This window comes from Tamandua tetradactyla, chromosome 2 (genome assembly GCF_023851605.1).
Source record: "Tamandua tetradactyla isolate mTamTet1 chromosome 2, mTamTet1.pri, whole genome shotgun sequence".
Classification (NCBI taxonomy): domain Eukaryota; kingdom Metazoa; phylum Chordata; class Mammalia; order Pilosa; family Myrmecophagidae; genus Tamandua; species Tamandua tetradactyla.
The window spans coordinates 74,520,350-74,647,807 of NC_135328.1; the positions used below are offsets into that span (position 1 = coordinate 74,520,350).

General features: G+C 38.0%; 2 protein-coding genes and 2 long non-coding RNA genes across 4 annotated transcripts; 3 read left to right on the forward strand and 1 right to left on the reverse strand.

Moving 5' to 3' along the window:
* Positions 1 to 23,441: 23,441 nt before the first annotated feature.
* LOC143673479 (uncharacterized) lies at positions 23,442 to 62,712 on the reverse strand. Its single transcript, XR_013170389.1, has 3 exons — positions 58,816 to 62,712; positions 35,529 to 35,608; positions 23,442 to 24,977 (listed from the first exon to the last, which is right to left on the reverse strand). It is a non-coding gene; the product is annotated as an uncharacterized LOC143673479 (long non-coding RNA).
* On the forward strand, positions 24,344 to 37,700 carry LOC143673477 (uncharacterized). Its single transcript, XR_013170388.1, has 4 exons — positions 24,344 to 24,451; positions 24,827 to 24,897; positions 34,048 to 34,136; positions 37,345 to 37,700. It is a non-coding gene; the product is annotated as an uncharacterized LOC143673477 (long non-coding RNA).
* Positions 59,671 to 63,103, forward strand: CDKN2B (cyclin dependent kinase inhibitor 2B). Its single transcript, XM_077148031.1, has 2 exons — positions 59,671 to 60,316; positions 62,602 to 63,103. The coding sequence occupies exons 1-2, from the start codon at positions 60,161 to 60,163 to the stop codon at positions 62,860 to 62,862; spliced, it is 417 nt and encodes a 138-aa protein (XP_077004146.1). The 5' UTR covers positions 59,671 to 60,160; the 3' UTR covers positions 62,863 to 63,103.
* A 27,883-nt stretch (positions 63,104 to 90,986) lies between these two features.
* Positions 90,987 to 95,923, forward strand: LOC143660771 (cyclin-dependent kinase inhibitor 2A-like). Its single transcript, XM_077134137.1, has 3 exons — positions 90,987 to 91,138; positions 93,437 to 93,715; positions 95,757 to 95,923. Exons 1-2 carry the CDS (start codon positions 91,013 to 91,015, stop codon positions 93,710 to 93,712), a joined length of 402 nt encoding a protein of 133 aa, XP_076990252.1. The 5' UTR covers positions 90,987 to 91,012; the 3' UTR covers positions 93,713 to 93,715; positions 95,757 to 95,923.
* The last annotated feature ends 31,535 nt before the right edge of the window (positions 95,924 to 127,458 follow it).

A 127,458-nucleotide genomic window follows, 5' to 3' on the forward strand; every position in this document is an offset into this window, starting at 1 on the left:
TATCTTTTTTTTTTTTACCTTTTTTATTAATTAAAAGAAAATTAACGAACAAAACATTTACATATCATTCCATTCTACATATATAATCAGTAATTCTGAATATCATCACATAGTTGCATATTTATTGTGTGTAAATAAAAATGAAAAGTGAAAAAAGCATATCTTTTTTAAGAACGAAATAGATAAATGGGAACTCCTCAAATTAAACACTTTTGTGCATCAAAGAACTTTGTCGGGAAAACAAAAAGACAGCCTACACAATGGGGACAGTATTTGGAAACAATATGTCAGATAAGGGTCTAGTATTCAGAATATGTAAAGAGATTGTTCAACTCAATAGCAAAAAGACAAACAACCCAATTACAAAATGAGTCAAACACATAAACAGACACTTTTCAGAAGAGGAAATACAAATGGCCAAAAGGCACATGAAGAGATACTCAACTTCCCTGGCTACTAGGAAAATGAAAGTCAAAACCTCAATAAGATATTATCTCACACCCACCAGAATGGCCATTATCAATAAAACAGAAAATGACAAGTGCTGGAGAGATGTGGAGAAAGAGGCACACTTATCCACTGTTAATGGGAATGTAAAATGGTACAACCACTCTGGAAGGCAGTTTGGTGGTTCCTCAGGAAGCTAAGTATAGAATTGCCATATGATCTAGCAATACCATTGCTAGGTATCTACTCAGAGGACATGAGGGCAAGCATACAAATGCACACCAATGTGTATAGCAGCATTATTTACAATTGTGAAGAGATGGAAACACCCAAAATGTCCATCAACAAATGAGTGGCTAAACAAGCTGTGGTATATACCTACAATGGAATATTACGCAGCTCTAAGACAGAATAAAATTATGAAGTATGTAACAACATGGATGGGCCTTGAGGACGTTATGCTGAGTGAGATTAGCCAGAAGCAAAAGGACAAATACTGTATGGTCTCACTGATATGATCTAACATTAATGAATGAACTTGGAGAATTTCAGTTAAGAAAAAGACCATCAGGAGATGGAAATAGGGTAGATTTTGGGTAATTGGAGCTGAAGGGATACAGATTGTGCAATAGGACTGATTGTAAAAATCCAGAAAATGGATAGCACAATACTACCTAATTGTAATACAATAATGTTAGATCACTGAATGAAGCTGAATGTGAGAATGATAGAAGGAGGAGGGCTGGGGGCACAAATGAAATCAGAAGGAAAGACAGATGATAAAGACTGAGATGGTATAATCTAGGAATGCCTAGAGTGTACAATGAAAATGACTAAATGTACAAATTAAAAGTGCTTTTGCATGAGGAAGAACAAAGGAATGTCAATATTGCAGGGTGTTGAAAACAGATGGTAATATATATTTTAAAACTTTAAGTGATGTGTGAGACGAAAGCAAAAAATGTTTTATTTGGTAAAAAATTTATATTTTGATTAGTGCATCTCCTAATAAAAATAATATGGACAGTTTAATTAAATACCATAAGTGCATGGAACCTTGAGTAGGGCATGAGACTTTGTAGGTTTGTCCAGAGTGATGACCCAATAAATCTCAGAGTGACTTGAACAGTGAATAAAAAAGTATTTTCAAAGTCCCCTTGGGGGAATGGTGAGAAAGAGGGAAAATTCAACTTCCCCATATGGAGAAGGCCTGAAATTCTCACAAGCAGTGAGGACCACAAAATCAATAGGCTGAACCCTCAATCTTGGGGTTTGCCTCTGTGAAACTTAAGCCTACCTAAAGTTAGGCTTAAGAGTCACCCCCAGAGAACCTCTTTTGTTGCTCAGATGTGGCCTATCTCTCAGCCAACAAGGCAAGCCAACTCACTGCCCTCCCCCTCTCTCCATGGGACATGACTCCCAGGGGTGTAAGCCTCCCTGGCAAAGTGGGACAGAAATCCTAGAATAAGCTGGGATTCAGCATCAAGGGATTGAGAAAACCTTCTCGACTGAAAGGCGGAAGAGGGAAAAGAGACAAAATAAAGTGTCAATGGCTGAGAGATTTAAAATAGTGTCGAGAGGTTATCCTGGAGGTCATTCTTATGCATTATGTAGGTAACCCCTTTTAAGTTTAAGGTGTATTAGAGAGGCTAGAGGGAAGTGCCTGAAACTGTAGAGCCATGTTCCAGCAGCCATGTTTCTTTAAGATGATTGTATAATGATACAGTTTTTGCAAAGTGACTGTGTGATTGTGAAAACCTTGTTTTGATGCTCCTTTTATCTTTGGCATGGACAGATGAGTAAAAAATATGAATTAAAAATTAATAAATAATAGGGGGAATAAATGTGAAAATAAATTGGGTAGAGGGAAATACTAGTGGTCAATGAGAGGGAGGGGTAAAGGGTATAGTATGTATGAGTTTTTTTCTTTTTTCTTTGTATTTCTTTTTCTGGAATCATGTAAATGTTCTGAGAAATGATCATGGTGATGAATATACAACTATATGATGATATTGTGAGCCATTGATTGCACATTAAGTATGGAATGTTCTTACGTTAAGAATGTTCGCATTGTATGCTGACTGGTTTTATTAATAAAAACTAAAAAAAAAAAAAACTGTTATGCACTCCACACACACCAAAAAAAAACTTAAAGAAACAAAAGCTTGATATAAAGCCATAGTGATCAAAACAGCATGGTACTGGTAGAAATATTGACCAATGGAATTGAATCAAGAGCACAGAAATAGACCACCAAATCTATGGTCAACTGATCTACAACAAGGCCCCCAAATCCAATGAACTGGGACAAAATAGTGTTTTCAATAAATGGACATGGGAGAACTGGATATTAATAGCCAGCAGAATGAAAGAGGACCCTTTCCTTATACCCTATACAAAAATTAACCCAAAGTGAATCAAGCACCTAAATATAAGAACCAGTATCCTGAAGTTCCTAGAAGAAAATGTACAGAAACATCTTCAGGACCTATTAATAAGAGGTAGCTTCCTAAACTTTACAGCCAAAGCACACGCAACAAAGGAAAAAATAGATAAATAGGAACACCTCAAAATAAAATGTTTCTGCATCTTTTCAAAAGACTTTGTCCCAAAAGTAAAGAGACAGCCAACTCAAAGGGAGAAAATATTTGGAAATCACACATCAGATAAAGGTTTGATATTCTGTATACATAAAGAAATCATACAACTCAACAAAAAATGAACAAACAAACCAATTATAAAATGGGCTAAAGATATAAATAGGCATTTTTCTGATGAACAAATACAGATGGCCAAAAAGCACATGAAGAGATGCTCATTTTCATTGGTTATGAGCGAAATGCAGATCAAGACTACAAAGAGATACCACCTCACACAAATAAGAATGGCTGCTATTAAACAAACAGGAAACTACAAATATTGGAGAGGATGTGGAGAAATTGAGACACTTATGCACTGCTGGGGGGAATATACTATGGTACAGCCGCTTTGGAAGACAGTTTGGCGGTTCCTCAAGAAACTAAATATGGAGTTATCCTATGACCCGGCAATACCACTACTTGGTATATACCCAGAAAAGCTGAAAACAGTGACACAAACAGACATTTGCACACCAATTTTCATAGCAGCATTATTTGCAATCACCAAAAGATGGAAACAATCCAAGTGCCCATCAACAGAAGAGTGGATTAACAAAATACAGTATATAGATAAATATATAATATATTTATTAATAAATAATATATAGCAAAATATATAATATTATGCAGCAGTAAGACAAAATAATGTCCTGAAGCACATGACAAGATGGATGAGCCTTGAGGACATAATGCTGAGTGAAATTAACCAGACACAAATGATAGTTATTGTATGATTACAGTTTTATGACCAGCATCAAAACATAGAGGCTTATAATACAGAATATAGGAGACCTAGAGATACATGGAAGCTAGAGATGGATGAATGGTTAATGAGGTTGAACTTAAATGTAAGGGAATAAATAGAAGTAAAGGTGGTTCATTAGTGGCTATAAAAAAATCACCATATTGAAGGTGAATATGGTTGTATAGACCATGTGTCCCACTGACTGGCACTACAAGTATAAATAAATTCTTGCATAAACTACTGCAAAGGTATGAATCTTTTACAAAGAGTGTATAAGTTTAGGGTATAAGTGGAAAACTACTATTGCCAACTATGAGCTATGTTTAACAGGAAAACGTTAACAATGCCACAGCAACACCAGGTGTAAATAATGGGGGAAGGGAAAAGAGGTTAGGAGAGGTTTACATTTTCTATTTGGTGAAGGTGTTTATTGGTTATCTTTCTCTTGGGAACAATGAATTTATCTAAAATTGAGAGTGTTGATGGACTGTTGACTTTGGACATGCTGCCCAATGAATGGAAGTGGCTGAAGAATGCACTGACTGAGAAGTAGATTGGTGAACAATGGTGTATACATATGATTGAATATTGCACTGCTACACAAAGGAACAAAGTTGTGGGGCATGCAACGATGCGAATGAACCTGTGGGACATTTGATGAGGGAAAATAAGCCAGAAACAAAAGAGCAAATATTGTATGGTCTCACTTAGAAAATACTTATAAGGAAACAGGAGCCTAGATTGCAGTCACATTTAGTCCAGAATAGTAATTACTTCTGGATTTTCAGGGGATGATTTATATATGTGTATCCTGATGTTTAGACATAAGAACAAAGCCGACCAGGCTTTGAATTAAGCTAATTCAGAATACAGGGGTAAGGAAGACATTACCTGTATTTTAGAACCTCATATACTCTTTGAGACCAAGGGAAGAAAGTTTTATTTTGTCCAGAACCTAAATTTTCTGTAGCACATAATTTAGTTTAAATCTAATCTGGGTGATGATTTAAACAATCCAAACACAGGGAGCCCAAAATAAGAATGAGGGAGGGCTTTTAATCCTGTATACATTAATGTAATGCCTGGATAAAGCCAAGGGTATATTAAGTAGATAATTAAAAAGTATTGGCAAAGTCACTTGAGGGATGGAATAAAAAATATGAAACTATTAATCTTTTCCACTGGGGAAATCCCTGATACTGTGTCAAATATTAGAGACACCAAAATCAATAGACCAAGCCCTTGATCTTGAGGCTTGCTCTTTGGAAGCTTATGTACGTAGCAGAAAAGTTTAGCCTACCTAACTCTTAGGCATGCCTAAGAGTTACTTTCAGAGGACCTCTTTTGTTGCTCAGATATGGCCTCTCTCTCTTTAAGCCCAACTCTCCAAGTGAAATCATTGCCCTCCCCCATACATGGGACATGACATCCAGGGTTGAAAGTCTCCCTGGTGGTATGGGAGATGACTCCCAGGGATGAGTCTGGCCTTGGCACTGTGGGATCTACAAAGCTATCCTGACTAAAAGGGGGGAAAGAAGTGTAACAAGGTATCAGTGGCTGAGAGAATGCAAAGAGTCGAGAGGCTGCTCTGCAGGTCACTTTTATGCAAGCGTCAGTTAGGCATTGCTACCCATCACATTTTGCCAAACCCCAACCAAAACCATTCCTGCCAATCCTAAAGAATATATAGAGCATTATATAAAATTCTACAAAGTTTCCATGCATTAGAGTAACTTTCCAGAAACGTACAACCTCTAGATGGGTTCCTGGATGAGATAAATCCTGAAATAGAGAGGAGCCAACCCTTCCAGAACATCAGCTAGTTCCATCCCCATATCCCATGTTATCGACAGCCCCTTTCAACATAAAAAAGTTAGAATGGGCATAACCCAAATACCTCTAAAGAGTGGGAGAAAGATTAAAGGTGATGGTGGAGTTATACAGAGAAGGTAGGGTTTAACAAATGAGTATGATTGCTGAATTATTATATTCATATTTCTTTTAGTTTCCAGTATCTTAGAGCAACTAGAAGTAAAAACCTAAAATTGTGGAATTGTAACCCATACCAAACTCTTAAATATTTTCTAGAACTAATTGTTGTGATGTGCTTTGAAATTTATTGCTTCTTTGTATATGTTATTTTTCACACACACACAAAGAGTCAATCATGATGATAAATGCACAGCTACATGATGATATTGTGTACCACTGATTGACCACTTTGGATTATTATATGGTATATAAATATATAATATATATCAATAAAAAATAAATTGTTATTTAAAAAAAAAACCTGCATTGGAGTTCCCAGTTCACAGCCTGCCCTATGGAATTTGGACTTGCCCATCCCCACAGTTGCATCAGCCAGTTCCAATAATATGTAATATATTTCCTGTCAGTTCTGTTCCCATAGAGAACCCTAACGAATAAGATGCTATAAAGAAAGTAAAGATTTTCATTAAATCAAATTCAGAAATATGGAACTAAATCCTGAAAAGATACCTTCTAAGAACAATCACTTTTACCACTTGAGCTTTCTGTTAGTCAGCACGCTGACCATCCGCACACAAGCAGGAATTATCTACACGTTTGTCTGGCCCTGTATAGAAAACTAATAGAGCCAGTCATTCTCAGAAAACGAAAAAATTTTTAATCATCTTTTACTAAAGGTTACATGGCAATAAGAGAGCCATGTGAGAAGAACTGCCACATGCCACATATCTCCTGAGCTAATGGCTATTTTTTAAAACGATTTAAACTAATCTTTCCCCCAAATTTGAGGTAAAAAAAAAAAATAGCAAGTTTCAAAAGCCCCATGGATGAAACAATCTTTGTGGTCCCTGAATTTCAATAAGCTAAAAAGACTACTAATCCAAGCCTCAGTTTAAAAGTCAGGCAGCAGAGCAGAAAGAGCACAGACTTTCATGTAGGGCAGAAATGGATTCGATTTTCACCTCCATCATTTGCTAATTATATAATCCTGAGCAAGTTTTTTAGTCTTTCAAGGCCTCGGTTTCCTCATTGGAAAAATAAAGATAAGAATAAGTCTCCTTAATAATGATTCCATGAATTAGCATAAAAAAGAGTGCCTCACACTGATAGGCTCGTAATCAGTTGCAGATATTATTACTGTGATTGTAACTGCCAAGCACCTCCTGTGTACCTTGTGTGTTGTAGATTTGTAGACAAATAGCATATCTAAGATTAAGTGACTAAGAGCATATTCTAGCATCAACGTGATGGGAGTCATTTTTCAGCCCTATGACATAGTAGCTGTATGATATTGAGAACACCACTTAACTTCACTCCTTAAGTCTGGTTTCTACATTTGTAATATAAAAATGATAATAGTTCCTACTTCAAGAGTTAAATGAGACAGTATACATAAATTGTTTAGCACCAGCATACAGTATGCCCACAATAAATGTTAGCTAACCTTATTATTATTTTTTCAATTTTACAGATTAGGAAACTGCATCTAAATGAGGGTAAGTAACCTACCCAAGGCTTCATTGTCTAACCTTTGTTTTAAATCCAGGGTTGTCTGACTCTAAAGCCTGTGCTTTTTGCTACACCAGTAGTCGCTTACCGGTACTAGCTAAAAAATCTGTCATTTACGTAATAGCTAAAAACACTTATTTTCTCCTTTGGTCGTTACAACAACTAGCTAATGACACTCTGCAAGACATTGGGAAGGGCCTAAGGAAAAAAAGGCAGCAATTAGTTCTAAAATAAATACGCATTATTTTGTCTGTTCTCTTTATTCTCCATACCACTATATTTCCATTAGGAGTTATGGAAATGGGCAAGTTATTGAACGTACGTGCTTCAAACATCAGCCCTCACGTGTATTCTCTTACACTCGGGAGAAGATTGGCAGAAAGAAGTTGTCTAGAAGATACTGCTGGCTAAGAGTTGGAGGAAGTTGGGAGGAGGAGAATAAAACAGGTTATCAATGGCAAACATAGTGTCAAAATCTTATGAACGACATAGAATGTCCATAGGGCTAATGATGAACAAGAATCATTTGCCAAGCTGCTATGTGCAATATGCTGTATAAATGGTTAGGTTTATGACAAAAATGTTAAGCTTTATGATTTCCTTTCTAACCCTTCTGTCTTCCACCATATCACATCACAATTGTCTTCCAAAACTAATCACTCTTTTACGGTCAATGGCAATTCAGCAAAATAGCTTCTGAAATTCTTTTAAGTCCAGGTCTTAATAGATATTTATAGGTAGACAAACAGCCTAGTGTTAAGAGAATGCATTATATTTAGGTTCCTATTCCAGATCCACCACACACTAACATAGTTGTATGATCAACCAAATCGGTGGCTTTGTGTTAAAATTCCAACCTCCTGTACTTTCAGACTCAGATGCTTAGAGCTAGGTAACTTTGTGAGAGTTTCAGTTGGTGATTACTGCAAATGCGCAGTGGAAGGTTCCATAAATATATGTAATTAACCTAACCTTTTGTCTCTAACATTTTCTCACCACACTCAAAAGTCCAGTCACCTCCTTTTTTTAACGGTGGTGCCAGGAGAGCCACACTGGAAGGTATGACATGGAGCCATCAAAATAAAAGAGCAGCATAAGGAAGAACTACAGTTAGGAATTTTGTGTCTAGAGACTTAGTTGCTCATGCAAGCACCTGGGAGGGGAAACCCCAATAGATGAGTCATTCCATTTTGTGTTGCTGTGCTCAATTCAGGCTAACAAAGCATTTTCTAACAAAGGAGATGGGAGAATGGCCACATTCACTTGCTCTGGACTGAATAAACAAATGTGGGATTTGTGGGATGACTAACGTCCTGGGATAAACCAGGCAGTTAGCCAAATCCTAGGAGTTTTGACGAAAAGACACCAAGCCTACACTTTTCTTCATGGAAAGTGCTCCGTGGGAGTACTGGTGTCCACTAGGGCAGCCTGGGCCTTCAACTGGCCTTAAAAACTCACCCATATTCAGCCCCCAGGGAATTCTCAATGTTTCTCTAAGTGAAAACAAGAGCAAGTAACAGAAGCCAAATTCCTTCTTCTTGGGAAGTGTTAAATGTGCCATTCATCTCCTTTTAGAAACTTGTCATCACTATCCATTTTTAAATCTTACATTACCCTGAGCATATACAGTTAGGTCACTAAAATGTGAACTCTGATTCTATCTTTCCATTCATTCAACAAATACTCATTTAGTGCCTACTCTGCTCCAGGCTCTGTGTAAGGCTCTGTGGATGAAACAGTGACTGAGGAACACCCAAGCCAGATTTAACCGCAAGGGACAGGAAAAGGTAATAAAATGTTTATAACTGTTATTCATGGCTAGGGACAACTATTGGAATTTGCACTTTTTTAATGAGATAGGCAATAAGTCCTTAAATTAGGGTCACCACATATCTGTAGGGAAGTCAGGAATAAGAATAAGGGGTTTCCTTTAGTTGGCTACCAGTGTCCCCACCATGCTGGGGACAAAGCCATCATTCAACACCAGATTGAAGCAGTTTTTATTACAAACTACAGCTAGTGAAATGTCAAGGCTTAGGTTTCACAATATCTTAACTGACTCAAGAAAAGCAGCAACAGCAGCTGACGCAATCTTTTTGTTTTTCATTACAGAAGTTGTAGGTTTACAGAAAAACCATGCAGAAAATACCGAGTTCCCATATTACAAACTTCCCCCATCATTAGCTTGCATTTGTGTGGTTCACTTGTTATAGATGTATGAAAGAACACTATTATAATGATACTATTAACTATAGTGCATAGTTTACCATTAGGGGTCCCTGTGCTATACAGGACCATGTCTTTTTATTACTTCATTCTAGTAACATATTTACCACCTATAATTTCCCTTTTTAACCACATTCAAATATATAATTCAGTATTGTCAATTACTGTCACAACATTGTGCTACCATCCCCGCAATCCATTACCAAAACTTTTCCATCATCCCAAATACAAATTCTGTACATTTTTTCCTTTATTAGAGATGTTTTGGCATTACAGAAAAATCAGGCATAAAATGCAAGATTCCCACATACCACCTCACCATCAACACCTTGCATTATTGTGGAACATTTGTTACAATTGATGACAATATATTTTTGTAACTACACCATTAAGTAAAGCCCATGGTTTAACTTAGGATTCACTATTTGTGTAATATAGTCCCGTGTACTTTTTTTAAATTTTTATTCTATTATCACATATACAATCTAACATTTTCCCTTTTAATCATATTCAAATATATATTTCATTGTTTTTCAGTGCATTTGTGGAATGGAATGATTTCTAAATGTTGTGTTAATTTCTTTTCTTTTTTCTGATTAATAAAAAAATTAAAAAATATAAATATATGAAATATATTTCATATATTTCATTCAAATATATATTTCATATTATATTGTTAATTGCATTCACAATATTGTGCTACCATCACCACCATCCATTACCAAAACATTGCCATCATTTCAAATAGGACTCCTATACATTTTAGGCCTTAACTTCCTATTCCCTATTCCCCACCCCCCCCACATCCTCTGGTAACCTATATTCTGGATTGTGACTCTGTGAGTTTGCTTATTCTAACTGTTTCAAGTCAGTGAGATCTTACAACATTGTCCTTTTGTGTCTGGCTTATTTCACTCAATATGATGTCTTCAGGGTTCATCTATGTTGTCACACGTATCAGGACTTTGTTCCTTTTCATAACTGAATAATATTTCATTGTATTATTTTATGCATAATTTATTTATCCATTTATTAGTTGACGGGCACCTGGGTGGGTTGCTTCCATCTTTTGGCAATTGTGAATAATGCTGCTATGAACATCAGTGTGAAAATATCTGTTCAAGCCCTTGTTTTCAATCATTTTGGGTATATACCTAGTATTGGGATTACAGGGTCATATGATATTTCTATAAGTTAGCTTTCTAAGGAACCGCCAAACTGTCTTCATTTTACATTGCCACCAGCAATGAATAAGTATTCCTATTTCTCCTCAACCTCTCCAAAACTTGCTATTTTTCTTTTTTTTTTTAATTTTTTTATTAATCAAAAAAAAGAAAAGAAATTAACACAACATTTAGAAATCATTCCATTCCACAAATGCACTCAGTAATTCTTAGTATCATCACATAGATGTATGATCATCATTTCTTAGTACATTTGCATCGATTTAGGAAAAGAACTAGCAAAACAGCAGAAAAAGATATAGAATGTTAATATAGAGAAGAGAATTAAAATAATAATACTAATAATATATATATATATATAAAAAGGAAAAAGAAAAAAACAAAAACAAAAGATACAAACACACAAACAAACAAACAAAAACCATATTTCAGGTGCAGCTTCATTCAGTGTTTTAACATAGTTACATTACAATTAGGTATTATTGTGCTGTCCATTTTTGAGTTTTTGTATCTAGTCCTGTTGCACAGTCTGTATCCCTTCAGCTCCAATTACCCATTATCTTACCCTGTTTCTAACTCCTGCTGGTCTCTGTTACCAATGATATATTCCAAGCTGATTCTCGAATGTCGGTTCACATCAGTGGGACCTTACAGTATTTGTCCTTTAGTTTGGGGCTAGACTCACTCAGCATAATGTTCTCTAGGTCCATCCATGTTATTACATGCTTCATAAGTTTAGTCTGTCTTAAAGCTGCATAATATTCCATCGTAGGTATACGCCACAGTTTGTTTAGCCACTCGTCTGTTGATGAACATTTTGGCTGTTTCCATCTCTTTGCAATTGTAGATAATGCTGCTATAAACACTGGTGTGCAAATGTCCGTCTGTGTCTTTGCCCTTAAGTCCCTTGAGTAGATACCTAGCAGTGGTATTGCTGGGTCGTAATCCATTCTGCCAGTCTATGTCTTTTGATTGGGAAATTCAGTCCATTAACTTTTAGTATTATTACTGTTTGGATAATATTTTCCTCTACCATTTTGGCTTTTGTATTATATATATCATATCTGATTTTCCTTCTTTCTACACTTTACTCCATACCTCTCTCTTCTGTCTTTTCGTATCTGACTCTAGTGCTCCCTTTAGTATTTCTTGCAGAGCTGGTCTCTTGGTCACAAATTCTCTCAGTGACTTTTTGTCTATAAATGTTTTAATTTCTCCTTCATTTTTGAAGGACAATTTTGCTGGATATAGGAGTCTTGGTTGGCAGTTTTTCTCTTTTAGTGATTTAAATATATCATCCCACTGTCTTCTAGCTTCCATGGTTTCTGCTGAGAAATCTACACATAGTCTTATTGGGTTTCCCTTGTATGTGACAGATTGTTTTTCTCTTGCTGCTTTCAAGATCCTCTCTTTCTCTTTGACCTCTGACATTCTAACTAGTAAGTGTCTTGGAGAACGCCTATTTGGGTCTATTCTCTTTGGGGTGCGCTGCACTTCTTGGATCTGCAAATTTAGGTCTTTCATAAGAGTTGGGAAATTTTCAGTGATAATTTCTTCCATTAGTTTTTCTCCTCCTTTTCCCTTCTCTTCTCCTTCTGGGACACCCACAACATGTATATTTGTGCGCTTCATATTGTCATTCAGTTCCCTGATCCCCTGCTCAAGTTTTTCCATTCTTTTCCCTATAGTTTCTGTTTCTTTTTGGAATTCAGATGTTCCATCCTCCAGTTCACTAATTGTAGCTTCTGTCTCTTTAGATCTACCATTGTAGGTATCCATTGTTTTTTCCATTTTTTCTTCTTTGTCCTTCACTCCCATAAGTTCTGTGATTTGTTTTTTCAGATTTTCTATTTCTTCCTTTTGTTCAGCCCATGTCTTCTTCATGTCCTCCCTCAATTTATTGATTTGGTTTTTGAAGAGTTTTTCCATTTCTGTTCGTATATTCAGCATTAGTTGTCTCAGCTCCTGTATCTCATTTGAACTATTGGTTTGTTCCTTTGACTGGGCCATATCTTCAATTTTCTGAGCGTCATCCATTATTTTCTGCTGGTGTCTGGGCATTTGATCAGATTTCCCTGGGTGTGGGACCCAGCTGGTTGAAAGCTTTTTCTGTGAAATCTCTGGGCTCTGTTTCTCTTTTCCTGTCCAGTAGGTGGCGCTCGTGGCGCTCGTCTGTCTGCACGGCAGTCGGCCCGGGAAACCGCGCGTGGAGGCGGGGGTCGCTGGCCGCCGCGGCTTAGGAAAGTGCCGGTCATAATTGCCCAGCTGGCCCGAAACGCCAAGCGTGACGGGAGGGCCCCGCTATCCAACGTTCCCAGTCAGACCCGGGAGCCACGTGCGTGGAGGGGACCCCAGTCGGCAGCCGCCCTGGCCGGGAAAACGCGCGCCCCTCGGGTATCTCACCGCAGCAGATTCTCCCTGCCCGTTCAGCTGTTCCAGAATGGGGTATGCTGTCTTTTTGGTCTCTGTCGTGACTCCGGGAGCTGTTTCGTATTGTTTCTGTTTCTTTAGTTGCTTTTCTGGAGGAGGAACTAAGACCCGCGCGTCTTACTAAGCCGCCATCTTCTCCGGAAGTCGCTATTTTTCATTTTTTTAACAGCAGCTTTTCTAATGGGTGTCAAATGGTATCTTGTGGTTTCAATTTGCATTTTCCTAATGGTTAATGCTTTGAACATCTTTTCATGTGGTTTTTTTTGTTTTTTTTTTTTTGCCATTTGTATATTTTCTTTGGAGAGATGTCTGTTCAAATCTTTTGCTCATTCTTTAATTTGGTTGTTTGTCTTTTTGTTGTTAAGTTCTCTGACAGCTCAGCAAAGCTAAGTTTTCCTGGCCTGCTCGGCAGAGCTTCAGCTAACTCTGCCCCGCAGGAAGCCCTGACTCTTTAAATCTCTGCCACCTCTGCCCCAATCGGGGGAAGGCTGATACAATGGCTTCCACCATTTGTCTGGAGCAGGGTTGAAGCAGTGGCTGCCACAGTCTTTCAGAGAGGGTTGAAACAATAGTAGCCCTCAGAGCTGGGTTTTACTGATTTGAATATGCTAATCAAAAGCCATGATCAGTGACTGGCCACACACACCTCTGTTCTTAGGGAAGAGGATTATGTCCTCTGTTCTATGAGCAGCAGCTAGTCAGGACCCCATGGTGGCCTGCCACACGAGTTGGGGATGGGTTCCAGTAGCCACCATGCAGAAAGAGCAATGCACTGGTTGGTCTTTACCCCAAATTAAATCAGCATCTTCCTCCTGTTCTTCCCTGTATGCTGTACTATGTTTTTCTGACCTCTGAAGTTTTGAAATAGTTGTTCCAGACAGTTCCTGGTGCTTAGTCATTATTTTGGATAGAGGACTAAGTCCTGGAGCTCCCTATTCCGCCATCTTCCTCTGAAGCCCAGAACTCTGTACAACTGAAGCATCAATTCCCCATTCCTATCCTGACCCCAGCCCCAGGTAACCTGTATTCTACTTTCTAACTCTAAGAATTTGCAATCTCCCTTTAAATCTACAAGGCAGTATTTTCTACCCAGATCAGACATACATATGTTATATGCAGCTAAACATAAATCTCCGGAACGTTTCCTTTTTTTTTCACATGGACATGCACCAGGAATTGAACCTGGGTCTCCGGCATGGCAGGTGAGAACTCTGCCTGCTGAACCACTGTGGCCCACCCGTCCTTGGAATGTTTGAATGTGAAAATAGCATCTAGAGAGGGAAAGTTCATTGCAGTAACTAACCTCAAAGGTACATTTTATGGGGTTCCACCTGGCAAATAAACAAATATTCTCCAGCTTTCCTTGAAATTCAGGGTCTCTTTAGTATTTACAGAAATAGAGCTTTCCTGATTCTGATCCCCACAATTTATTTACCTTCCAGATTACCAGTAAGTGGCTGCCAAACTGCAACTTCAAAGAATTAGTTTTAAGAAGCATTATATGTAAACTCTTTTAGGAGGAAATTTGGGTCGCGTAACAGAGACCATGAGCAAGCTCTTTCACAAAACCTTGTAAACTATAAAGGAATCTGGGATTTATAAAGTCATCAAATCAATACCATGTCTAACATATTTAGGTTAATCTTCTAAACAAACTCTTTAGGATTAGAGATATTACAAAATCAAGGCATGGGGAAGTAGCATAACTCCTACTTAATTACTATGAAGAGAGGAGAGTTGAGAGAGAACACAGACAGACCGGCGAGCTCTGTCAGGTTGAAAGAAAACAAAACAGGGAAAGAAAGCCTGAGATTTAGGCTGGATGGTAAGCAGGTAACAGAAGTCACCCACAGTAAGCCTCTCTCACCAGCTTCTCAGAAACGCACCTCAAAGGAACAAGGTGATGTGCACAGCCCACAAACCAGAGGAAGGCCTGCACAGGAAGTGGAGAGGAAAATAGAGTAGTGCTAGGGCCTTTGAAACAGAATAGAGCCAGTCCATGTGAGGCTCAGGAAAACCAAGTAGGCAATTTGAGAAGCAAAGTATTTCCTTGTGTCAATAACTTAGGACCACATCCTGATTTTGAACACCATAGAAACTCAATAGAAAAGCTGTGAAAATAGGAGCCATATATTAAACCCCCCCCCCCCCGTTCTTTGCTTATCACAGAGGATCACAACCCTCTTTGTGCACTTTGCAGATCACCCACTGGATCCTACCGAGGAAAACGATTTGACTGGCAATATCAGATTTCCCAGCAAAATTAGACAAATGGCTTGACCTGACATGTAGCACAAAGTAACGTAAAGAGATTCCCTAGACAGTGCCAGAGAAATAGGTGCCAAAAGCCTGAGGTGGTTATTAGAAAATGGTTACCGCCTCTGATTGTCTGACTACAGGTTCTTCATCACCAACAAACTGCTACATCAGCATCCAGCCAAAGCAATCACAGCACCCTTGGGAAGCATTCATGACGCTCTTTTGTTAACATTCCTGCTATTTGCAAAGTGGCTAGACAGGGTATTGACAGCAATTTCTATTGCCAATCAAGGAGAAGTTGCGAAACGGATTTTAACTTTTCACTGAATTTCAGCATAAGTATTCTAAGTATTCCTCTGCTTTGATTACCTTTCATCTGGAACTTCTTTGGACCACCAAACTCTAGTGCATTCCACTTCCACAGCGATCAGAGCAGCACAGAGGAGGGAAAAGTGGGAAGGGGCCAGGATAATCCAATTTCACCTTTGGTCCAGCCAAGTTGCTTCTCTCTGTTCCATTTTCTTTCTATCATAAAATAAGCTAATTAAAAACTAACCTCACAGTTGGTCATAGGAGAGAACAGATGAGCAAAGCACTATAGAAAGTATTACATATATATCCATTTAAGTGTGTAAAGTGCACACATAACATCTAAGTTACTTAAGCTCACACACATAACATGTACTTTAAAAAATGTTTTCCAATTGGATAAAAATAAAGTATAAATTTGGCAAATTAAGTAATAAGGGCAAACGACATTTTAGAACAGAAAAGCTTCCCTTGGTTTTAGGAGAAAGAAGGGTTGTCTTGATTGCTTGGACAATTTTTCTTCTCCACCTTCCTGATCATGCAGTCTACTCGAGACTGACATTCATGATCAACCAGGAGTCAGAGACAAAAGATTCTGAGGAAAAAATAAATAGCTACTGATTATGAAATGCTCATCATATGCTGGCCACTCTATGAAGCAGATATTAGTTCCTCTTCATTATAATCCCATGAAGTATACGTATTACTTAATAACATTATACATTAAACCTAAGTTTAGGCACAAAGTTATTATTAGAACTGAGATTCAAGTCTGACTTCAAGGCCCTTGATCTGAATCAGAGCCCCAGTAGCTCTGAGAAGAAAACCATGTTTCTCTTTTGAACCTACTTGAGGATTTAGCGCTTTGCTCTGGCTGGTTTGTGAGCCAGTTCCTCTGTGGTCCTTCATAAAGAACAGATTGCTACTGGAGGGTAATATACATTGAGAGTTGTGAGCGATGAGTTCTAAAAGGAGAGGGTAAAAGAGGCTTCGTGAGCAAAGCATCTTGGGACTTAAACTCGGTTTTGGAGGGCTGCATTTCTTAGGTAACTGCAACAGAGGATTCTGATTAGATTAGAAATACTATTCTTCCGATATGGCAACTGGGTGCTTGGAGACTTTTATTTAGTTAGGATTAAAGTCTAAAATATTGCTTCCTATCCCCACCTCCTACCTCAAATGGTTTCTTTAGATCAGATACATTCCTGGTAGGTATCTCCAATTTTTGTCCTAGAAAGCATTTCTGACACAGAAAAGGTTTCTAATGTGCTTCACCATAATGCTTGAATCCTAAAAGACTCACAGAGCATATCAGCACAGCCATGAGCCGTTATGTAGACACATCAACTCGGAAAAAATATAAATAGTAGGATTCTAGAATTGAGAGAGAATTATAATAGCTACATAGCTAATATTTGTTGAGCGCTGTCAGAATGATAAGCACAGTGCTCCACTTCTTCCATGCATCATTTCATTTGATTCTCATAATATCCCTAAGGGGTGGACACTGCCATGATTCCCACTCACAAATAAGAAAACTGAATTTCTCAGCAAATATTGTCAAAATGGTCACTGAAATGACAGGGGAGGGTCAAGTTAGAGCAAGAGTGATATCCCCTTTCCCCAGCCTTGCACTTCTCCAGAGTTCTCCAAAATATTTCATTCCATCACTCAAGGTGGTTCCAAACTCAGTTCGTTTTCCATGTCAAATCCCTGACATGGATTTGAGACTGTGCATATGCCATGAAATTATCCAGAAAATAAAGGTAAATTCTTAAAAGAAGCAGTTAAAGACATTTAACTTTAAGGTATCTGAGAATAAACTATGAGTCCAGGAGACCTGTATGTACAAATGCATGAAATTGATTGCAAAACTTACAAACCCAGCAGGGAATCCTAACTGCCAGACTTGCTCTGCCAACAGACTCTTCCATACAATTAAATGGAAATTATTTCACTGGAATTGTGAAAAGGAAAAGGGGAAAGAAAAATCTTGTTGAGAAATTCAGGATCAGGAGGGTGGTTAGACCAACATGATCAGGAGCTTTGATAGGTATATGCCATTTGGAGCACCTGCAAAATTCTGGGGAAGGCTTGATGGTGCCAATTTGGGGGCGTGTTATGCTTTCTCATAATGAGGGGTCAAAAAATGTGAGTTCTGGACTCACAGCGCGTACATTTGAATTGAATGATCTTGGGGAGATAACGCCCTCCTAAAGCCCACCCAGCTGATAGATTTCATACCAGCACCCACCTTGGAGGTGCTGCTGGCTGCCTGGGGCAATGGGGTCAGCATAGGAAGACCCATACAGGAGGACAGTGACAGGCTATTTGTTGATAAAATCCAGCTCTAAAATATACCTAATTACTTATATTATCTTTGGGATTTCCTATCTACAGTGTCTAACCACAAAAGAGCTAGATCCCAAAATCTCCTTTAAAGGACAGTATTTCATTATGCAGTTAATATAGTAGATCCTTAATTCTGTATTTTCGTTTATGATTTTTCTGTGTTCCACAATATATTTTCTTTAATGGAGGCAGTGTACATCATAAAACGGTATAAAGAATTCTATACAACAATGTCAAGTTGAGTTATAAGAATCACAATAATCATTATGTGTTGGTTTGAAGCTGTGTGTACCCCAGAAATAAACATGTTCCTTTCCTGTAGATGTAACCCCCATTGTAAACAGGATCTCTTGATGGAGTTACTTCAGTTAAGGTATGACTTAATCCTACTACTAAAGGCCTTTATAATAAGAGAATGAAATTCAGACACAGAGAGAAAATCAGAGAAACAAGAAGCTGAAATCAATGAAACCCAGAAGAAAAAGGAAAGACCAGAAGATGCCATCATTGGCAGAAGATTCCAGGATTGCCAGCAACTTGTCTTTTGGAAGAAAGCATCACCTTGATGATGCCTTGATTTGAATATTTTCTCAGCCTCAAAGCTGTAAGCAAATAAATTCCAATTGTTTAAGCCGAACCATTTCATGGTATGTGTTGGAGTAGCCTAGGAAACTAAAACAAATTATCATAATACATTTTAGAATTTGTAATGTTGCATAGCAGAGAGGGGAGACGAAAGGTGAGGAGGGAAAGGGAAAGTTTGGCTGAAGACAGATGCTGAAAGTTTCTCTTCATTTATCTTAGGTCTAACAGTGTTTTGACTTTACACACATTATATGCATTGTTTTCATTGTAATCCTGGAAGTAATTTGGGTCACCCCTATTTGCCAGAAAAAGAAATTTGGACTCAAAGACGTAAAGAAAGCCACAGTACTAAAATGTATCAACCCCAGGATTAGCTCCTGGGTCTCTGTGACTGCACCCAATCCCTGTTCTCATTCACTGTACCATATTGCCTCTACTTTCACAGGAATGTCCCTTCGATGTGTGCTTTCCCATTCTATAAACTCAGATAACATAAGTTTGTTGACAAGAGGAGAAAAATCTTTTCATTGATCTCTACTATGAACCAGAATGAGGTTTATTCTCCTCATCAAAGGGCAGACTGGGTGTAGGAGAAAAAAAGAAGAGGCAGGTATTTTTCCTTTATTTAAATATGACTTAAACATAGCAGATATTTTCTGATCTCACATCCTAGATACTGATATCCCACGGATTGTGTAAAACAGAGAAATATATTGAATATTGTATACCTCTACTCAATAAATAGAATACAAATAGTTAGGTCTTTCAATAGTTCATATTTAGCATGGATGCCTAGTTTAAACCTATGTACCAGATATTCATGCCTTTTTCCTCTCTTAAAATAACTACCTTCAAGACAGCCTTAGCATTATTCTGAGGGGGAATGCAGACAATCCAATGGCTAAGTACATGGGCTTTGGCATTCTATCTGGGTTCAAATTCTGTCTCCATCATTGACGTGGCCTTGGAAGGGCAAATTACTTTATTTCTCTGACATGTTTTTGGTTTCTCAATCTCTAAAATGGGGATAATGACATAATATGGAGTTCCTATTAAAATTAAACAAAATGATATACATAAATTCCTTGCATAATGTGAGACCAATAGCAAGTCAGTACATTTTTATTGAATTATTGCTATGATTCAGCTTAATAAACTGTCAAGAAGATAAATTATAGTATGTTAAGATAGTTTTAAGGTCTAATGATTCATTCTGATGGCTTCTATATGCTACATAGAAATTTACCTGGAAGAAAAGAAGCTGTTCAAAGAAGATAAGAGCCCTCTCAAGAGGCACAAGCAATTTAGGTCCCAAATTTGGTTCCAAAGTTCTAACTTCAGAGCAAACAAAATTATTTCCTATTAAATATTGAATATTTAATATAACCAGTGAACTCATTTTAGGTACAATTTGTAATACTGTAGTATGGTATCACATTATTGCATGAATATATAAAATACTGTTTAATGAATAGGAATGGTCACTTACGAACATTTTAAAAAGCTTGAACCACAATTTTGAGCTAATTACATCATTTTAGAATTTTATGGTGTATCTTCACTTTGATAGCATATTGATGAGTCTATATGGTTTATTTAACATCAAGTTGTTGAAGAATACAACACCTAAGGGTAGTTTATCCCTTTAACTGAGGAACTTCATGAACTGCACTGCAGCAGAGAGCAGGGACAGTATACGCATTTTACTACTTTCCTCCATCAGCACCACATCCACCACCAACACCTGACAATTCCTGTTCTCCCAACCTATTCCACTTCTCAAGCACTGGCAATTGAAAAACAGTGACTAATTAAATGAAGCTAACTTATATGTACATTTTTTCAAATAGTACTCTACATAAACATCAATAAATACATGTGTCAAAAATCAAGCTCTAGAAGTTATAGTGGCTATGCTCTAGATGAGACTTGCAAAGAATTCAAATCTCAGTGCCACCACCTATTAGCAGTATGGGCTTAAATATATACTCTCTATAAGCCTCAATTTCTACCTCTACAGAATCTAAACCACTTCAAAATAGTGACTATTCATAGGATTGATTACATAATGTTGGGTCCAATATATAATAAGCACTCAACAGATAGTAGCTACTCTGTGTGAAAATACAAGCAATTCATTCTTGCCTTATAATCCTACCCACATTTTCCCTTCTCCTCTTTTAAATCTACGTATTTCTCCTTTTCACTATTAATCTCACTTTATTATTTATCCCTCCTCAAATCCTTTGTGGAGGGATACTAGGTATTAAGAAAATCATACAAAAATAAATGAATAATATTTCCCACTGATTTCCTCAGAGGAAAAAAAATTACAAAATAAGTACTGATCTTGTAAAATGAATGCAGAATGGAAATGGACCATTTAGTACTCTCTAACTTGAATATAGGTCGGTGTTTTCCAGAGAAAATCAATAGGGTTGTGTGAAGGCTTTAATGCAACATATTCAGGCACCTTTTACCTTCAAATTTCTTTCCCAGCCAAGATAAAAAAAAAAATGTGGGTTAAACATTTCCTCCATAATTGACTCATTTGGCAGAAAAAGGAGTCCAGATGCCAAAAGGAATAGAAAAAAAAAAAAAAACGGTAGGGGAAAAGGCACAGGAAAGAGGGGGAGGTGGAAGAAGCATGTCTTGTTTCATTAAGCCATTAAAACAACAATCCTGAGAATCAAAAGGAGGAGGCATTGACTTTCACAGGTAAAAATCAGGGCCCTGGAGTTCTGACTCTTCTTAAAGTGCAGGGCACACCAAAAATATAAACCAAAGTATTTTTACAGAATTACTATGTTATAATTGTCATCTACAAGACAATAACATAAAATGTACACCAACCTACATAGAAAAGCCAATGGTAAAATCTCCAAAGCATACACACACCAATATACAGCCTCGATGTTGGATTTTAACATCTACTACTGTGAAATACAATCTGAGAAATTATTTGCAACTTAACTATAAAAAAACACCTTGTATATTGTAATATTTCTCAGAGCATTTCACAAACTTTAATTTGTTCCATAATAATTCTGAAGATAACTTTATTTCTTACATCTCCTGTCATTTATGAAAATGTCCAATGAAAATATTTAATCAACATAATCTATACACCTTTAGATTCTTCATCTTTCCTGTTTTGACCATTCTGAAATATGTTGTCAGTGCTCAGAAAACATAAAAAATTGACAATGGGCAACATACTATTTCAGCTATCAATGGATTTATTCACCAAATTATCTCACAAACACAGTGTCTGTAGCACTTTTATAGGGAAGATAAATAATGGAATGCTTAGAGAGGTTTAAGAATCTAAAAAGTTCAAGTCAAAGTAGAATTAAAATGCAGATTTACTGAGTACATTATAACACTTAGTCAAAAAATGTTTATTTTGCACCAAGTACAAGACACTCAACTAAGAACTCAAGATAAGGAGCAAATAAGGTGTGGTTTGTACTTGGAGATCACCATATATTGGAAGCAAAATTCAAGTAAACAATTAAAAACAAAGCCATGTCATAACCATTGCAGTGGCGATATCAACTATGGAAACACAGGAAAATTTTTCCTGATTATTGCTAGGGTTCAATTTTTTTCCCTCTGTAAAGTGAGAGAGTTGTATGAGGTCTCTTAGGTGTCTTCCAACTCTAACATTTAATGAGTTTCTGCATGTTTATAAAAATATTTATTTCACTAGTTTCTCAGCAAAGGACTAGAAGATTCTTGCCATCACAATTGTGCCAGAGAATGCAAAGACTTTTGAGCAAATGCCTTGGTTCAGCAGGACAAAGACATTCTCACTGATCAGCAATTGAAGAAATAAAACCATTAGCTAAAAAAATAAAGAAGAAAATGTTGTGTTTTAATCTGATTTCTCCTGCTCAATCCTAGTGAAAGTGGATTCAAAACTCCTGGAGCAAGTATAACGGATGCTGAAATCTCTTTCTAGGATTATTATTTTATTTGACTAACAGCAAACATATCAGATAAATAAAAATTTTTAATCTGCCACCATCACTCCAAAATTTTTATGAGGTAAATCAGGTGTGGAATCTCAGCTGACTAAATAAAAGAACAAATACTAAAACATAATGTATTCCTTATAGCTGTCCTGGGCAAAATGAAGTTTCACTTTCAGACTCCCTCTTTTCCTTACCTTTTGCCTCACAGTTCTGTGATGTGCACACCTGTGAGGTTGTGAAGATTAAATAAGATAAAGTAAAGACACATGTAAATCCCTCAATAAGTAATAGCTCTTTTTACTATTGACACTGTTATTGCTATTTCAGAATTTTATTTCCTTCTGCATTCCCAAAGGATGATGTGTGTTGTACTAATGGCACTTGAAAAAATTTGGGGGTGCACACAAGACAAAATTATTTAATTTATAGTTACCTATTTATATCAATGCATAGTCAAAAATTATATAAGCAGCACATCAACCTTGTCATTTAACAGATATTATTATTAAATAAATTTAAGCAAAAAACAATGGGTCCATCTACAGATGATAATAGTACAAGTGGTAATTAAGTATAGCAAAAATCAGGAAGATACAGTCTGGAGAACAATGAAATAAAGTATAATCAACTACTTTTACTACTTAAGGATTAGTAAAGTAGTGACACATTTTCAAGCAGACAAGTCTCTCACCCACTAGATAATAAATTCCTGGAAGGCAAAAGCAATCTTTACTCCAGTCAGTATATTAATACATGCTTAATAACTGAATGTTCATAGAGTAAGAATGTGTGTATGTAGGAAATACTTCAATCAGAATATCCTCTCATTCAGATAGTTCTTGAAGGAAAAAGTCCTACAAAGGAAGCAAATGTGGGAGAGCCTTAAAGTGTAATGCATGCCTTACACTTTTAAACTTTACACATTTTTTTGGAGAGAAAACCTGGGAAATATGAGACAGCCTTCACCAATGTTTAAAACTCAGGGAGGAAAAATGAAAAACCTCAAATTACCAATAAATGTAGGAAAGATTTAAGCCAATCGCCCTTTACAACACTGGAAAATTCTAAGCATATAAAAGAACTCAATAAATTTTTGTTAAAGAATGAATTGATGTGGAAATTATGTCAACAAATACCTAAAGTTTCATAATCAACCGAAATGTAGACCTGATAGTACCTTACTAATCTAGAAAGAAAAAAGAAAGCTAAAAATGAAAACAAACGTGGAATTAACAATTTCTTATATAAACGTTCCAATAGTATGTGACAACGACAGCCTATTCCTAGGAATGTCATAAACTCTATTGTAAATAGCTTTCAAAGCATATACACTTTTCACGACTACAGCAGCACATTACCCAAACATGTATATAATAGGTACAATTGATTAAGAGAGTTTAATTAAGCACGGTAATTCTTGTTTGATTTTGTAACAAAAGAGTCAGAATTCAGGAGACTCTTAAAGGGGCATAAGAACTTTTGAGAAGTAAATTCATTGGTATCTGTTTTGCTTTTTTCAGTTTTAACATGATAAAGCCAAAGTTCATATTCTGGTCAAATTTTTTATCTTACTATTGGGTCTGTGAATTTTGAGCTGACATTCTGGAAACACCCAAAGACAGTGTGGATTGAGACTCCAAGCATTTCTTCCATCGTTGCTATGGTGATGGCGATGGAACAAGGCAGAGGGGCAGTTTGGACAGGAGGAGAGGGGTAGAGTTCAGGGGAAGATGCACTCTAATTCACAATGAAACAGATGACCCAGTCTTCTGACTGCCATTCATTCTATGTGCTGAGGTGTGTCAACATTATGTATGTGTCCCTTCCAAAGAGTCATTGTGTTTTTTCTGCCTTTCAAAAACAGAAATAATAAGAAGTTGGATTACAACTCTGTGAACTGTAATATTTTCCACAGAACATTATAATTATAATTACTTGTTTATAAGCCCTTAAGAGCTGGAAATGTGTGGCTCACTATTATACTTCCAGTGCTCGGGTCGGTGCCTGACACATTCTAAGTATCCGATAAATATTTGCTCCATGAATGAATGAATGCTTCAGTCCATCGATGGTCCGTGGAAGGGGGTTGGGAGAAAAAAATAAGGAAATTCTAGGAACTTCTCTGTGGTCCACATTCAGGGCATGTATTTAGTGGCCTCTTCTGACTTCCAGGCCCAGCAGTGGAAGAGCCAACGATGATCTCACTGGTCGAACCTGCTGGGCCGGTCTCTTCAGCGAGTCAGGTGAGTCGACACTCAGGTAATCTTGACTACCAGACTCCCAGCAGAGCAGTGTGCGCGTGCGCGCGCCGTCCAAATCTGTCCTGGGAAGAAAGAGTTTAATTATGCACCATGGAATTTGACCAGCTACACTGAGATGATATGTTGAGAAACTTGAACTTTAGCCGCACATAAAGAAAAGCGCAGGGATCAAGACCACTCCCCACGGCTTTTGGGTGATTTTTTAACTTTTTTTTCCAAAAGAAAATATTTCTTTGGAGTCTGTGAGTTCTCTTCTCAACTAGAGGGAAATGTGAGTCAAATTGAGTGTTTCTTCATTGTAATGAATTGGGGTTTCTTTGTTATTTTTGTTTGTTTTATTTTGTTGTTTTTTTTTTGTTTTTATGGGCAGGGGAAGTGCATGAGCTGGATTCTACCACTGAACTATCCATTGCACCCCTAAGGATTTTTTTATTGTAAACTGTCTTCAAATATCTTTATTAAAATAATTTAACATTTTTAATAAAATATCTGGACTCTAAATAAAATATGAAATTAATGCCTTTATAAATTATCAAACAAATGTTTTATAGTAGGTGCATAGTAGAATAAAAAACAAATCAGATACAATCTCTGGTGCTGCCTTTTTCAATCAGATTTGAACTGAAGTAATTCAAAACCCTCAGAAAGTATTCTCTTTCATTCCACAATATTCCTGAGCAGGTAGATGCAAAGAGGCAAGTCTTTCACATTTATAATAAATGGACACCATACAAACTATTCACATATCCATGCAGTAGAGCTAAACAAATGTTAATGTTCCTTTTAAAGCAAATTTTCCTGATTAACAAAAATTGTCTCAGGGTTGTGCTTCTGTGGTATTTATTTGCAAGAAGATATTTCTGGGTAGAGCTGGGCAAAGCCCTTTCTATAAACATAAACCAGAGGTTGATCAGAGTTTTCTTCACTTCAAAAATTGGTTCAGAGTAGAATCCCAACAGCTAAACAATTTCCATGGTATCCTTTACATTTTTGTTTGCCTTATACTCAACTGTTTAGGATCAAATGACTGAAGACATTTGCTCTGTTCTCTATCTCAGAACTGACAATTTGCCTTTAATTTTCTCTTTTCTTTTCCTCCCAATATCCTTTTTTTTCTTTGCTTTGAAGGACATTGCTTTATAATATGCCTTCTCATTATCTCTATTTTATCCCATATCCATCAACCCTTCTAGCACTATTGTTTTCTACTTTCATGGGAATTTCTGCCTTGGTGAAGAGTTATTGGTGTGGGGGAAGGAGTGGTCTGAAACTGCAGGAGTGAAGGAAAAACAGAGACAGCAAAGCTGGTTGTATTGGCAGCCAGAAATGACAGAAAAAGAGCAGGATTGAAAGCATGAATCTTGGGGATTGGTCCTAACACCAAGGCTTATCTTGGAGCCTTGGAAATCAGTGAACCTCCCACGTATTTCAGTTTTTCCATCTAGAAACGAGTGTTTTATATTGGCCCTGCTTGAACAGAAATATCAATAAGATCAAACCAGACTGCATGAGAGTTATAGGTGGCATTAGTTTGAAAGTTGTATGTCTCTGAATTTATGTGAATGTCATTATTGACATTAGACATCCAGCTGCAAAGAGGGGCTCTCGTACACACTCACTGTCCTTAATCTTCTGTTTATTCTTGTCAGGACTGGACTAACTCAGGGATACTCAGAAGTTCATCCCTTGGGTACAATGAAACCATGCATATGAACAGTCCTACCATGTTTAGTATACTCTGTCTAATTGCTTGGCTTCCTTGTTACTGGCAGTTCAATGGTAGTCATGTTCTCCTTCTCAAACCATAAGCACCGCCTATACCTGCCAACTGAGTTATTCATATGCAAATAGATTGGGCTGGAATTGAGTGGGGTGAAGAGGTTTTGCAGTCATATTTACTTGGGTTCAAACTCTGGCACTGTTAGGAAATAACTATAACAACTTAAACTTGTTATTTAATTTTTTGAGGTTCCATTTCCTAATTTGTATAGAGAAGGCACTAAAATCTACATTGCAACATACTTATGAGGAATAAAAAAGATCATATATGGTCATAGAATCTTGCCTTGATTATCACAGGTAGAATGGAGTGAGAAAATTTTGAGGGCTTGAGGATTTGGCATATTTATACAGAAACAGAGAACTCAGAGAAACCATACAGTGTATCATATTCAATTGTTCAGCCACTCTTTCTATAATCTTTGTTTTTAAGTAATTATCTGAATACCTACCTTAATCTGTCATTCACTTTGATTGTGGTGACCTGTATTTCTTTAGTCAAAAAAATGGAGAAAATAATGGTGACCACTAAATATCTCCTAGAAGCTTATAATAAAAAGATTGTAACAAGTAATGAAAAGAGTGGGTGAAAATATTTGGTAACAGTATATCTGATAAAGGTTTAATATTTGAATATATAAAGAACTCCTACAACTCAACAATAAAAACACAAACAACCCAATTCAAAAAAGGGCAAAGGACTTGAATAGACACTTATGCAAAGAAGATATACAAATTACCAATAAATTCACAAAATGATGCTCAACATCATTAACTAATAGGGAAATGCAAATCATAAGCACAATGAGATACCACCTCAAAGCCACTAGAATGGCTATTACTTAAAAAAAACAGAAAATAGTAAGTGCTGACAAGGATGCAGAGAAATACGAACATTCCTAAATTGTTGGTGGGAAAGTAAAATTTGTGCAGCTGCTATGGAAAACAGTTTGGCAGTTCCTCTAAAACAGAACCACCAGATGTCCTGGCTATCCACTTCTAGGTACATATCCAAAAGAATTGAAAATATGGTCTCAGGCGGATAATTGTAAACCAATGTATATAGCAGCATTATTCACAATAGCCAAAAGGTAGAAGCAACTAAAATGTCCATCAGTAGATGAATGGACAAACAAAATGTGGTATATACATAAAATGGAATATTACTCAGCCTTGAAAAGGAAGGAAATTCTGATATGTAGCACTACATGGCTGAACTTTGAAGATACCATGTTGAGTGAAATAAGGCAGACAGAAAGGGACAGATATTGAATGATTCTACTTATACGAAATAACTAGAATATGCAAAAACATTGAGATAGAAAATGGAGTACAGGTTACCAGGGGAGGGGGAAGAATGGAGAGTTCATGTATAATGGGTATAGGGTTTCTCAGTGGGGTGATGGGAAAATTCTGGTAATGGAAAATAGTCAGGGTAGCACACCATTGTGAATATGATTAATCCTACTGAATGGTATGCTTGGGGATGACTGAGGTGGGGAAGTGTATGTTGTATATATGTTTATACAATTAAAAAAAAAGAGCAACTGAAGAGACAATGGCAATCAAATGCAATACATGATCCCAGACTTGAAGAGTAAAGACCCAAAAGGACATTTTTGGACATATGAAAAATTGGAATGTAGACTGTAAGCTTTATATCAATGTTAAAGCTCTTGAACTTAATAACTGTATTTAAAGTGGTTGCATAATTGGATTATGTAACCACTTTTTCTTTTCCTTAGGAAATATACATGTAAGTGCTATGTGTTTAAGGAGCATGATATATACAACCTACACTTAAATGCATAGAAAACAGATGGATGGCTAAATAGATAGATAATGGATGGATGGATGGATGGATAGGTGGATGGAGTGTTACAGTAAATGTAGCAAAATGTCCAAAATAGTTAATCTGGGTATAAAGGGAGGGGGCATTTGGAGTTCTCTCTACGAGTTTTATGTTATTTTTGCAACTTTCTTGTAAGTTTGAAATTATTTCAAAATAAAAAGTTTAAGAAAAAATGATTATAACAACACTGTTACACACTGAGACATTAAAATATAGATTAAATAGGCATTACGCAATTAAGATACAACCAAAACAGTGACAAAGTATTTTTGTATAGAGAGTTGAATATTGTTGTCAAATGAAGGTGAATAGTGCAACAACTGGAAGAAAAATCATACTAATTCCATAAAGACAGTCTATTATAGGGACTTGAGGTAGTTCTGCAGAGAAGACTTGGGACATTCAGAGAAGATTTAACAGCTAAAGTGATGTAAGCTACTCTGGGTGAACAATTAACGACTTCAGTTCCATTAAGCAATAAAGTCAAAAGCTTTGGATCTCTTTTTAGTGGTTCCTGACCTTAACATTAGATGTAGTTTTCAGTCCTTACCATTAAAAAAAAAATTAAGTATTGTTTCCTAGAATTCTTTGGAGCAAAGAAACTACCAAATCCCACCGAGAATAAATATTGACATGAAAACACTATTTGTGCCTTCTTTGGAATTATTCCCCCAATCTAGTGACAAGTCAGATAAATCACTGTCATGGTCTCTTCCACAGCAAGTTTAACTCAAAAATAATCAAGTTGACACTGCAACCACTGTTTATTCAATATTTCCTATGCCTATACTACCATGGCAGATATTGCTAGGTAATGCAAAAGGAGGAAGATAATTGGTTGCCAATTTTAGAAAGATTGAAATACAGATAAATGGTGCAACTCTACATGTACATACTTTGCCTTTACCAAATGATGGTATTTTTTCTAGACATTATTTCTAGTACGTTATTTAAAACGTATCAAAATATTTGGACTCCATCATGTTTTTATTATGAGTTCCTTGACAGAAGAAACTACCATATCAAGGTTTGTTTTTTAAAGATTAAAAAAAGTAAAGGGATGAGATAAATTGAAATGAATAAAGCTTTATTATAGTCCAAGAGCCAAAAGTAATATCCATCCCAAATGCAGATATTTGGAATTAATTCATATATTTGGTAATATTTTCTTTAAAATAAAAGATTTTAGAGAGAAGTAATTGAGCAATTAAAGTAAGGTAAACTGCAGTTTCTTTGAGCTCATAGCTCTTGAATAATTTTATCAAATCTGCACTGATATTTCATTATTATGTATTATAATACTAAGTAATATTAAAATATTAAGATTATTATTAAGCCTAATAACGGCTCAAAATTTTTTTAATTCTACTAAAGTCACATTTGAAAAAAAGTTGAATTTCACATCTCTCCTCTAGGTGGCAAACTCATACCTCCTACAGTGTATTACATCTGCTTCCTCCTCTAGAATTAAAATATGAAAATTATACTTTAAAAATCCATCCTTTTTTGTTTGTCGTAGTAGAGAGGCAAGCACCCCTAAAAATATTTTCTCCCAAGGTGCTCTCTTTATTTTTCCATTTTTTAACTTCTTGTCAAAATATGGTTAATAGAAAGTCATTAAGAAATATAACTATGTACATCATATTAAAAAATGGAATTATACAAAAGAATTTCCAAAGCACTTGTGCAGGACCGCTTTGAGTGATTTCAATTTTCAAGTCTTATGCTTAGGAAAAGACTGTTTTGCCCAAAGTTCATTAGAATTCTCCTAGATTTTCCCCTAAATATGAAAAAAAAAAAACCCAAACATGATTCTTCTGTGCATAATTTTTAAATTAAGTCCAAAACACCCATGTTGTCTTTCCAGATTCACTGTGCTCTGTGAAAACAACAGATAAAACAGGAAAAAAAGGTGATTGAATTATACTATAGATCTGATAGAGGACACTCAAATGAGATCATTTAATCCATATCCATTGCTATAAATTTATATCAATCCATGATGCAAGTTCCCTGAATGAATTAAGTCATGCCCCCCTAAATCTCCATTTCCCTTTGCGATGACATAGTCTAAATTTTTTTATACAGGAAGTATGACAGAAAAATATCTTGGAGTCCCATGAAGGATGAAAAGCAAGGCTAAAATTAATCTCAGCGTATACCAAACAGGAACAACAAGGGCTGAAAGATGCCTGTCCTGTTTCCAAAAGTAAGGGGCTGAGATAAGTAAAAAGAACAATGACACGTTATAGCCCAAGAGCTAAAATTAAATGCATGTAAACAATTCTTGTTGAAACTAGAAGCCAGTGTCGATTAGGCAAACCAGGTAAAGAGTTCTTTCCTGCCAAAACTTGCCAGGATAAGAGTCACCCAGCATTGAGAAATGGCCAATGAAAGAAGTAGGGTCATTTCCACAGAGTAATCTGTACATGCATGGCAGCTTTCAGATTATATGTTAAAAACAGTACATACCTCAATCTATATTTCATCTTTATACCACCCAAAAAACAGAAAGCCAGTTTTTCAGATGCAGGAATCCAAACAAGAACTTTTTTTTTTTGCTTACATATAATTATTTCTCTAACACACATTTTTTTTTTTTTTTTTTTTTTTTTTTTACATGGGCAGGCACTGGGAATCAAACCCAGGTCCTCTGGCATGGCAGGCAAGCATTCTTGCCTGCTGAGCCACTGTGGCCCACCCTAACACACATTTCTTGAGCAACCACTCTGGGCCAAGCTCTGTAGTAGAAACTTTAAATAACACAAAGATGAATAAAGTAAGGTCCCTGCCCTCGAGGAGTGGGAAAGCCAGACAAGTATACAAATAATTATACGAGAAGATCCAAGGGAGAGGGAGAAAAAGAAAGGAGTTACGGTCACATTGTGATATTGGATGTGGAAGAACCATTTTTAAATCCCACCTCAGTTAATGGCAACTTGTTCCACCAGCGTTCAGCTGTACTGCTGGCTTTTGCTGGATTTCAAACACACACTGCTAGGTCTCTGGGTCAGCTCAGTTATAGAAACAGAGCCCAGTCGATATGCCATCTATAATTCCTCTCCAAAGGCATTTTAGACTCTGTTTGGAAGATCATTCGCAAAGGCATTCAAGAGGCCAAAGGATTTGTAGAAGAAAGCACAATCAGTTAAATGGATATATGATTCCTAACTTTGTCATGGGAAAGCAACTCTAAATCTTTTTTCAGTAAACTAAATCACAGTGCAGCCCATGCAGCAATTGTAAAAGAATGAAGTAGCTGTAGCATGGAAAGATTTCTTTATGTAGAGAAGTGAAAGAAAACAAGTGGAAACAATTTAGACTACGATTAACCTTGTCATTTGTTGCAATTTAAACACTTTTTCTAAAGGTTAAGTAGAAGGGGAAAGTGACACAAATAGGTAAATAAAATGTGAATCATAACACACCCCTTTCTTATCATGATGATATTATATCTCCAGAATTGTAATGACTTCTGCTGAATTCCTTATCATTTTATTGGTGCTTGAATTGGCTATTTTTACCTGCCAAAAATTACTTTGTCTTGAGGAATTATCCAAATGTACAACACATGAAGATTTTTAGTATCATCCCTAAATAATACTAGGTTGTTTTTGGCCCTTTCTCTGTACCCACTTTTGTAAGCTTGATCTTCATGTTCAAAGCTTGTACTCTAATTAGCCCATGCTCAAACTATTCAAAACTTTCAATATAATTAGCCCATGCTTAAAAGGCCCAATGTTAAAAAGAGAAAAGTGAATTTTGACCCAACTTTTGTCATTGAATGGATTTCTTACTCCATACCAGGCCAAAGGAGATTTCATATTCTTCATAATGAGAAAAGAGATGGAAAGAGAGAGGAGGGAAGAGGATTCCAGACTGGCCACCCCTTACAAAAGCAGAAAATGGTCACCCCTTACAACAGCAGAAAATTGAAATCTGTCTGTTAACTGTAGCCCTGACACCTACCAGTGCTACATTCCATTCGTGGCTTCTGCTTCACCGTGGTTGGCATCACTTTCTCCTTTCTTAATAATTTCTCTTTGAGTAAGTACATGTCTAAAATGACTCAGGGCCCTCACATATGATTATGGCTTTCTCTATTTTGGGGAAAATGTATACAGATAGAGAGCTTTCTAAGTCAAAATCATGCCTCCCCAACTGACCCCTAAACATGAGGCAGAATGCTACAGAAAGAAAGCCAATGGGGCCCGCCTAGGATGTGGGACTCAGCCTAGCAACTCAAATCAGCCAGTGACCTTTCACAAAAAAGACAAAGGCAAATATGTAGAGAAGCAACTATACATTGGTGCCAAGGTTACACAAGTAGAACAGGTGCATCCACCCCCTCATGGCGCCACAGCCCAAGCCAAACACACCCAGACTTCCTTCACTCAACAGAGCTGCCGGGGCTGGTCCGAGTTCACGTTAATAGAAGCTTACTGCCATGGAGCTCGGTGAGAGCCATGCTTGATGCCAATCAACATATGCATGATTGCCCAACCAGGAAAATAAAGAAGTAAAGCAAACACAAGCACCCATTTCTATACATTTTTTTTTTGAAAAGGACCTGAAGTGGAGAACCAAGAATGAAAAGAGATGTTATTAGTTCGGTGAGTATAAAATAAGCACCAGTGATCTTTAAAACAGATTCTAGGCCTGGCAGAAGAATCAGCAACGTGATCCAGCTGTACACAGTTCCAGCTTCCTCAAAAAGAACTGAGAATATGTTAATCAGTCAACCACAAACAACATGACAATACTAAGAGAAATTAAAATAGTAATACGAAAAGCTTGGTAATGATCATTATATTTACTATTTACTGAGCACCTTCCAGGTGCCAGGCATTTTACTCTGTTTTGTTGTGTAGTTTAATCGTCCAAACAGTCTTGTGAAATATGTTTTATTTTCCCCATCATACAGATAAGGAAACAAACTACAACAAATACAAAGTAAATATCTTGCTCAAGGACACTCCAGTAAAGAGTCATAATCAAACTCCAAATGAACTCTTTCCATTACACCAGAGCTCACCAAACTACAGCCCTTGGACAAAATCCATCCTGCTGCCTGTTTTTATAAATAAAGCTTTACTGGAATACAGCTACTCTCATTTATTTACATATTTCTATGGCTGCTTTGGTGCTATAACAGCAGAGTTGTACAGTTGCAACTGAGATGATATGGCCTATAAAGCCTAAACAATTTACAATCTGGTCATTTATAGAAAAAGGTTTGCTGATTCCTGCACTGCAGTATACCTTCAGGGCTTTTAAAAGGTTGGGTATAATAAATGCTTTAAGAAATTATAAATATTTTTAAAATGGGAGTTGCTACAATCAAATTCTTTATCAATAGCTACCTTAAGACACTCTGCCTATGCATAGAGCTTTCTTTCTATTCCATAAATACTGAATTGACAAAAGAATATTTATATTTCAGAAAAAGAATTGGAATTTTATTGACGAATGCTTTCAACTCCTCCCAATCCTATCTCCAGCTTCTCCCCACCTCAGGTTCTCACTCAAGGATGTCTCACCAAAGCTAGGCACCTAACAGAAAGAAAGGATGGAAGACAATGAAAACATGGTAGGTAGCTTCATGACCTTCCCTTCCATTTTCAGACTCTGAGCACCTGCCATAAAGAAGCTATGAAAAGGGACATACTAAATCTCAGGGTTCATTTAAGTAAGACTTGTCGGATTTCTGCAAGCCTGAGTGGATGAATTTATACATTAAAGTAACAGAATTTTAATGTAGAAGACACATCAGGCAATAACCAATTGGGATGATTCATTTTATCAATTAAAAAAAAGAAAATTGAGAATCCAGCAAGGAAAAGGTGACTTTTCCTAGGCAAAACAGATAGCAACACAGAAGAACTTTCTCTCATCCACTTTACCACATGTTCAACAAGCTTCAGTGTAAGTCCACAACAGCATCCTATGCACTGACTTCCACATAGTCATTAGTTTCATGTTATTTATCAAGGTCACGCATTTGCTGAAAACAGCATGGTTTGAGGATCAAGCAGATTTGGGTTCAAGCCCTGCTTTGGCTACTTAATGCTTGTGTAAACTTAGCAAAGCTGGTTAACCACTTAACCAACTGAGCCTCAGTTTTCCATTAGTAAAATATAACTGTTCCCTGATTGTAAAGAGGATGAAACGAGATTCTGCATTCAATGCTTAACCAAGTATCTGCCACATAGTAGGCCTACCCTCAATACATGTCAATTACTAAAGTTGTTCTTATAAACAGGTAAAACTGCATCAACCCAGTCTCCTCTTGGACCAACAGCAGTAGGTGTTGATGGTTGAAATGGGTAGCATCTCAGAGTTTAACTATAGATGACAGCCTACTGGCTGCATACTATAGAAGTAATAAAGAATTTTCACCTGAGAAAGAGAACTTTTAACTTTCTAATCAAGTCTAATACCAAGTCACAAATAATTGTTATTATATGTTATGCTTTATGGACAGCTTTGTTTTTAATTATGAGGTTTTTATTGGAGAGACAGGTTTCGGGGTAAGTCTGCCATCTGACTTGCCAGCACTTGTTAAAAGTTTTTATAGTGTGACTCATTTATGTGTGTGTGTGTGTGTGTGTGTTTAGGAGTGCTATTATTACATTGCGCAGGTCCACAGTGAGGGGTTTGTACTCAAATTTGTATATATATACACATACATGCAAACCCCTCACCTGCTCCAACCTTCCTTGAACTGCCCCCTCAATTCCCTCCCTCATTTATGAAAGGCTGGCTTTAGATGGTTTTCAAGGTTTTATACAGATTGACTTATTTGCAATGGTTCTTGCCTCATTCACTTTAGCTATTTGTGCATGTGAAATAGAAGCAAACACTACTGCCAAATCTTTTAGGCAGTGTGGTAGATGGGAAAACAAAAAAGTCAGTAAAACAAAGTAAAAGTATGGATGCTATTTCCTCATGATCAATGTTTTTTACTTTGTAGAGAGTGTACCTTTAGGAAAAATCATCTTCACATTTAAGTCAGCAAGTGATACTGACAGATCAGTGTAAATACTGGATTTTTCCAATCGCCTGCAGAGAAAGAGAAGAGAGAAAAAAAACATGAGTACACAAAGTCCTTTAAAATAATAAAGACACTCCCATAAGTAAAAACAAAAACAAAAACTCAAACTCAAAATGAAACGGACAGCAACTAAGCAACTCTACATGATGATTCAATTAGAACAACCACATCTTTGTTGAATACATCCTATACAATCACCTCCTACACACGAATCCATGGGCAAAGCATTGGGAATTAAAAGTACACATGATCCCTTTTTTTGTAGATGCAGGAGTTTTCTTGCATTGTCACTATTGACTTTAAGTTTCCAACTTCTCTATTAATTATATGTACAGGAGAGAGAAAAAGGGATGAGATGAAATATGGAAAGAGAAAAAGAAAGGAAGGAGAGAATGGGAGAATAAGGAAAAAAGTGTCCAGGGTTAGATGTCACAGCCCACTAGAAATGCAGGCACCTGAGCACCATACACAGCAGTGTCCACTTGAATCCACTTCCATTGAGTCACTTCCGGAAATAATTCCTGTGGACTTGTTTTATCTATTGCTGCATGAAACAGCATACCCCCACCACCCCATTTGTGACAGCTTGAAATACCACACATGTCTTCTCTCATGTTTCCATAGATCAGATTCTGGGAACAGCTTAGCTGGGTTCTCTGCTTCAGGATCTCTTACAAGCCTGTTGTCAATGTGTGTGCTGAGGCTGTGGTCTCATCTGAAGGTTCACGCTGGGAAGGATCCATTTCCAAGCAAACACACAAGGTCAATTGGCAGGATTTGTTTCCTTGAGGGATCATGAATTGAGGGCCTCAGTTCCTAGCTGGCTGTAGGCCTGAGTGTGTCCTCTCTGACATGGTTGCTTGTTTCATGAAAGAGAGAGAGACTTCTAGCAAGATAGAAGTCACCATCCTTTGTAACTTAATCAAGGCAGAACTTCTCAAGGTTGCCATACTCCACTGGTTTGAAGCACGTTACTCAAAGGGAGAGGATTAGACAAAATCATGAAGGGTGGGAGGCAGAGATGATCAGGAACTACCTTAGAGGCTGCCTAGCACAACTTGGCTATCTGCTCTCAGTTTCTTTGTTTGCATTTTTTTTTTCTATCTGACCTCTAGTCAAGTTAACACAAGATTTCAAAAGAGTCAGATCTAAATATATAAAACTTTACTTTTAGCTCTGATTTTGCATTCCTTAGGGGAGTTAATGATAGAGTAGGATCACTGGGTTGACAAACAGAAAGCATGGGTACCTGGCCCAGTTCTGCCAATTTACTGGCTATAAGATTGTAATCATGAAACATTTTTCTCATCTTTGAAATGGGGATAATTATGCCTTCTTTATTTTCCTTATATAACTATTGTGTGGCTCAAGGAGGATAATGTATGCAATGTTTTCCATAGTACAATAATATAGCACTGGAGGTGCTTAGATGATTATAGGAGATACATGGACTACAGGTGTAATTTAAGGTATTTGTTTTAGTGCAGTAGAAAAACATAACTTGTAGAGCAAATTCATGATTTTACAAATAATGTTGCTTAAGATAAGATTTAAATGAAGATAAAAAAGGAGAATTAATTTGAAAAAAACATTAAGAAAACAATATAATAGATGGTTTGTGAATATGGCAAACATTGCGAAGGTGACACAAATGATTGCAAAAAGTAGCAACTGTTTTGATGCTTGTTAATTAATTACCATGGCTCTTATTTAACAAAGTAATTGGATGTATCCTCTGCTACAGGAATTTTCGCTGCAGAGCAAACCTAATTATACCTGATGAAAGAGGAGACCATTTGAAAATCCAATTCTAAAGTCTTTGTCCACAAAGAATGTCTATTATTTCATAAAGCATTTGTATAATTTGTTCCCTGATGTGTTTTCTTCTCCTATCAAAATATTAACAATCACTTCCAGTTATTATGAGCTTACTGTATTCTAGACTGTACATATACTATTTCAATTAATACCTACCCTATGAAGAGGATTATATTATTTTATCTTATGAGTGAGGAAACTGAGGCTTAGAGAAGAAGTTCAATATCTGGTTAAAGTCACCCAACTAAGAACAAGCAGCGCTAGAATTTGAACTCAGGTCTATCTGACTACAAAGCCTATGTACATTCTACTCTGCCAGGAAAATTTTTAAACAACTGAACTTCCACTCACTATGCCCACACCTTATTTTTTTCCACTTCTCACACTTTTACATTTTAGCACTGTAATATTTCTTCTCTGGAATGTGGGAAAATGTATCAACATCAGGTCTTGCCAAACAGGGTCAGAGAATGAGTCATCTATTGCCAAATACCCAGGTAGGACATGCAAACTAAATAGCGCATGAGAAGCAATTGCTTCCTCCCACTCCACTCAGTCCCAAGAGCAGAGAAGCAAACAGAAAGATGAAATTCAGACACTTCCTGGGGCTCCTCCGAGGAAAGGGTATCCGGTGCATTGCTCACCACTTCCCCTTAATGACCTTCCTACCAAAGATAGTTCTATAAGCAAAGAAGTATATTAACCATGAGCTCCAAATACCAGCTGACCTGCTTTACTGCAAAGATGAGTCTCTCTAAAGACATCTCTCTTTTTCTTTTTCAGTATGTCATGTGAGTTTTGACAAACCAGATATTTCAAGGGTAGGAGAAACTGAAATGCATGTAATTCTCCTTTCAGAAGAGCTTTGTGCTTTACTTCTTTAGGCCTTGAAAATCTATTTGAAAAAAAAACATTACTAAAATTTAGCTCACTATGATGATACCATAAGCCAGTGATTGTATACTTTGGATGGTTTGTATGGTGTGTGAATATATTTCAATAAAATTGTATTAGAAAAATTTAGCTCACTAACCAGTGGGAATTAGAATTCAGAAAATTGCAGAAAGTGAAACAGTCCCATATAAAAAAAATAAATTATTTTTATACTCAAATTAGCCACCATCCATTTTGTAACCGAAAGCAAATTTTTGCTCATTTGAATCATAGAATATTAAATAAAAGCTCAGATCTTAGTTATTAAAATAGGAAGTAAAACTACAGGAGTAATACATGCAAATTTTAAATAAATAGTTACAAATAGACCATTGAAATATTTTCTAGCAACGTAGGGATTCAATTTGGAAGAGACATTTTCCTATTGCTCTTTTCTTTTGCACAAACTTAGAAGATGACCATTTCCGCACCATCCCTCCACATAAAACAGCAGTAGGTAGGTGCCTTAGTAATTCATAATGTCCTGACTATCACAAAAACTTGAGCAGGCTGGGCCTTAGACAGGATAGGAAAATTCATCATATCATGGTAACCAACATTCTCTCTTCCCTTGAATTCCTTGAAAAGTCTTTGCCAGCAGTCTTGTAGGACATCTGACAGTCTGGATTTGTTATGGTTCCTCGTGATTGGACTAGATTCAAACATCTCATCAAGAACCCTACTTAGATGAACCTCCCCATGTACGTGGTCAGGTCTTCCCACTTGGTTAAGGGGGTAACAGCCAGCTCCTGCAAAGCACATTTTCCTTTAGTAATGAATAAATCTGTGGAGTGAGATTGTGAGACTACTCTGGTCCCTAACCACAGTTTACCAATGGTTCGGTTATCCGTTGGAAGGTCACACTATGGTGATTTTCTAATAGTGGGATTTACTCTAAATTTATTAGCTGCCATTCCTCTAGAAAGAAAACTTTACCCTCCCTCTATCATGACTCATGGATTTATTTTCAAATTAATATAGTTTAAATTGCATTATCGTTCATTTTCCTGCTCCAATAGTCCCCAAGAAAGCTGCTGGGAGAAAAAGTTCATTTCAAAAACATGGCAATGTTAAAATCTTATTATGTCATAATCAAACAATCTGTAAGAGGTTTATAAATATATGGTGATATTGCCATTTTATTTATCATTGTTACTATTATACTTTAATGATTTATTTGTATCATGCCAAGAAAAGATGTTAGACATTTTTAAGGGATTCAAGTTTATCATGCACAAGCTTCTGAAGTGATACTATGTATTATAAAATATTTCACAAAACATACATCTAAATCAGTAACATTGTTTTATAAACATATTTTTATACTTCACTGTCAAACGTTAAGTGCTGATTTGAGATAGGGTGCCAAATTAAAAATACTAAAATTGCCTACTCAATTTCTTTCCTATTGGTAACTTGATTTAATTTTTTTAAACTTTCATTACAATTTTGCCTAGGTTTAAAACCACATTAAATACAAATTGAGACTAGGGTGTCAAAATTAAAATCCTAAGACTGCATCATAGTGATACTGGATTTGGGCTTTTGATACTTTTCTTAAACTTTCATTTCAACTATGCCTTGGTTTCTAACCATATCTAGTATTTCACCACTAAATTTTGAGTACTCATTTAATGTGAGAGATCTAAGACCTCCTTAATTTTGGTACCAAGTTTTGTTTTTTGAAATATCTAGTTTTCACTCTACCAAAGTTTCTCAGAGATAAACAACCACATCACAATTAGTTTATGATTATTGAGAAAACGATTTTACTATTGACTCATTTGTATAACAGAAATTATTTTTTAAGACTTTGTATGATGTGGATATGGGTTTCTTATAAGCCAGAATTTTTGTTTGATGACATAGTGTCATCATATTCATCATAGTGTCAAGAATATTCAATATGAAATTTCTTTTACTTTGTTATTTCTGCAATGTGATTAACTTCACAACAAAAATTGTGCCCCTGCTAGAACATCTAAGTCCCATGAGGGCAGAGCTTTTAGACAATTTTGTCACTTATTTAACTTTGAGTGCCTAAAAGTGTGCCTAGACATTCAATAAATATTTGTTGAATGGCTAGCAGATGTATTGAATAAGTCAGTACAGATTTATACCCAGAAAAGAGCAACCGTGAGTAAAGCATTTCTCCTTCAGAATGGGCATTGTTTCTAAGGGATTTTCTAATATTGTTTTGCTCACTGTTTTCATTTGTTAAGATTGGATATATAGAGAGAAATTTTTAAAGAGACTCTTGTCTTTTGAGATGTCATATGGCAAATGACTTCTCTTGGAGTGTTTTAAACCAGTTTTCTGAAATTTTTTTCAATTGATTGTTTTAAGTTTGAGTTTGAATTGCATGCATTTACTGCGACCTGATCTTTACGGATAAGTAATCTAAGAAAATGTTGTTGATCCTATAGTTTTAAAATTTTTTAAAAACCCTAACAATGTTAGGAAATTTGAAAAGTGTTTTCAGAATGAAGCAAATTTAAAGAGAGGAAAAGACGGCATCCTATGTCATCAAATATTTTTGGTGTTAGAAAATTCCTAGAATTAAATACTATTGCTTATATTAGTCTTTCTCTAGAAAAATAATCTTCTATGCTAAAATGTATACCATAAAATTTCATTTTTGCAATTGTTGGAATAAAATAGTCTAAATTAGGATTAAACGCCCCTAACAACCATTGAACATCACCTAAATATTTCACTACATCTCAAGCTCAATCTCTCTGAATCTGACCTTGAGATCGTCACTTCAAATTGTATCATCATTCAGTGTTCCCTATCTTGGTGACAATATTCACCAAACTTTCCAGTTGTACAAATCTGTTTAACAGCCTCCCCTCCCACATGGGCATCTCCAGTTCACTGATACTGAGTAGAGGCTCAATATTTTTTTAATAAATTGGATAAGTGTTCTAGTTTACTAGCTGCCAGAATGCAACACACCAGAGATGGATTGGCTTTTAATAAAAGGGGACTTATTTTGTTAGATCTTCAGAGGAAAGGCAGCTAACTTTAAACTGAGGTTGTTTCTTACGTAGGAAGGCACAGGTGATCTCTGCTGGCCTTCTCTCCAGGCCTCTGGGTTCCAACAATTTTCTTTGGGTTTATTCCTTTCTGCATCTCTAGAAAGGCCTGGGCTGAGCTGTGAGTGCTGAGATGAGGTACACTGAGCGGCTTGGGCTGTGCTACGTTGACTCTCTCATTTAAGCTTCTAGCCAATTAAATCATTCATTGCAGCAGGCACAACTCCTAGCCAACTGCAGATGTAATCAACACCAGATGAGGTTCACATGCCATTGGCTCATGTCCACAGCAATGAAACTAGGCATCTTCACCTGGCCAAGTTGACACCTGAACCTAACTAACACAATAAGTAAGTATTTCATAGACAGCTTAAAATTCAGGATATTATTTGAGTATTGTTGCTAAAAACAGAAAAAACTAAATGTGGAATAAGAATACATATTTATAAGGATATAAAAAATGAAATTGAGAACATGAAAACAATAGAGAAAATCAATAAGACCAGAAGTTGGTTCTATGAGAAAATCAATAAGATTGATGGGCCCTTAGCAAGATTGACAAAAAGAAGAAAGAGGACGCAAATAAATAAGATCAGAAATGGAAGAGGAGACATAACCACTGACCTCACAGAAATAAAGGAAGTAATAACAGGATACTATGAACAACTTTACGCTAATAAATACAACAATGTAGATGAAATGGACAAGTTCCTAGAAAGGCATGAACAACCAACTTTGACTCAAGAAGAAATAGACGACCTCAACAAACCAATCACAAGTAAAGAAATTGAATCAGTCATTCAAAAGCTTCCCCAAAAGAAAAGTCCAGGACCAGACGGCTTCACATGTGGATTCTACCAAACATTCCAGAAAGAATTAGTACCAACTCTGCTCAAACTCTTCAAAAAAATCGAAGTGGAGGGAAAGCTACCTAATTCATTCTATGAAGCCAACATCACCCTCATACCAAAACCAGGCAAAGATATTACAAAAAAAGAAAACTACAGACCAATCTCTCTAATGAATATAGATGCAAAAATCCTCAACAAAATTCTAGCAAATCGAATCCAGCAACACATTAAAAGAATTATACATCATGACCAAGTAGGATTCATCCCAGGTATGCAAGGATGGTTCAACATAAGAAAATCAATTAATGTAATACACCATATCAACAAATCAAAGCAGAAAAATTACATGGTCATCTCAATTGATGCAGAGAAGGCATTTGACAAGATTCAACATCCTTTCCTGTTGAAAACACTTCAAAGGATAGGAATACAAGGGAACTTCCTTAAAATGATAGATGGAATATATGAAAAACCCACAGCTAATATCATCCTCAATGGGGAAAAATTGAAAACTTTCTCCCTAAGATCAGGAACAAGACAAGGATGTCCATTATCACCACTATTATTCAACATCGTGTTGGAGGTTCTAGCCAGAGCAATTAGACAAGAAAAAGAAACACAAGGCATCAAAATTGGAAAGGAGGAAGTAAAACTATCACTGTTTGCTGATGATATGATATTATACATCGAAAACCCGGAAAAATCCACAACAAAACTACTAGAGCTAATAAATGAGTACAGCAAAGTAGCAGATTACAAGATCAACATTCAAAAATCTGTAGCGTTTCTATACACTAGCAATGAACAAGCTGAGGGGGAAATCAAGAAATGAATTCCATTTACAATTGCAACTAAAAGAATAAAATACTTAGGAATAAATTTAACTAAAGAGACAAAAGACCTATACAAAGAAAACTACAAAAAACTGTTAAAAGAAATCACAGAAGACCTAAATAGATGGAAGGGCATACCATGTTCATAGATTGGAAGACTAAATATAGTTAAGATGTCAATCCTACCTAAATTGATTTACAGATTCAATGCAATACCAATCAAAATCCCAACAACTTATTTTTCAGAAATAGAAAAACCAATAAGCAAATTTATCTGGAAGGGCAGGGTGCCCCGAATTGCTAAAAGTATCTTGAGGAAAAAAACAAAGCTGGAGGTCTCACACTGCCGGACTTTAAGGCATATTATGAAGCCACAGTGGTCAAAACAGCATGGTATTGGCATAAAGATAGATATACTGACCAATGGAATCGAATAGAGTGCTCAGATATAGACCCTCTCATCATGGACATTTGATCTTTGATAAGGCAGTCAAGCCAATTCACCTGGGACAGAACAGTCTCTTCAATAAATGGTGCCTAGAGAACTGGATATCCATATGCAAAAGAATGAAAGAGGACCCGTATCTCACACCCTATATAAGGATATAAACATGTTTGTGTTATTTACATCATATATATGTTTATCAATAATGTATGAGTGAATGGGCTTCATAGAGGCAAGAATGGTGAAATAAACAAGAAATAAGAGGCCCTCGGAGTCTAAAGCTGCAGAGAAGAAACTGCAGTGAAATGAAGCCTGAGATCATTGAATCCATCAACCAGGAAGTCATTGATTACTTTGCCAAGTGGTTATCTCGATTCTGAGTGAAAGTCAGGTAACATAAAGTTGAGGAACGAATGGAATGGAGATAGCAAGGGTAGTCCACTCTTACAAGGACCTTAAATTCTAACATTGCAAAAGCTAATTATTTGACTTCAATCAAATAGGCCTACACAAGAGTAACAGTTTTAGATGTAAAAAAAATATCAGGGTTCCAATTCACAATGGCTTGTGAAGGTGGAAGCTCTAACGTAGGCCTGGATCCACAGCAAATCAGAGTTAACAATTCTTTAAACCAATTGATTCTGCTTGCATGTGTGTACATGCATTTTTTTTCAACAAATAAGACTTCTAAAATCAAAAATGATTTAAAAATAACTTTATTTTGTAGCGTGAATTTCCTTCAAAAGCCCAGGAGAGAATATATGCTTTATAAGAGACATATGAATTATCCCAATAAAAGATTATTAAACATATTTCAGAGACCATGCATTTCTGAGGAAAAAGGCAAATTAAATATGCATTTTATGATAAATAACAATCTTCAAAAGAAAATTATAAAAATTAAAATTCTCAATTCTTTGAACTTTTTGCCTATTTCTTCCAGAAATTCTGCTCTCAAAAATCATCTGTACTTTGAAAAAATGTTTTCACCTAACAGAGTCCCATTCCCCTTCCGATATTTCATCTACAATAATATCAGTTGTGAAATACAGTAGATCCTACCATTTGTAGTAGGCATAAAAAAGAGAAAAAGAGAAGTCTGGATACCCAACTTAATTTCACAAATAATTACTGTCCCCCATATTGCCGGGTTATTCATCTTATCTAACCTGCATACAAATTTACTTCAGTAGTAGCTAAAGCTTGGTTACTTGTGCCACAACTATTTACATGTAATGACCTATTAAATTCTTTTCAACTTTTAGAAGTTTAAAAATGCCTACAAGTGAACAAATACTGATATTTCAGCAGAATCAATTAATATAACTTAGATATGTTGTTCATTACAGAATTTTTGGTGAATAGAGGAGCTGTACATTATTGATGTGTTTGAGTATGCAAGCCAAGATTGGCCTAAATTTTTTTAAATGGCGCCCCTGCTGTGATTGAACTATAGATGATAACTTTATTCAAGAATGAGCTTTAATGAGAGGATAAATTTTGATAAAATGAGGAAATAAAATATTTTATGCCTGAACTTTAGTGTGAATCATAGTGTGTACACGTGAGAAGTTCAGCTTTGTCTAGTACATAGGCTAAACTAAGTAGCAGAGGAATGTGGAAAGGGTGGCGTAAGGATGACCATTTGGGGCAGAAAACTCTGGATTTCAGAGTTAAGTCACCCCTTCGATCCAATCTTTTATTCACATGCCCTCTAAATTAATGATTTTTTTCAAAGAGGATGGCACCCTATGGGCACTTTGTATATATTTTTAGAAACATTTTTGGCTGTAGCAATAATTTGGAGGCCATTCTGGTCCAGAGGTAGACCAAAAGGCCCATGCCACTCAACGTTTAACAATATTCTGGACATTAATGTAGGTGAAAATATTTGTAATTTTCTGAGCTAAGAAACTACTTCCACTTTACATAGAAACATAAAGACCTAAAAATATGATGACCAACTAAGTAGCAATAAACATCCCCAGTACCCAGATTGTGGTCGCTAAATACAATTTCTCACATAAAAGACTACTTCTTTGAGAAAAAGTTACTAAGACGGTAGACAAGAAATAAATATTTAAGATAAAATTATAACATATTGTTATGCCAGAAAGCAAAGATTCTGCCAAAGACTATTGGGGTCATGTCAAAAACATATTTCAGGAATCAACTACAAGAGGCTTCCATTTGAGCATCAATAGAAATAATAACTGTAGTAGATTGAAACACAGCAAGGACATTTAAATCCACACACTATTAATAATAATTTTAAAATCATTAATCAACTTTGGAGGAGGCTGGGGATGCAACATATTATTTTGAAAACTGGTAAAAAAAATTTAAATGAAGTATTTACCCATCTTTTTTAACATTTAACATACAAAAGCAATAAGTTTCCAAGTACTTTTTTTTTTTTTTTTTTTTTTTTGCATGGGCAGGCATGAGGAATCGAACTGGGTCTATGGCACGACAGGTGAAAACACTACCTGCTGAGCCACCGTGGCCTGCCTTCCAAGTACATCTTAACAAGCAGTTATAGAACAGATTTTAAAGTTTGGTATGGCTTTACAGTTCCACAATTTTTTGTTTTTTCTTCTAGCTGCTCCAAGACACTGGAGACCAACAGAAATATCAATATAATGCTTCAGCAGTTATATTCATTTGTTAAATCCTATCTTCTCTGTTATATTTCTCCTTCTCTTTTAAATAACATATATACATAAAAGCAATAAATTTCAAAGTACATCAAAACAATTAGCTGTAGAACAGATTTCAGAGTTTGGTATGGGTTATAATTCCACAATTTTAGGTTTTTATTTCAAGCTTCTCTAAGGTACTGGAGGCTAAAAGAAATAACAGTTAAATGATTCAACACTGATACTCATTTGTTAAACCTGACCTTCTATGTATAACTCCATCATCACCTTTGATCTTTTCCTGCTCTTTAGAGGTATTTGGGCTATGTCTACTCTAACTTTTTCATGTTGGAATGGGCTGTTGATAATATGAGATGGGGTTGAAACCAGCTGATGTTCTGGAAGGGTTGGCCCCTCCACATTTCAGGATTTATCTAAAGGACCTATCTGGAGGTTGTAGGTTTTGGAAAGTTGACCTAGTGCATGGAATCATGGAAGATTTGTAGAGTCTTATATAATGTTGAAGTTATTCTTTAGAATTGGCAGGAATCGTTTTGATTGAGGTTTGGCAAGTTATGATAGGTAGCAATGTCTAATTGAAGCATGCATAAGAGTGACCTCTAGTGTAGCCACTTGACTCTATTTAAACTCTCTCAGCCACTGTTACCTTATTTGTTACACTTCTTTTCCCTCTTTTGGTTAGGATGACATTGTTTATCCCATGGTGCCAGAGCCAGGCTCATCCCTGGGGTCATCCCCCATGCCACCAGGGAGACATTCATCCCTGGATGTCATGCTCCACATGCGGGGGGGGGGGGGGGGGAGGGCAATGGTTTAAGTTGAAGAGTTGGGCTTAGACAAAGGCCATATGTGAGCAACAACAGAGGTCCTCCGGAGGTGACTCTTAGGCATACCCATAAGCTTCTCTGCTACATACATAAGCTTTACAAGAGCAAGCCTCGAGATCAAGGGCTTGGCCTATTGATTTGGGTATCGCTAATGTTTGGCAGAGTATCAGGGGTTTCCCCGGTGGTAAAGTTTAACCACCCAGGTTCGATTCCCAGTGCCTGCGCATCCAAAAAAAATAAATAAATAAGGCAGCTCCTCAAAATCCAGAAATGACAATTACCACTCCAGACTAACTGTGACTGCTGTAAGAGCTTACAATCTAGGCCCCAGTTTTCTTATAAGTAGTTTCTAAATGAGATCATACGATATTTGGTCTTTTATTTCTGGCTTATTTTTCTTCACCAAATATCCCACAGGTTCATTCACATCACTGCATGTCTCACAACTGTGCTCTTTTTTGTAGCAGCACTGTGTTCGATCATATTGTTTACACCATTGTTCCCCAATCTACTTCTCAACCAGTGCATTTTCAGTCACCTCTATCTACTGGGCCTCATGTATAACGTCCAAAGTGAAAACTCCACCAACAATCTCAATTTTAGATAATTTCATTGTTCCCAAGAGAAAGATAACCAATAAATACACCATCACTAAATAGAAAATCCAAACCTCCCCCTAATTATTGTCCCTACCCCCATTAGTTACTCCTGATGGTGCTGTGGTACTGTTGATGTTTTCCTATTAAACATAGCCCAGAGCATGCAATATCATTTTCCCCCATATCCTGAAATTATATGCTTTTTGTACAAGATTCATACCTTTGCAGTAGTTCATGCAAGAACTTATTTGTATTTGTTGGGTTGACTGGTGGGACACATAAGTCTATACAACCTGTTTCAATCACGTTCACCTTCAATATGGTAATATTACTTATAGACCCACTAGTGAACTACCTTCACTTCTGTCTATTCCTTTATAATTAAGTTCAACCTCATTAGCAAACTGTTCACCCATCTCAAGCTTCTCTGTTATCGCTAGGTCCCCTGTATTCTGTACTATAAGCCTCTGATTTTTACCATTACCATGGTCATAAAAATGGAATCATACAGTATCTATCTTTTTGCGTTGGGCTTATTTCACTCAGCATTATGTCCTCAAGGCTCATCCATCTTGTCATTTGCTTCAAGATGTCATTTCATCCTATTGCTGCATAAATTACATCATATGTATATACCATATTTTGTAATCCACTCATCTATTAATGGGCACTTGGATTGCTTCCACCTTTTAGTGATTGTGATAGTGCTATGGATATCAGTGTGCAAATCTCTGTATCACTGCTTTCAGCTCTTCTGGGTGCGTACCGAGTAGTGGTATTGTCAGGTAGTAGGGCAACTGTCAGAATGTGTTCCATAGTAGCTGTACCATGATACATTCCCACCAACAGTGCATAAGTGTCCCAATTTCCCTACATCCTTTCCAACATTTGTAGTTTCCTGTTTGTTTAATAGCAGCCATTTTTATAGGTGTGAAGCAGTATCTCATTGTAGTCTTCATCTACACTTCCCTTATAGCTAATGAGAATGAGCATTTCTTCATGTGCTTTTCAGTCATCTATATTTGCTCCACAGAAAAAATGCCAATTCATATATTTAGACCATTTTGTAATTGGGTTGCTTGTTCTTTTGTCATTGAGTTGTATGATTTCTTTATGTATACAGGATTCCAAACGTTTATCTGATGAGTGAGTTCCATCTTCTCCCATTGAGTTAGCTGCCTCTTCACCTTTTGGACAGTCTTTTGAGGCTCAAAAGCATTTGATTTTGAGGAATTCTCATTTATTTATTTTTTTCTGTTGTTGCTTGTGCTTTGGGTATAAAGTTTAGAAAGCTACCTGCCATTACTAGGTCTTGAAGATGTTTCCCTACATTTTCTTCTAGGAGCTTTATGGTACTGGTTCTTATATTTAGGCGTTTGATCCCATTTGAGTTAATTTCTGAATAGGGTGTAAGGTAAGGGTCCTCTTTCATTCTTTTGGCTATTGATATTGAGTTATCCCATGCCCACTTATTAAAAAGACTATTTTATCCCAGTTCAGTGGATTTGTTAAAGATCAATTGACCATAGATTTGGTGGTCTATTTCTGAACTCCTGATTCAACTCCATTGGTCAATACTTATATCTTTGTGCCAGAACCATGCTATTTTGACCACTGTGCTTTGTAATAAGTTTTAAAATTGGGTTAATCCTCCCACTTCATTCTTCTTTTTTAGGATGCTTTTAGCTATTCTGGGTCTATTTCCCTTCCAGATAAATTTGGTAACTAGCTTTCCCAAGTCTTCAAAGTAGGTTGATGGAATTTTGATAGGCACTGCATTGAATCTGTAGATCAACTTGGGTAGAATTAACACCTTAACTACATTTAACCTTCCTGTTCATGAGCATAGGTAGAGGTAGAATGTCTTTCTACCTATTTAGATCTTCTTTGATTTCCTTTAACAATGTTATGTAGTTTTCTGTGTACAAGTCCTTTACATTCCTACTTAAGCTCATTCCTAGATACTTGATTCTTTTAGCTGCTATTCCGAATGGAATTTTTTCCTTAATTGACACCTCAGGTCATTGCTTGGGTATAGAAACATTACTGATTTTTGCACCTTGATTTTATAACCCGCCACATTGCTGAATTTGTATCTCAAATGACTTTGTTGTAGATTCCTCAGGATTTTCCAAGTATAGTATCATGACATCAGCAAATAATGAAAGTTTTACTTCTTCCTTTCGAATCTGATGCTTTTATTTCTTTTTCCTGCCTGATTGCTCTCCCTAGAACTTCTAGTACAATGTTAAATAATAGTGGTGACAGAGGGCATCCTTGTCTCATTTCCAATCTTAGGGGGAAATCTTTCAACCTCTCACAGTTAAGTATGATGCTGACTATGGGTTTTTCATATATGCCTTTTATCTAGCTGAGGAAGTTACCTTTGATTCCTACCTTTTGAAGTGTTTTTATCAGAAAAGGGTATTGAATTTTATCAAATGCTTTTTTTAGCATCAATCGAGATGATCATATGATTTTTCCATTTCGATTTGTTAATGTGCTGTATTACATTGACTGATTTTCTTGTGTTGAACCATCCTCGCATTCCTGGTATAAACCCCATTTGGTTGTGGTGTATAGTTCTTTTTTTTATAGTTCTTTTAATGTGCTATTGGATTCAATTTGCCAATATTTTGCTGGGAAATTTTGCATCTGTGTCTATTAGGGAAATTGGTCTGTAGTTTTCCTTTCTTGTAGTATCTCTACCTGGTTTGGGTATTAAAGTGATGTTAGTAACACAAAATGAGTTAGGTAGTGTTCCTTTTTCATCAATTTTTTTTAAAAGTTTGAGCAGGATTGGTGTTAGTTCTTTTGGGGATGTTTGATAAAATTCCCTGGTGGAGCCATCTGGCTCTGGACTTTTCTTGTAGGAAGATTTTTGATGACTGTTTCAATCTCTTTACTTGTGGTTGGTTTATTGAGATCCTTTATTTCATCATGAGTCAGTGTAGCTTGTTTGTGTGTTTCCAGGAATTTGTCCATTTCACCTAAGTTGTGTAGGCTTTTGGCATATAGTTGTTCATAGTATCTTCTTGTGATTTTTTTTTTATTTCTCCAGGGTTTGTGGTAATGACCCCCCTCTCATTTCTGATTTTTTCATTTGCATCCTCTCTCTTTTTTTCTTTGTCAGCCTTGCTAGTGACCCATTGATTTTACTGATTTTCTAGAAGAACCACTTTTTGGTTTTATTGATTCTAGTGTTCTTTTGTTCTCCCATTCATTTAACTCTACTTTAATCTTCATTATTTCTCTTCTTCTATTCTCTTTGGGTTTAGTTTGTTCTTCCTCAAGTTCCTTCAGGTAAGCAGTTAAGTCTTCACGTTTTGCTCTTTCTTGTTTTTTAATATAGGCATTGATGGCAATAAATTTCCCTCTCAGCACAGCCATTGCCACATCCCATGAATTCTGATATGCTGTATTCTCATTTTCATTTGTCTCCAGATAGCTACCAATTTCTCTAGCAATTTCTTCTTTGACCCACTCATTGCTTAAGAATGTGTTATTTAATCTCCATATATTTGTGAAAGTTCTTGTTCTTTTGTGGTTATTGATTTCCAGCTTCAATCCATTGTGATCAGAAAAAGTGCTTTGAATAATTTCAATGTCTTTAAATTTATAAAGACTATTTTGTGCCCCAGCATATGATCTATCCTGGAGAGTGTTCCATGAGCACTAGAGAAGAATGTATATCCTGGTGTTTTGGGGTGTAACAACCTATATATATCTGTTAAGTCTAATTATTTAGCAGATTGTTTAAGTTCTCTTTTTCCTTGTTGATCCTCTGTCTGGTTGTTCTGCCTGTAGTGGAGAATGGTATATGAACTCTCCTACTATTATTGTTGAAACATCTATTGCTCCCTTCAGTTTTGCCATTGCCTGTCTCATGTACCTTGGAGTTCCTTGATTGGGAGCATAGACATTTGTGATTGTTATTTCTTCTTTGTTAATTGTCCCTTTTACCAATATACAGTGTAGTTCTTTGTCTCTTGCAATGTGTTTATATTTAAAGTCTATTTTGTCTGATATTAGTATAGCTACTCCTGCTTTTGTTTGGAAAATTTTTTTCCATCCTTTCACTTTCAATCTGTTTGTATCCTTGTGTTTAAGATGAGTCTCTCATAAGCAGCATATAGATGCATTATATTTCTTAATCCATTATGCCAATCTGTATCTTTTCATTGAAAGGCTTAGTCCATTAACATTCAGAGTTGTTACCATAAAGGCATTTCTTGAATCCTCTGTCTTATCCATTGGATTTTGTCAGATCTACATGTTCTCTTCCTTCCTTTCTCTTTTTATCCTTAAGGTTAGCCTTACTGGTACTCCAGTTCTGTGCCGACCTCCAAACCTCCCTCTCCTGTTTTTTTCTTTCAGCCAGCAGAACTCCCTTTACTATTTCTTATAGAGCTGGTCTCTTCTTGACATACTCTCTCAGCCTTTGTTTGTCTGTGAAAATTTTAATCTCTCCCTCAGTTTTGAAGGACAATTTGGCTGGGTACAGAATTCTCAGCTGGAAGTCTTTCTGTTTCAGGATCTTAAATATATCATACCAATGCCATCTCGCCTCCATAGTGCCAGTTGAGTACTTAACTCAATCTTATGTAGTTTCCTTTGTATGTAGCAGATTGTTTTTCTCTTGTAGCTTTCAGGATTTTCTGCTTCTCTTCAACATTTGACAGACTGATTAGTACGTGTCTTGGGGTAGGCTTATTTGATTTATTCTATTTGGAGTTTGTTGGACTTCTTTGATTTGCATATTTATGTCTTTTATAAAGATTGGAAAAATTTCCCCCATTATAACCTCCACCAATCTTCCTCGCCCTTTACTTTTCACTTCTCTTTCAGAAACACTGATGTTTCTTATATTTGTGTGTTTTGTTTTGCCCATCATTTCTCGGAGATCCAATTTAAATTTTTCCATTTTTTTTGACATTTGCTCTTTTGTGTGTTTCAAATCAGCTGTCCTGTCCTCTAGATTGCTTTTTCTTTTTTCACTTCTTCAAATATGCTGTTGTGTGTTTCTAATATAGTTTGCTTTGGGGGGTGTGGTATATGGTCCAGAAATCGAACCTGGGTCTCCCACATGTAAGGTGAGCATTCTACCAATGAACCATTCATCCACCCCCTCTAGTATAGTTTTGATTTGGTCTACAACATTTTTAATCTTTGTGATTTCTGCTATTTATGTATTTATTCTTTCAAATTATTCTTTATGTTCTTTTATGTCTTCTTGATTTCCTTTATGTTATTAGCCATCCCATTGACTGTATTTAGTAGATTTATATGAACAGTTTTAATTAGTTGTTCCAAAGTCTGTGTCTTCTCTAGTGTTTTAATTTGGTCATTAGACTGGAGTGTATCTGTCTGCATCTTCATATGGTTAGTGATCTTCTGTTGTCTTCATGGTGTGTAAATAACTTGATAGGGTTACTTTGGATGTTGATTTCCTTTAGTAGTCTAAAGCTTTGCATTTGTGGGATGGGTATGGAGTAGAATAGGGGACATGGGAGGGGCACAACAGTCTGGTGGCAGGTTGCAGTGCAGGTATATGTACAGGTTGTGGACTCTGTGCTGGTGCTTGTGAGCATGTGGTGTGGGTCATGGGGTTGTGGACATGTGGTGTAGGGGCTGTGGGAGCAAGGTGCAGCTAAGGCAGGCCTTGAGTGCAGGAGCAGGGTGTGGCATGGAGTACACAAAGGTAGGGCACCAAAGGAGGCAGATAAGGGAGCTGAGCAGGTATTCTGGGGCTGGTATGCAGGTAGGATGCGAGTGGGCACATGAAGAATGTGGGTCATGGGTGTCAGGGTGTGGGGTACAGGGCAGGCACAGAAGTTGGGGCACAGGGAGGTTGGTGTGTGGGTGTGTCCTTGCACAGGGGAAAAGATTCAGGGGGACTGGGATCCAGATGTGCGTGTGTATAGGGGTGAGGCACAGGTCATGGAGGTTGTGGGATATGTGTCAGGGGTGGGTGGTGATGGGTGGGCGGGGCTCTGGTGCGAGTCTGCAGGTGCAGGTATAGAATGGGGTAGGGGTGCCTGCTTGTGTAGGCTATGTGGCACAGGTGTGCCCGAGAGCACCTGTCAGATGTGGGGAAAGGGTACGTGTGCCTGGGATAGGACAAGGGTGTGTACATGTACGAGGTAGGTGGGGTGGGGTGCAGGGTCAAGAGATCCATGCACAGATACATGGGTGCCTGACAGGGAAGATTTGGCTGTGCTGGTGCGTGGATCTTGGGGGCGGGACCCTAATGTGTGTGGGTCTGGGGGGTTGGCCCTGGTGTTCACCTGTGCAGAGCTCAAGGACAGCGGGTTGGGATTGTGCCTGTTGGCTGGGGGCGGGTGTCGCCCTGATATGCAAGTCAGTGCTTGCCCAGAGGTGAGGGGGAGTCGTGTGAATGGGTGTGTGCATGTGCACGTGCACACGTCTGGAGGGCTGGATGCTGATGAGCGTATGCTCAGAGCTGTAGGGTTGGCCAGGCAGGCTTGAGTGACTGTATGGTCTGGGAGCACATGTGGCCCAGGTATGAAGGTGAGTGCCTGCAGCCCGGATATGCAGGTGACTGCCTTCAGGGGACAGGGAGAGGGAGGTGGGTGTAGAAGGGCTGGGCATAGTAGGCGGATCTCAGGAAGGGCAGGGTGGGATTGTGCGCCTGCACAGGATTGGTGGGTCAGGCTGGGACATGTTTGTGCATATGTGTGGAGCAGGGGTGTGGGGTGGCGGTGCTTGGAGCACAGTGAGAGGGTTTAGGGGCGTGGGCTGCTGCGGGAGTCGCAGGTTGTGGTGTGGGTGCAGCAGCATGAGGGTAGTGGGTTCAAGGAACACAGTTTGGCTTACTTCCTTGTTCCTGTCTTACTGTCTGTACACTCTTGACAGCTCCAGGCCTCCATCTGGAAATGGACACTCTAGGCTGTTTGCACTAGCTGGCTGGTCTCCAGTTCTCCGCACCTCAATTCTTCTGCCTTTTCAACCAGGGCCTCCCCATACGGAGCAGAAGACCCTCCCAGGTCACCTACATGCTGGGATCGCTCTCCCATTCTTCCCTTTGTCCCTTCTCTAACTGTTCTTTGGAACAGGGGTAAACTCAACCTATCCTATTCCACCATCTTCCCAGAAGTCCCCTATCTTATATATAACTGAGGGCAACTGTTTTGGTTTGCAACCTGCCAGAATGCAATATATCAGATCTGGAACAGTTTTTAAAAATGGGAATTTAGTAAGTTATAAGTTCACAGTTCTAAGGCTATAAAAATGTCCAAACTAAGGCATCCAGGCTTATGGGTCTGGAACAACTCTGTCAGCTGGAAAGTCACATGGCTGGCATCTGCCGGTCCCTTGCACCTGGGCTCCATTGCTTTCAGCCTGTGTTCCTGTGGGGGCTCCTCATTTTGCTCTTCTCAGTCTGGTTTTCATTCCTTGGCTTCACTTGGCTCTCTCTAGGTTCTAGCTTGCTTAATATTTCATGGCAACGTCTGCTGGGCTCCAAGCATCTCCAAACATCCTAGTTTCTGTTCGCTATGTCTCAATATCTGTGTCAGCTCTGCGCTGAAGTTTCTGTCAGCTGCTATTTCTGACTCTCTCCAAAATGTTTCCTCTCTGACAGGATGCTAGTAACTAATCAAGACCCACCTGGAATGGGTGAAGTCACATCACCATCTAATCAAAGGTCACACCCACAATTGAGTATGTCACATCTCTGTGGGATAATCTAATCAAAAGTTTCTGACCAACAGTATTGAATCAGGATCAAAGGAAATGGCTGCCCCCACAAAACTGGATCAGGATTAAAACATGGCTTTTCTGGGGTACATAATAGATTCAATCCAGGACAGCAACCAAGCAGTTAATGAAGAAAACTTTCACTTTATACAAGTAGTCCAACTAACAAAAGAAGAAAGAATGATAAAATTAGAAAATCACTGTTTTGCAGTTACTAAGGAAATAATGGATCTAAGAAATAATTGTTGATGACTGCTAGAATCACAAAAATAGATATTTGGATTATGTGCCTCTTGATGGAAGTACACAATATCAATTAGGAAGAATTTTTGCAAAAACATTGAACCTGAATTACATCCAGCTAGATCTAAATAACTTACAAGCAATACAGGTGGCAAAGAAATAGTTTAAATGTCATCATTCAGAGGTATTCAGCAAACAATTGTTTCAATTCAAGAAACAATTGAACAACCCAGTTTCTTCAACAAACAAATTGCAAGGAAATAAAAGAAAGAAGAGAAGAATCTATAGATTAGAAGAGATATGATATATATATATATATATATATATATATATATATATATATATACCAATTTCAGTATTTTAACCTTATTTTCTATCTTTTTTAAATAAATAAATTATTAATAACTGTTTAAGAGAAAGTGAAAAGTGATCTGTGAAAAAACGAAAGGATATACTAAAATGATGAATTATGTCCACCATTCAATTAAATTTAAGAAACATATTGGGAGGGAGAAAGGGAGATACTATGGATCCTACAGGAATAATTATCAACTGATGTAATGGAGAGAGTCAAGCTTCCTGGGGAGGAGGTGGCTCATGCGTATTTTGAGTAAGTCTGAAGCATGATCTTGATTTTCTTTCTCTCATTTAGAAACAATCTCAGACCCAACCATAAGCAAAAAGCAATTAAATAAAGGCATGTCATTACCTCTGTACCATTCAATTTACTCTAGTCACTCTAGTATAGTGAGTTCATATATAGTTTCATCAACTAGGAATGTAAACATCATTATCATAGTGGTTTGCCCCACGTACAAGATTGGAATGAATTCTACTTTCCTTTTCATTATTCTCCCAAATTCTATGCCAATTCACCTATTTTCCCATTTTCTTTCTCTCCCCACTTGTAAATTACCCATCGTATTAAAAAAATCATGGCTGTAACAATTCCAAGTTTCAGCTGCCCACTATGTTCCCATCTTGTTCATCTCCTAAATGTGTTTGAAGCATTAACAATAGGTTGTGTTTCATCCTAAAGACAGCTGGATTTCAGGGAGAGGTGAAATATTTCATTATTTCACTCTATTGTCCAAGACAAATGTGCTATTGTGTTACATGTGAAATGTCATCTTTGAAGTCTGTTAAGGGCGTACTGTGCAGTGAGCCATCTGGAAAACACAGTGCAGGCTGAAAAATAATTACAAGTCTGTTTATTGCTTTTTTCCCAGTTAAGCCTACCATGACAGCTGCTAAAGACACTATGTAATGTAAAGAGTAGAGGCTCTGAAGCCACACAGGCTTCAACCTCCAATAATGACAGTTAGTGTGCAAGTTACTTAACTTCTCTATCCTTTTGCCCTGTCCGTAAGATTGAGATACTGTACTAATGTATAGCTCACAGAGGTTAAACGAAACAGTTCCTGTAGAGCACTCAGAATACAGTGCAAGTGTGACTCCTCCTCTTTTCTTTTTAATATTAGATTAATCAATAATATTTGGAAACAAGGTTGAGCAGGTTGGTTTTGACAAGAGTTCCATTGAACTTCACATGGCTGCCTTTAAGTGTCAGGGAAGAAAAGGGCTTTGGAGAATAAGTGTGAAGCTTTCTCTAGAATTCCCTGTCCTGCGGGTTAGGACCACCCAGAAATGCTTAATAGGGGAGCGCTGTCCGTGGTGCTAGTAGCCATACGCGCCCCTGACAACATTCTCCCTGGCCAACGTTCCTTTCCAGTCAACTCAGGCAATGAAGCTCATATCCCTGCTTCCTGGAAAATTCTGTCATTCTACTTGTTGGCTTTTCCCTACCTTACTCATCATTCTATCTGTGCCTCCTTCAACAACTACAGCAACAACAACAAAATTATCTGCCATTTCCTTATCAACTCTAAGTAGTTTCTATATTTCAGAAACTTTGGCTATGCCCACCACTTAAGAAAATGGCTCAGACTGTCTTTTCCTAAACCTTTTGTTAAATTTCAAAGAAAGCCAGGGCAATAACACACGAATTAGTTAACTTCTGTCTTATCCTTTAAGACTCTCTTTAGTTGTATCTGCTCTAAGAAATTTTTCCTGCTTCGCCAACTTGGGTTAAATTCCCCTCTTCCTTACTCCTAAAGCTCCCTGTAAATACATCTCAGTAAAATTATCACAGTACATTAAGCCTTTCTATTTATTAGATTTGAGTGCCACAAGTGAGAGTTTCTTGAAAACTAACACCTATAATTTATTCAATTTAGACTCCTAGAAAATAAGACATGGTAAATTCAGTTTTGTTGAACTAAATTCAATTACTTGTTCCATTAGAAGGAAGGTCCCAACACAACTCCTTTTAAAAGCAACATGCATAGTTGCTTTCACTGTGCACTGAGTCTCGGAGTAGCTAGTTCATTCTGATGAAGATATTCTGGACTAATTTCATTTGCCATCACACTCACCAACATCGGTCAGATGAAGTCCCTTAGGATCACTGGCAAAGAACCAATACTGCCCATTTTAAAGGCTCTGTCTTCCCAATGCCCATATTTCCTCTCCCTTCTCCTATTCTTCTTAGACACCTGGATTCCCCAATACACTGTGCATAGGAACTGGTCTTTTAGAGAAAACAAAAACAGCTTCTCCATGGTTTTCACCAAGAAACAGACTTCTATTCCCCTGACCAGACCAATGCATGGGGTAGCCATCAACAAAAAAAAGGACATTTTTTTCCCAGATGAAAACAGAACTCAAATAAGAGTAGAGTAATAAAAAAAGAACCTGAAAACTAAGAAATGGGGGTACAGTGGAAAGAGAAAAAAATGTTTTTAATGCTGCTCCCATCCTTTCCCTATCCAAGTGGATTTTAGCCCTGATGAAAGTAAGTAGATCTTCAGCTATAATCAACATTTCATGGGCCCCACTGTCTTTAAATTGTAAAGAACTCTTAGTTATACTATACAGGGTTGGAGGAGGAGGGATCAGAGCTAACATGCTAGAAGAAGCATTGTTTTGAAGTTTCTCATTCTTGAGTAAGCAAACTATTGGCCTCCCTTTAAAACTCTATCTTCCTCAGCATTCTAAACCAATATATATGTTTATATATATATATAATAAGAACTGTCTAGTGTTAGGAGAGACTCATTCTTGTGTAGTTCTTCACCAAAGTTTTGAGGCAAAAAAAAACACATAACTGTGATTCTTCACCTATTTCCATGTAGCATCAACTGTACTTTTTAAATCTGTAAAGCAAGGAATATATTAATTCAAACTTACCTAGAAAGAAAGTAAAGGGGAAAAAAAGCACATCGACTTTAAATCTTCAGAAGAGGATTTAATGACAGGTTCAGCCTGTTTAATGACAGCCAAGCACCACACCCTATTTTATTTTGTTTCATTATTACTGCATAAATTTCCTTTATTACTCACGATAAATAACAATCAAATACCTGCCAAGATGGGCGTAAATAGGTAATAGTGCAAAGATATAGTACAAATATCATGAATATGTGATCATAAATTCTTTAAAATGTATTTGTTCAACTCTTTCGTGTAACACGTTGCCATCCTCAATCTCAAACTGATTTTTCTTTCCTTTTTCTTTTCTTTCTTTGTCTAAGGCTTGCATCCATAGTTGAAAATTTAAAAAGAAAAAAAATGATCACACAAAACAAGATTCTCAGGATTTTTCGTGTTTTTATGGCTGACTGATTCAAATATGAAAACACACCTAAAAGAAAATTGCTGATTGATGCAAGATGTGAAACTGTGATGTGCAAGTACTGCTTGAGGTTGAATTTAACCTATATGACAGGTGCAGAGCTGTCACTTTGAGACATGTTAGACGAAATTATTTAAAATGCCTTTTACAAGGGAGAGACTAGGAAATGTCTCCAAAGTGAAACACACTGACTTGGGGCTGGTATGGAATAGAAATCCACTGCTCCACCTGCTGGAGATTAGAGGCTGAGTACAGTGGGTCAACATTTTCAAAAACTTAGCCTCTGGCTTTGCTGGACACCTAGCGAGCCAGCAGCGCGGCCCGCCTTCCACGCGGCTGGGCAAGCCAGCCTCTGACGCATGCGTCCCCGGGACCCAGGGCTCCCTCATCCCTACCCCCGTCGGCTGTGACGTCACCGGCTGCCGGCCAGGCCTCCAAGCGACCACAGCCGGACAGGTTCACGCCCGCCAGCCCGGCAGGGGGCGGGGCCTAAGGGGGTGGCGAGAGTCAGGCCGGTGGCCCAGCTGGGAACGCAATTCATTCCCAACGGGCTCCCGGCTCTGAGAGCGACGCTAGGCAGTGAAGACGCTGCGGAGTGCCTATACTCTGCGGCCCAAGCCGCTTTGCGCTCAGCTACCACCACGCCAGGCGCCGCGTCCCAACAGCCGGCCGGCCGTATCGGCTGGTTCTCGGGCGCCAGGGAAAAATTTTAAAAAATACCAGTCGCTCGGCCACTGCAAGAACCCCGAACAGCAGAAGGACGCGAGAAGGGGTCGAAGCCAAGCTTAGCTCTCCAGTAGGGGAAGGCGCTCCGCGGTAGGTTGGGGAAAAAGAGGAGTGTTGCGAAGCTCACGGCCAACAGTGGATTATCCGGGCCGCGCAGTTTCTGGGGGCTGCGGAATGCGCCAGGAGGACAAGGGCATGCTCGGTGGTGGCAGCGACGATGTGGGCCTGGCAAACGCAGCGGCGCGGGGGCAAGTGGAGAGGGTGCGGCAGCTCCTGGAAGCCGGCGCGGATCCCAATGGAGTCAACTGCTACGGGAGGCGGCCGATCCAGGTATTTGGGGCGGTCGGGCCTCGCCGGCAGGCGGCGCTCAAGCGCGGGGCAAGGTATTCGTGCGCCGGGATTAGAACCGAGATCTCCGCGGATGTAGACACTGCGCAGTTGTGTCTGTTGTTAAAAATGTGAAACGCTGGCGTAAAGCAAGTTTTCACCCAGCAAAAATTCTAAAGAAAGGGATAGAAAAGTCTACTACCTCAGTTTGGTTTTCTTTCTGATAGTGGAAAAAATATTCACAATAGTCCCTCTGCCATCTCGTGATCAAAGATGGAAGGTATAGATTCAGGGGCAAAGGAAAGGGGAAAAGGAAAGGGAGTTATTAGTAAAGGGGGACAGTTTTGTTTTGTCTATTTTCAATGATAAAGATAAGTAAAGTACAAATTCTACAGTCTGGATAGGATTTAAGGAACTCTACAAATCATAGCACATGAAAAACAATTTTACCATTCACTTTTAAGTCGCCATACTAAACCCTGTTTACCTTTCCTCATAGAGACGAATAGAATACAAAAGAAGGACACAGGATTCCTCATCCACAACTTTTAATTTATTTATTTCATGTTAGCAGAGTCTCATGAATATTATATGAGAAAAAAATGTCGCTTTTTTATCCATAAAAATTTCCAGACATTTCTCGCTTAATTATTATACCAAAAACTTGGATTAGAAGCAACAATTATTAGGTCCTTTTTAAATGGCAGAGTGCCCTCATAAATAATTATCCGTTTAATTATTAAAATACAATTATTAAAGATATTTATAAATTCCACTTTAATTAGTACTGATATTTTAAATTTTCTTTAAAATCTAAGTTAGTGCTTTTGTGCTTTATGTTGAACAATTATGGTTCATATTTAGCATTTACTTCACCATTACCTTCCAGAACTAAGTGATTATTAAGGAATCTTACTAATCCTCCAGAATTTAAAGAAAATATGTGTACTCCTTTTGAATACACAGCAATTCTTAGAAAAGTGGTATAATGAAGGATAGGTTAAAGGCAACAAAAATATTGTAGAGTGGTTCTTAAAGACTTCAAATTTATTAATTGTAAGGCAAGATTTCTTATATATAGTTTTAATTCACCATTTTCTGAGATACTAGGAATCACTTTATTCTATTCTTCTCTCTATGTAAAATTCCCTTTATATCACCAATAGAAATGATGAATTATATCATGGCTTTTGAAGAGAGGAAATGGATGTTTCTAATATTCATGAAACAAAAAAAAAAACCTAGAAGACTGCTGTCTTTCAATTACATGGTACATTTTACAGCACATAAACAAACATCTCCATTTTAGATGTTTAGTTATCAAAAATTGCTTAAAATTAAATGCTTGCATAACCTACATGTCCACAAATGGATGCTATAGGATTACTCCTCCAAAACATTTTTTTTCTGAATTATGCATTGTCAGATTTGACTGTTACCATCCAAGCAAAATATTTACTATTTAACATTATAAAATCCTACAGAAATTATGCAATGTAAACACAGTGGTTAAGTTGCATTAAATATATATTACATACTAAACGTGTCAGCATTTATTTTTAACATTAGCATCATTAAAAGTGGTTACCTATTTATTTAAAACAAATCATTTATTTTCATTTTATAAGACTATGCACAACTTGATTTTGTTTTTCCCCCTCTATCTCCAACTCTCCAGTTTTGGCTCAGATTATCAGAGTATAATCCGTTGATGAGTACAGATGCATGACAGTGAAAATCAAAGGCATTCCACAGGGGATTTGCTATGAAAACTAACAGTACAAACCTTTTTTTAAATTTAGTTGTTTCTTATTTTCTCCTTTTAAAGAAATATCCCACCTTCTAAAAACTATATATCAATTGCCTAATATTTTTAGGCCTAGACTATGTAGGAGGGGGATCAAGGGAAAAAACAAGACTTTAAAACTTAACTCCTACTCATAAATAATTTAGCAACATGGCTTTCCATGTTCTAGTGGAAATTTTTAAAAATTCTCTTTTTCCTTTTGGACAATAAGCACTTTGTCATTAGCTGTTTCCGCAAGTTTGGAGAATAACATGGAATGCAATCTAAATTGACTAAGAAGCATAAGGGTGGGCGGGGGGCAATAACAAGACACCTTAGGCTTGTACTTGCCTCTACATTGGGGGAGATTTCATAAACAACTATTTAGTTTAAATGGCCCCAATCCAGCCACCTCTGAAGACTAGTTCCCAGTCCCTGTCGCGCTGCACCCGCCCCACCCCTCTCCCCGCCTTCGCCCTGACGGCTCTGCTCTCCCGCGCAGGTCATGATGATGGGCAGCGCCCGCGTGGCCGAGCTGCTGCTGCTTCACGGCGCGGAGCCCAACTGTACCGATCCCACAACCCTCACCCGACCGGTGCACGACGCCGCCCGGGAGGGCTTCCTGGACACGCTGCTGGCGCTGCACAGGGCGGGGGCGCGGCTGGACGTGCGCGACGCCTGGGGCCGCCTGCCGGTGGACCTGGCTGAGGAGCGGGGCCACTGCGATGTTGTCCGGTACATACGTGCGGCTGCAGGAGACTGACGGCGGACAAACCCAGCCGCTCACCACGACTTTTCTTTCCTTCCCCCGTTCCCTACCCCCACCTAGTTCAGTGAAGGCTACAAACATGGAGCGGCGGAAAGCCTGCAAGCCTTCCTGGGCTAGGAGAAGCAGACCAGGATTAAGTTCATAAATTTGTTTTTTTAACTGGGTCTGGCCCTATACACTCACCGTGAAGTCAAACGCAGAGATGTGGGATGCATAAATTACCAACCAGAGTTAAGAGTGAGGTGTAGTTTCCTAGGTGTCTACTTTTCAGGGTTTTCTGACGAGAAGTGGCTTGTGAAGAAGTCCACAAACCACCCCATTGCCAGTGGGAGGTGGCGATGATTGGCATTTGGGTTGGGGGGAGGTAGGTACCTTCCCCCTACCCACCCACCCCCCGCTAATGGTTAAAGAGCCCGTTGAGGTCATAAGACCCTAAGAGCTATTAGGGAAATCCTGAAGCCTGAGGTCCAAGCGATAATAAGGGTCTGAATGAGCCCCAGCGGGCATCCTAGGCTGTGCTGTAAACAGCGAGTTAAAACTGTGCTCTGAAAGCCCTGGAGAAAACGTGCTCAGTTCAGAGATAATGCAGGGGAAGAGAGGACGTAGGAACGATGACGGATTTGCTGTCGTACTCTTAAAATGCCCTGGATCACGATGCAGAATAGCTTCCGAAAGTACTGCTGCTTATTCACATTCTGACGCAGAGATTTCATCGCGGTCCCGTTGCACCGGAGTCCAACTGCACACGGAATAAAGTGTCCAGCCAGAACAAACGTAGCAGTTACCTGTAATGGTTTGCTTCCACGTTTCCTAGGATATGGAAATCGTCCAAGCCCCCTATACATTGCCACTTTAAAAGATTTTCTAATATTTGGCACTTGGGAGCTATTCTTCAGTAACAGTCTTATTAAATGGGTACACTTGAAATAACAAAGTAACTTTCATGGCCCTCAGTTAAAGAAGTGAGGAAGAACTACGGAAGCAGTAGCACAGTGGCAAGTCATAGTGCCAACACCTAGATTATTTTCATCTTAACCTATTTATTTCTTTCTTAAATTTTCTAAACTTTTCCTTTGCTAGAATGTCTCATACTGGGATCAAACTATTAAATATCTGCCTTTAGAAAATTCATGCACTTACTTAGTAAATCATCCTGGGATATTTCTTTAAGTGTTGTTGAAAGAGTAGATTGGGATAAAACTCTTAAAACTATTATTATTATTATAGCTCGAGGAAATCCTTAACATCTGTTGAACAAAAAAAAGGTACACTACTTTGGGATTTAATTTCCAGTGTTGCTTGATTCCTTATAGCACTGGAACAACTAATGCTTCACTGTTTTATTAAAGAAACTAGAGATAGAAGTCCAAGATATGGGTACTTCGGTTCAGTGTTAAAATATATATCCATTGATTTTTGACTAACTCCTGAGAAATGTTAACGATGTGAAGGGGTTCACTTCTGTCACTCTCTGTAATTGCTTATGTGATACGATCCACAATATATAAAAACTTACATATACGGTAGAAAGTTAAACATGACATTAATACAAATACAACTTCTAAATGTCTATTATATATGAATTTAAAAGAAAGGAGAGGAAACAAAAAAAATATTTTGAGAATAAAGACCTATAAGAAGGTTTCTTAGAGCTAAATATGCAAATTTTTACTTCACCATCAATTCTTTATCCCCTAAATTAATATACTGGTGGGGAAGCTTAGTTGAGAATCTGAACACAGCTTACTGGGAAAAAAGATATCAACATTTATTAAACATAAGTAATGCCAAATATGCTTTTAAATGCATTTGTTCATTTAACACTGAAACCTGAGAGAGAAGCATTGTTACGCAGTTGAAGAAAATGAGGCAGAAAAATATTGAGCAACTTAATAACTGTCACATACAGTCAGTGATCACGTAGGCATGGTCCAAATCTAAACCTTTTACAGGCTTATTCCCACTGCACCATCCTGTCCTTCAAAATCATTAATAATACATATCAAGGCAACTAAGAAAAATAAAGGCAGAAACAAACAAGGATCTCTCTGGTAAATTTTTAGGGTGACTTTTCTTTCCATACATCTAGTACAATGCCATAAATATAAGCATATTATTTTAAACATCTAAAATATGAATAGCCCCCGAAAGAAACACATTTTAAAAACACTTTTGGAACAAAGATAATGCAATTCACAAATTATGCTACAAGGACAGAAAATGCGATTTTAGGTATCATTTAAGAACTCAATCCTTAATGGCTAAAAGAACAGTATTTTTAAAGTTTGTGTTGTTTTACCCATACTACGACACTGCACAAAAATCACAAATTTCACATCTCCTTTTTAGTTATAAAATCCCATATTCTTTTGTGCTCTACTTAAGTTCCAAGTTCAAATCGGCTAGTTGTATGAGGCTAAATAAAGAAAAAGTATTCTCCCTTGAAATATATATGAAGTGTGATTTCATTCCTAAATTAAAGAAATTGAGGAATCTTTCCTAATGACAACCTGAAATTAAGGGAAGGAAACTAAAATAAGAAACTGTCATTGTGGATCCCACCATACCATATACATTCTTTTTATGAGTGAATGTTTTAATATAAAAATGTAAAACAAAACCAGAATACCGTTGGATATGTTACCACCTGGTTGCACTGAGAAAGTAATATTAATGCCATGTAAAATTTAACTTACGTTTTCAAAGATACCTGGCAGAGAGGTTTGGCTGGTATTTTTTCCAGCAGCATAAGGAGGTACATATATAGTGTTAAATTTGTTTAAGATTTCACTTTGAAGGATACACGCAAATAAATACAGTGTGGTTAACATGAGCCCTGCTTCTGGATGCATTGTGAAATTAGAGAAAATTAAATATACATGTTAATTTTGTGTATTAGTCTAAAACAGTACCATGATTGTACACATCCTACTACCTGATCTTTGTTCCAAGAAGATATGGAACTGAGATAAATTCAGAAATCCAATACTCTATTCAGTTGGCCTCATTCTTTTCCTTTTTCAGCTGAGCAAATGGGTGAAAAAAACAATGATTTACTAGAAAGCAAAATCAGCTTAACATTTTCTTTGATCTAATGGTTAAAACTGGCAATTTCAGAACTAAGGAATGAAACAAATTCAAAAAGAGTGCTCAAGGTTCATAAAGCTAACAGCTTCAGCAAAGTGTGTACGTAGAAATGCTTTTATGATATTTGAGATCTGTATTAAGGCAGTGTGGTGTCCAGGACAAAATAATTCAGCTAGGTAAATGACCTTCAGCAAATAAACAGAACTAATTTTACTTATATTTATACTGAGGTTCTATATTGCCCTTCCTTTATGAGAAATATTTTAAATCAAACAAGCTATATGTGAGTTAATATATAATATGTAATAATCGAGATTTCTTTTACCTCTCTAAATTATTCAGTTATTTCAAATTACTAATTATTTCAAAAAAAAAAGAAAGACACACTCACTTTCCTTTTATGCTTTACCAGAAGCTGATTATTTTTATGATAAGAGTATAATAATTCCAGTATGCAATACATTGCCACTCTGCCAGAAGAACAAGTAGAAGTAGTAATCTGCAAAAATAATAGAAAACATTAGAAGAAGCATTCGTGTGGGCTGCCTTCTAAGGCAAATATGCAAAAGCCAGGGTTGCCCAAAGTATGGTAAGGTCTGCTTGCATGTTTCTATCAGCAGCTAATCAAAACCAAATTCTGAGATGCTCACTCGCTTTTCATTATTAACAAAACTAACAATTTGTTAGTGTAATTCTTAGGTTAGTGTAATTTCACAGTACTCAACTCCCAAGGAAAATAAACATACAACATATATGTGTATATGCCTGTTTATGTATGTGCATACATATATATGATATATACATACACATAATCACACATATAAGAAAATTTTAATTTTAAAAATCACTTGAAAAAGCAACTACAGTTAAACCTTAACATTTTCAACATCTTCTGTTTTATTTATAACCTCAGGGAAGAAAGGAGAAATGGAGGAATAAAATTAGGATTCCATTGGAAGATAAAAGACCTTGTTTCCCATACTGGTTCTTCAGTTCATTCAATAAATTACCTGCTAAGTCATGTAACAATGATTAGCCTGAATTTCTCCATCTATAAAATGTGAGAGTTAGACTAGATTATTTCTAAGTTCTCTTTTATCACTAGTTTTATACCTTTATGATTTCATTGTATATATAACTTGGTGAGGGTCTTTATTTATTTGTAGTCAATCTTGCCAATTTAGGAGCCAAGGAAAATAGAGAGAGAAATGGACAGGAGAGCATAAGAAAGAGGAGAAATGCATTTGTTTTTTTATTTCTAGAGCCTTAAGGGGAGAAACATTCATAAGTACCGCCTCCAACAATTTATTGAGAAACTAAAGACAAGTTTGTGGAAATCATGACAGAAAAATGTGTACAAAACAAATTCTTAGTTTAATGTTTGTGATCTTTCTTATTTCATCTTACCTCTGGCTTCTATTGCTTTTTGTGTTTTTCTTATGCTATTCAGAACCACTAGAATAATAAGTTGAGCAAGTAAATTCAATAAATTCACAAAATAATGATGAAGTTCATACTTACAAATTAAGTGTTCTGAAGGAAAAGGGTGATTTTATGTGAGCACATAACAAGGGTTTCTGGCCCAACTGAGGTAACTGTAGGTGTCAGAATCAAGAGAAAAGTTTGGAGAAATTAGAAGGAACAAAAGGTACAAAGGCAAGAGAATGCTAAAATATGTAGAATAAATCAATAAGAGCTAAGTAACTCTCTGAACAGCTGTCTTATATTAAACATTTCAAAAGGATCCATTCCAAAGGGTCTTGTACTTTCTGGTTGGTTTCCCTTGGATTCCTTGAAACTTTAGGTCCTTAATCTTGTGTAGGTGATAGGAGGAACCAACTGGTTAGGCAAGAGGTCTGTGTCATCTAAATATATGCATGTTAGCCATGTCAGTGCATGCCAGTACTTGTTAGCAGACAACGATATGAAAAGAAAGCAACAAAAGGAATAGAAGGAGGCACAGCATGGTGGAGATTTTTAGGAGACAAATGTTCAACAAAAATTAAATCAAACCAACACAAATCCTGGTCTACATGCTGATGGGATTTGTGGAATATTTCTAGGCCCGAAATCTTGGGAATGTGTTCATTCCTCCACTATCTTGGTTTTCTATAAAACTTTTCTCAATTTCACTTATCACAAATAGGATTACTCCTTTCTTGTCTCTTGAATCCTCTACTCAAAAGATTTTAATATCATCCCTTGCATAAGAAAAATAAACTTCACTTTATAGAAATTTGGTAATGTTCATATACCATCCCTATCCTTTAATAAAGGAAAATTTGCTTTGAAATAAATCCTGCTAATGAAATAATACATAACTGGCATGGATTATATATTAAGCATGGCAATATAAATCAACCTGTACATAAAAAATGAGCTCCTAACTCTGATTTACTAATCTGCAGTTTGAAATAATTATAAACCAAAGAGTTTGCTGGAAAAAGAACTGTGAGAGATGTATTAAGATGACACGGACTACCTCACAGCTATCTACATCGTGCTGGAAGTTTACAAAGGAACCCCAAACACTTACAAATCCCCTTCCAACTCAGGCGCCCATGGCCATGGAGCTCCTCTAGGTATACGGAGCCAGTGCTAGCACAGAAAATATCACACCAGAGTTCAGGCCAAGACTTTAAGACCAATTACAGTAATTAGACCATGTCTCATTTTCCTTTTATATTTGGCTTTCTCCCAAAATGCAGAATCTTCTATTCATCTAGCCTCTCATTTGAATACTTTCTATTATAATGTGGCTGGAACTACTTCCTTTGAACCCTTTTTTTATGTAACCTCTGGGCCTCCATTCCATTTTAAACAAACCGTCCTCTACCTTCTACCCTTTTACTAACCTGTCCATCTCCTCACCTTAGCTGAAACTGGGTCTCCGTGAGAACTCCTCTTTGCTCTGCACCAGATTCTAGATACTAAGCTGTGAATAATAGATAACAATTATCAATGTTATCCTAAACCAAACATGTTAGGATTAGCCACTGCTCTTTAGGTTCCTCTCTTCTCTCAATATTAATAATTATGGTAGTTGCAAATAATAGTGTAAATAATTTCATTTTAAGTTAGTACATGTTTTTAAATGTTTATATGAGTATACATAAACAAAAAACAGTAAGCAATTTATTCTGTTCACAAACCCACAGACAGGTCATCCAGTTATTATGAACACATGGAGTTTTCTCCTGAAGGGTGTGTTGGAAAGATGTGCGCTGAAAGGCTCCCTACAGCTCTACCACTTTTCTTAGGGCTAGCAGTGCCCTTCACCATCCCCTGTATCTCTGCCACCATGCTAACTAGAGTCATAAAATATAACCTTGCCTGAAATATTTTTTCACCCTCCACTACTCAAATCTCTGGACTGCCTTTGATGTTTAAAGTTGTCACATACAGGTTTACTCCAGGACTTCATAGTGCCTTATGAGCCATTTAAATCCCCATCATAAACAGAAGAATTTAATGTCATCCCCTCTCTAAGGAAAAAATTGAATTAACTTCATTATGTGCTTGTCCCCAAGTAATTATTATATCTATACAATGATGGTGTTGGCCCCAGCAGTCATTTGGAGTCAAAATATAGGGAACTAGTACTCAACCCTAGCTCCTTATCAGAAATTCCCATGGAGATGTTTTAAAACTCAAATTTACTGACCAACTCCAGGTCTACAGAATTAGAATCTCTAGATTTGGGGCCCCAAATTTCTGTGGTTGTTACTTTTCTAATTATTGCTCATAAGGCAACAAGTATTAAGTAAAAATCTCTTTAAGTTCCCCATTCCCCATTCCCTCAACCAAGAGTAACCATTATCTTTTTTATCCTTCCAGAAATATAGGTATATATACACTTCCCCAACACACACACTTTTGTAAAACACAAATGGGAATATAGTGTTCTGCAACTTGCTTTCTTCAATTAGCAAATGATGTCTGACAAGTTCCATTTACCACCACACAAAGATGCACTTCACTTTTTTATGCCTGCAAAATTTTGTATTTTGTAGATGAGCCCTAGTGTTTTAAAAACCAGTCTCCTCTTGACAATCATGTAAATTGTTTCATTTTTTCTTTCTTTTAGTACTGCACACAATACTATAAAGAATCTTTTGCATACTTATAAGACTATATTGTAGCAATTTACAGGCATGGAGTTGTTGAATTAAAGGGCACATTCTCTATCCCTCCTCTCTCTATTTTTTTTTTAAATCCATGTATTTATGTATATATAGAGTGAGAGAGATATCTTCCTGTATTTTTATGTGTGTACATATATATATATATATATATATGAAACTTCCACACTTATATGAGTTATAGGAATGGAATTACACAAAGGGTATATATATCTTCATATGTATTTATATGTTTATACATATATAAAGTGTATGTATATTTTTCCATATATACTATATATATATATAGTATGTATCTTTCCATACATATGTTTGTATGTATCTTTGCATACTTATAAAATTTATAGGAGTGGAATTACTGAGTCAAACAGTACATATGCACACACAATTTTGACAGATACGGTAAAGTTGCCTTCCAAAATGGTTGTACTAATTACAATCATTCTGAGTAATTGTCTCTGACACCTTTGCCAGCCTTACCACTCTTTTTTATTTTTGCCACATTTATAAATATGTCATTATTGCTGTTTACATTTCCTTACTAAGTGAAATAGAAAATTTTACATTAAGTTTTGATGACTTGCATATCCTCTACTATAAACTGCCTATTAATTTATTTGCCCATTTTTCTACTGGGGTATATTTTTAATTGATTTATGCAGTTATTTACATATTCTGGAAATTAATTTTTGCCATATTTGTACAAATATTTTCATCCACTATTGCTTGCTTTTTATTCTTGTTCATGTTTTCTTTTGTCTCATGACTTTGGGGATTAAAATGAGAGCATATGCAATATTAGAAAAGTTTCTCATGAAATTTTGATAATCAAGCGTTACCTGTGCATTGTGAATGTAATAGCAGTGAAATATGTGTCTGCATTTGATTAAAATGGGAAATGTCAGATTGTATATTCGGTAATAGAATAAAAATTTAAAAAAAAATCCATGGAACTACACTACACAGTGAACCCTAAGTTAAACCATGGATTACAGTTAATAGTACAATTATAAAAAAATGTGTTATCAATTGCAACAGATGTTCACACCAATGCAAAGTGTTAATAATAAGATGGTATATGGGAATCCTATATTTTATGCATGATTGTTCTGTAAACAGACACTTTTCTAACAAAGAAAAGAATGTGTGTGTGTGTGTGTGTGTGTGTATGGGGGCGGGGTGGGTATTTCCTGAGGCATTAGTGTTCTGGGGCATCATGTGGTGTGTTGCGGGTGGGGCATAATTCAAGAGATATTCAATAAGATATCTCTCCTATCTTTGCCTGTGGGATGAGTTTGCTGATCCAAAACAAAACATCATTTTTCTCTATTCAAAAACTAGGCAACTGACTGTCAGTTATTTAATAACAGTCAATAGAAGAGAGCAAAAAGACACATAGGTGGCTACAGAAAGTTCAGTCTCTTTTGACTCTACCCTTTGGGTTACAACAGAAAGAGAACAGGGAATACAGTTTATAGTTCAAAGACGTTCCTGATGATTTCAGCCCTGGCACATGCTGGCTATGAAATGAACAAGATTTGTTCACCTCTGGGCCTCAGTTTTCTCACCTGTAAAATATGACTAATAATTGCAAAATTGAAGGGCTACTGTGCAGAAAAAATAAGAAACACAAGTGAAAGTACATACACATACTACTCCTTAGTTCTTTGATAATATATATTTTTAAGAGTGGCAAATGTCATTTTCTTTGGAATACTACATATTAGTAGTTTTGCTAGAGACTCATCTCCCAAATTGTATTTTGCTCAGACTAATACTGAGTTACACAAAATTCCCATATATACCACAACTTACAGAGAACACGTATTATGCAACAGGACAAAACAAAATGGAATTTAAAGGTTTAAATTTTAATCTGCACTAGAACATAAACTCTAGGGTGGGAGGAATCATGCCAGAACAGTACCCAATATATAGTAGGTACTCGGTAAATATTTCTAAAAAAGAAAAAAGTTTAAATTTTAAAATTTACATTCATAGAAAGAGAGCTTACTGTATACTCATGCTCTTACTCAAATGGCATTCCTCTGAACTGGGTAAATCCCCTTACCCCAGAACAAGTACTCATGAAAAAGAAATGGTTATAAGTTAAGTAACACATGCCCGTCAATACAGACAGATCCCTGAATTTAAACTTGGCTGAGAAAGTAAGGCTCAGCAGACCTTACAGGTATGATGGAATAATACTCTTAGGAGATACGTAATATGGGTCTTTGCCCCCTACCTCCACCACATACATTTTATGTATACAGTTTATTATTGTATGTATACAATAAAGCATACAGTTTATTGCCATAGCTAAGCACCCTGCCTGCGCCCAGGCAACCCTTCACTCCACTCCTCCAAGGACTTCAATTATGCTATCCTGGCATTGTGCAGCATTTTCCCTCATGCTTTCTCTAAACTACCTCCCTCAAGCGCTCCTCTTCTATTGTCCATAGAATCAAATGCCTGTGTTTTAGCAAATCTGTGTTTTAGCAGTCCGTTTCTTCTATCAGGGTTGGGGCGGGGGTGGCATATGCGCATAGCAAGATGGAGCAGGATCAAAAGCCCATGGAGCGTAACCCTATGGTGGGTAGGTAGGTAAAAAGTAAACAAACAATTGAACAAATACGTAGGAAATATAATTTCTGTATGCTAAGTGCTGTAAAGGAAATAAACTAGGTGATGCGATGGAGCCGGAGAGGGAAGCTTCTCTAAAGGAAGATATTTGAGATGAGAAATAAAGGAGCCAGCCCTGTGAAGAATGAGAAAGAACATTCATTCTAGGCCGAGGGCGGTGGTCGGCAAATTCGGAGGGAATATTTCCGGAGAAGTGCATTTGGAAACATCTAGATAGATATTTAGAGGGACTACTTAAGAGATTCCTATATCTCACTTCATCGAACCGCCCCTTTCTTCCGTCGGGAGTTTGAGCAGATGTTCGGCCTCAATGCCTGGTGACGGGATGGGGGTTGTGGAAGGGGGAAGAAGCTCGTGGCTAGGCCTGACCTCTTCAGAGCACCGCCTTGGGCAGGTGGCTTGACCAATTCAGGGCTCGGTTTCCTCCACCACAAAGTGAGGGGCTTGGCGGCGCTGATCTTGAAGGCCCCGACAACTCTGACGCTGCGGATCCACGTCTGCAGCTAGGCCATTAAGCCTGGGTATCTGTAGGGGAAGCCACTGGGCGGCGGGCCACATCACCAGGCTCCCAGGCTAGGCCTAGTCCCGCATCCTCTCTTACACTGCCGGCCAGCCAGGCCGCGACTCCAGCCTGCGTGGCTGGGGACAGATCCCGACAGAACCCAAGCACCGGAGGTGGGGGCACCGGCTAGCGCAGCCCGCCGGAGAGCGGCGACCTGGGCTCGACTTCCCGTCTTCGGCGAGCCGGCGGGCCCGCATCCGATCTCCGGCCCCAAGAGCCGGGACCCGCGAAACTACGCGCTGAAGCCGGCTCCCCCGGGTCCTCAGGCCGCCTCGGTGTCCTCAACTCACCCTTCCTTTAAGCTGCTGCTTCCTTTCCTTCCCCCGCTTTTCCTGTTCCGAGTGACCCTGGCGGGCGGGCGGGGAGGGTGGGAGTTGATGAAAGGGGTCCAGCAAGAAAGGACCAGTGACGGGGAATGAGGGGAAGGAGAAGGCAGAGGGCCCACGCTGAGGAGACACGCAGCGAGCGGCAAGGATGCCGGCGTGCTGGGGCAGAGGAGAAGGAAGGGTTGCGGACCGCTGCTCAAGGGAGACGCACGAGGGAGGCCGCAGGAACATGCAAACGCGGGGGCACCCGGAGGACGGCTGTGGCCCAAGGGGGAGGGGAGCTTGGCAGAGGAGGAAAGAGGAAGAGGCACTCAGATTCCCTTCTGCGCCCTGAAGATTAAAACCGAAAATAAAAAATGCCTCGATTAAGCGGGCTTAGCTCTCGGCGCAGCCCCGTGCCCTGGGCAGCGCAGTGAGATGGAAGTTAAAAAGGCGCCCAATACAGTTGGGGATTCGCGGCTCGGCTCCACCTACCTGATCCCCGCGCCCGGCCCGCAGCTCCCGCCGCGCCAGCGCCTCGCAGTGTCCAGAGGTCGCGTCGGCTGCGTGCAGCGGTTTCCCTTAATTTCTCTCGTTTTCCAAATCTAGAAGTGGAGCGAAGCGGCCATTTCTTTCAAAACTGACATCCCGCTTCCTGATTGGCGGACAGCGCAATGAGGTGACCCCGCTTTTCTTTCTTTCTCTTTCTCTTTTTAAACAATTCGGTTTGGAGAAATGGAAGACCCCCGGTGAGGGGCGCGAGGAATAAAATAACGGGGGACAGGGAAGCCGGCACCCGAGCAAGACCAGAACGCGCCGGGGCGCGGAGGTTCCTGGTAGGGGCGTGTCAGGGACGGATGTTGTGAGGGGCGGGCCTGCCCGGCGATGCGTTCGGGCGTCAGGCCCTGAGGCTGTCACCGCGTGGGGCGTCCACGCGGAAGGCGGGGGGCGGGGGTAGGACGCGGATAGGGCGGGAAAAGACCGGGTGGGAGGAGGGAGAGGAGCCCAGGGCGCGAGAAGCCCGCGCGCGCGCCCCTCTCCCGCGCGCGCAGGGAGCCGAAGGGTTCTGAGAGCGGTCGGAGGAGAGCTGGCGGGCGCGCGCAGGAGGACGGCCGGGAGGGGGGGGCGCCGGGGGGTGATGGGGGCAGGGGGCTGGGCGGGGGGCGGGGGGCGGGTTGCAGTTTGCAATCAGGGGGCGGGGGCGGCGCTGCCTACCTAGGTAGCCAAAAGGCGCTGCGGAGGCTGCGGAGAGCACCGTCTGCGGAGATCGGAGTCTGCAGAGATCAGCCGAGGCTAGAACATGGTGCGCAGGTTCTTGGTGACCGTCCGGATTCGGCGCTCTTGCCGCGACCGGCCGCAAGTGAGAACTTTCGTGGTGCAGCTCCAGGAGCCTGCGGAGGCTGCGGAGCCGGCGCGGGAGGAAGCAGACCCGGGTCTGCGGGCCGCTGCGGCCCTCCTGCTGATGCTAATGAGAAACCAGCGTGGCGGGCAGCGGCCAAATTCTAGACCAGGTAAGAAAGGCCCTCGAAATCTCTGGGGCGGAATCGGCGCTTCGATGGTTTTGTTTGGTGTGATTTAGTACACAGATAAATCATCTTCCAGGCTAGGCAAGGAGGAGGTGACCGGGGATGGTCCCTTTCCCTTTCCCCGTTAGGGTTACAGTTACACTTAGAGGTGAGGTTCTCACAAGACATGGAGCCCGGAGCACCCCATTCACACAGCTCCTCAATCTCCTGAAACTCTTGGGGGAAGAGAGAGATTCTAAAAGTCAGTGACGCCTCAGTTTCCTGAGTGGGAGTCAGCAGACGGCCCCCACCGCGTGGTGAAGGTGTACTTCGAGCACCCGCTTCATTCACCCCAGGGAAATGACTGCTAACGGTCCCACGTCTTAGTTTTCTGGAGGGCGCCTTTTTTCTCCCTAGCCTGTCCGCCCAGTTAACTCTCCCGCCTTGCAGAGCAGTGGAGGAGACGCGAGGGTGGGGAAACCTGCATGGCTTTGACTTCCCGAAATATTAAAGCTAATGGATCAGTTAATGCTAGGAGGAACACACACACTTATTTCTTGGGGATCTTGTAGCAAACAGAGAATGGGCTTTCCTGGTGAGTTCGGGTTTCTTAGTTGGCGGCCTGAGCGTTTAAATTTGCTTTGGGACAATGTCCGTATGTTTAGCAGACTCTGCTAAACATGTTTAGTGACTCTGAGGAATCACAACTGATCATACTTTAATCATCTCAGGCCATTTTTAACTTTTTTTTTTTTTTTTTAAGTGAGGCCTACTCCTTCAATAAACAGAATCCTGGTAGTTTTGTCTTCATCTAAGATTAGTCTTTACACAGTAGGTGTAATTTCCTATGACCAGGATAATTGAAAAAATATATAGTTACCATATGTAGAATCCTAATTAGAGCTTGAATAATAAGTGTAAAAATAATTTAATGAGGTTTCATTTTCGTGACCTTCCTTGAGGCATCATTTTCCCAGAACATACATTTTCAAAAAAGCAAAGGCCCAGCAAGTGAGAATTACTTTTTTTCTTGCTAAAAAACTGCTGAAACTATCTGTTTAATTTGGCGCCTCAATTTCTATAGGAAAAATCAAGAAACAATTTATAGGGTTATATATATTTTCTTTTCCATGTTATTCTGAAAGCTTGCTTTTTAAGAAAACCAGTAGAAGGAGCTTATAAAGGATTTCATGGTGGGTTGCCGGGCTTGATTTTACTTCTTTTCAAAACATTAATAAGATCTTCTTTGTGTTTTTAAATCGTGCGTTATGGGTACCAAAATTTAGCCACTATGATATACGAGTGTTGAATATTATAGTCATTAATATTACTCTCTATATAAAATTATTTCATTTAAATTATCAGATTGCTTCTGGAAGTTTATAGTAAAGAAAAATGTAATGTATGTAAATACTATAATTATGTATTATCTATTTTAGAAATAGAAAACATATTGCGGTTACTTTTAAGTTAGAGAAAAATATGCATTTTATAGTATATTTATTGTATAAAATGCCAAAAATCTAAAAATGATAGATTCATTGAAAGTAATCATTTATTTCTTGCCATTTAGGAATGATATGTAAAATTATTTAAAAATGCCTTCACTGTATTTTTATTTTTATTGACAAAAATACCTTCACTGTGTGAAAAGCCTCACTGTCAACGGGTTATTGAAGATAGAACATACGACGTGGATAGACTATAAATCTTGAAAATATGTGCAATTCTCCAACTTCATATATGAAATTATACACATATATAAATATAAATATATGTAATAACATAGCTCACCTTCATATATATTATGCCTATGGTTATATTTATTAAAGAATATGTATGGATGATGATATGTTCGGCCTCATACAATGCCTTGGGAACCACAAGTGCTAAAAATTTTCTTATATTATTTTATATAAGTGCAAATATTTATGGTGTTATTATGTTAACATATTTTAAAGTTTCCTGCAAATGTGTTCATTGTAACTTTTTATTCTTATGTGACTGGAAAATGTGCGTAATAAATTCCACAGTAGTAGTTGCTTATCCACACATAAGCAATTGGTGTAATTGGTGAATTACACCGATTGATTTGTTACTTCTATTTTGATGTGTTCGTAAAATAGTCATATTTTTCAGAAAGTTAAATATTCATTGTGTTTATTACTATTTGGGAACTCTCAGGTTTTTTTTTTTCCTTTAACAGCATAGTGTCCTCTCACGGTAACTACTGTATAGTTAGCGTAAACCTTTTTTTCCCATGTTTATATGTATCCCAGTTAGTATTGTGTTTTAAATGAACATTAACTCTTTCAGAAGCCAGGATTTAATATTTATTTCCTTCTTTGATGACTCTTGAATTAAAAAAAATTAAAATTCCATTGTAAACCCAAGGTAGCAACAATAAGCTATTACTATATATGTCCATAATATTTTACATGTCTGTACTCACATGCAAGTGCCTCGCTAGTAACTACCATGGTAGAGTTAGCTAAACCAGTTTCCTAGTATGTGAATGACTTCCTGTTTGTGAAGTGATCCAATTCAGCTCAAAATACTTTAAGTCAGGTTTGAATATTTGGCTTAGTGTTTTTAAACTCTTAAAACCTTTCTTCCTTTTTGAGAAATGTAAAACTCTCACTGTCCTGCATACTTATACACCCTAGGCCGGAGAATAGCCCTTCCTGCTGCAAACCTAATGAGATTAGAAGTTCCTGTAGTGACTTATTTTCTGCAGTATAAATTATGTAAACAATGGGTATTATTTCATTTTCTAAATATAAAATAATAATATTGAATATGCTTTTTTTCAAACTTCAGTTCTCTAAACTTTGATTCTCACATACCTAACCACTGATTTTGTATCCATTTATTACCTGATGAGGTTAACACACTTTCTTAAACACCATACTGGCAAGAAAACATTTTTTAGCAGTAGGTACCAATAATTTTTAAAATATTTATACACTTTATTCACTTATTCCCTATGTAGGCATTATCCTAAGGAAATAAAGATTCTGACAGACGTCAATACAGAAGGATTAGTAGATGTAAAAAATTGAAAACTGCCTAAAAATCGAGCACTGATGTGCTGTTAAGTTATAGTGCAATTATACTCTGAAATATTAGTAATCATTAATTATTCTGTTTTGTAGAATACTTAATAGAATGTATGATGATGACATTATAAAGTTAGGTAATATTTTAAAAGAGCGAGATTCAAAACTGTAAGCAATTCATACTTTCTTTTCCTCTTTTGTCTCTCCCACCCTCCCTCTCTCTGTATACCTCTCTCCCTCTCTTTCTCTTTGTTTCTAAATATTTATAATTGTTTTCTCAGGATGGGGTGGAGGGGGAGATGGAGTTGGTGATTTTTACTTTCTTCGATATACTTTTGAGTTTTCCAAAATGTGTACTATGAGCACCATCAGTAAAAATATACGTTATTTTCAAAGCCTTTACCATTGAAACAATCTTACAGTTGCGGATGAACTAAGAGCTCGGTCAGCATTAGATGAGTGGGGAGGGGAAGGGTGAGGAAGCTGAGTTGGGCAGGTAGCCTATAGAAGATAGTAGCCCTTTAAGATCTGGGGACAGGGTGAGAAGCTTCGGGACGCACCTTCTAACGTACGTTGTGCATGTTTGCCGCGTAGTTCCGTTTTAAAATAGGCGATAAAATAAATCCATACTTAAACTTGATTCTAAGGCACCCGGGTGTTAGACCTCTGGTTGCCTCCTCCTCGGGATACCATCTCTTCGCCACACCTATAACCCCTCTCCGGAAGATTTTAGGCCGGGACTCGCCACCTTCCAAAGCGGGGCCCGAGATGCAGAGCGTCCCCAGCGCGCTCGCGGGTGGGAAGCAGGACCCACTCGGCTCGAACCGCGCTTTCTCCCAATCCCCAGGCCTCCTCGGCCCTTAGCCCCATCCCCTAGCTCTTAGAGACGCAGCCTGGCCCTGAGATTTAATTGGCAGCGGAAAGTGGGGGTGGGGGCTCTGGGCTCTTCAGCCCGAGTTTGTACGTTGGATCCACTCACAAGCATTTCTGCTTTCACCGTCCTTTGGACCTCGCATCCCCCCGCCCCCCCCCCACCTACTTTTCACAGATAAAAATGTGACTAGAGTAACAGTAGCTGCAGACCAGGCGTCACACCTAGAGCAGGATCCGAGCTAGAGCGGAGTCGCGGGCAGGCGGAACCGGATTGAGCCTCGTAAAGTCCGGAGAAGTTCAGGAGTGCAACAGGGAGCATCTGTTTGTGACCTCGGTAGGGACTTGCTAGGCCTCTATTTTTGGAATAAGGTGGGGTAGGTCAGGTTCCGTCCGAGTAACCGACGGAAAGTTCACCTGCCTGGTTCGGAAGCCATTAAAATCCCTTCCACCCAGGTGGAAACCAAAGAGTGTTGAAAGGCCTTCACTTTTTTTCTCTGGTGGTGCGGGATGGTAGATAGAGAGTGGCAGGTAATATTTTCCCTGTGATGATGTCTCCTAACTATTTTCTTTTTATACTCCAGCTTTTCCTATGCTAGAAAACCATCCCCCTCAGTTAAATATTCAAATGAAACCATTGATAAGAATGACAAACGTCACTAGCTATTAAAACAAGATGCACTTCTGTGAGAGCGTAAGCCAATCAATGAAGGAAACGTTGATAATACATGATGGTTTTGTTCAATGGGGGAAGGAAAGTCGTTTTAAAGGCTCTCATCTCCCCTAAAAAAGCCTATCTATGTGGGTATTCACCATATCCTAACTCAGGCACCCAACAAATTCACCATTTCCCAACTCATGCTGTTACAATCTGTATTCAGCAAGCCCATGTGTGTTTATAGTTGTTAAACTTACTAAATATCAATAGCACTTGATTTTTAAGGAAGGGGGATTAAAAATCTCCATCCTTCTAAGTTCATCTTAGTGCCATTATTTTTTATTATTTTTTTAATTTTTTAAGAAATACCAAAGAACACCAAACAAACACAAACATTCTTAATTTTTGATCATTCTGGTCTACATATGTAATCAGTAATTCACAATATCATCACATAGTTGCATATTCATCATCATCATCATTTCTTGGTACATTTGCATCAATTCAGAAAAAGAAATAAAAAGAAAACAGAAAAAAATTCATACATACCCCTTACCCCTCCCTTTCATTGATCACTACCATTTCAATCTAAATTTATTTTAACATTTGTTCCCCCATTATTTTTTTTATTCCGTATGCTTTACTCGTCTGTTAATAAAGTAGATAAAAGGAGCATCAGATACAAGGTTTTCACAATCACACAGTCACATTGTGAAAGCTATAACATTATACAATCATCTTCAAGAAACATGGCTACTGGAACACAGCTCTACATTTTCAGGCAGTTCCCTCCAGCCTCTCCATTACATATTGTTAGTGCCATTATTTATGTATTTTGTGAGCCCTGGAATGACTCTTAGGTTTAGACAGAACTATTTAAGCAGAAAGAAGTAATAAGAGGAAAAAAAATTAAACCAACAACTGCAAGATTGAAGTTCTCAAAGCATCAGAAGTTCTTTTAAAAAAATTGATTTTTTAGTTTTCCTACTATAAGTAACATATTGACTTTGTTCACGCAGATGTAAAAGGTTTATCACAAAGGACTTTATTTTTCTTCAATTAGATCTCAGTTTCCCCCAAAACCTTCAAAACAAAATTTCAGATTTTGTTTAAACAGTTGTGAAGTCCGGTAGGATTTTTTTTTTAATTAAGAAAAGTTTTATAGAGGCTCAGGAGTATATGAACAAACATATGTAATCTCATAAGCAAATTGAAACTAATAAAATTGTGCAATGAGAATAATGTAAATAGATATGCCTTTTCCTTCTTATTCTAAGCATGAGAATAATGAGAAATCAAAGAAATAAGGTAGAGATTATCAGCAGCAGCATTACCTAGCTGCTGTTTAAAATATACATATCTGGGGCTCCCTCCCAAATAATATGGTTTAGTAGATTTGCTACTAAATCCAGGAATCTGCACTTAAATAAGCATTTCAGGGGGGTTCTTTAATGGGTAACCAGAGAAATATGTCAGAAGCTGCTTGTTTTTTTAAACCTTACTTTCACTTATTTATTCTAAAATTGAGGTCCAGCCTTTTGGGTAAGATTTTAAGTTTTAAAAACCAGTCCCACTTTGGGTAGCAAGAAGGACTGAGAGTCAGAATGGAGGAGCTATTTCACCCAGTGAAGGAAAGCCCTTATTATTAGTTGATCCCTCATTTGAATTAGCAAGATTGATGTCTTAAATTACAGAGTTTTAAGATAAAAACATATTTGGAGGAGGGACATGACAGGATACAGGATACACTTATGTTTTAAATCTTAAATCATCATATAGAAATTTTCCACAAAGGACATGTATGGATATTTTACCTTTGTAAAGTACCTGTATTATATATACTTACCTCCTGTTTACACTAAATCAATCTACTGTTTTTTCTAACTATCTATCTGTTAGTAATAAGGCTTCTTTCATTTCATTTTAATCTTCAAACCAGGCAGGTAATCATGACAAAATATGTAAGAGAGAAAAAAAAAAAAACAGAAATGTTTTGCAAGTTTAAATTGTATTTAAGATCAGGACAAGATTGCAGTAAAATGAGGCCATAACAGAATATAGCACTTTTGAACAAAATGACGGGTCTTTGTGTTGTCTGTAAAAGCATATTGAGTAGGGGAAATACATACGAATAATATGAACTGAAGGATAGTTTGCATTTATAAGAAAAAATTTGATTCCTTCAAAAGTAAAATTTTTTTTCTGCTTTTGAACTACAGTTTGTCTCATGTTACACCAATGACTTTGCTGATGTATTAGGGAAAAAGCTTATGTTTTGCTTTCTTTTTTTTAAGTGCCACCATTTTCTTGTTCTGTGTTTCTCTCAGGCTGCCAGATTATCTGACTCAGCAATTGTAGGGCTCTCATCAGATTTTAAAGAAACAGCAGCATTCAAAGAACAATAACTCCCCTCAATTGAATGTCTTTCCCTCTTTTAAACTTGAAATAATTGTTAAATGTCCATGACACATGGAGCATTTTGAATTTTACTCTACAACATTTAAAAGCTGAATAGTTCAAGTTGGATATATTTTATATACATTTGAGCTTTAAAAATAAGTTTATTGAAACTTTATTCCAAAAACATATGTTCTGTGGATAATTACATGGTATGTGAATATATAATATATATCAATTTTTTCAAAAGCCTGTGTCCAAATTCTCTTTTTCCCCCAATACAATTTTGAAGAAGTAAACAGTAATAGAATTTTTCAACTTAAATTATCTTATTTAGTTCTCAAAGTATCTTTATGTTTTAGGTATTTTATTCTCATTTCATAAATTTGGAAACTGAGGTTCAGATAGGTGTAATGGTCTTCCAAAAGTTATTGACTAGTAATTGGTATATGGCTAAATTCAGGGTGCGTCTCCCTCCAAGGGCCTCACTTATACCATTTAGCTTTTGGGAGATTGATATATCTGGATGCAGTTCCATCTTTGCTAGTTAATTATTGTTTTGTGAGTGGTTTAACCTCCTTGGGCCTCTTTTTCTTAGTATCAGGCACATATGTTCCAGTAAACATTTATTTATTGAGTGAATGAAAAAGTTCTGAAAATAAGGAAATATAATAATAATGAAAGTTGTTGTGGGCTCTAGAAGCTATTGAACCTCAAAATAAAACAACGAGGTTAACTTCTCTCAGAAATTTATTTCTTACCCCAAATCAAACTAAATAAAAACCACCTTGTAAATATATACATAAATTACTTATTTACACTTTGATTTAAAAGCAGTAAATGGCAAACCTATGCACTAGCATAGTGAGAATTTGAAGCATGAAGTAGAAAAAGATGACTGACTTTCTTGGTATTCATATCACCTGTGATTAAATTCCATTTCCTTTCCTTACTAACTGTGAACTACTGAGACTAAACACTTAAACTCTGAGTGCTTCCATTTTCTCATCTGTAAACCTGAAACAGTACCCTACAATCTTCATAAAATTAGAAAAAGATAAAATTGTTAATGCAAAGCTACATTGTACACTGTCAAGTAGATAATATTGGCTAGTTAGTGTTAAGGTGCCTAACTAAACTATGCCCTTAAGAAATCACATTAGCTTAGTGTATATTTATTTTGATAGTAAATGCCTAGTTAATGAGAATTTAATTATTCAGAGGGTCTAGAAATTATTGATCTCCATTTTAAAGAATATACATAGTAAAATTAAAATATATATTCATTTATTCAAATCCCTGGTACATTCCAACGAATCACCTAAATTTGCCTACTTTTGTTTTTTACCCACGCCAATACACTAGAAGCCCAATGTGTGGCCTTTTAGAGTGTAATTCAGCTCTTCTAGTATTCATAATCATTAAATAGATATTAAACAATCTTCATTAAACCTCTGATTTATAAGGTTGGAGATTAAACTAGCTTTAGACAACTGAATTTAAAAAGTTACTGAACTGCTTCAATTTACTGGAAAATTCAGTAACCCAGAATAATAATTTCTGGTAGGAACACCGTGGGTAACTGGATTCTTAATTCCATTTAGACTGGTTAAGTCTAAATATCTGAATCAATAATTTTGGTGGAGAACAGCTTTCTAAAAATTCCTTAGTATAAAAAAATCTTGTGTGTTTGTGTCTTTGGGGATAGAAAGAAAGAGGCGGAGATGTTCATACCTTCATCCTCAAAGCCTTCATAATGTCTCCTGTGGAAATAACCTCCAATTATTCCTATGCACATCTGAAGAAGTTACTTAAAAGTAGGATATCAAAGTGACAAAATATATTAAATATTATGCTTCCTTAAGGCTAAATTCACTTTGGGTGTATAAAATCAGTGCAGATTAAACATAAAGTATATTCTATCATTTGTCTTTTTAAAAAATGAAGTCTGAAAGTTATAATTTTAACCATAAGAAAGAAAAAAGTAAAACTATACCTTCAACCCAGAGACTCAAAGGAAAACATGAATGGAAATGGTAAGTGAAAGGTGTTAAACAGAAATAGGAACACATTTTCCTAATATAATAAGGTTGATATATTTCATCATAAAGTTGATTCCTTCCAAGGGAGTTTAATCACATATTGAAAGAATGTGACTTAAAGAAGTGATTCAACACAAGAAAAATTCCTTATGAAATTTTACAATAACAGAAGAAAATTTGGTTCCAGAATTCCCAGGAGCCTAAGAGGGAGCCAAAGAAAAATGAACATACTACAGAGCCCCCCAAAAGGCAGGTTACATTTAAAGGGTAGGGATGGGGGAGCAATCAGTTCTCTATTTGAAGGGGAAAGCTTATCTCTGAACATAGCTGGTAACTCTGAAATTAGATATCATAAATCATTGTTAAATCTAGTCAGTCAGCCATAAGTACTCAACCCCACCTCTAGTAAAAACTGAAAATGCTAATGCTTCTCTATCAATTTCAACAGTGTTCTAATAGCAAATGCATACTTTAGCAGAATAAGCAGAAATGGGATATTATATGTCTGTGTTTTCATGGTTAGCAATTTAGGATAATGCTTGAAAGGAGAAAATCCATCCCACCAAGAAGGAAAATGAGGGAGGTGGGAATAAAGGTTTAGAGGAGGTAAACTTGCATTTCCACAGTTTTGCCATAGTTTCACCCATTCTACCTTCCACTTGAAATGCACTCCAAGGAACAGAAATAGTGGTAGTGGGTGGCAGTGAATGCAGAGGAAACATTGTAATTGAACACAATGACACACTCCAGTTTCACTTGCCTTGATTTAAGGTTTTTTTTTTTTTTGTAGGAGTTCTTTTGTTATAAGTTGGCCAACTTTGTTACAAAAGAAGCTCTGTTTTTAGGGGGTTAGAATTCAAAGAAGGAAGAATTAATCACACCTTTTGGAATGGAGTTTCTTGTTCAAACCACAGATACCTGCTGGAATATATAATAATTAAGGAAAAAATACCCAAGAGGAAATTGAATAACTTAATGCATAGTATGATAGTAAATGTCTTATCTATTCTCAAGAAGTTCCATTTATTGACAGCCTATCGTGTGTTTGATTTTTTATGTATCTGACATTCTTTATTCCATGCAATAATCCTATGAGGTAAGTTTTATTTTCTCCCCATTTCAAGGTGAGGAAACAGAAGCTCAGAGAGTTTATATCATTCATTCAAGCTCCCACAACTGGTAAATGATAGGTTAGATCTATCTGACTGAAGACTGGGATTTTTCCATTAACCAGCACTGCATAGTCTCCTCCAAGACCATGATTAAGGATATGGTTGGCATCCCATCCACATCTTTTCAGATTACAGTAAGTAGCCATAGAAAGCATATGTAGAGAGGGGTATGGTACAAGATGTGTAACAAACATTAGCAGGATAGCCATGGCAAGGTACTGTCCCTCCATTTTCTTATCTATAAAACAAGGGGGTAGCTTTTTGTAAAACAGTTTTGCAGTACATATGAAGAGCTGATTACTATGAAAAACTGCAGTATTATTTATAGGAGCAATTAGAAACATCCTAAATATTTAACAAACACAAAAACTACAGTATTATTTATAGGAGCAATTAGAAGCATCCTAAATATTTGAGAAACAAGGACATCGCTAGTTAATTATTACATATTTTTGTTCAGTGGAATATTTTGTGGCTGTCAAAAGTAACATTTATGAAGTTTTTAAAGAATTTTTGAAAATGCTCTAAGGATAAGTGAGAGGAAAAGCTAACTTCAATTGTTTGATATCAACCAAGTAGAGACTTAGCAAGGAAAAAGGAGAGAAATATTTCAGAGTGTTAACAGTTACTGTTTCTGTGTGGTGTAATTTTTCATTTTATGTGCACAGCTCATTCATTATATATATATGGATTATAACCAAGAAAACCCATTTAAAATGAGGGCACTGGGTTAAGTGGCTTTGAGGGGACATGATCCGATCAGAATTTCTATCCAGATCCAAGTTTCTATTACTGTGTGTACTACTACGTGAGACTAATAATGCAGAAACACTGTATGGTTCCTCACAGTGTGGACCCTGTCACGTTGGTCCAGGTTTTGCAACCTACTTGAAGGCACAGTCCTCAAAGAAAAGGAAGCACTGCTGAACTGTCCATGTTTTACCATAAAAATTAAACAACAGGGAAACAAGTATAGTGGGAAAAGCGTGATCCTCTCAGAACGGGGAACCATCTCTTTGTGCATTGTTACTTTCTACATTCTAATTAATTAAATTAGAATGGGCCTATTTTTATTTTTTGCTAATTTATGAAGGAAGGATAGTACTCTCCATCCCATAGGACTGTTGAGGGATTAGAAATAATATATGTAAAACTACTTATTGCTTGTCTAGTAGTTGGGGTTCAACAAATTGTAGACATTATTTCCTTGGCAACTTTGTATATTCTATTGTTATTGTCTCTGTTTCTCTACCTCTCCTCTAATTATATGTTACGTTACTCAAGGTTATCAATATCCTGTGCATATAACTTTACACAGCAAAGTTATTACCTTTTCTCCTTGTGGAAAAATAAGTAATTAAAGTTAAGCCTTTTATTCCTTGTCATTTGTCACCTAAGCAAGTGATTCTTTTCTACTTAAAATACCCTTTTTTTCCCAGACTGGATACAGAGCTCACAAAATTCTTGCCCAGGGGCACTTTGAGGGGCACTTGTCTTGTTAAGGCTGGAAAACAGTCCCTTGGGCACAGTTTTTATTATTCCCATTTTGTAGATACGGGACTTGAAGCCAGAAGAAAGTACCACTTGCTCAGGATGACAAAGTAAATGGTGGAGCTAGCCCTATGGCCCTCTTTTTCCTGACATTATTCTCTCTTTCTGTGTAAAGGGGAGGATAGAATTGTTCTTTCAGCATCTTGATCTTACAGTAATTCTTTATGACACCCAGTATACTGTCTGAGACCCCATCTACTGAGGTTTAACACAACTACACCTAGAATCCCTTTTGCAGGATGCATACCTTGCTCTGATAAGTCACTTCTGAAGAAACGTCTCCCATTTATTGAAATTCTCTTCAGACATTTAAATACAACATATTTTTCCTGATAACACAGGTCTGAGGTGCCAAATCAGACAGGATGCCTCACCCCTGTCTTCCTTCTCCTATTATGTAGGCTCCTTTAAAGATCACCCCGTCCCAATTCAAAACTACCTTCTTCCTCCAAAGGAGCAAACATATTGAGGGTTGCTACCAGCAGGCTCTCTTATCTAAGGACATCCTCTTATTGTATCCACAACATTCAGCCAAGTAAGTGCCTGGCATATGGAAGGTACTCAGTTACTCTTTATTGAATAAAGTTATGAATGATGATTCTCAGAAAAGCAACTTGTATTTTTCTACTGAATTTTACTATGCTTATTTAATTAATTAGAATGTTTAATAGATGTACATAGTACAAAATGAAAACAATACAAATTGCATAATGTGAAAAGTAAGTCTCAAGGCAAGTTAATGGATTTTTCTGTATCTTTCCAGAGATATTCTACATATACCTTATTTTTAGCCTTAAATTATATCTTGAAAAATTGTTTTTGTTATTCAAAATGATATTGAAATTGCTAAAGAGACATATGCTTTTAAAACAATTCTGTGTATATTATCCCACTTGATATAATAGTCCTGTGAGGATAGAGTAGGATGGAGCCCATTTGGAAGATATAGAAATTGAACTTAGAAATGGTCTCAAAGATTGCAGTCAAAAATCAGTTCAGTAGGTACATCAGAATTGTAACTATGTCCTAAAACAGAATTATTTGTCTAACACCTTTTTATAGTCCTAATAAAATAATCTTGCTTATCATATAATCACATTGCTGATCCTGCAAAGCCTCCTCAGTCCAGAACCTAATTTCAGAACACTATCTCCTCACATTCTTTTCTGTCTCTTACTGGTGCAGTGTTGAATTAATATCCATACCAAGTATTATGTTTAGTTTTCTTAGAGTAGCACCATTGCAAGGCTTTCTTTGGTTTAGATGAAGTACTCATGTGCCCCTATGGTGTCATGGTTTCCACCCTGAGGACTACTAGGCTGATGAAAAGACTTCTCTGTCTGAGTCCTACTCAGGTCCATGCCCCTTTCCTCATAACTGATGTTTCCAAACCTTCGCCACTCTCAAACTTCCTAACCTTTGGTATTTATTATCCTCACTCTTTACAAACAAGCTAGCCTCCTCCTTGATGGAAGGAAGTAAGTCAACTTCTTCCCTGCCCTGACCTTTTCTCCCTCCTCAGATTTGAAAGTATCTCCATGCCCACATTTATTCTCTCCCTATGCATTGGATTCCATCTCTTCCTGCCCTTTTAGGGACCTCAGGTCCTTAGAAATAACTTATCTTGCCTGCATCCTCAGCTTCTCTTCTTTTTCTCTTAACTGTTCCTTCTTCACCTGGCACTTTCTTTTCAGTATATGTGTGTGCTGAGTTCTCTTCCACCTTCCATCTGCCTTTCTTCACAATACATCCCCTTAACTAACAAAGCCAAACTATGAAAGAGTAGTCTACACACAATATCTCCACTCCCTTGCTACCCAACTCACTCCCAGATTCCCTTCTGACTCTCTGAGCAGCTTCTCTGTGAAACATATTTTTTTCTTTTTCTATATTTGCACTCCTACACTTTTCTTCAAGACTGGGGTCAGATGTCATAGCATCTAGAGAGACTTTGCCCAAGCCACCCGAATGAGTCTGGTTCCCTTTTTTATGTTCTTGTGCCATCCTCTCCTTCCTTCATTCTTAGAAGTGCTTTTTATGAAATGTCTCATTTATTCCCCACAAAAAAACATTTGAGGCAAGTACAATTATTATCTCCATTATACAGATGAGAAATATGAGGCCCAGAGACATTAAGTACCTTGTTCAAAGTTAGGGAGCTATTAGCTGAAAAAGTCCAGGTTTGAACCCAAGCAGTCCACTTCTAGAGACCACACATTTAACACTCTATCCTCTACTGTTAGCTCTGGGCTTATCGAATGAATGCATAAGTAGTAGACCCTATTTTTATGAATGAGAATCCGAGGCTGGCAGAACTAGCACCAGCATCCTGAGCTTTACATTTCATTTCTTCTAGGGTTTTGTCCCTCAGGTCTGAGCTGATATGGATGATTACATTGGGAATGTGATCATTTATTTAAAAGAAAAACCTAGGGAAACTTTCACATTATTGTTAGGTACTTATTTACACAGGTTTATAATAGATAGAAGATCAATTTCCAAAATAAAGAGCCACACCCAAGGATGCCATAATCTTTTGGGAGCTCTAATGCAAGTGCCTGAGATAGTGAATACATGTCTAAAACCTGTTCTTGGTATTTTCAAAGCATCAACCTCCATATCTTTACATAATGCACCCAAAGAATGTTTCTGTATGGTTCCATCTCTTGCTTCCTTCCCTAATTTTTCAATATATTATCTATTCACACAGCTGAAGGGGTTCTTGATGTAGGTGTCCATAATTGAATTTTAGGGGAATCTGACTTTCTTGAAAGTTTTATTCAAAAATATACAGGCAAATTAACATACTTTTTTGGGGTCATCATTCCATACTCTATTTTTTGAGGAGAGAGTCTATAGTTTTCAACAGATTCTCAGAAGGGCTGACCTCTCTCACTCCAAGATTAAGAACCGTTATTTTAGTAAGGGAAATTTTTTATATCGGTCCAGATGCCAGACAAGGGAAATCTGTTCCCCCTCTCTCATCACCACAACCTCTATCCCTCTCCGCATCAGAAAATGCTTTAAACTAAATTAAAAGAATTTTAGTTCTTTATTCACAGTTTGAATTTTCTACATCATTGCTGCCCAGATGATTGAAAGGTGTCTGGAGGAAGCTATAGATGGCACAGTAATACACAGGATTTTTATAACCAATTTGACGTCCCTTAATGTTTTAATTGGCATTATTTAAAAGCTGCACTTTTTGCCTGACTTAACAGCAACCTAAGGTTACTGAGAGCTTAAGGTATTCTGGGACTTTGAGAGAAGTCAGCCAGGGATTGAAACATAACTTTTAACCGGAGTTGAAACCCTCGCCCTAGACATCCATTTTATACGTGGGAGGAGGGGGGAGAGAAGGCAGGCAGCTGTTAGACTCATGGAAAGGAACGTTTGAACTAGTGTATGTGGAGGGAAGAGTGCGTGCTCTAGGCATCTAAAAAGGGGCGCCTACGGTACCCGGAATCCCGATCTTCGGTGGGGTTCTTACTTCGAGGAGAGGGACGGCTTTGGCCAATTCATCTGACAAAGGAGGAAGCGATAAATTGCTTATGACGCAAAAACACCCGCATTCAAACTTGGCCGTTAGGAATCCTTGCGCAGCTTTCTACTGCCAGAGGGGTATAGATGGGAGTTAGGAAACCAGAGAGACATTCTTCATTTGGAGCGAACTCGCTGACGAGATCCGCCAGCGCCCTCGTTGGGGGAAGGGAACGCAGGGTTACTGCCTGGGGGTGGGGGGAGGGTGCACCGGCGGGAGGGAGAAGTGGCTGCGGACGCTGGGAGGTGAGGAGACGCCCAGGGCTCTTCCCTCCCTTTCCCCTACCGCTTCCTCCTGCCAGTATCCCGGCTCCGGGGTGAGCCGGAGTCCCACGCAGCGGAGCCGCCTCCTGGGGTGACTTTAGGGGCTACATTTCGCAGCGTGTTGAAGCGAATGGCGGCTCCTCGTAAACCACCATGTGCAAGGCGCCCTTTTGCAATGGAGAGTCGCAGCGGTCAGGCGGGAGTCAGAGCACTGAGCTTCAGGGACGCGGCCAGCGCTAGGGCGGGAGGACGAGAGAGGAGGGGCGCTAGTCCCGAGAGGGCGGGGCGGGCCACTGTGCAGTACGCGCGGCGGCGGCGCGAGGTGAGCAGGGAGCAGCGGGAGCAGCATGGAGCCCTTAGCAGATCGGCTGGCCACTGCAGCAGCGCTGGGCCGAGTCAAGGAGGTGCAGGCGCTGCTCGAGGCGGGGGCGCAGCCCAATGCACCGAACCGTTATGGTCGCTGTCCGATTCAAGTAGGTAGGAGGTTTGGAGGGCGAGGAGGGGATGGAGGGAAACTTTGGAAGACCAGGTTTGCCAGGGAATCGGGACCTGCTAGAATCTCGACTCTCGGAAAAGAGGAGACTTCCTGGGGGAGTTTTCGGATGGGGGGGTGGAATGGAAGACCTCCCCCCGGAGACGCCCTGGTGTCTTGGGAAGCCACGGAAGAAATGAGGAGCCATATAAGGATGCAGATCTCTGAAATGTTGTGATGATCTGGTATTAATATAGACTGAAATATATTCTAAACTTATGCAAAATCCACCAATGTTTGAGTTAAAATGCGAGATTTTAAAGAAATGTAAGGTTTGCTGACATTGCTTAGCCCCAAACTCATAGACCCCTGAATGGAGCTGATTATCTTCCTTGATACAGGGAAATTGGTGGACATCTACTGTCGTGAGTATTGGAATAAATATCAATACAATTTTACAGAAGCAACTACATCTGTGTTACTTTTATTTTAACTGAGTAGGGAAAATATGCTTATTGTAGGGAACTTAGGCAATACTGACATAAATGAAGAGAAACATTAGCATGATCACTCCTGAGACAATGTTGTCAATTTAGTTTTTATTTTGGAGGTATCTCTTATTATTTTTGCTATTTTTTGTTTACTTGGGGTAGGTTTCAATTCTTCGGTGTTGAGAAGTGTCATGTCACCCTCCACCCCCCCCTTTTTAAAAATATGTGTATGTTTGCCTTCACTACTTCCTAAATCTGAAGCTAAAAAACGAGTTCTTCCTGGCAATCACCACCCTAGTTTTATTCCCTATGGCTACAGTGGTTTCTGATTCTGAAAAATAAAATTTATATGAAACAAATACACATTGCTAAAACTCCAGCCAAACAAAACCAAGGAAAGTAACTACATCTAACTTCAAAAACTTCACAAATGAATCTTCCTTTCCTGAGCCTACCCTACATAGAATACATTTTATACACTTCAAAATACATATATAAAAATAACATGTCTTAAAACTCGAGGTTATTTGGGATCTGAAGTGTAGAAGATAGTGTGAGCCCTTAAAATTACTGAATGATTCATAATTTGGCATCTTTAAAATTTACCAACAGCCTGGAGCCTCAGAGTTGTCTTGGAATGCTGGAATATGTTAGACAAGAACTGTTTTATTTAAATACAAAAAGGAAAAAGAAAGTTGAATAATTAGTTTTGAGAATTTTTAATCGGTGGGTGAGAAAATACAGAAAAGGGGGAAATTATTTTGATTTTAGAACCTCAACCAAATTTGTTTACTATAGAGAAACTTAGGTTAAATATATATACATATTTAATGACTAAGTCCAAATTAATTTTATATCAAATGGATACAAATATTAGTTGACTCTTTTTTTTTTTTTACACGGGCAGCCAACTCGGGTCTCGGGCATGACAGGCAAGAACTCTGCCAATGAGCCACCGTTGCCCGCCCTCATCTTCTTTTATATGGGATTATTATTTTGTTTTAATTGTTTACATGTTGGATTACTTTTCTGCCTTTTTTATATGGTAAAATGTATGAAAAACATTTAAGAGGGCGGTGCGACGGTGGCTCAGGGGCAGAATTCTGGCCTGCTATGCCGGAGACCTGGTTCGATTCCCAGCGCCAGCCCATGCAAAAACAAAAAGCAGAACATTTAAGACCAGTAATTTACCCCAAGGTGAATTACTTCATTAAACAATGACAGAAGGTGAGCTGCATTTTTTTTTCTTTTTGAAGCCATAATTTGGTTATCCTATTTTTTTTCTTGTCTCTGAAAACTAACTGAATCAGTTTCACTTCCTTCAGGACGTGATTCAGCAAGCATAGTATAATTGCGGGGGCAGGGGGCGTCTTGATTTGGATAAACTAAGTAAATTGTGTTTGATACAGAATGTAACAAAAGAAATAAGTGATTCCTCTTTATACAGTCACTGGGTCTTACATAATTCCGCCTCAAAATGAGGGGGTGGGGAAGTAAACGGTCTGATTAGGCTGTGTAAAGAGCCGTTTTGCTTCTCACCCTTTCTCTAGTTCCTGTACCTCTCTCAGTGTCCTAGCCGTGACTGGAGCTCCGCAAGAATTTGGAGACTATAATGGAATTGATTGTATACTAAGAATCTGGGTGGATAAAAGAACTGGGGCAGAGGGGTGGTAACCGTGGGAGCAAATGCAAGGTAACCAGACGCCTGTAAGCGCGCGCGTACCTGGGATGGGGACTTCATAAATGGAGGTTTCTTTAAATTACTCCCTCCCCCGCCTTCGCCCTGACGGCTCTTCTCTCCCGCGCAGGTCATGATGATGGGCAGCGTCCGCGTGGCCGAGCTGCTGCTGCTGCACGGCGCCGAGCCCAACTGCGCCGACCCCGTCACCCTCAGCCGACCGGTGCACGACGCCGCCAGGGAAGGCTTCCTGGAGACTCTGGTGGCTCTGCACAGGGCGGGGGCGAGGCTGAATGTGAGCGACGCGATGGGTCGCCTGCCCGTGGACCTGGCTGAGGAGCGGGGCCACGGCCACGTCGTAGGATACCTACGACGCGTGGCCATGGGAACACCAAAGGCCACCTAACAGGTGAGGACGGATTCCCGGGATCTAAGAATTTTACCTAGCGAGTTTTCCAGAGCTCAGCGCATTCGTTTTCCAGAAGAGAAAGCTGGAGCTCGTAGCCAGGGCCTCAGCTCACACACTGCCACCCCGGGGACAATAGCGATCTCCTGATCGCGCTGCCTCAGAAGGGTTGCGGACGGAAGACAGATCGAGATAAACTTCTGCGCGTGCGAGACCACCCTATTACCCCACATAAACACATACTCTTACTACAGCTCACGACCTGGACGGTGGAGCTTTGAAGATTCCGGAGGCTAAGAGGTCTAGCGGCCCCTCTTTCTCTAAACTAGCTGACCAGCTGTCTCAGCTCACCCGGTCTCGGTTTCTTCATTCGCATACCTAGGTCGCTGGAACAGCTCCGCGGAACAAATCCAGTTGCGCGTGGCATCGTCTGCGAGCTCTTTGTCACGAATAGCCCTCCCTGCCCTACGCACAATTCTACTTTGCGCTACCCTCCGCTCCCCACCTCCCCACCCCCACCCCAGAGAGCTGCGTAGGACATCTGAGATGGAGAGCGCGTTAGCCTTCGCGGCCTCAACACCGGGATTTGCTGCGCTCGCGGCAAGCAGAAACCTTTTTTCCCTCTTGCTTTCTTAAACTTTCTTCTGCTTCTGCGACAGGTCGCTGAGTGAGGGAGATGAATACGTGATCGTCCTTGCCTTTCCATTCTGCGCCCACAAGACTTTCCTTTTCCTTTGGCTTCAACCCACTCCATCCCCACCCGTCTGCTTGAAGTGCCAACTTTAGGTTTTTGGAAAGGGAATTTATTATTAATATTAATATATATATGGGACGACACCCGAAATTACATTAATATTTAAAGTGAAACGAGACTTTGAAGGCACTGAAATCTATCTCTGGGCCCAGAATTTGGTCAAAGGGCTTCCTGGGCCTCCAGGGCGTGATGGAGGACTGGGTAGAGACGCTGGTTTTAGGCTCTCTACTGAGGAGCCTGCAGGTTCTGTGACGGGAGAAGGCAAATCCCATCGCGCCTTCGAACGGATAGTGTGCAAGATCCTTAACCCTCCCACGCTCCCTCCTCTTCCAATTGCAATTTGTGTACAGGACACGTTGTAGGCCTAGGGGCCCTTGAAGTTGACCTAGACAAAACAGTGTCTGCCCTCAAGAACTTCCATTCTAGGAAAGGTTTTAGGCAATATAACAATGTATTTTGAGAGAATGAGTTTTAAAAACCCATGTGATGGACAGAGAGTGAAGTAGTGAACTGGAGGGATGAGGGCGGTAATTTAGAAGAGCGGTCACAATCTGAATGATGAAAAGAGAAAGAGCCACGGGAGGCAGAGAGACCTGCCAACGCACACTGCTGCCTGGATGAACGCGGCGGGTTAGGAGGACGGAAAGCCGGGCTGGAGCAAGAACGCGATGAGATCAGGGAGAAGAGCAGATTCTGCATGGGCCTGGTAGTTCAAAGAAAGGAGCACGGATTTTGTTCTCCAGACAATTGGCGAGTTTGGGGGAAAGACAGACCGAGGGTTTCCATACTACCAAACCACGCCAAGAGCCGGAGATGCTCTTTGGTTACGCGAGCTGGCGAGCGAGCTGGGGGCCCGCGAAGGGCGAAGCGGCGTGACGCCGCGACTCGTTGCGTGGTGTCCGGCAGGCACCGGGCGTTCCTTACATACTGGAAAGTTTTTCTTTCTCAACTTGGAGGCCCACACGGCTGCACTGTCGCGGTCCGCGACGTGACGCTCCCCAAACCCAGGACGGTCCTCCCAAGCCGCGCGCGCCTGTCAGTGGCTGCGCTGCGGTATCAAGGAAGCTCGGGAGTGCGGTGTACGTGGCAGGGTCTAGACTTGGACAGAACCTGTGCAGAGGGTTGGTGGATACAGAGGTGGTCATGTAGGCCACGCCAGCCCTAGAATTTGGTCCTAAAGTGCCTGAATACCTACTGGGGGGGGGGGGGGCTGCAAGAAGGGAGGGTGGGATGAGCTGCTCATTTTTTACTTCTTGTTTCTAAACCCTGTTTTCCTTTCTGTCTTCGCAGACAGTCCCGCATTTAAGGAGATCAGCAAGAGACCGGTAGACACTTTGAGGATACTTCGCTCTTCAATCTTCAAAGTTTAACCCTCGGGACACTCCCCTCCCCCACTTCTGCTCTGCTTTCCTATATGCTTACAAACTGTAACTTTTTAAAAAATAAACCGGTCTATCTCCTCCACCCATGAGTTTTCATTTATATGTTCTAAAAATGGTAAACATTTTCATTGGGTCGGGGTTTTGGGGAGCACTCACCGGAGCCCTGAGCTCGCCTCTATAGGAGGACTTTCTCTTGCGGGCCTCATGTCTCTGGGTGCTGTTGCCTTGCGGAGAACCGTTTTATGAACTAAGAAAAAGCTCAAAGGGATTACATGACTCCTCCTCTTTCATACTGCCGGTAAATGGTAGAGCCAAGTCTGTGGAATAAAAACAAGCGTTCCTTCGTTTAGTTATCATGCACCTTGTATGTGTCAGGCATTTACTGAGGGAGTCAGACATCAACTAATAAATACACAAACACGGACAAAAGTTTGTTTTGTCTGAGGGAAGAGTTTAATCTTGAACCCCTTACAATACACCTCCCTACTATATATATATATATATATATATATATATATATATATATATATATATATATATATATATATATATATATATATATATATATGTTGTTGTTTTTTTTTTTTTGCATGGGCAGGCACCAGGCATCCAACCCGGGTCTCCCACATGGCAGGCGAGAACTCTGCCTGCTGAGCCACTGTGGCCCGCCCTTAACTATTTAATTGTATAACATATCTGCAAAGCAAAGAAATAGAAAAGCAATAGTTTTCAAAGCACTCTTCAACAAGTACTTACAGGACAGATCCCAAAGTTTCTCATGGGCTACCATACAATCCTCTCAGATTTTTCCTTCTAACTGCTCCAGAATATAGGAGGCTAGAAGGCTTAAATATTTTTTTATCATAATCACCATTTTTTCCCTATCTTGTGAAAAATAACATATATGCAAAAAAGCAATAAATTTCAAAGCACAGCACCACAGTTAGTTGTAGAACATATTTCAGAGTTTGGCATGGATTACAATTCCACAATTAGGTTTTTACTTCTAGTTGCTCCAAGATACTGGAGACAGAGAAATATCAATTTAATGATTCCGCAATCATATTCATTTGTTAAATCCTACCTTCGCTGTTTAACTCCACCATCACCTTTTATCTCCCTATACCGCTCTTTAGGAGTGTTTGAGCTATGGCCATTCTAAATTTTTCATGTTGGAAGGGTCTGTCACTAATATGGGGTAGGGAGATGGAGCTAGCTGATGTTCTGGAGAGGCTGGGCCCTCTAGGATTCAAAACTTATCTAGTCCAGGGACCCATTTGGAGGTTGTAGGTTTCTGAAAAGTTACTCTAGTGCATGGAACCCTTATAGAATCTTATATAATTCCCTAGGTGTTCTTTAGGATTGGCTGGAATCTTCCTGGTTGGGAGTTGACAAGTTATGATATGTAGCAATGTCTAACTGAAGTTTGCCATAAAAGCAGCCCCCAGAGTAGCCTCTAACTCTGAACTCCCTCTGCCCCTGGTACTTTGTTACCCTTCCTCCCCTCCTTTTGGTCAGGATGGAATTGTTGCTCCCACAGTGCCAGGGCCAGACTCATCCCTGGGAGTCATCTTCCATGCTTCCAGGGGTGTCATGGGACAAAAATTTTAATGTCTATATCTATTGACTTGATAAAACTATCCTTTCTGAGGCCACAGTTGTTTCATGGATCACTTAGAAAGAAAAACCCTGGAGTTAGTCTATGACACGCCATAAATTGTAAGACATTCCAATCTCAGATAAAATGTGATAAGTCGTCAACAGCCAGTCTTATGATCTATGATATGCAGTAGAAAAAAAGGAAAGAAAGAAAAAGAAAAACTCCAGGGAGCCCTGAGATTAATGCCTCTCGCCCCTCGGGGCCATCCTTTGCTTACACCGCTCCCGGGTACCGAGCCCCTCGACTTTGGCTTAGGGCGCCACGGCAAGCGGGTGGCCCGGTCAGGGCCAAACGAGGCGAGGGATCCTGGTTCCTGGCTTGTGCAGTACGCTTGCGACACGTCAAAGCTGCACGTCCCCTCACCCCCACCAGTCTCCGCCCTCCAGCCGCGTGCTCAGAGACCCGGGGGCCCCGTCCGGGTTCTGGCTGGCTGTGAGTCTTCCACTGAGCTACGCCCAAACTAAAAGCAACTAAGCGCTTCTCTGCCAGATCAGCGACGCGCTAGGAACTCAGGGCCAACCGCTGCTATCGCGGGAAGCCGCTTTGACCGGCGCCGCCTCGATCTGAGGCCGCGGTTGGCTGTGTGCTATATATACTATCTTATGTAGACAATATATGAGCATATGTATTTTTTTTGAGGTGAAATTTTATAAAATGAACCATTTTAAACTACCATTCAGTGGCACTTAGTACATTCAAAATGTTGCACATCCTTCACCTCTAGTTCAAAAACATTTTCATCACCCCCAAGTAACCCCAACTCCCTAAGCAGTCACTCCCCACTCCTCCCTCCTCCCCAGCCCCTGGCAACCACCAATCTGCTTTCTTTCTCTATGGATTTATCTATCCTGGATAGACTTATCACAAATATTTTATATCATATTATATATCATAAACGAATCATACAATATGTGACCCTCTGTGTCTGATTTCTTTCATGTAATATAATGTTTACAAGATTCATCCACTGTATCAATACTTCATCCCTTTTTTACGGCTGAATAAATTTCCACTGTCTTTGGTTTATGCATTCATCCACTGATGGACATTTGATTTGTTTCCTGCTTTGGGCTACTGTGAATAGTACTGCTACGAACATTTCTGCACAAGTATTTGTTTGATATCTGTTTTCAATTATTTTGGGTATGTACCTAGGAGCAGATTTTTTTTGTCATATGGTAATTGCATGTTTAACTTTTTGAGGAACTGCCAAACTGTTTTTCACAGGCCCTGAACCATTTCAAACCCCTACCAGCGATAAATGAAGGTTCTAATTTCTCCAGATCCTCTCCAATACTTATTTTCCTTTTTTTACTATAGCCATCCGAATGGATGTGAAGTGGTATTTTATTGTGGTTTTGATTTGCATTTCCCTAATAGCTAATGATGTCGAGCAACTTTTCAAGTACTTATTTGCCATTTGTACATTTCATTTGAAGAACTATCCAAGTCCTTTGCCAATTTAAAAATGGGTTCTTTATCTTTTAGTCATTAAGCTGTCAGAGAGTTTGTTATGTTGGATAACTAGGCCCTTCTTAGAGATATTATTTGCAAATATTCTCTCTCATTCTATGGGCTGTCTTTGCATTCTTTTGATAGAGTCCTTTACTGCAAAAAAGTTTTTTTCTTTTGATGAAGCTTAATGTATCTCTTTTTTGTTGTTGTTGCTTGTGCTTTTGTTGTCACTCTAAGAATCCTTTGCTAAATTGAAGGTCTGAAGATTTATTCCTATGTCTTCTTCTAAGAGTTTTGTGGTTTGGGGCTGTTAAATTTATATCTTTGATCCAGTTAAAGTTCATTTTTGTATATGGTGTGAGATCAGGGTCCAACTTCATTCTCTTCCATGTGGACATCCAGTTGTCCCAGCATCTTCTGTTGAAAAGCTGTCCTTGGCACCCTTGTTTAAAATCTATTGACCATGGATTATGAGTTAATTCTTTCAATTCTATACCACTTTTCTATATGTCTATTCTTAGGCATTAATATATTCAATCAATGTTTTTGGGTATGTAATGGTAGTACATTTAAAATCTAGAAGAGTAAGTCCCCCAACTTTGTTCTTTCTTTAAAGATTGTTTTGGCCACCCAGGGTCCCTTGCAATTCTTTAAGAATTTTAAGATTGGCTTTTCTGTTGGGCAAATGGGATTTAGATAGGAATTGCATTGAATCTGTAGATCGCTTTGTTCAAGTGCTTTATTTCCTTATTGACCCTCTGTCTTATTCATTATTGAAGTGCAGTATTAAAATCTTCAGCTATTATTGTTCATCAATTCTCTCAAGTTTTGCTTCATTTTTTGGGGCTTTGTTATTAAATGCATATATGTCCATAATTTGTATATCTTCTTGATGAATTTACCCCTTTATAAATAAATAATGTCCTTCTTTGTTTTTGAAAAAAATTTTGACTTGAAGTGTATTTGCCTGATATTTGTATGGTCATCCCAGCTCTCTTTTAGTTACTATTGGCATGAAATCTCTATTTTCATTATTTCATTTGCAACCTATTTGTTTCTTTGGATCTATATTATGTCTCTTGTAGACAGTATATCATTGGATCTTGTTTTGTAATTCACTCTGCCAAACTCTGCCTTTTAATTGGAGAGTTTAATTTATTTATATTTAATAACTGAAAGGAAAGACTTACTTCCACCTTTATGCTTTTTGTTGTCTACACGTCTTATATATATGTTTGTTCTTCATTTTCTCTATTACTGCCTTTTTTATATTTGATTTTTTTGTGTGTAGTTCACCTTTTTTTAAAAAATAAAGCAATTGCAAGTTTATAGAATAATCATGCAGAAAATTCACATCTACCTCTCCCATCAAACACTGTAGTGTACTATTTCCAATGCCCTGTCATTAGTTATTTTCTTAGTGGTTACCCTGGAAATTAAAATTAGCATCTTAAACTTCTCACAATCTAGTCTGAAATAATACCAACTTAACTACAACAGTATACATAAACTCAACTCCTGTACAGTGGCATCTTTCCCCCTTTTGTTGTTATTGTAACAATTTATATTTTTATGTATTTTGTTTCTATTAACACAGATTAATAATAATGTTTTATGTATTTGTCTTTTAAATAAATAGGGAAAAAAAGAGGAGTTACTTACCAAATATTCATTAATTCTTGTCTTTATACTGACTTATGTAGCTATCTTTACCAGTGTTCTTTTTTTTCAAATAGCTTTCAGTTGCTGTCTAGTGTCCTTGTATTTTAGCTGAAGAGCTCCCTTTAGCATTTCTTATGAGGCAGGTCTACTAGGTATTAACTCTTTCAGTTTTTGTTTATCTTGGATTCCATTTTTGAAGGATAGTTTTGCCAGATATAGAACTCTTGGTTGCCAGATTATTTTTTCCTTTCAGTACTTTATATATGTCATCCCATTGCTTTGTGACCTCCATGATTTCTGATAAGAAACTATTAGTCTTACTGAGGATCCCCTGAACATGATGAGTTGCATCTCTCTTGCTGCTTTCAAGATTTTCTCTTTGCCCTTTGCTTTTTATGGTTTGAATATAATGTGTCTTGATGTGGATTTCTTTGTTTTTACCCTACTTGGCATTCACTGAACTTCTTTGAAATGTAAATTAATGTCATATCAAATTTGGGAAGTTTTAGGCCATTATTTCTTCAAACATTCTTTCTTCCTCTTTTCCTCTCTCTCTTTCTGGGATTCTCATTATGCGTATGTTGTAGTCTTGATGGTGTCTCATAGGTCAATTGGGCTTTGTTAACTTTCCTTCATTATTTTTCTTTCTGCTCCACAGACTGGATATTTCTAACTGAACTATCTTAGAGTCCTCTGGTTCTTTCTTCTGCCTGCTCAAACCTCCAGTGAATTTTTCATTTCAGGTATTATATTTTCAGCTCCTGAATTTCTATTTGGTTCCTTTTTATTCTTTTTATTTCCTTATTGATACTCTCTGCTAGTTGAGGCATCTTTTTCCTTTTCTTTAGTTCTTTGCTTATAGTTTCCTTTAGCAATTTGAGCATGTTTAAGACAGTTGATTTAAAGTCTTTGTCTATTAAGTCCAACATCTGTGCTTTCTCAGGGACAGTGTCCATTAATTTCTTCATTTTTTTTCCTTTGAATGGGACACACTTCCTTGTTTTTTGTACGACTCATAATTTTATGCTGAGAATTAGACATTTTGAATTGTAATGTGGTATTTCTGAAAATCAGATTCTTCCCCTCCTCAGAGTTTATAGTTGTTTGCTGTGAGCTACAGTTACTTATTTGCTTAGTGACTTTTGTAAACTATTTTTTGAAGACTTTATTTTATAATGTATGGCCTCTGAAGTCTATGTTCCTTTAGCTTGTGGTCAACTATGATTTAATAGAGATTTCTTTAAACACCATGACTGAATTGATTTTTTCTTGATTCAGCATTTGCTTGGTTACTATATATCTTTGACTATTTTCCAGAGTTCTGACAAAGTTGATTCTGACAATTTTGCACTTAACTTGATATTTTGGTGAAGGGATGCATCCTGGTAGCTCCCTTTAGCACCGTTTACCCTGAGGTCACCTCTACTATTATTTTCTTCTTCTTCTTCTTCATTTTGTTTATTTTTTTTTAGCAGATTGGTCAAATGCCTCTGTTGCTCCAAGTTCCTTCCTTCATGAATCTCACATGCATGTAGCTCAATAGCCCACACTTCCCCTTGTGTGCTTTCCAGCTTTCTGGGTTAAGTCCCCACAGTTTCTCTGAATGTGTCTAGCTCTAGCTCTCACTATCTCCCTCCAAGCTTCTCTCCCTACACCACCAGATCCCCTATGGGGCTTGCTCTCCTCCCTTCCCCAACCCCCTTACACACACATACACACACACCAACTCACTCACTACTTCACCTTGTTTCCAACATTCCCCTCAGGCAGTGAATCACCAGCGAGGGTCCTTTGGCTGCAGCCTGGGCTCGGAGCCTCTTGTGGGCCTCAGGGCCTGGGGCTGGGTGGAGTGGAGCTCCAGGACCCTGTACGGATAACTGCAGAGGCTTAAGCTCTGCGTTTCCCTCCCACGCAGGGGCCCCCCTGGAAGCGAGTGTCTAGGAGGCCACAGAGAGCCACAGGAACCTGTGTGAGAGAGAGAGAGAAAGAGAGAGGAAAGGAGGGGAGGTGTGGGGACTGAGAGGGTGCTGGCCGGCGGAGCGGAGAGAAGGGAAGAAAGAGAGCTAGAGAAAAGGGGGAAAACAGTTACAGCGCGGCCATCTAGCTTTGCCTGCCGCCGGGTGTTTGCTGCAGTAGGCGAGGCCGTTTGGGGCTTTGCTACATCAAAGGACAAAACTCCAGCAGTCAGCCACCCTCCACAGGAGGGGCTGTGGAGACAGAAGAAGAGCACTCTCCTAAGCTTTAAGGCCATCTGGCTTTCTCCAACCGAAGCATTTCAAGTTCCCTCTGAGCGCGCGCCAAGTGGGCGGCGGGGCCGGAGCGCCCCGGGTGCGGCTAGCTCGGAGGGTGGCGGCCTGGGGGGCAGCCCGAGACTCGGCCGGGTCTAGGAAGACTGAGACTGGCTGTGGCTGCCTCTCGTTCCTTTTTGCCAGTGCCACACAACCCCCAGAAGCCGGAGGTGGCCCCACCCTCTTTCCCTTCTCACCCAAAGGCACTGCATTTTCCTTGATGGTTGTGTCCTTGAAAAGCATATGGTAACCTTATTTCAATAACAGATTTCAAGCAACAAGCAAGTAAATGCATATAATTTAAAACGACTTTATTATACGTACATTTACCTTTTTACTATTTGAATTTTTTTTTTTGAGTGAATTGTTTTACACAAATGGTATTTTTCTGACTTCTCGATTGTCTTTTCCTCAAATAACGAATGTAATTTCTGGATGTTGTCACGGGTCTATCTGTAGACAGTTTGGTCTTAGAAAATTGATTCCCCAGGGGCCTAGCAGCCAAGGAAGAAGTCTGAGGGAATTACACTTACATGTTCTTTCTATGGACTACTATTTGAGATTATTTAAATCATCTCTTTTATTTGTTAACATCTTTAATATATTTCTGAACAAATTAAGAATAATCATCCCCTAACCACTATTTCCATTGTGACAGGTAATACAGCTACCCCAGAACTTGTTTGCACCTATCACTAAAAAAAAAAAAAAAAAAAGTCTGAGATCTGGAGGTAAGTAATGTGAGGAATTCTGACTCTATAAGTAATCTTCATATTCGTTAATTCTTCAAGAAATAATTACTGAGTACATTGTATGCTATGCATTATGCTAGGTATGGAAAGAATTAGCTTACCTTATCAAGGGAAGATAGAAACAGAAGAAAGAACTCATTTTGTTCATGGACCTTCCAGTGTTCTGTTCCAGCTCCTTCCTGAGAGATTCTTCTCATAACCGAGAGAAACAATTTATTAACAAACTGGAAGCAGCTCCCCATGGCAAATGATGTCCCCCCCAAATATATATATATACATTTTTTAAATGAATAGAGCAAATCAGCCTGCTAACTCTACACAGAAGAATTAGTGATCATATATATATATTACATATATAATTATATATATGTATAATTGGATCTGGGATGAAGGGGAGAGGAATTGTGCTACTCTATAACCCACTCCCACCCCAGCTCGTGTTTGGATTTCACTGCTAATGGATTAAGCCACTTGCATTTTGAAATATATATGTTAAATGTAAGGTATTTTATAGTAGGATAACCTCAGTTAACAAAACCACTCTACTGACATTACAAGTAAGAATAGCAGGCAGCACTGCTACTGTTTTTGACAATACAAAGTGATGGCCCAGTAAGCTGCACATCAGTTTACTAGACCTCATTATTAATAATTTCATATATAATTGTTTCATTGCTGCTGTTAATGACAGGTGAGAGTCATGTTATTATGGATGAGATTTGTTTAGCAATCAGGATCCTCTATTTGTCAACTTCTAAGCCATCAAGACTGATAAATTGTTGTATAATTTTAAAGCTGTTATAATATGTGAAGTGTTTTTTTAAGTTGCTACAGTTTTAAGCCCTAGATAGGAATTAGTAAGGCATTCAGATTTGGCCTTAGAAATTAAGTCTGTCTTTCTTATTTTGCAGATAGGGACTAAGGAAATCTAATTTGCAATGCAAAAATCTAAGTAATAATAAAAATGTGTCCCATTGAGATGAGATTTATGGAATGAGTGAAGAGAGAAATGGGGAGAGTGTGTTTCTCTTTGCCAGGAAAAGTGGGACTTCAGGTGCACAGTTCTCAGGGAGGAGCAGTAGCCAGTGGAGTACCACCACAGAAACAGAGATGGTACTTCTGGAGAGTGCTGCCAGACAGTGAACACTTTCAGTTTGCAAGAGGGCAAGCCAGCTGAAGTCAAGTTTGTCCTTCACCCTAAACAGCAGAGTTAATAATTTTCATGCTCCAAACCTACAGGAACTAGATCAGAAAGAAACAGATTTTACAGCTTCAGTTAAAAAGTGGTACTGTTCCAGGCATATATTTAAAAGAACACCTTTCAGTGCCTAATGGCAAAAGGATTGCTTGTTCTTTTCTTTTTTTTTTCCCCTTTTGTACAATAAAGCATTTCCACAATGTTAGGGAAAATATGGGTAAATATTTCTGAGGAAGAAGATATTTGTATAACATTCATGGAGAAAAAATAGCAATATTTATTAAAAATTTAAAGGGACATCTCTTTGATCCAGCAGTTCCATCTCTAGAAAAGTATTCTACAGTTACACAGGCACATGTGCAAAATGGCCCATTAATAAAAGTACTCTGTAGCTTAGTAATAACAGAAGAAGATATGAAGCAATTTCAGTAACCATAAATGAGAAGGTATTAGTTAAATTATAAGGCTCCTTTGCAATTAATATGATGCAGTTTTTGAAAATGAGGCAGATTTAGCAAATATGAAATGATTTCTAAGTTACATTATTGAGTGAAAAAAAGAGAGGTGCAAGACAATGTATGTAGAATACTACAAATTAAGTTTTTAAAATATTTGTATATGTGCTTGTATATACATAGACTATTTCTGGAAGGACACAGAAGTTACTGATTTTTGCCTTAGGGAAGGGGAACTGGATAGCAGAGGACTGTGCAGAGGGAGGTTTACTTTGTAATGAAGACGTATCTTAGCTCTTCCTAGGGCTGCTATGACAAAGCACAACAAACAAGATGCCTTAAAACAGAAATTTTTGTCTCACAATTTTGGAAACTAGAAGTCCAGATCTCTGGGGGGAGAAGCCTTCCTTGCCTCTTCCTAGCCTCTGGTGGCTGGTTGGCCATCCTTGGGCTTCAGTCTCTGCCTCAGTCATCATCGCATGGCACTTCTCCCTTTGTCTGTCTGCTGCCTCTTCTTCCCTTTTTATAAGAATGGTGAACATACTGGATTAGGGCCCAACGTAGTCCAGTTTGGCCCCTGCTTAACTAATCACATCTTCAAATAAGGTCAAAGACCCTATTCCAAAGAAGTTCATGTTTGCGGGACTGGTGGTAAGGACTTAAACATACTTTTTGGAAGGACACAATTCAACCCTTAATGATACACTTTACTACCTTTTCTTTAAATGCCTAATAAAAAATTTTTAAATACCTAATAAAGTCAGGACGTGGAAGAATGCAGTGGTTTTCTTAGAACTGACCACATTCAATTTGGTATAAGATGTGTAACTGTCAAAGTTGTACTAACAGGAAAATAAAAAATAAAACACCAGAGTAAATAAGCCAGCTAGTCCCTTACCTAAGACTTAGTTTTCTCATTTGCAAAATGGGTAGAAGGGGACTACTTTGAAGGTTGTTGTCTTGATTAGCCAAAAAGTGTATAAGCTATCACAGTGTTGACATACTGTGGTTACTAGTTACATACTAGTTCAAATATGCACGCATGCACACACACACACACACACACACACACACACACCTGCCTCTGTTTTTTGATTTCCCACAAAGCAGTTCCCAGAACAAGCTGGCCTTAAAGCAGGATAATGGAAGCACAACCAATACATCTTCTCACCAGTGCAGGGCTTAGTATTAGCTAATCATTAGCTCAGTTTTAGGATTAGCTTAGTCTTAGATTTTATTGACTACACAAGCATTCCTGTTGGATACCATTCTGGATGCTTGAATACAGTGCTGCACAAGACGAAACTCTGGTGCTTTAAAACACATTATGCAGTTTATACATGATAGAGCACAAATGTCATGTTCCCCTTCACTGCTACTCTCCTTCTTGCCCTTTTCTCTGATACCTGTTGATTATCAGGAAGGTGGGGAGTCCATTGTAACTTACAGTTACATTTCTCTCTTAGATAGGATCATGCAATAATACTGTTCTGTAACTGGCTAAAACGTCAGTATATCTTGGACATCTTTGCAAATGAGAAAAAATTCTCTTTCATTCTTTTAAACTGATACTGTTAACCTATTTTATGGATAAATGTATCATTTGTTAGTCACACCCCTATTGATGGGCATTTAAGTTGTTTTGAAGTTTTACTATATAGAATGCCCTAAGGAATATTGCCATCTACATAAATCATTTTCATATATTTAAATATTTCTTTTTTTCTTTGAGACTATTAATCTTTTGTTACCTGTATTACAAGTGTTTTCTGCAAGTTTGTTGCTTGTATCATTACTTTGTACTTGGTTTTTATCGATACACAGAATATTAAATTTCTGATGTAGACAATTGTACCAATCTTTTAAAACGTGTCTTACAATTTATTGTCTCGCTTAAGACACTCAAAGATTATATACACATTCTCCTATATTTTCTGACAGTATTGAGCTTAGATGTTCTACCCATCTCAAATTTATTTTGTGTTTTTGAGATGTTGTGTTAGGTAGACTAATGGCCCCCAAAGATGTCCTGCCTTAATCCTGGGAACCTGTAAATAGATTAGGTTATATGGCAAAGGGGAATTGAAGTTGGTAAACAGCAGACCTTGAGGTGTTTTATTAGGTTCCTATGGCTGCTTAAATAAATTACAAAAAATGTAATGGCTTAAAACAACACAAATTTAATCTCTTACAGCTCTGATGTCATAAGCCTGAAATTTGTTTTACTGCGCTAAAGTCCAAGTATCAGTAGGACTGGTTCCCTAGAGTTTCTGAAGGGACTCTCTTTTCTTTCCTTTTCCAACTTTTAGTGACTGCTTGTATGCCTTGATTTGTGGCCCTTTCCTCTCTCTTCAAAGCACATTGCTCCAATTTCTGCTTCTGACATCACATTTCCTTCATCTTGCAGTTGTCAAATCTCCATCTGCCTCTCTCTCATAAAGATAACACCCAGATAATCCAGGATAAACTCCCCATCTCAAGATCCTTAATTTAATTACATCTGCAAAATCCCCTCTTCCATGTAAGGTAACAGTCCATTCACAAGTTCCAGGAATTGAGTCCTGGATCTTTGGGGGCCATTGCTCAGCCTGCTACATATAGAGGAGATTATTCTGGATTATCCAGGTAGGCTCAGTTTAATAACAGGGGCCCTTATAAATGGAATAAGACACAGAAGAAAGAGAACCAGAAATATGACAGTGTGTGAAAGACTCAGTCCAATGTTGCTGCCTTCTAAGGTGGAAAAATGGGGCATAAACAAAGGAATGCAATAGCCTCTAGAAGACAGGAAAGGCAAGGAAACAAATTAGCCATCCCCTAGAGTCTTTAGAAGAAACACAGCCCTCTTGATACCTTAATTTTAGCCAAGTGAGACCCATCTCAGACTTCTGATCTCCAGAACTGTTAAGTAACCAAGTTTTGTTGTTTAGATCTTTAAGGTTTAGTAATAGGAAACTGATACAGATGTGAAGAAAGGATCTGTGATAGGCAGAATTCTAGTGACTCCCCAGTGACCTTGCTGTTATATAATGCCCTCACCGTTGAGTGTAAATAGAACCTTTGGATATGATGAGTAATCCCCATCCCCCCATGATTGTGTTATATCATATGGCAGAAGAAAGATGATCTGGGTTTAATTGAACACCATAAGTACATGGAACCTTGAACAGGGCATGAGATTTTGTAGGTTTGTCCAGAGTTATGTCCCGACAAATCCCAGAGTGATTAGAACAGTGAATAAAAATGTATTTGCAAAGTCCCCTTGGGGGAATGGTGAGAAAGGGGGAAAATTCAACTTTCCCATTTGGAGAAGGCCTGATATTCTCGTGAGCAGTGAGGACAACAAAATCAATAGGATGAGCCCTCAATCTTGAGGTTTGTTCATATGAAACTTATCCCTGCAAAGGATAGGCTAAGCTTACTTAAAATTAGGCCTAAGAGTCACCCCAGAGCACCTCTTTTGTTGCTCAGATGTGTATTATCTTTCGGCCAAAATGGCAAGCAAACTGACTGCCTTCCCCCTCTCTACATGGGGCATGCCTCCCAGGGATATAAACCTCACTGGCAATGTGGGACAGAAATCCTAGAATGAGCTGGGACTCAGCATCGAAGGAGTGAGAAAACCTTCTTGACTGAAAGGGGGAAGAGAGAAATGAGACAAAATAAAGTGTCAGTGGCTGAGGGAAGTTATTCTTATGCATTATATAGATATCCCCTTTTTAGTTTAAGGTGTATTAGAGAGGCTAGAGAGAAGTGACTGAAACTGTAGAGCTGTGTTCCAGTAGCCATATTTTTTGAAGATGATTGTATGATGATATAGCCTTCGCAATGTGACTGTGTGATTGTGAAAACCTTGTTCTGATGCTCCTCTACAGTATGGACAGATGAGTAAAAAAAAAAATGGATTAAAATTAATACATAATGGGGGAACAAATGTTAAAATAAGTTGGGTAGAGGGAAATACTAGTGGTCAATGAGAGGGAGGGGTAAGGGGTATGGTATGTATGAGTTTCTTCTTTTTTTTAAATTTATTTTTCTGGAGTGATGCAAATGCTCTAAGAAATGATCATGGTGATGAATATACAACTATGCAATGATATTGTGAGCCATTGATTGCACACCAGGTATGGCATGTTCATATGTTAAGAATGTTTGTGCTTGTATGTTGTTTGGCTTTATCAATAAAAATTTTTTAAAAAGAACAAATCCAACAAAAAATGTGGAAGACTTCTCTATAACAAATTGTCAAAGTGTATTGAAGAATAAAGGCACCCTAAATAAATATATAGATGTGCCACAAAAGAAAAAAAGACATTGGGTGAACAGAAAGAAGAACTCAAAGGTTTGAAAAAACAAATCATAGAACTTATGGGAATGAAAGGCACAATAGAATAGATGAAAAAAAAAACCAATGGAAACCTACAAAAACAGATTTGAAGAGGCAGAAGAAAAGATTAGTGGACTAGAGGACTTAACATCTGAATTATGACATTCAAAAGAAAATATAAGGAAAAGAATGGGAAAATATGAGCAAGGTCTTAGGGAATTGAATGACAACATGAAGCACATGAACATATGTGTTGTGGGTGTCCCAGAAGGAGAAGAGAAGGGAAAAGGAGGAGAAATAATATTGGAGGAAATTATCCCTGAAAATTTCCCATCTCTTATGAAAGACATAAAATTACAGATTCAAGAAGTGCATTGTTCCCCAAACAGAATAGATCCAAATAGACATACTCCAAGACACTTAATAATCAGATTGTCAGATGTGAAGGAGGAAGAGAGATTTTTGAAAGCAGCAAGAGAAAAGTAATCCACCACATACAAGGGAAGCCCAATAAGACTATGGGTGGATTTCTCAGCAGAAACCATAGAAGCAAGAAGGCAGTGGTGTGATAAATTCAATGTTCTAAAAGAGAAAAAGTGCTAACCAAGAATTCTATATCTAGCAAAATTGCCCTTCAAAAATGAAGGGGAGTGTGGGCAATCGTGGCTCAGCAGACAGAGATCTTGCTTGCCATGCTGGAGACCTGGCTTCAATTCCTGGTGCCTGCCCAAGCAAAAAAAAAGGTGCAAGGGTGATTTGGTAGTAGAATGCTTGCCTTTCATGTGGGAGACCCGGGTTCAATTCCTGGACCATGCACCCCCCCCCAAAAAAAAAATAAAAGGAAGATTAAAATATTTTCAGAAAAACAATAACTGGGAAAATTTGTGACCAAGAGACAGGCTCTGTGAGAAATACTAAAGAGAGAACTATAGGCAGATAGAAATAGGCAGGAGAGAGAGGTCTGGAGGAGAGTGTAGAAATGAAGACTATCAGTAAAGGCAAAAAGAGAAAAAAAATAGATATGACATAAAATCCAAAAGACAAAATGGTAGAAGACAGTAGTGCCTTTACTGTAATAACATTAAATGTTAATGGATTAAATTCCCCAATCAGAGACATAGACTGGCAGAAAGGATTAAAAGACAGGACCCATCTATATGTTGTCTAAAAAAAAAATTGAAGTGAATTGTTATGCAGCAATAGAAATGTAATACAAGATCTAATTTTATTTTTTAAATAAATGGATAGCCAATTATTCAAACACAATTTATTGAACAGTCTCTGATATCCCCACCTATTTGAAATAGGTGAAATGCCATCTTTATAACACACTAACTTTACATGCATTCATGTGTCTGCTTCTCTATACATTGATTGACTTGTTTATTCCTGAACCAATACCATGTAAAACAATTCTATGAAAACATTCATAGCGATACTGCTCTTCCAGACTTATCCTTTTTTGCTTTTTGTAAATGGCACCACTGTTTTAAAAGTCACCCAGACTAAAATCAGTGGCACATTCTTTCAATTTACAGAATGCTGATATAGTCAGTCATTTTCTGGAAACCTTCATTTATGATCCTTTTTTTTCCCTTAAAATAGCCTAGTGGCTCTCATTGACTACAAAATTAAGTCTACACTCTTATCTTGCATTTCAGGATTTCTGCAGTCAGACCAGAATATTCATTTTCTAAATTGATTCCTATTTCTTTCTTTGATATATGATGCACTTTTAGCTAAGTTGAATTACTCTTCAATGCACTTACTTTGAGTCCTCCATTCCTTTCCTCAATTTGTTTCCTTTTTTCTGAATCATACTATCTTCACTGTATCTCCTACACCAGCCACTTCTGGAAAGCCTTCTCTACCTGCCCTGCACTTGGTTTAAGCTCCTTGTTCTGTTCCTGGCTAGCACCTGGAAAAGACTTGGGGTCTCAGGCTTTTGAAGGGGTATGGTGGTGTTGGCTTCACCTGGCACTTCCTTTTGGCTCTTGGGCCTCCCAGTCCATGGGCATCATGTAACTGGTGTGGGGAGGGCAGACCCTATAAAGCACAGGCCCAGGGCATGGGCCCTAGTGGCCCATGTTTAAGCACAGTACTGCTATGAGTAGAACTGACATATAACCCAGAAAGCATTAATTCTGCTCCTCTCTCTACTGTAACGTTTATAGGTGCAGACTCTGCCACAACAGATGTCTTTAGGTATCCAGCTGGGCCTGTAAATGAGGGAGTGGTTCAGAGATGATACTAACCTGTACCACTGAGTCATATTTTCCCCTCAACTTTGTTCACTCTTGAGATGACATTTTGACCTCTACCCATCAAATTTCAGAATCTAGCTCTCAATTCACCTGAATTCAAACAAGAAAACACTTGTTTCTTCAAATATCAATATCAACAAATGCGGATTTTATTCTGCATTTTATTCTGAAGTGAGCGGAGGAAACACAGAGGAAATTAAAGCAAGGGAGTGACATTAGCTGGCCACCCTGCTTCTTTCCTGCCCTCCTCCCAAACCCCAGTCCTTTCCCCTTCATCATTAATGCCCACACTCATCTTCTCAGAACTCTGAGAAGTTCAAAAGGAATCACAGGTTATGTCAGTAATTCTTATCCTATTGAAATAAGCTGTATAAATTTTAGACACAAAAAAGGTCTGGAAGAATATACTTAAAACAGTTAACAGCTAACTTCAGAGGATGGGACTAAGCCATTTTTCCCTTTTCACTTCATAAATTTTATACTTAAAAATTTTTTGTAGTTATAGATATATACTACTTTCATAAACAAAAAATATGTATCTATGTATATGTACATTTTTTTCTCTAAAGAGTTCATATTGTATGTGTTTGGAATGTAGGAATGTGTAAATATAGGAGCTATGAGGCACCACCTTTAGTCATGTACACAGAGAACTAATGAGTACCAGTTTCTGGAGAGAGAATAAAACGTTTATGGATGATGCTGTAAGGTAAATGGCAATGTAGTCCAGAGTAAGAGAGAGAGCCTACTTTGGGTCTGATGGCTTTCTGATTCCTGGTCTCCTTATGCTAAATCACACTTTTTTTCCTAAGCCCTAAAGCACCTCCCCCAGCTCTTGAAAAATCCTTTTCTGGGACTCTTGCCCAAGAAACAAATCTGGCCAGTGAGTCACCCCAACATCTGCAGGATGGAGAAATGATCTTTATATATGCACTCATTGTAATAAAATTTCACTGCCACTTGAATACTGTGGAATCAGCTTCAACAGAACTCAATCTATGGCGACTTTGAGAATAAGATACATCCCCTATGTTTAAGGCATGTACAATCTGGTTGGGGAGACAAGGTATGAATTTTTTCAAAGTTTATGCAGACAACAAGTGCCGGTGCATTGCAGTCAAGCACAGGTATGAACCACATGCTGAGTAATTGACACAGATGATAATGTTAGGCATCTAGAGGAAGGAAATAGCACTGGGGTTGGTGTCAAGATAGTAGCACTAAATATGAAGGAGAGGTGTACTCATTTAAAATTAAATGTAAAATTGTTAATAAAGGATTTTACAAGAAAATTACATAGAAACATTTGCAGCACTTGTCCATTATTGTTTCAATGAAAGCTTTATGAGAAATTGAAACAAATATCAGCCTGGGTACAAGTACTTAGGTATTTTAACCTCCTCAGCTGGATGAGTTCTTATTTCTTTGATTTTTAATTGTGAAACATAACATGGATACAAAAATGCATAAAAGACATTCAGTTTAATGAATAATTACAAAGCAAACATCCATGCTCCAAACAACTAGGTCAATAAATATTTCAAACTCCAGAAGTCTCCAAAATGTCTTTTCCTGACCACAAACCCTCCCATTCCTCTATATTGATCATTGTAATAGTCACTCCTTTGTTTCTCTTTGTAGTTTTCTGCCTCTGTATGCATCCCTAAAAAGATAATTTCATTTGCTTCATTTTATCTTTATATGAATAGATTCGTGCTGCATGTGTCTTGTTTCTTTTGCTCAATGTTGTATTTTTTGAGATGTGTTCATACTGATTTCACTGTTGGATAGACTACCATTGTATGAATATACCAAAACATATTTATACTTTCTGTATTGTTGATGTGCATTTGGGTTTGTTTTCAGTTTGGAATTCTTACATGCAGTATTCCTATAAGACATTTTTGAAATTAAATCCTAGAATAATATCGAATGCATGTGTGTCAGTTTTTAATATCTAAAATCTTTATGGGTCTGTTTCTATTGTATATAATTTTTGCTGACTTTTGCACAGGGGATCTTTTTTACCTGTGTGCTTGCTTATCTTTGTGAACTAATTATTATTCTCAAAAAATTATTTGTATAAATAATTCGAGGCCATATGAAGGTACTTATCTACAGGGAAGATTTTTATTTGTTCTTTGAGGCACCAGTGGACACTTTTGGACCAAGAATATCTTAAACCAAGTTTATGATTTAAGGTTCCATGACCCAGTCAGGCAATAAGGACTTGGGCTACAAATGTCTGCATGGGTTAATTTACTTCTAGTCTTCCCTTAGCCCAAGGGTGTAGCTCTTTGGGTTCCCCGTTTAATGAGAAAGTCATCTAGCCCCACCTCGGGCAGGTTTAGGCTTTGATTTCTATTCCTCTTACTTTGCCAGGTCATTAAGACAAAAGTGAATTTTATTTTGGTCAGTAAATGCACTCAGGGGAAGATCAGCTTCTGTGGTTGCTTACCTCTCTGGATTCCTACTTTCCCTTCAGTTTTTGCTTTGGTAACTCCTTACTATCTTGTTGACTCTTTAATGCATTTAAAAAGATTTAAAGAAATATTTTATTCCAAATTTTAGTTGCTTTTTAAAGGAGGATTGCTTCAAGCTACCTAGCCTACACTTTCCGGAAACACAAGTTCCTGTCTAAGTCATTCTTAAATGATTAATTCCAAAACCTGCACTGAGGAAAAATTAAAACTGGATTTAGCTTTCTGCAGTCCTGGCACAGGATACACAAATTTGCTAACCAATAATTTTGGCTTTTGTTAGATTCTGGTCTTATCCTGTCCATATTGGTCTGCAGAAATATCTAAAACTGTCTTGCATTCTAACAGTGTGTTCTGCATTTCCTCCTCTAACTCACAGTTTCCATTATCATCTCAATCCTCCTCATGAGGAAAAAAGCCAGACTCAGAGCCTGTGCAAAGATCAAACCCTGGCTACCAAATGCCTTTGCCTTTAGCCTCTCCCCTCTCTGTTGGCTTTTAATCAGTTAAAGATTAATGTTTTCCGCCTGTGTAGTGTTTAGTGAGTCTATGAATACTTTTCATTTTAATAACAGAAAAGTTAGAAGCCATTCTAACACATTGATGATTTCTGTACAGAATCACTTCCTGGTGAGACCCGATTTCTCACCCTTTGATCTGCATACAGACAACTACTTTTTCTCACTTCTTAATTCCTCTCAAACTTAAAAACGTCTAGTCATGCTTGAAAAGATTCAGAGGTTAATATGGCTATTACCAGTTACTTTGCAAGTAAAAATAAACAAGAACAAGGAAAAATCAAAAAGAAATCAAGTCCTTACTCCTTATCCTCATACCCCTTATCTCACCCCCACCCCCATTATTGACCCATACTATTCTATGGTGCATCTGTTACTGTTGATAAAAGAAAATTAAAATATTACTGTTAACTGTAATCCATAGTTTGCAATAGGAACATTTTCCCCATATACTCTTCTACAATTAGTTCCTTGTAATGGTGTCATACATTTGTTCTAGTTCATGAAAGAACTTTTTTTATTTGTACAGTTAATCACAGACATTGTTCACCAGAAGATCACTGTGTATAACATTCCCATGTTTAACCTCCAATTTTCCTTCTTACATACATCACACTTAACTTCCCCTTTCTACCGCATTCACACACCATTCAACACTGTTAGTTATCCTCACAATAACATGCTACCATCACCTCTATCCATTTCCAAATATTTAAGTACAACTTAGTTAAACATTCTGCACATATTAAACACAGCTCCCCATTCTTCAGTCTCATCCAATATCCTGGTATTCTATATTCTATTTTTTTGTCTGTGAGTTTGCATATTATAATTAGTTCATATCAGTGAGATCATACGAATATTTATCCTTTTGTGTCTCACTTATTTCACTTGACATAATGTCCTCAATGTTCATCTAAGTTGTTGCATGCTTCAGGGCTTTTTTCTTTCTGATTGATGGATAATATTCCATCCTATGCGTATACAACATTTTGTTTGTCCATTCATCTGTTGACAGACACTTGGATTATTTCCATCTTTTAGCAATTGTGAATAATGCTGCTATTAATACTGGTGCACAAACGTCTGTTCGAGTCCCTCTGTCAGATCTTCTGGGTATATCCCGAGTAGAAGGATTGCTGGGTCGTAAGGCAATTCTATACTTAGCTTCCCAAGGAATTGCCAAACAGCCCTCCACAGAGGCTGTACCAGCTTACATTCTCATCAGCAGTGGATAAGTGTTCCAATTTCTACACATCCTCTCCAGCATTTTTATGTTGGACACTATTAACTATAGTCCATCATTTACAATAGGGTTCACATGTTATAAAGTCCTATGTTTCATCTTCCATTTTTTATTCCAGTAACACATATGACCTAAAATTTCCTCTTTCAACCACCTTTACATATATAATTTAGCGTTATTAATTGCACTTATAATAATGTGTTACTATTACCACTATCCATTTTCAAAACTTTGTAATCAACCTAAATAGAAATTCTGTATAAAATTAAGCCTTAACTCCTCATTCTCTAACCCCACACAAGCCTCTGGTAACCAATATTCTAGAGTCTGACTCTATGAGTTCCTTATTCACATTATTTCATATAGTGACATCATGCAATATTTGTCCTTTTGAGTGTAGGATAGCATGTTTATTTTTGTTGATGAACATATGAGTGTACCATAGTTTGTTTATCCATCAAGCTATCAAAGGAAATCTTGGTTGCTTCCAGTTTTTGGCAATTATAGATAAAGCCGCTGTAAACATTCTGTGCAGTTTTGTATATATATATATAAGTTTTCAAACAACTGCATAAATAATTAAAAGTGTGATTGCTGAATTGTACAGTAAGACTGTGTTTAGTTTTCTAAGAAACTGCTAAACTGTCTTCTAAAATGCTGTACTATTTTGCATTTCTGCCAGTAATGAAGGAGGGTTCACACTCTGTATCCTTGCCACCAATTGGTATTGTCAGTGCTCTGGATTTTTAGTCACTCTATTTAGGTGTGTGGTGGTATCTCATTATAGTTTTAATTTGCAGTTTCCTAATGACAAATGTTGTTGAGCATCTTTTCATCTGCTTTCCCTTCTTTATATCTTCTTTGACGAGTTATGTGTTCAGATGTTTTACCTATTTTTTATTGGGTTGTTTGTTTTCTCATTGCTAAATTAAGGAGTTACCTGTATATTTTGGATACAATTCCTTTATCAGATGTATTTTGCAAGTATTTTCTCCAAGTCTGTTCCATGTCTTCTCAATCATTTAGCAAAGTCTTTCAGAGGGCATAAGATTTTAATTTTAATAAAATCCAACTTAATATATTTTCTTTAATGGATCATGTTTTTGATGGTATAGCTAAAAACTCATTACCAAACCCAAGGTAAGCAAGATTTTTTCCTATATGTTCTTCTAGAGATGTAATAGCTTTTCATTTTACAATAGGCTTATGGTCTATTTTTTTTTTTAACTTTTATTAATAAAAAAATCAACATACAATATGAACATTCTTTTTTTATCACATAGTTGTATATTCATCATCATTTCTTAGAATGTTTGCATCGACTTAGAAAAAGAAATAAAAAGAAAACAGAAAAATTTTCATACATACCATACCCCTTACCCCTCCCTTTCATTGATCACTAGCATTTCAATCTAAATTTATTTTAACATTTGTTTCCCCTATTATTTATTTATTTTTAATCCATATATTTTACTCATCTGTCCATAAGGTAGATAAAAGAAGCATCAGACACAAGATTTTCACAATCACATAGTCACATTGCAAGAGCTATATCATTATACAATCATCTTCAAGAAACATGGCTACTGGAACACAGCTCTACATTTTCAGGCAGTTTCCTCCAGGCTCTCTGTTATGCCTTAACTAAAAAAGATGATATCTATTTAATGCATAAGAATAACCTCCAGGATAACCTCTCGATTCTGTTTGAAATCTCTCAGACATTGACACTTTATTTTGTCTCATTTCTCTCTTCCCCTTTCAGTCGAGAAGGTTTTCTCAATACCTTGTGAGTTGCAGCTCATTCTAGGATTTCTGTCCCACATTGCCAGGAAGGTCCACACCCCGGGAGTCATGTCCCACGTAGACAGGGGGAGGGTGGTGAGTGTGCTTGTCATGTTGGCTGAGAGAGAGAGAGAGACTATGGTCTATTTTGAGTTCATTTCTGTGAGAGGTGTAAAGTTTTTTTTTTTTTTTTTGCATACGGACAGCCACCTTTTCTAGCACTAATTGTTGAAAAGAGTATCCTTTCTCCAATGAATTGTCTTTGAAGCACTATTTTCAAATAGACACAGAATATCCTTTCTGGGAAGGATGGACAGGGATCCAATGGGTATTAACATGGACAAAATCCTCTCAAGATATGTGAAGTGCAGAAAAGAAAATTGCAGAATAGTACATTTGCTACTATTCATCTTTTACCACATACTCACACAAACTATACATTGTATGTGTAAACATATATGCCTGTAAACTTATAGAGAAAGGTCTAGAAGGGTATATATATCAAACTTCCAACAATGTTGCTTCTAGGTGGAGGATGATTCGAAGTGCTAATAGAGGATTTTAAGGCAAGAAATATTATTGAAAATGTAAGGAATATTTCATGATAGCGATGTCCAGTTTTTAATAGGAATATGTAGTAATCCTAAAATTAAAATATAGCCTCAAAATATGTAAAACAAAAATTCACAGAAGTAAAAAGGTATAGCTAATTTATAATCATATTTGGAGATTGTAATATACCTCTTTCAGTAACAGATTAAAATGGCAGAAAAAAATCAGTGAAGATACAAAAAATTTGCATATCATGATTAGCAAACTTAACAGACACAGGGTATTCTGTGTTGCACATTGTTTTCAAGTCCAGTTGGAACATTTACCAAATAGACCTTACACTGAGCCATAAAGTAGGTCTCAACAAATTTCAAGTAATTTAAATCATACGGAGTATATCTTTTGATCATGACAGAATTAAGCTAAAGACATCAATAATAAGGAAACTAGGAAATCCTGATTAGGTAATTAAGTAGCATATTTTGCAAATCCATGAGCCAATGAAGAAATTACAACAGAATCAATAAATATTTTTAATTGGATAATATACAAATTATCAAAATACATGCAAACATCAAATATAACATCAAAGTCTGTAGCTTGCAATTAAAATGGTGCTTAGAATAAAATTTTTCAGCTTTAAAAGAAAATATTAGAAAAGAAGAAAATTGATTGTCAAAGCATCTACCCCAAGCAGCAAGAAACAGAGCAGCAAATTAAACCCAATACAGTGAAAGGAAAAAAATAATATAGGCAGAAATTAATGAAACAGGAAATCAATAACCAACAGAGAAAAATCAACTGTTGGTTATAGAAAAGATTAATAGCATTGAAAATTCCCCAGAAAGTTTGATCAAGTGACTTGTACAAATGCACACAACTAAGAAGTGAAAGAGCTGAATGCAGATTAGACTCAGTTTTGAGAGATCAATAAGAAATTGTGCATGAAAGGGCTAACACAGTATATAGCACATGACAAACATTTAATAAAATTTTCTTGAGTTTGAATCTTGGCTAATTCATTACTTTTTCTTCTAAACCAGAGAAGAAAGAAAGCAACAATGGAACAGAGATGGATTTTCCTGAGACCAACCCCAAAGCTGAAGAAGGCTTTTGCAAGATCAATGTAAAACATCCAGAATTTCTGGGGAATAAAATAGGGCCCTGACTTGACATGAAGTTTGAGTAAACTCCAAGTGGGTAAGTACTGTGTGCTGGTCTGAAAGGATGTATGTCCCCTAGATAAAGCCATGTTTTAATTTAAATCCCATTTCATAAATGCAGAATAATCCCTATTCAATACTGTATGTTTGAAACTGTAATCAAGTAATCTCCCTGGAGATGTGATTCAATCAAGAGTGGTTGTTAAACTGGATTAGGTGACGACATTTCTCCACCCATTTGGGCGGATCTTGAAAAGTTTCTGGAGTCCTATAAAAGAGGAAATATTTTGGAGAACAAAAGATATTCAGAGAGCAGAGCAGAATGACATAGCCAGGAGAAGCAGAGTCCGCCAGCCAGAGACCTTTGGAGATGAAGAAGGAAAATGCCTCCCGGGGATCTTCATGAAACAGGAAGCCAGGAGAAGAAGCTAGCAGATGATGCCATATTCACTATGTGCCCTTCCAGATGAGAGAGGAACCCTGACCGTGTTTACCATGTGCCTTTCCAGATGAGAGAAAAACTCTGTGTTTGCCATGTGCCTTCTCAGTTGAGAAAGAAACCCTGAACTTCATCGACCTTTTTGAACCAAGGTATCTTTCCCTGGATGCCTTAGATTGGACATTTCTATAGACTTGTTTTAATTGGGACATTTTCTCAGCCTTGGAACTGTAAACTAGCATCTGATTAAATTCCCCCTTTTAAAAGCCATTCTGTTTCTGGTATATTGCATTCCGGCATTTGGCAAACTAGACTGTTGGGGCTATCCGGAAAATATCTAGATGAGATTTCTTTCCCACAGGAGATGGCCACTTCCTAGGACAAGGTGAATTAAGGAAGATAAATTGTCAAACAGGATATTCTCAGGCTTGGGGACAGGAGAAATGTAGAATGGAATGGGGGTTGCTTTCCTCAAACAGTAGCAGGAGTAAGTAGGGAATGCTTTCTTCATGCATTCTCTTATGATGCCACTGGACTCAGCCACAGAACACAGTCCTGGCTCAGTATAACTAGGGAAGATTAGCATTACTTTTATATATTTTCAAATTGCTTTCATAGGGCCACGGTGGCTCAGCAGGTAAGAGTGCTTGCCTGCCATGCCCAAGGACCTGGGTTCGATTCCCGGTGCCTGCCCATGTAAAAAAAAAAAAACTGCTTTCATAAACAAGATCTCCATGAATTGTTGTTGCTGTCCCTTACTAGTCATTAATATGATGGTTTCAAAATCAGGAAGTAGAGGATAGGAAATGTCACACAATTTGCTGAGACAAACCTCATGTGATTTCTCAACCAAGTGTTATCTCTATACCCATTTTAGAAATTAAGAAGCTAAGGGGTTCTGTGGCTGGTCCAAAGGCATAAATCTATTGAAGGGTAGAGCCAGTATCTGATCCCAACTCTGGCTGGGAGAGCAGAGACTATGCCCATGGAACCTAACATTTCTCTAGACTGGGTCTAGGTCCTTTGGACTTTCTTAGAAAGCCATTTGAAATTGAAACCATCCTGCTTCTCATCCCCATTTTTATCAGTCAGAGATCAAAGTGTAAGTACTCCTGACTAATTGCCCTCTACCTCTCCATTATCTTCATAATGCTTCTGTAATTCCTTGTCTTTAACACAAACCTCTCTAATCTCCTAAATGTTCCATTGTGCCCTCTGGAACTTCTACTCCATCATCAGTGAGTCCACTCTTTGATAGTTTCTGGCCCCTCCTTCTGTAAGTAAAACCCAATTTTACTTTGAGGACAGTGAATTTCCTACAGCCCTCACAAATGGCAGCTTTTATTCTCTCATGACTCACCTCTCTGAAAGTCAGAAGGGCTTGGGACCCTCTTTGCTTACCACTGTCAGTTCCACAACTCTCTGTAAAAGTCCTCTTTCATTTTAAGTCTCAGGCCATCCAACCTGTGTTAGTTAGATTCAGTTGTCAACTTGGCCAGGTGAGCATACCTAGTTCTGTTGCTGCAGACACAAGCCAATGGTACGTGAATCTCATATGTTGCTAATTACATCTGCAGTCGGTTAGGAGGCGTGTCTGCTGCAATGAGTGACGTTTGACTTAATTGGCTGGTGCTTAAATGAGAGAACGCAATGTAGCACAGCCACGCAGCTCGGCATTCCTCATCTCAGCACTAGCAGCTCAGCCCAGGCCTTTGGAGATGCAGAAAGAAGTCGCCCCGGGGAAAGTTGTTGGAACCCAGGGGCCTGGAGAGAAGACCAGCAGAGACCATCTTGTGCCTTCCACGTAAGAAAGAACCTCAGTGGAAAGTTAGCTGCCTTTCCTCTGAAGAACCAACAAAATAAATCCCCTTTTATTAAAAGCCAGTCCGTCTCTGGTGTGTTGCATTCCAGCAGCTAGCAAACTAGAACACAACCCAACTCATCCTACAGACCTCTGTTCAATTATTATTCCTTTGGGGATGCTTCCTTGACCAAGATCTTTGTGAGAAACTCTCTCAAAATGAAACAGATCCATTTTTTTTCTTCCATTTGGAGCAGTTATCTACCTCAATTTGCAATTACACAATAGCATTGTTAGATTATTTGGCTTTACCTCTAGACCCTATACTCCATAAAAGCAGCAAAGGCTTCTGTTTTGTTCACCATCTTATCCCCAGAGTAGAACTCAGTAACTATTTTGTTGAATGAGTTAAAACATTTCTTTGTTTGAAACATTGACTCCTTTTTGATATAGAAATAACCTTTGGCAACTACAATCCACCAAGCCATATTCAGTCATCTGATATTTAATATGTGCACGAAGGTTAGTTCTTCAAGGGTTCTGAGCTTTGTGTTATCAGATAATTGCTTCCTAAGTGATTCTTGGCTTCTTTTTTCTTATTTCTTGATGTTGTCCATTTTTGACAACTATTTTATTGTCTCCAACTGATTTTGTGGCTTTCAGAAACTTTTTATTGATCTTTTCACAGCATTTTCCCTTGATACTTTTGGGGGAAGCTTTTGGCAGTGATTGCCACATTTTAATTTGTTGTGGCCATTACCTGGCACCCTGACCACACTCTGACCTTTGACCATGTCTGTCTTCTAGTCAAGATTTTAGAATATTAAAAGTCAGGTGGCCTTCTTCCTTTTCCGCCCCAGAGGCAACTTGTTCTTTACACATAGTAGCCACATATAACTAGTGATGCACCATTACTTATTTTGGGGCAGACCATGCATTGGTGATAGGTGTAGATGTGGGAGAATGAGCAACCTATGCCATCCTCCTGCTGCCCAAAAAAGTTTGCTGTTGTTGTTCCTTTCTTCACAGGGCTATCTTCACAATTGGAGTGGTGATGGCAAATGTTGAAGAGCGGTTTCAAACATGATGGTGAATTAAGATTTATCAGACAAAGTCAAGGGGAAAAGTATCAGAATTGAGCTGCAAAACTGGTACATTATAAATTTTAATTTTAATTAACTATTGCATTTGTATTGTTTAAAAATCAAACATATATATATATGATACAATGTGTTAGATGCTGTACTCTGTTGATTTATTTCACCTGGAGAAATTTCCATGCCATTCTTTTATATAGTACATAGAATTATATTTATCAATATATCATAATTTGTTAGGTCAATACCTTGTTCATGGACATTTCAGTTGATTCCAGTCTATTAGAAATAATATGGCAAAAAAATGTACACAAATAATTTTGTATGTATGTAAGTATATTTGCAGAATAAATTCCTAGAAGTAGAATTGTTGTTCTAATTGAAAGAATATAAAATAATATTTTCAAACTGCCCTGCATTAATTGTCTACTATTTGGTTCTTAGAAATATATCCCCAAAATATTGTATTAGACTTGATCATTTTATAGAGTTATTTTCATTTTTAAATCTGGTTTCCAACACCTTCCCTTGCTTAAAGCTAATTCCTTTCATTTACCTTGAGAATGTGATCCACTAATTATTTCCCGTCTCACTTATACCTTCAACCTACTCTTTTAATGACAAATATATAGAAGTGAAATATAGTAGGCATATAGGCAGAAATTAAGAGCTTGGGCTCTGGAGTCCTTAAGACATAAGTTTGATTTCTGATTCCCTCACTTACTCAATTATGTGCAAGCCTCTCAACTGAAGAGTCCATTTCCTCATCTGTCAATTGTGGATAATGATAGACTCAACTTCATATGTTCATATGAAGATTGTATGAGACAATAAAATTACCTAAAGATTTTAGCATAGTCTCTAGCCCACTGGAAGAATTGGATGAGAGTTAGACATTATTTTTAATAATAGCTTTCTTAAGCTTTTAAAAAGGCTTGTTTTATCTTATCTTAAAAAATAGGGTGGGCCACGGTGGCTCAGCAGGTAAGAGTGCTTGCCTGCCATGCCCGAGGACCTGGGTTCGATCCCAGTGCCTACCCATGTTAAAAAAAAAAAAAAAAGGGCAAAGATCCTTTCTCACATCCAGAAGCATCTCTTGCTGCTATCCTCTCTCTCTCTCTCGACTTCTTTTTTTAAAATATTTTTTATTGAGAAATCTTCACACACATACATTGTATCCATGGTATGCAATCAATGACTCACAATATCATCACACAATTGTGTATTCATCACCATGATAAGTTTTTAGAACATTTGCATCACTCCAGAAAGAGAAATGAAAAGAAAAAACTCATACATTCCATTTCTCTCATTGACCACTAGTATTTTCACCTACCCAATTTATTTTACTCTTTGTCCCCCCTATTATTTATTTATTTTTTTACTCATTTGTCCATACCCTGGATATAATAGGAGCATCAGACACAAGGTTTTCACAGTCACACAATCACATTGTAAGCGTTATATCTTTATACAGTTGTCTTCAAGAATCTAGGAAACTGGAACACAGCTCAACAGTTTCAGGTACTTCCTGCCACTCACTCCAATACAACAAAAACTAAAAAGGAATATCTATATAATGCATAGGAATAACTTCTGGGATAACCTCTCTGCTCTGTTTAAAATCTCTTAGCCACTGAAACTTTACTTCCCCTTTTGGCCAAGAGGTATTTCTCTCTTCCGCTTTTTGGGTCCTAGCTCATCCTGGGATTTTTGTCCCATGTTGCCAGGGAGATTTACACCCCTGGGAGTCACGACTCATGTAGTAGGGGGAAGTAGTGAGTTCACATGCTGAGTTGGCTTAGAGAGAGAGGCCACATCTGAGTAACAAAAGAGGTTCTTTGGGGGTGACTCTTAAACCTAATTTTAAGTAGACTTAACCTATCCTTTGCAGAAATAAATTTCACAGGGGTGAACCCCAAGATCTAGGGCTCAGCCTATTAATTTGGTTGTCCCCACTGCTTGTGACAATATCAGAAATTCTCCAAATGGGGAAGTTGAATATTTCCTCTTTTCTCTCCATTCCCCCAAGGGAACTTTGCAAATACTTATTTATTCACTGCCCAAATTACTCTGGGATATATCAGATCTTCACACTAACCTGGACAAACCAACACAATCTCACACCAGTAAAGATTCCATGTACTTACAGTGTTCAACTATACTGACCATACGAGTTAAACTAGGAAATACACTACTCCAAATATAAATTTTACACTCAATAAACATTTCTCCCTTTAGTCTCCCACAGAAGTTGAAGTTTTAAAATATGGATGGTATCATCCTTTACCCTGTATTCTGATATACGTTAGTCCTATCCAGATTGGCTTCATTCATATCTCTACTCAATGTCTGGTCACTTTTTCAACTTTTTTAACAGTTCCTGTATGGGATAGTGCTGACTTTCATAGCTTCAGAGCTCTAACTCTGGGTCTCAGGTGTCACATAAATGCTTGAATTTTCTGGGAACAACCATAGCATATACAAATAGCTCAGTATCACAGAATTTAGAAATAACAATAACAACTCCTGAATATATGTGACTATTGTAAGAGCTTACAATCTAGGACCCTTTACAATAGGCCCCAACCTGATAAGCTGGTGAGACTTCTCTTTGAAAAAGTAGTACTTCTTCCTGACTATGCTTCTTTACTCCTCAACCCTCTGTAGTCTGGCTTCTTCATTTATGACTACTGCAAAAATGGTCAATAAACCTCTTAATGCCAAAGTCAAAGAAATTTTTATGACCTCTATTCTTTTGTCCCTCTGTGTCCTCTGATCACTGTTAATTACTGCCACTTTGAAAGCTTTTCTTTGCTAGCTGTCCATGATACCATTATCTCTTGGTTCCCTTACCAATGTATTTAATTCTGTTTGTTTGACAAACTCTTCTTTTCCTCCTTTTGTATCTTTGTGAGCTCTTTTATGGACTCCAGTAAGCTAATTAAGAGTCACCTTAAGTGGCAGGATCACATCTCCATGGACATAATTTAGTCAAAGGGCCCCACCCAAACATGGCTCTGCCCCACAAGATTAGATTACGATTAAATGAAGATGGCTTTTCTGGGTTACATAACAGCTTCAAACCAGCACAATATACGTCAAAGAAGCTCAGTCAACTCCAAATGGAATGCACACAAATAAAAACCTACCAAGACGTTTAATAATCAAATGGTTGAATGCCAAAGATAGAGAATCCTGAAAACCATGAGACAAAAGCAATGCATCATGCAAAAAGGAGCCTCAATAGGATCAAGTGCCAATTTTCCATTAGAAACTCTGGGAGGTAAGAAGGCAATTAATGGCATATTTAACGTTCTGAAAGGAAAAATATTGCCAACCAAGAATCGTATATCTGGTAAAATTGTCTTTAAAAAATGAGGGGGGGGGATTAAGATATTCCCAGATAAATAAAAGCTGAGGAAATTTGACAGAGCTAGACAGGTCATATAAGAAATGCTAAAGGGAATTCCTTAGGTTGAAAAGGAAGGACACTAGCAAAGCTGCATGAAGAAAAAGTTCTCTGATAAAGACAATTACATGGGTAAATATAAATGTCAACTCACTGTATTTTTGGTTTGTAACTCCACTTTATACTTTCTACAGGATGTAAAATGCAAACATAAATACTGTTTTGGCTAATAATATATGGAAAGGGGACAGAAGTGTGTAGGAACATAGTAACTATTGAATTTAACTTGTGATAAAATAAAGTGTTATTGTTAAAGATTTAGGATGTTAAATTTTTTTATTCATATCTTTATATATATATATGTATTAATTAAAAAAATTAACTAACACAACATTTAGAAATCATTCCATTCTACATATGCAATCAGTAATTTAGGATGTTAAATTTAAGTCTTATGTTGATCACAAGGAAAATATCAGAAAAAAATATGCACAGAAGGTAAAGGAGAAGGATTTCTAAAGAGTTAACTATAAAAGATCAACTACATTTTTTTTTAAAAAGGTAGTAACGGAAAAATTAAGCAACCAAAAAGTTATGACCTTCAAAAATGAAAAAATAACATGGTAGAACAGTTTTATATTATCAGTAGTTGCTTTAAATGTAAATGGGTTAAGATTTCTAGTTAAACGTCTATGTTGACAGAATGTGTAAAAAAGTATGACCCAACTATATGCTATTTATAAAAGATCACCTTAAATTCAAAGACATAAGTAGGTTGGAAGTGAAAGGTTTAAAAATACACTCCATGAAAATAATAACTAAGAGAGACCTGGGGTACCTATCTTAATGCCAGATAATATAGATTTTAGCTAAAAAACTGTTATAAGGGACAAAAAAAGGACACTATATACTGATAAAGGAGTCAACTCAAAAAGAAGATGTAACAATTATAGATATAAATGCACCTAATAGCAGAGTCCCAAAGTGTATGAAGCAAATATTGACAGATTTAAAGGTACAAGTAGATGTTCTATATTAATAGTAGGAGACCTCAAC

Bases quoted from the DNA above. Each gene is read 5' to 3' on its own strand.
- LOC143660771 (XM_077134137.1), top strand. From the start codon at position 91,013: ATGGAGCCCTTAGCAGATCGGCTGGCCACTGCAGCAGCGCTGGGCCGA. The intron at 91,139-93,436 runs GTAGGTAGGAGG...TCTCCCGCGCAG, and splicing joins ATGGTCGCTGTCCGATTCAA to GTCATGATGATGGGCAGCGT.
- CDKN2B (XM_077148031.1), top strand. From the start codon at position 60,161: ATGCGCCAGGAGGACAAGGGCATGCTCGGTGGTGGCAGCGACGATGTG. The intron at 60,317-62,601 runs GTATTTGGGGCG...TCTCCCGCGCAG, and splicing joins ACGGGAGGCGGCCGATCCAG to GTCATGATGATGGGCAGCGC.